Source organism: Theropithecus gelada, chromosome 6 (assembly GCF_003255815.1).
Source record: "Theropithecus gelada isolate Dixy chromosome 6, Tgel_1.0, whole genome shotgun sequence".
Lineage (NCBI taxonomy): Eukaryota > Metazoa > Chordata > Mammalia > Primates > Cercopithecidae > Theropithecus > Theropithecus gelada.
In genome coordinates this window covers 154,146,823-154,291,001 of record NC_037673.1, presented here as the reverse complement: position 1 = coordinate 154,291,001, position 144,179 = coordinate 154,146,823, and the positions used below count along the sequence as shown (strand labels likewise).

At 42.5% G+C, this 144,179-nt stretch overlaps 2 protein-coding genes and 1 pseudogene across 5 annotated transcripts; 2 read left to right on the top strand and 1 right to left on the bottom strand.

The window, feature by feature from the left end:
* Positions 1-33,208: 33,208 nt before the first annotated feature.
* LOC112626608 lies at positions 33,209-34,319 on the top strand (annotated as a pseudogene). The gene has a single exon (XR_003119924.1). The product of XR_003119924.1 is annotated as a transcription factor SOX-30-like (transcript).
* A 9,371-nt stretch (positions 34,320-43,690) lies between these two features.
* Positions 43,691-56,040, bottom strand: C6H5orf52 (chromosome 6 C5orf52 homolog). Its single transcript, XM_025388118.1, has 3 exons — positions 54,436-56,040; positions 51,057-51,165; positions 43,691-44,001 (listed from the first exon to the last, which is right to left on the bottom strand). Exons 1-3 carry the CDS (start codon positions 54,834-54,836, stop codon positions 43,903-43,905), a joined length of 609 nt encoding a protein of 202 aa, XP_025243903.1. The 5' UTR covers positions 54,837-56,040; the 3' UTR covers positions 43,691-43,902.
* On the top strand, positions 54,794-126,502 carry SOX30 (SRY-box 30). 3 transcript variants are annotated; one of them, XM_025388116.1, is made up of 6 exons: positions 54,794-54,944; positions 58,511-58,565; positions 102,942-103,181; positions 105,008-105,187; positions 113,512-114,004; positions 125,459-126,502. In XM_025388116.1, exons 2-6 carry the CDS (start codon positions 58,514-58,516, stop codon positions 125,838-125,840), a joined length of 1,347 nt encoding a protein of 448 aa, XP_025243901.1. In that variant the 5' UTR covers positions 54,794-54,944; positions 58,511-58,513; the 3' UTR covers positions 125,841-126,502. The 3 variants fall into 3 exon arrangements, with proteins under 3 accessions (XP_025243901.1, XP_025243899.1, XP_025243900.1); XM_025388114.1 differs by lacking the exons at positions 54,794-54,944; positions 58,511-58,565 and adding an exon at positions 99,410-100,753; XM_025388115.1 differs by lacking the exons at positions 54,794-54,944; positions 58,511-58,565; positions 113,512-114,004 and adding an exon at positions 99,410-100,753.
* Positions 126,503-144,179: the final 17,677 nt, after the last annotated feature.

Sequence of the window (144,179 nt, the reverse complement as noted above, 5' to 3'; positions counted from 1 at the left end):
TTTTATATGTAGTGAAAAGTCTTTCACTGATTCTTAACAACATACTTTAGGCAGTAACTGTTACCAGTTTTTTGTGTATCCATGCAGGGATCTATATCAGTATGTGTGTATATCCTTTTAATAGTACCACAAATGGTAGTCATCATCTCCTTTGATGCTCACAGTAACATCAGAGGGATGAGGAACTGGGATTTCACCTTTACGAAGGGGAAATCTGAGACTCAAAGAGAAAAAAGTAATTTACATAAGGTCACATATGTGGCAGGACCAAGACAAATTATGACATCCTGCATCTTTTCTTTGTTTGTGTTGCTGTGAAGTCAGTTTTCTGTAGGTGATCATTCCTTGCCTTTTACTTCCACAAACTCCTCTCTCCAAGCTGACCAGGAGACAACCAAATCTTACCTCCTCTAGGAGCCCTACTTTCATTAGGTGAATTTTTCAAAATTACTTATCAATATGAATTCATGATTTTTAATTTTTTTATTTGTATGTTTTCGAGACAGAGTCTCACTCTGTCACCCAGGCTGGACTACAATGGCATGATCTCAGCTCACTGCAGCCTAGACCTTTTGGGTTCAGGTGAACCTCCCATCTCCCTTCCTAGTAGCTGGGACTAGAGGTGCATGCCACCACGCCCGCCTAATTTTTGTATATATATATTTTGTATATATATATATATTTTTTTTTTTTTGGTAGAAACGGGGTTTCCCCATCCCCACCCTACAGTGGGAGATGAGACTCGCATCAGGGATGGACTGATTATAAAATAAGCCAAGTGGCTTTGGGTTGCTTTGCAGTGAAATGTGTAGTAGAAGCACTACACCGTCTTCTCTCATAGCATCTATATGTTTGTTACATAAGTTAAGCATTAAAATAAAAGCATAGCAAGGAGGTCTTAAGATGCTAATCTGCCCTTTAGTAAAAGGGTTATAAAAGGTTTATAAAGTTTTCACCTCATGGTCAAATTGGTTAGGATTAAATGGAATAATCTATAAGGTTTCATGTAAATGAATTGGGGTTAACATTAATAAACTAATGCAAGGGTAAAATTTTGCTTTGAACAAAATTTTCGTGTCATAGTATAGGCTAATGAAAGGTTTTTGCCTTTTGAGTCATCATTTTGGCAAAATAATTTATGGCAGTCTGGAAATTGTCCTTCCTGATGCCTGGCTTTTTGGCTGGTTCAGAGGACTCCAAAACATTTAGAAAAGAGGTAAATAGGATCATTTGATATGTTTAGTCACATGAGATTGCCAAAATGATATCCAATCTTCTTTAAGTTATATTTTGATGAATAATACTAATATATGTTACAAAATTGTATGGGATTTCTAAAATTCTAATGTCTAAGTATACGCTATCAATCATAATTAAAGGTAAAGTTATTGTAAACCATGAAGATAAATAAACTCTCAGTCATATTTTTAACCATAAAAATGGTTAAATTTGTCATTCACAGACAATTTGTCTTTCACAAATAGAAATTTGTCATTCACAGACAATTGTTGTCTTGCTTTGTTCCTTCTCACAAGATGGTTTATAATCAAGCTATATAAAGGATTTTAACAGGTGTTCTCAAATGCACTTTTTAAATAGCTTTAAAGATTGTAACATTGAAATAAAGAACGTAGGGACTCATAAAGAACTGACATATTGACAATTATCAAGCAAAATCAAAGTTAACTAAGTGGCTACACTCAGAAAGTTAAAGCAATATTTTTAACTTGCTTGGAATATTGCTGATCTTTGTTTTGATTTTCAGAGTCAAGGAAAGTTATTTTAAACTATTTATGGCCTTTAATAATTGAGTAAGTTATACTCATGTGAAGAAAATTTGGAGCATGTTTATTTTTCTCTGCCTGGTTCCTCTAGAATTTGAAAACTATCTGTGAGTACTCTTAACTTATAGCAATATAGTTGTTTACCTCAGTGCAATAAGAATCCATTTTTCTTTGTCAACAGGACAAAATTGGAAAAACTTGTTATTTTACCAGGAATTTGACTGAAAGGGTGTGTTTCCCTTTAAGGAATCAAGCTTGACATGTAAAGCCAATAAAAGCCCCTTGGGGAAAACTGGCCTCATACCTTGCCTACACAGTCCCCACACAGGGTTCCTAACCTGTGGTTAGTAAAGAATGTCATTTTCTAACCAGTCTGGAAGCTCTGAGTTTATCTTGGGACCTCAAGAGGAGAGGATCACCCGACTCACAGGTATTAGGGGATAAAAACCCATGGCTGGGCTCGACTTTAAAAGTCTTATCTGAAGGCCGGGCACAGTGGCTCACGCTTGTAATTCCAGCACTTTGGGAAGCTGAGGCAGGTAGATCACCTGAGGTCAGCAGTTCAAGACCAGCCTGGCGAATATGGTGAAACCCCGTCTCTAGTAAAGATACAAAAAGTAGCCAGGCATGGTGGCAGGCGACTGTAGTCCCACCTACACGGGAGGCTGAGGCAGAAGAATTGCTTGAACCCAGGAGGCGGAGGTTATAGTGAGCTGAGATTGCGCCACTGCACTCCAGCCTGGGTGACAGAACGAGACTCCATCTCAAAAAAAAAAAAAAAAGACCTTACCTAAAATTCCTTGGGAAACAGTTTCATCAAAGCCAATCTAAAAGGCCTATGTCAAAATAACCTGCTGCACTTTATGCAAATAATCAGGCCAAGTATATGACTAAAGTTTATTCATAGTTAGTTTTTACCAAAAATGAGGACTGGAGAGAAAAATTTTGCTCCAAAGCTTATCATACATTTGTCATTAAATCCTAATCTCATTATTGTTATTAAGCTTTTTGCCTACGTTTTAGACTAACCCTGCTTATTCTTGTGAATCAAGTGGTAATCTTCTGCAGCTTGGGGAAAAAAGGGGGGGATGGGTAACATAAAAATGTGAATCAATATGCTAGTTCTGGGCAATTATCTTGCAAATTCTGCCAGGTAATGAAAGTGAGTGATGTGCCCATAACTTGGAGGTTTCTTTGTTGGGAAAATGAAACCAAGGAACTTCATAGACCCCCAAAGGGGAATTCTATATCTTGGCAAGTAAAATTTTAGATGGAAATTACCTGCCACACCACACTTGTGGGAATTGCTGTCCTCTCTCTACTGTTTGCAATAGGGTTATACATGGTAGCACCTTTTTTTTTTTTTTTTTTTTTTTTTTTTTTTTTTTTTAATTTTAACTGATCATTCTGATAGATTTTTTAAAAAATTATTACACTTTAAGTTCTAGGGTACATGCGCACAATGTGCAGGTTTGTTACATAGGTATATATGTGCCATGTTGGTTTGCTGCATCCATCAACTCATCATTTACATTAGGTATTTCTCCTAATGCTATCCCTTCCCCAGCTCCCCACCCACCAACAGGCCCCAGTGTGTGATGTTCCCCACCCTGTGTCCAAGTGTTCTCATTGTTCAGTTCCCACCTATGAGTAAGAACATATGGTGTTTGGTTTTCTGTCCTTGTGTTAGTTTGCTGAGAATGATGGTTTCCAGCTTCATCCATGTACCTGCAAAGGACATGAACTCATCTTTTTTATGATTGCATAGTATTCCATGGTGTAAATGTGCCACATTTTCTTAATCCAGTCTATCACTGATGAACATTTGGGTTGGTTTCAAGTCTTTGCTATTATGAATAGTGCCACAATAAACATACATGTGCATGTGTCTTTATAGTAGCATGATTTATAATCCTTTGGGTGGATATCCAGTAATGGGATCTCTGGGTCAAATGGTATTTCTAGTTCTAGATCCTTGAGGAATCGCCACACTGTCTTCCACAATGGTTGAAGTAATTTACACTCCCACCAACAGTGTAAAAGCCTTCCTGTTTTTCCACATTCTCTCCAGCATCTGTTGTTTCCTGACTTTTTAATGATCACCATTCCAACTGGCGTGAGATGGTATCTCATTGTGGTTTTGATTTACTTTTCTCTGATGACCAGTGATGATGAGCATTTTTTCATGTGTCTGTTGGCTGCATGAATGTCTTCTTTTGAGAAGTGTCTGTTCATATCCTTTGCCCACTTTTTGATGAGGTTGTTTATTTAAGTTCTTCGTAGATTCTGGATATTAGCCCTTTGTCAGATGGGGAGATTGCAAAATTTTTCTCGTATTCTGTAGATTGTCTGTTCACTCTGATGGCAGTTTCTTTTGCCATGCAAAAGCTCTTTAGTTTAATTAGATCCCATTTGTCAATTTTGGCTTTTGTTGCCATTGCTTTTGGTGTTTTAGTCATGAAATCCTTGCCCATGACTATGCCCTGAATGGTATTGCCTAGGTTTTCTTCTAGGGTTTTTATGGTGTTAGGTCTAACATTTAAGTCTTTAATCCACCTTGAATTAATTTTTCGGCTTTCTACATATGGCTAACCAGTTTTCCCAGCACAATTCATTAAATAGGGAATCCTTTCCACATTTCTTGTTTCTGGTCAGGTTTGTCAAAGATCAGATGGTTGTAGATGTGTGGTGTTATTTCTGAGGCCTCTGTTCTGTTCCATTGGTCTATATATCTGTTTTGGTACCAGTACCATGCTGTTTTGGTTACTGTAGCTTTGTAGTGTAGTTTGAAGTCAGGTAGCATGATGCCTCCAGCTTTGTTCTTTTTTCTTAGGATTGTCTTGGCTATGCGGGCTCTTTTTTGGTTCCATATGAACTTTAAAGTAGTTTTTTCCAATTCTGTGAAGAAAGTCATTGGTAGCTTGATGGGGATGGCATTGAATCTATAACTTACCTTGGGCAGTATGGCCATTTTCACAATATTGATTCTTCCTATCCATAAGCATGGAATGTTCTTCCATTTGTTTGTGTCCTCTTTTATTTCGCTGAGCAGTGATTTGTCATTCTCCTTGAAAAGGTCCTTCACATCCCTTGTAAGCTAGATTCCTAGGTATCTTATTCTCTTTGTAGCAATTGTGAATGAGAGTTCACTCATGAGTTGGCTCTCTGTTTGTTATTGGTGTATAGGAATGCTTGTGATTTTTACACATTGATTTTGTATCCTGAGACTTTGCTGAAGTTGCTTCCCAGCTTAAGGAGATTTTGGGCTGAGACAATGGGGTTTTCTGAATATACAGTCATGTCATCTGAAAACAGCGACAATTTGACTTCCTCTTTTCCTAATTGAATACCTTTATTTCTTTCTCTTGTCTGATTTCCCTGGCCCAAACTTCCAACACTATGTTGAATAGGAGTGGTGAGAGAGGTTATCCTTGTCTTGTACAAGTTTTCAAAGGGAATGCTTCCAGTTTTTGCCCACTCAGCATGATATTGGCTGTGGGTTTGTCATAAATAACTCTTATTATTTTGAGATATGTTCCATTAATACCTAATTAATTGAGAGCTTTTTAGCATGAAGGGCTATTGAATTTTATTGAAGGCCTTTTCTGCGTCTATTGAGATATTCATGTGTTTTTTGTCATTGGTTCTGTTTATGTGATGAATTATGTTTATTGATTTGCATATGTTGAACCAGCCTTGCATCCCAGGAATGAAGCCAACTTGATCATGGTGGATAAGCTTTTTGATGTGCTACTGGATTTGGTTTGCCAGTATTTTATTGAGGATTTTTGCATTGATGTTCATCAGGTATATTGGTCTAAAATTCTCTTTTTTTGTTGTGTCTCTGCCAGGCTTTGGTATCAGGATGATGATGGCCTCACAAAATGAGTTAGGGAGGATTCCCTCTTTTTCTGTTGATCAGAATAGTTTCAGAAGGAATGGTAGCAGCTCCTCTTTGTACCTCTGGTAGAATTCAGCTCTGAATCCGTCTGGTCCTGGACTTTTTTTGGTTGGTAGGCTATTAATTATTGCCTCAATTTCAGAGCCTGTTATTGGTCTATTCAGAGATTCAACTTCTTCCTAGTTTAGTCTTGGGAGGGTGTATGTGTCCAGGAATTTATCCATTTCTTCTAGGTTTTCTAGTTTATTTGAGTAGAGGTGTTTATAGTATTCTCTGATGATAGCTTGTATTTCTGTGGGATCAGTGGTGATATCCCCTTTATCATTTTTTATTGTGTCTATTTGATTCTTCTCTCTTTTTTTCTTTATTAGTCTTGCTAGTGGTCTATCAATTTTGTGAATCTTTTAAAAAAACCAGCTCCTGGATTCATTGATTTTTTGAAGGGTTTTTTGTGTCTCTATCTCCTTCAGTTCTGCTCTGATCTTAGTTATTTCTTTCCTTCTGCTAGCTTTTGAATGTGTTTGCTCTTGCTTCTCTAGTTCTTTTAATTATGATTTTAGGGTGTCGATTTTTGATCTTTCCTGCTTTCTCTTATGGGCATTTTGTGCTATAAGTTTCCCTCTACACACTGCTTTGTGTCCCAGAGATTCTGGTACATTTTGTCTGTATTCTCATTGGCCTCAAAGAACATCTTTATTTCTGCCTTCATTTCGTTATTTACCCAGTAGTCATTCAGGAGCAAGTTGTTCAGTTTCCATGTAGTTGAGTGGTTTTGAGTGAGTTTCTTAATCCTGAGTTCTAATGTGATTGTACTGTGGTCTGAGAGACAGTTTGTTGTGATTTCTGTTCTTTTACATTGGCTGAGGAGTGCTTTACTTCCAATTATGTGGTCAATTTTAGAATAAATGTAATGTGGTGCTGAGAAGAATGTATATTCTGTTGATTTGGGATGGAGAGTTCTGTAGATGTCTATTAGGTCGGCTTGGTGCAGAGTTGAGTTCAAGTCCTGGATATCCTTGTTAACCTTTTGTCTCGTTCATCTGTTTAATATTGGCAGTGGGGTGTTAAAATCTCCCATTATTATTGTGTGGGAGTCTAAGTCTCTTTGTAGGTCTCTAAGGACTTGCTTTATGAATCTGGGTGCTCCTGTATTGGGTGCGTATATATTTAGGATAGTTAGCTTTTCTTGTTGAATTGATCCCTTTACCATTATGTAATGGCCTTCTTTGTCTCTTTTGATCTTTGTTGGTTTAAAGTCTGTTTTATCAGAGGCTAGGTTTGCGACCCCTGCTGTTTTTTTCACTTTCCATTTGCTTGGTAGATCTTCCTCCATCCCTTTATTTTGAGCCTTTTTGTGTCTCTGCACATGAGATGGGTCTCTTGAATACAGCACACTGATGGGTCTTGACTCTTCATTCAGTTTGCCAGTTTGTGTCTTTTAATTGGGGCATTTAGCCCATTTACATTTAAGGTTAATATTGTTATGTGTGGGCCAGGCATGTTGGCTCATGCCTGTAATCCCAGCACTTTGGGAGGCTAAGACGGGTGGATCACAAGGTCAGGAGATCGAGAGCATTGTGGCTAAAATGGTCAAACCCTGTCTCTACCAAAAACACAAAAAAATTAGCCAGGTGTGGTGGTGGGTGCCTGTATTCCCACTACTCAGGAGGCTGAGGCAGGAGCATGGTGTGCACCCAGGAGGCAGAGCTTTCATGAGCCGAGATTGTGCCACTGCACTCCAGCCTGGGTGACAAAGCGAGACTCCTTCTAAAAAAATATATGTGTGTGTGTGTGTGTGTGTGTGTGTGTATGTGTGTGTGTGTGTGTGTGTATATAGTTATGTGTGAATTTGATCCTGTCATTATGATGTTACCTGGTTATTTTGCCCATTAATTGATGCAGTTTGTTTATAGCATCGAAGGTCTTTACAATTTGGCATGTTTTTGCAGTGGCTGGTACCGGTTGTTCTTTTCTATGTTTAGTGCTTCCTTCAGGAGCTCTTGTAAAGCAGGCCTGGTGGTGACAAAATCTCTCAGCATTTGCTTGTCTGTAAAGGATTTTATTTCTCCTTCACTTATGAAGCCTTAGTTTGGCTGGATATGAAATTCTGGGTTGAAAATTCTTTTCTTTAAGAATGTTGAATATTGGCCCCCATTCTTTTCTGGCTTATACGGTTTCTGCCAAGAGATCCACTGTTACTCTGCTGGGCTTCCCTTTGTGGGTAACCCAGCCTTTCTCTCTGGCTGCCTTTAACATTTCTTCCTTCATTTCAACCTTGGGGAATCTGACAATTATGTGTCTTTGGGTTCCTCTTCTCGAGGAGTATCTTTGTGCTGTTCTCTGTATTTCCTGAATTTGAATGTTGGCCTCCTTTGCTAGGTTGGGGAAATTATCCTGGATAATATCCTGAAGAGTGTTTTCCAACTTGGTTCCATTCTCCCCGTCACTTTCAGGTACACCAATTAAACGAAGATTTGGTCTTTTCACATAGTCCCACATTTCTTGGAGGCTTTGTTCATTTCTTTTTACTCCTCTTTCTCTAATCTTGTCTGCTAACTTTAATTCATTAATTTGACTTCAATCACTGATATGTTTTCTTCCAATTGATCAAATCAGCTATTGAAGCTTGTGCATGCATCATGAAGTTCTTGTGCCATGGTTTTCAGTTCCATCAGCTCATTTAAGGTCTTCTTTACACTGTTTATTCTAGTTAGCCATTTGTCTAACCTTTTTTCAAGGTTTTTAGCTTCCTTGCAATGGGTTAGAACATGCTCCTTTAGCTCAGAGAAGTTTGTTACTACTGACCTTCTGAAGCCTACTTCTGTCAGCTCATCAAAGTCATTCTCTATCCAGCTTTGTTCCGTTGCTGGCGAGGAGCTGCAGTCCTTTGGAGGAGAAGAGGCACTCTGGTTTTTAGAATTTTCAGCTTTTCTGCTCTGGTTTCTCCCCATCTTTGTGGTTTTATCTACCTTTCGTCTTTGATGTTGGTGATCTACAAATGGAGTTTTGGTGTAGATGTCCTTTTTGTTGACATTGATGCTATTCCTGTCTGTTTGTTAGTTTTCCTTCTAATGGTTAGGTCACTCAACTGCAGGTCTGTTGGATTTTGCTGGAGGTCCGCTCCAGACCTGTTTGCCTAGGTATCACCAGCAGAGGCTGCAGAACAGCAAATATTGCTGCCTGATCCTTCCTCTGGAAGCTTCATCCCAGAGGGTCACCGCCTGTATGAGGAGTCTGTTGGCCCCTACTGGGAGGTGTCTCCCAGTTAGGCTACACAGGGGTCAGGGACCCACTCAAGGAGGCAGTCTGTCTGTTCTCAGAGCTCAAACACCATAGTGGGAGAACTATTGCTCTCTTTAGAGCTGTCAGGAACATTTAAGCCTGCAGAAGTTTCTGCTGCCTTTTTTTCAGCTATGCCCTGCCCACAGAGGTGGAGTCTGTAGAGGCAGTAGGCCTTGCTGAGCTGTGGTGGGCTCCACGCAGTTCGAGCTTCCCAGTGACTTTGTTTACCTATTCAAGCCTCAGCAATTGCAGACGTCCCTTCCTCTGCCAGGCTGCAGCCTGGCAGGTCAATCTCAGACTGTTGCACTAGCAGTGAGCAAGGCTCCATGGGCATGGGACCCACCGAGGCAGGCATGGGAGAGAATCTCCTGGTCTGCCAACTGCTAAGACCATGGGAAGAGCCCAGTATTTGGGCGGAAGTGTCCTGTTTTTCCAGGTACAGTCTGTTATGGCTTCCCTTGGCTAGGAAAGGGAAATCCCCCAACCCCTTGTGCTTCCCGGGTGAGGTGATGCCCCGCCCTGCTTTGGCTCACCCTCCATGGGCTGCACCCACTGTCCAACCAGTCCCAAAGAGATGAACCACGTACCTCAGTTGGAAATGCAGAAATTAACTATCTTCCATGTCAATCACGCTGGGAGCTGCAGACCAGAGCTGTTCCTCTTCAGCCATCTTGGAACAGACCTCCCAGCACCTTTAACTGAAATATTGGACAGGGAGTTTCCATTGTTGTAGTATTTTGCTTAATTATTATCTTTATAGCAGGGATAATAGTTGACAAAAGGGAAGCATGAAAGTTTCACCATCACGGAGTCTGCTAGGACTTTTTATTGGGTTTAGTAATGCAGTTTTAAATTAAACATGCTGCTTTTGGATTAACACCTCCAATAAAGTAGAGGAAAATCTACAGGTACTTAAAAGTCAAATCAGCCAGGCACGGCGGCTCATGCCTGTAATCCCAGTACTTTGGGAGGCTGAGGCAAACAGATGACCTGAGGTCAGGAGTTCGAGACCAGCCTAACATGGCAAAACCCCATCTCCACTAAAAGTACAAAAAATTAGCTGGGCATTATGGCACGCGCCTGTAATCCCAGCTACTCAGGAGGTTGAGGCAGGAGAATCGCTTGAACCCGGGAGGTGGAGGTTGCAGTGAGCTGAGATCACGCCATTGTACTTCCAGCCTGGGTAAGAGGAGTGAAACTCCATCTCAGAAAAAAAAAAAAAAGAAAAATCAAATCATAATTGTTGACAGGTTCAGGAACAATGGCAGCTTCAGCTCCGAGTGGCTGCAATCCCTTTTTAATAAATTCCAGTTTTCTTTATGGAATTGGTTAACCCCCTTTTTAAGCACTCTCTTGCTTGTATGTCGTGTGTTGATATTTGGAGCCTATATACTCAATACTATAACTCAAATTGTTTCTTCTCACCTAGAAGCAATCAAACTCAAAATAGTGCTGTAAACTGAAACACACATGGAGATACCATCCTTCAGAGGCCCCTTAGATCCACCCCAGGAGGAGCGCTAGCTGCTGTTCCCCATTTGACTCCCCTTTTCAGCAGGAAGTAGCCAGAAAGAATGTTCACCCAAAACCCTCTAAGCAGTTAGTGTGGCATCTCCACAGGGGGAATGTTGTAGGAAGAGAAGTCCTTGGGAAGTTTTTGTTTTTTAAAGCATCTCAAGAAAAGTTTCTTGTAAAGCCCCTCTTAGAGCTAGCCAAGCAACCTTTGATATGCAAATACCGACCTTTAGGAAGTGGGCCCACCCAAACATGGAGATTCCTGTGGCCTTCCTGCCCTTTCCCCACATGTTCCTGGCAACTTGGCCGCCCCACATATCCCCAGGAGTGTAGACCATCATGGCGCCCTACATTTGCATATTAAAAGGCTAGTGTGGGAGGGCCAACGTTTTCACAAGCTACGTGAATGTCATGCCTAGTCAAACCAATCCCCTGAGCCCTGTGCAAATCAAACACCACCTCCTCCAGCCTCTGCATGTATACCTGGCTGGTATCCCTGCCAGGTGGGGACATTCTCTTTCGGCTTTGGAGTCCCTTCACTGTGTCTCTGCATGAGGGAGCTTCTTTCTTCTGTCTTCTCCCTTCCTTCTGGCCTATTAAACTCTCTGCTCCTTAGAAGCAAAAGAAAAAAACAGGGTTTTCCCATGTTAACCAGGCTGGTCTTCAACTTGTAGGCTCAAGCTATCCACATGCCAAAGTGCTGGAATTACAGGTGTGAGCCACTGTGCCCGGCCCTGAATTCATGATTTTTAAAAATGTATTTTCCAGGTCCAGTGCAGTGGCTCACACCTGTAACCCCAGCACTTTGGGAGGCCAAGGCCAGCAGATTGCTTGAGGCCAGGAAATTGAAACCACCCTGGCCAATGTGGTGACACTATGACTGAGCTTAAAATACAAAAATTAGCCTGGCATGGTGGGGCATGCTTGTAAATCCCAGCTGCTTGGGAGACTGAGGCATGAGAATCAGTTGAACCAGGGAGGCAGAGGTTGCAGTGAGCTGAGATCTCACCACTGCATTCCAGCCTGGGCAACGGATCCAGATAATGTCTCAAAAAAATAAAGTGTATTTCCCAGCTCTGTCCATTGGGTGGAGATGAAATGACACTCCAGAAGCAATAAGCATCCAGATCTTAATTTCTAATTACCATTCCCCATGAAAATAAAAATGAACTCTTTGAAGAAATTGCTGCCTCCATATTGTGGCAGAGAAAATTCTGGGCGAGCCTGGGACATTGTGTTGTCCCAGAAAGGAAGGAAATGCTCAGACTAATGAGTGTATCTCAAAAAAGATGTGCCAGCTTGAAGGGGTTCCCACTGGCCAAATATGAGATAATTTGAGCATTGATAAAAATAGTAACTACAATTGACTGCAATACATCAGATAAATAAAAATCCGCCAAGTCCATAACGATACTCAGAAAAAAAATCTCATTTGCCACCGTTGGAGATGATTATTACACTAAGTTCTTATTGTAAAAACTGGTGAATAAGGGGAAAGAATTAGGCAATATCCTTCCTTCCTTCCTCCCTCCCTCCCTCCCTCCCTCCCTTCCTTCCTTCCTTCTTTCCTTCCTTCCTTCCTTCCTTCCTTTTTTCTTTTTCAGACAGGGTCTCCCTCAGTTGCCCAGGCTGGAGTGTAGTGGCACAATCTCGGCTCACTGCAACCTCCGTGTCCTTGGTTCAAGTGATTCTCCTGCCTCAGCCTCCTGAGTAGCTGGGATTACAGGCCCTCTCCACCACAACTGGCTAATTTTTGTATGTTTTTCATAAAGACAAGGGTTTTACCATTTTGGTGAGGCTGGTCTCAAACTCCTGACATCAAGTGATTCAACCGCCTTGGCCTCCCAAAGTGCTGGGATTACAGGCATGAGCCACCAAGCCTGGCCAGCCAGCATGCTTGGCCTACCTTGCCTTTTTATGGAGAATTATAGTTAATCCTCAATTGATTAAGGAAACTCTGTACATAAGCATACTGGCAGCTGGGTGTGATGGCGGGAGGCCGAGGCGGGTGGATCACCTGAGGTCAGGAGTTCAAGATCAGCCCGGCCAACATGGCAAAACCCCGTCTCTACTAAAAATACAAAAATTAGCCAGTTGTGGTGGCAGGCGCCTATAATCCCAGCTACTTGGGAGGCTGAGGCAGAAGAATCACTTGAACCTGGGAGATGGACATTGCAGTGAGCTGAGATCCCACCATTACACTCCAGCCTGGGTGAAAGAGCGAAACTCCATCTCAAAAACAAACAAAAAACAGAAGAAAACAAAAAAGAATGCTGGCTAGTTTAAAATGCAGAATGATAGAAAGTCAGCTTTTTGTAAATATTATGAAATAATTGATTCAAGCAAGGATCACTAATGGATACCAAAAGCAGCACTTAAAAAATTTATGGGAAACAGGACATTCCCAAAATGTTATGACATTGCCCCACAGATTATTTGCTAATTTACAGAGAGAAACACATACAGTTACAAGGAGAGGTCTGTCACTACTTTAAGCTGGTTGTCAAATTTAGTATCACAAACAGTGATATAACCTAAGTCTGCAGAACACCTCATGTCCTGCTGTGTGGCATGTACAGAATCAATGGATTAAGAATGATCTAATCATTAGATCAATGAGTCGCAACCTTTTCCCCACATTAAAATAAATTCAGGGCATTTTAAAGCTCCCCATTCCCAGGCTACACCCAAGCTAATTAAATTAGGACCTCTGCAGGTGGGATCTAGGCATTAGTGTTTTGTTCAGGATCTCAAAGTGATGTCAAGATACAACCAAGATCAAGAAGTACTGGCTTAGAGGAAGATGTTAAAACACACCAAAAGGGCTAGGCACAGTGTCTCATGCCTGTAATCCCAGCACTTTGGGAGGCGAAGGCGGGTGGATCACCTGAGGTCAGGAGTTTGAGACCAGCCTGGCCAACGTGGAGAAACCCCATCTCTACTAAAAATACGAAAATTAGCTGGGAGTGGTGGCAGGTGCCTGTAATCTTAGCTACTCGGGAGGCTGAGGCAGGAGAATCGTTTGAACCCGGGAGGCAGAGGTTGCAGTGAGCCAAGATGGCGCCATTGCACTCCAGCCTGGGTGACAAGAGTGAAACTCCGTCTTAAAAAAACAAAACAAAACAAAACAAAAAACACACACCAAAAGAACATAATCAGACATATTCAGAATGCGGGATATTATGTAAGATCACTGTCTTGGCTTCTTCAAAAAGTAAATTTTATCAAGAAGAACAATATATTTGAACATGTGTCCTAGGAGAAAAGAATGAAAATGAAGAAGGAGGAGAAACAAGGAAGGAAAGAAAAGGTAAGTGGAGGGCTTGGCGCGGTGACTCACGTCTGTAATCCTAGTACTTCGGGAGGCCAAGTTGGGCGGATCACTTGAGGTCAGGAGTTGGAGACAAGCCTGGCCATCATGGAGAAACCCTGTCTCCACTAAAAATATAAAAATTAGCCAGCATGGTGGCTCATGTCTGTAATCCCAGCTACTCAAGAGGCTGAGGGAGCAGAATTGCTTGAACCTGGGAGGCAGAGTTTGCAGCAAGCCAAGATTGTGCCACTGCACTCCAGCCTGGCCAAGAGAGCAAGACTGTCTCCCCTCACAAAAAAAAAAAAAAGAAAGAAAGAAAAGGTAAGTGGGGACTGTTCCAGCATAAGAGATTTAAGAGACATAACAACCAAATACAATGCAAAACTCTTGACTGGATAATGGCCTAAAAACCATTAAAAACAGCTCTAAATTCACTGGAGAAATCTGCAATTACAAACAACCCTAGGTTTTAGTGATTTGTAAAACAAAAGTTTATTTCCTGTTCAAGTCACTTGTATTGCCAGTTGACTATGGGTATATTCCTGATAGCTGTTTTTATCCCTGTGTCTTATCCCAAAACCCAGGAAATGATTAGAAAAGCTTCTACACGGCACAGTGTGCATCTTGCTGCTCACAGTATGTTTGCTGAAGCAATATGGCCAAACGCTAAGATTACAGGGCAGGAGTGTGTCATCTTCCCAAAGAGAAGAGGAAAGTGAATAATTTTGAGTAATAATACGATCTATTGCCACTCTTTACTAGTGGATACTAGGGAATTGTTAATTTTACAGGTATGATAATGTAATGTGTAAAAGACTAATCTTAGGAGACACATTAAGAAGTATTTAGGGATGAGATAGTAACAGTAAAAGAGTAGATTGGTAGTGAAAGCAAAAGTGGCAAAATGTTAACAACTATTGAATCTAGTGGTGGTTTTATGGGTATTCATTGTGTGTGTGTGTGTGTGTGTATATATATATATGTTTTGTTTTTTTTTTTTTTGAGACAGAGTCTCCCTCTGTCTCCCAGGCTGGAGTGCAGTGGCCGGATCTCAGCTCACTGCAAGCTCCGCCTCCCAGGTTTACGCCATTCTCCTGCCTCAGCATCCGGAGTAGCTGGGACTATAGGCGCCCGCCACCTCACCCGGCTAGTTTTTTGTATTTTTTTTTTTTTTAGCAGAGACGGGGTTTCACCGTGTTACCCAGGAGGGTCTTGATCTCCTGACCTCGTGATCCGCCCGTCTCGGCCTCCTAAAGTGCTGGGATTACAGGCTTGAGCCACGGCGCCCGGCCTATATATTTTTTTTAACTTTCCTACACGTTATGGGTGGAATTGTGACTCCCCTAATATATGTTGAAGTCCTAACCCATATACCTGTGGATGTCAGTGTACGTGGAAGTAGGGTCTTTGCCCTCTTGGCTACTGTAAGCAATTAAAATGGGGTCATTAGGGTGGGCCTTTAGTCCAATATGACTGGTTTTCTTATAAGAAAACAGAGACACACACAGACAGGAAGAATAGCACCTGAAGAAGGAAGCAGAGATTGGAGTGAGGCATCTACAAGCCAAGAAAGGTCAAGGATTGTCCTTGACAAGGCTGAGGCAGGAGAATCACTTGAGCTTGGGAGGTGGAGGTTGCAGTGAGCCGAGATGGTGCCACCACATTCCAGCCTGGGTGACAGGGTAAGTCTCTGTCTGAAAATAATAATAATAATAATAATAATAGTAATTGAGATCACAGATTTGGACTACAGAAACTGAGCTTTAAATTATCAAAGTGATAGGAAGATTAGGAAATCTGCCAAATGTTGGTAAGGGATGAACCAGAATGATTTGACAGGGCCTATTTGAATGAACTGATAGAAGAAACATAGTAGATCAATACTGGACTAAGATGAATCAAGAAACTGGCTACAATAAAGATAACTGCCATTTTTTTGAGCACTCACAAATTGCCATGTAATGCTGCATAAACTTTGTATAGGTGATCTTTTTCATCTTCAGAATAATCCGTTTTACAAATGAGAAAACAAACAGAGGCTTATATGGAGTAAGTCTGCACTTTTAGCCACAACACTCTCCTGCTTCATAAAATACTTAGCACATACCATGTCCCTGGTGCTGTGCTAAGCACTCAGGATACATTATCTAGACCCATCCTCTCAGACGTCTTGTTGAGAGACATTATTCTCCTTACTTATCAGATAACCTACAAGAGATACAATAACTTCCTGCAATACTATATATGGGGAATCAGGGAGGCTGGGAGACTCATCCAGGTCACTGTCTTTAGAGATGAATTCTACCTAGATCCTACCTACTCTCAGGGTCCTGACAGGTGGAGAAGATAAGATGACTATACTGCAAGGGAAAACATGCTGGGTGTCATAGAGTTCCCGCAGACAAAGCACCGTGAGAATCCCCAGGAAGAATGTTACTGAAGGGGAAGAGGAAAGTAAACCCTAAATTTCTTTGAAACTCACAAACCGTTTTGTAAAATTCTGCACACAGGGATTTTAAAAGGGTGTAGCTGCTATGGAAAACAGTTTAGCAGCTCCTCAAAAAATTAAATATAGGGCTGAGCATGGTGGCTCACACCTGTAATTCCAGTGCTTTGGGAGGCCGTGTGTGGAAGATTACTTGAGCCCAGGAATTCAAGACCAGCTTGGGTAACATAGCAAGACCGCATCTCTAAAAAACAAAAACAACTGCTGGGCGCGGTGGCTCATGCCTATAATCCCAGCACTTTGGGAGTCCGAGGTGGGCAGATCACGAGGTCTGGAGTTGACACCAGCCTGACGAACATAATGAAACCCCGTCTCTACTAAAAATACAAAAATTAGCTGGGTGCGGTGGCTCCCGCCTGTAATCCCAGCTACTCGGGAGACTGGGGCAGGAGAATCGCTCGAACCCGGGAGGCAGAGGTGGCAGTGAACCAAAATTGCCCCACTGCACTCCAGCCTGGGCGACAGGGCAAGACTCTGTCTCAAACAAACAAAAAAAAATCAAATTACCATTGATCCTGCAATTTCACTTCTGGGTAGACAGTCAAAAGAATTGAAAACAGAGTCTCAAAGAGATATTTGTACAGCCATGTTCATAGCAACTTTATCCACAATAGCTAAAATGAGGAAGGAGCCTAAGTGTTCATTAATGAATGAGTAAATAAGCAAGATGTGGTATGCATACACAATGAAATATTATTCAGCCTTAACAAGGGATGAAATTCTGACACATGCTACAACATGAATGAATCTTGAGGACATTATGCTCCGTGAAATGAGCCAGTCACAAAAAGACAAATGCTGTGTGATTGCACTCATATGAGGTGCCTACAGTAGTCAAATTCATAGAGGCAGAAAGTACGAGGGTGGTTGCCAGGGGGATGGGGAGAAGGGAATAGGCAGTTGTTACTTGATGTGTACAAAGTTTCCATTTTATAAGGTGAAAAGGGTTCTGCAGATTGATTCATAACAATGTGAATGTAGTTAACACTACTGGATTGTATACTCAGAATGGTTAAGATGGTAAATTTTATATTCTGCGTATCTTAGCATAATTAAAAATAAAAATCTGCACACAACAAGTATTTATGACCTAACTGGACACTGGCCTCTATTTTTATTTCTTAAATTTTCTGTTACTTAGAAGATCACTTGCTCACTGCAGGCTGACACAAAGAAAAATAATTTCCTTTGGCATTAAAGTCATATTTCATTTGACCTGATGCTGACTCATTTGGTTTGTGCTAAAAGCTGCATTATGTAAATGAAATTTACATAATGGATGGTGAGGAGGGGAAAGAAGAAGAAATAATTTGTCTCTAAAATCTCCTTTCTCCTCTGAACCACTCTAATCTAATTTCTGGCTTGGAGTAATGTATATGCTTCCAGGAATGACTGCCTAGGTCTGTCTTGGTTTTCAGGCAGGTATAAGCATTAGGACATACCAAGATATACAAGGATATAAAATTTAGAACTATTATTCCAAAATAAGTTTATGATTATAGGGAGTTGTAATTCTTATATTTGTCCTGCATTTTTGAGGCATTGCTTACATAGGTCAGGGGGAATGGATTTTATTTCTAAAGAGTCATTGATTGTGTGTCCTTCAAAGGACACATTCAAGTTAACTACTCATTCTTTCTCTACTTAACAGGGGTTTCAGAAGTCATGAGGAAGTGGTTGATGGAGGGCTTGGAAAAAGACGTTAGGAAAAGAGAAAGAGGAAATTAAATGTATGTTGCATATTCACACTTAACCTTGTTCCCTTTAATTCCACAAATGTACTCATTCATTTAACAAGTATTTCTTGATTTATTTCTATGTACCACGCACCACGGCTATCACGCAACAGCAAACCAGACAGCCATGCTGCCTGCCCCGTGGGGTTCGCAGTCAGTTGAGAAAGACAGACCTGAGGACAGACAATTGAGTGAAGTGTTGTGAATCAGGCTGGAGACCTGGGGCAGGGGGTGGGTGTGGTTGGGGATAGTCCATGAAGTTTCCGCTGAGGAAGCAGTACTTACATTGAGACCCAGTAATGAGATCAAACCTGTAAACCTGGCTTACAGATTTCTGGAATCCTTGAATTTTAATGTTGGGAGAACGTTTTGCCACAACATTTTGCTTGTGTAAGACTTTGGAAAGGAACCCTGAGTCATGTGAATTTCTATATCATGGGTCAGCCAATTAATAAACACTGATTGAGCCCCTTCAATGTGTGAGGGCACTGGACAATGTGTGAGGTGTCTGGGCCAACTGAGAATCTATTCTGATATTTCAGATATCCAGGACTGATTGAATGGAAGAGATGGACAAAGGAAAAAAAAAAGAACTTTGTGTCCATAGGTACTGACTAGGAGGATATAATTGATAATAATAATACCTTCTGGGCGTAATAAACGTATTCCAAACCATATTCTCATACGTTATTCATTGTTTTTCCTCTCTCAATGAGTCTGTAGGGGAGGTAGGACAACAATTTTCTCCATTTTATAACAAAGGAAACAAATGTTGTGGAGATTAGTTAAGTGATTTGCCCAATGTCCAAAAACTTCCCAAACTAGGATTAGAACCCAGGCCTTCTGACACCAAGTCCAAGGTCCCCTCCACTCTGCCACCTTGCCTTTCCATGCTTGTAAGGAATGAAGTAGATAGCTGTTGTCTTTGCCTGCCCAGCATTTCTTTTTTCTGACTTTGGATCAGGGAAGCCCAACTGTCCTTTCCCCACCGTCAGGCCATGTAGTCCAGGTGGAGATAATCCCTCCTCACCTCTTGCTCCAGGGTGAGCACATGGCCAAGACCACTGTCAAGTCCTAGTGTGAACTGGATAATGATCCCTCTCTCCTGCCACACACAGTCCTGCACCAGGATAAAGCCTTGCTGAATGCGGCCCTCGCTGGATTTCAGCCCCTGCTTGTCCTTTTTGCAATGAACAACCTGCACCAATATCTGTGGCCTTACTAATGAATGAGACCTAGCCAGTTAGGTTACAAGATGTGGATGTGACCCGAGCCAGGTCAGTGAGACAGTCTGAACCTTTGCTAGGATGACCAGGAAAGACAGGCTCTCTTCCCATTAGACTTGTTACACTGGTGGCCATGTTACCTTCAAGAAGGACCACCCAAGATTTCAGTTTACAGAAAGGAAAGAAAATAGGACAGATGGAGACAAAACTGTGATAACACTGAGCACCACACTTGGAGCCAGTGCTACCCCTGGACTCACAAGTTCCTGGAGACGGGGAACTTTGCTTAATATTTTTCAAAGCTGAATCCCTCATGCCTAGAACAGTGCCTGACACAAGGGAAGCAATCAATAAATATCTGTTGGATAACTGAGCTGATAAATTCCTTTTTTGGTTTTGTTTTTTGTATATGTAACTGGTTTGCTGGAAGTCTCAATTCATTGGGGAGTATAAATAAAAAGTAACTTTATTTTTCCCAGTAACTGTTCTCTCATGTTCTCCTTTCTTACTGTTTAACAATTTCCTTGGAGCATGGCTAGGCACGGTGGCTCACACCTGTAATCCCAACACTTTGGGAGGCTGAGGTGGACAGATTGCTTGAACCCAGGAGTTTGAGACCAGCCTGGACAATGTGGCGAGAATCCTGTCTCTCCCTGCCGCCCCCAACCCCGCCCCCCCAAAAAAAACCCAAACACAAAAACCTAGAATATTGAGCAGATCCCACAACTTCCCAGGTAGAAAAATATTCTGCTATTTGTGTTCAAGATTGGTTAGCAGGCGCAGTGGCTCACGCCAGTAATCTCAGTGCTTTGGGAGGCAGAGACAGGTGGATCACTTGAGGCCAGAAGTTCAAGACCAGCCTGGCCAACATGATGAAACACTGTGTCCACTAAAAATACAAAAGTTAGCTGGGTGTGGTGGCACATGCCTGTAATCCCAACTACTCGGGAGGCTGAGGCAGAGGATTGCTTGAACCTGGGAGGTGGAGGCTGCAGTGAGCCGAGATTGCGCCACTGCACTCCAGCCTGGGCGACAGAGTAAAACTCCGTCAAAAAAAAAAAAGAAAGAAAACAAAAGAATCTGGCTGTGGTTAGAATGATAAACAAAGGTGAAGAAAACCTGGAGGTGGCTAGGCTACTGAGAATTTATTTTGATATTTCAGATGCAATGCTGATTAAAAGGAAGAGATGGATAAAGAAGAAAAAAGAAAGAGAAGAAAGAAACACAGACAGAAACCAAAGAAAGAAAGAAAGAAAGAAGGAAGGAAGGAAGGAATGTAGGAAGGAAGGAAGGAAGGAAAGAAAGAAAAAGAAAGAAAGAAAGAAAGAAAGAAAGAAAGAAAGAAAGAAAGAAAGAAAGAAAGAAAGAAAGAAAGAAAGAAAGAAAGAAAAGTATAGAGTAGAATTTGGTGTCCATGAAATGTTTTGAGGCCCTAAATCACAAAGAACTCTTAATACTTTTTAGAAAAGGCAAGGCATTAAGACATCTTGATATAATACAAAGATATTATTATTGATACAGAGGCAGAATCATATTCACTGAAGTGTAAATTTCACCACATAGCTATGAGTTATAGGGCTGCATATAGAGTGGCCCATAATCATTTGGCCCTGAAAGGGTCATACGTTGGTAGAGAGATTGATGCAGGCAGATATTTCAATTTAATTTTTTCCAGTGACTGGGCTGGCTTATTGAATAAAAGAATTTGAAATCTTCATGCCCATCTAAAAATGGAATCTGGAATGTGAATTGACTTTCTGATTTGGCTTATACTATTAGTCATTCCCATGCATTAAAAATTAAACGTAGAGGAAAATCCAATAAATAATTCATGATTTTTTTGCTTGGGAAGAATTATTTCCTAATCTGACTTCAATGATAGCTTTCATTTTAGCAACAGGAAAAAAAGTGCATGACAAATACTACTACTCATGCTTGATTTTTATTACTCATTCTGGTTACTTGAGTAACAAAAGAGGTTCCTTAAACACTCATACACAGAATTTCCCCTGCAGATGTTTCAGACATAGTTTTCTTCTGTTGCATAGTAGTCTGTGAAGAAACGTTAAATTAGGAAGAGAATTCAAAGAATATCAAAGACTGAGCAATATCACGTCACTGATATATTTACACTATTTAAGGAAACCTTTTTCTTCTTCCTTTTTTCAACCTGCTTTTTTAGGTTGAAAAAGAAATCATTTTTATCCATGATATTTTTTTTTTTGAAGATTTACTGCCTGTGCACACGTTTTTGGGCAAAATCTCAGCAACTCCTGGCCTATTGGATTTGACTCCTTATGGATATAATCCAAAAGTTACCTTCGTTTTTAAGTTACTATATTTGTAAAGAACAATTCTGTAAATATAGAATCTCAGGATGAGTAAATGTAATATAAATCAGAACCTAGATAGAGTAATGTTATCTATATATCTATATAAGCATAACCCATATGCCTTCACTCTCTAACTATATTTAGGCTGTATTTTACATGTCTGAAGTTGAACATCATCTTTTCCATCTACACATTCAGTTTTGCTCAGATTTATTTTAATTTTCCCAGTCAACCAGGCTTGACAATTTAGAATAATTACTGGCTGTTCTTCATTCTCCAAAAATAGTGGTCAACATATTGAGTGTTTATTCAGATCCAAATTATATGTTAAGCCTTTACATAAAATATTTTATATCCTCTCAAAAATTATTTTAAGTACATACTGTTATTCACATTTTATAACTGGGGAAACAGTCTTATGGTGATTAAGTAACTTACCCAAGGTCACATAGTTAGTGGTGGAGCCAGGATAGGAAGCCAGGAATGCAATGCAAGAGCTTATGTGCTTAACTCATTTTTCTATACTACCTCTCAATAACACCATCATATTGATCTATAGATTCATTTATTCATCTGTTAATGGATTCATTCATTCCACAAACACTTTTTAAAAAAATTTTACTTTCCATTGCAACGAAATCCACATTCGACACAAATGCTTCTTAAGCAATCATTTTCAAATCAGAGACTGTAGAGAGTGCTAGAAATTGATTAAGACAAGGTCCTTGCCCTAACAATTGAGGTAGCCAATTACATTAACGAAAAATTAAAGCATGATATAAGTGCTTTAGGAATGTTTTTTCTGTTCCTTTTTCCATAAATTTGGATGCTTTTACCTGCAAATAACTGGAAACCTCACTAAAGAAATCTTAAACACTATGGAAATTTAATATCATATAGATAAATTTAGTTTGTTAATTTCATGACCTCTTCAGGGGCTCATTGATGTCATTAAAAATTGGAATACTTTTAGTTCTTCTGTTTCACTATCCATAGCATATCCAAGAGATCTGTCCTCATGTTCACAAAATGGCTGCTGTGGTAGCAACCATCAGGTTCTCACACTACAGCATTTAAAACAGAAAGGAAAGAGATAAACAGAAAAGAGTGCTCTTTTTATATCTGCTCTCTCTTTTATCAGGGAAATTTTTTTTTTCACCAGAAGCATCCAACAGACTGCTCTTTATGTGTCAGTGGACAAAACTTGGATCACATGCCCAACTCCATAGCAATTTCTGACAGAAGAGAACAGTACTTGGCACAATGCCTTCTAAACAAAATCAGAGTTCTGTTAGCAATGAAAAGCATGGAAGGATGGCTAGCAGGTAGGCAACAATGGCCTTACCCCTCTTCCAATATGAGTGCCAAAATAGAGGTATATAGAAAGTGCTGTGAAAGCATAAAGAAATGTTATACTCTGCCTAGGATAACTAGAGATAGTATTTTAGAGAAGGTGACATTTAAGCTGGGACCTTAAAGGGTAGGTAAGAGTTTACCAGGCAAAAGACAAATATCTCAGAAATCCGGACTGAGTGGACCTTAAAAAGTGTTTAGTACAAATTTCATTAAACACTTGCATTTCCTTCACAGTCATTTCCAAATCTGACATATTCCTTTCTATGGCCTCCAGCCAACTCAGAGCCATTTAATGCCTAGTCTCCTCACTTTGGCCAACAGTGATTAGACATGCTTAGGAGATCCAAGATAATATAAATATAAGAACCACATTGTTGCTAGCTGATTAAATGCTCTTTTGATCGAAAGAGATAACAAAAGACATAATAGAAACACTGTATGGAGCCTCAAATATCTTTTCCTTTTCTAGATACCTTTCTCCCTCTTCTCATCCTTCTCTTTTATTAACTATGTTACTCTCTTATTTTAGGGAATGCCAACACTGAAAAACTACAACTTACTTTGATTTTTCTGGTAGCACTGTCATAAAATTGTAGGACACCATGTGATAGAGACAAGAGCTCCATTTGTTCTTTATTCAGTGTTAAAACTGTATTCATTATTCTTTTTTGTGTAACAAATTATCCCAAAACTTGGTACCTTAAAACAAAAATAGGCTGGGCACGGTGGCTCACGCCTGTAATCCCAGCATTTTGAGAGGCCGAGGCCGGCAGATCACCTGAGGTCAGGAGTTCAAGACCAGCCTGGCCAACATGGTGAAACCCTGTCTCTGCTAAAAATACAAAAATTAGCCGGGTGTGGTGGCACGTGCCTGTAGTCCCAGTTACTCTGGAGACTGAGGCAGGAGAATTGCTTGAACCTGGGAGGTGGAGGTTGCAGTGAGCTGAGATTCCATCTCAAAAAAACAAAAACAAAAACAAAAAACCCAAATAAGCATTTATTGGCTAGGCACGGTAGCTCATACCGGCAATCCCAGCACTTGGGGAGGCCAAGGTGGGTGGATCACCTGAGGTCAGGAGTTCAAGACCAGCCTGGCCAACATGGTGAAACCTTGTCTCTTCTAGAAATACAAAAATTAGCCAGGTGTGGTGGTGCAGGCCTGTAATCCCACCTTCTTGGGAGGCTGAGGCAGGAGAATCGCTTGAACTCAGGAGGCAGAGGTTGCAGTGAGCTGAGATTGCACCACTGCACTCCAGCCTGGGTGACAGAGCATGACTCTGACTCAATAAAATAAAATAAAATAAAATAGGCTGGGCGTGTGGCTCACACCTGTAATCTCAGCACTTTGGGAGTCCAACGTGAGTGGATCATCTGAGATCAGGAGTTCAAGACCAGTCTGGCCAGCATGGTGAAACTCCGTCTCCATTAAAAATACAAAAATTAGCCATGCGTGGTAGTGGGTGCCTGTAATCCCAGCTACTTGGGAGGCTGAGGCAGGAGAATCGCTTGAACCTGGGAGGTGGAGGTTGCAGTGAACCAAGATCACACCATTGCGCTCCAGCCTGGGCAACAGAGCGCGACTCTGTCTCAAAAAATAAATAAAAAAGAATGACAATAAAATAAAATAAAATAAATTTGTCATCTCATACAGTTTCCGTAATTAAGGAATTCAGGAGTAGCTTAGCTGGGTGGCTTTGGCTCAAGGTCTTTCATAAGATTAAGATGTCCGCTGGGGCTTCCGTGACCTGCAGGCATGACTGGGGCTAGAGGATCTGCGTCCAATATGATCACTCTCATGGCTGTTGCCAGAGGCTGCCATCCTCTCCATGTGACCTCTTTATAGAGTACCTGAGATATGCTAAATAGGCAGGTTAACGCAGCAGAGAAAACGTGGATTGTTAGAGGCTGATGTGATAACTAGATTGCTAGATAAAATGAACTTGGATCCCAATTTTGTGTCATATATAAAGGAAAACAGCATATAGATTAAAGATCTAAATATAAAAGGTAAAATTATGGAAGTAATAGGAAAAATATAAAAGAATGTCTTTGAGAACTTGGTATGGGAAAGGATTTCTTAAACAAGATCCTAAAAGCACAAAATATAAAGTGAAAAAATGATGAATTTGACCACATTAAGAATTTCTGTACAACAGAGGATATCAGAAACACGTTAACAGATGAGTCACAGACAAGAAGATATCTGCAATGTTTGAATATCTGCAATAAATAAGGGACTCTTGCAAATCAACATATAAAAAGCAGGAAATGCAAAAATTAAATTGTAAGTAATTTGAATGTAAGTAAACATCACAGATAGGGACAGCTAAAAGACTAAGTTTGCTTTATTTTATTATTTTTGTTTTGAGACAGGGTCTCACTGTTACCCAGGCTGTAGTACAGTGACTTGATTTTGGCTCACTGCAACTTCCACCTCCTGGGCTCAAGGGATCCTCCCACCTCAGCCTCCCAAGTAGCTGGGACTATAGGCTCGCCACCATGCCTGGCTTCCCTTCCCTTCCCTCCCCCCCCCCCCCCCCCCCCCTCCCCCTCCCCTCCCCTCCCTTCCCCTTTCCTTTCCTTTCTTTTCTTTTCTTTTCTTTCTTTCTTTCATTTATTTTTGGTATTTCTTGTACAGCTGGGATTTCACCATCTTGTCCAGCCTGGTCTTAAATTCCAACTTCAAGGGATCCACCCACCATGGCCTCTGAAAGTGCTGGGATTACACGCATGGGCAGCAGCACCCAGCCTAAAAGACTAAGTTTATGAAGACGTGCTCAACCTATCCAATCATCAGAGAAGCACAAATTATTTAAAAAAAAAAAAAACACCAGATACACTTCTATGTACCAATAAGATTGGCAAAACTTACTGAGTTAAACCAAGTGTTGGTATGGGAGTGGGAAAAGGCAAATCCTCCTGTGCTGCTATTAGGAGTCTGAAGAGGAACAGCCATGTGGGAGTGAATCTGTCCTTTAGTGAAAGTGTCTGTGCATGCCCATGACACAGCATTCCCACTAGTGGGTAGAGCTCCTGAGAAACTGTCAAATAAGTTTATAGGGGACATGTCCGTGACAATGCTGCTTCTAGTAAGAGCTCACTGGAGGCACCCTAGGAATCCATTATTAGAGGAATGGAGAAGTAAAAACTGAGCTTCATAAAGACAGAAAGCACTACTCGGGAGGCTGAGGCAGGAGAATCGCTTGAGCCCGGGAGGTGAAGGTTGCAGTGAGCTGAGATTGTGCCACTGCACTCTAGCCTGTGTGACAGAGTGAGAATCTGTATCAAAAAAATAAAAATAAAAATAGACGGAAAGCAGATTAGTGATTTCTAGGGACACGGGTGGGGTGAGGAGTAAGGAGGAATGAGGACTACTAATGGATTTGAGGTTTCTTCTTGGGATCATGAAATGGTCTGGAATCAGATAGTGGTGATTGTTTTACAATGCTATTAACATACAAAAAACCGCTAAATAGTACAATTTAAAAAAAAAACTAGGCCTGCTGTGGTGGCTTACGTGTGTAATCCCAGCACTTTGGGAGGCCGAGGTGGGTGGATCACCTGAGGTCAGGAGTTTGAAACCAGCCTGGCCAACATGGCAGAACCCAGTCTCTACTAAAAATATAAAAAAATTAGCTGGGCCTGGTAGAGGGCTCCTATAATCCCAGCGACTCCGGAGGCTGAGGCGGGAGAATTACTTGAACCCAGGAGGCAGAGGTTGCAGTGAGCCGAGATCCTGCCACTGCACTCCAGCCTGGATGGCAGAGTAAGGCTCCGTCTCCAAATAATAACAATAAAATAAAATAAAAATTAAGTACTATAAATTCTTCCCAAGTAATTTTTAATTTGTGTGAGGTATATAATAGTAATTCACCTTTCTGATAGTGAAATACGGACACACCTAATTTTACTGTGTTTTTATTCCAATGTTTAATTTGCAGAAAAATTGAATACCCCTTTAACTTTAGCCAAATAGGTTCACACACAGAATTTCTTACAATGAATTTTCCACAACTTTCCATAACTTGCTTAAACCTTCAACTTTATTCTGCCTAACTTAAAACAATCCTTTAACCTTTTAGGCAAGAAAATTTACAGTCACATGACTTCTTATAATCTTTTACCAGAAAAACACATTTCACTTTCCCTACACACCTTACATGTAGAACTACTTCTTCAGTAGTCTCAATTACGTGTTACAATGATAACTTTCAGCAATTTTGACTTTTGGTGAAAACCCTGGTTAGTAAGCAATTTTAACTATGTACTAGGTGTGCAGCCTAGGACCTCAACAGAAGTGCAGAGGTCTGACTTTTTCTAGCATTGCTAGGGGGTATGGCTAACACCACATATCCCTAGACCTTATCTGGAATTTAATGTCTTCAAGGTAGGTAAATTGAACAATTTTCAAAAGTCAAAGAAGTAGTTTATGACCTTAAAGCATTTAGCAAACCTAGTATCTGGCCTGCATAATTTAGAACAAATGTTTACATTTTAAAAGATGTTTTTATTTTACTAATAATCTTTAAAACTACTTATTTCCCTAAGGCTACTTAAGTCACATGAACTAAATAAAGCACATTACACTTTTTACTTTTCTCACAAAATATTTGATTTAAGCACTTAATTATTATGATTATGATTATGATTATGATTATTGAGATGGGGTCTTGCTCTGTCACCCATGCTGGAGTGCAATGGCACAATCTGTGCTCATTGCAACCTCTGCCTCCTGGGTTCAAGAGATTCTCCTGCCTCAGCCTCCCGAGTAGCTGAGATTACAGGTGCGTGCCACCACTCCCGGCTAATTTTTTGTATTTTTAGTAGAGATGGGGTTTCACCATGTTGCCCAGCCTGGTCTCAAACTCCTGACCTCGTGATCCACCCACCTCAGCCTCCCAAAGTGCTGGGATTACAGGTGTTAGCTACCGTGCCTGGCACACTTAATTGCTTTTAAGTCAATTAATCAAAGCTCTTTTATAGGTAAACATCACACACATAATACATATAAATACATAGACAAGTCTGGGTGCAGTGGCTCATGCCTGTAATCCCAGCACTTTGGGAGGCCGAGGCGGGTCACCTGCAGTCAGGAGTTCGAGACCAGCCAGGCCAACACGGTGAAATCCCATCTCTACTAAAAATACAAAAATGAGCTGGGAGTGGTGGTGGATGCCTGTAATCCCAGCTAATTGGGAGGCTGAGGCAGGAGAATCACTTGAACCTGGGAGGTGGAGGTTGCAGCGAGCCGAGATTGCACGATTGCACTCCAGTCTGGGTGACAAGAGTGAAATTCCATCTCAAAAAAAAAAAAAAAAAAAAAAAGGTAGATGATAAATGACTCTTTCCCTAAGCCATGAATTGAACCCTGAACCTGGGCCACCACTGTGAAAACAGAAAGCACAGCCACATGGTTAGGTTACAAGGTCAAGCTTCCAAGGATGTACAAGAGAAGAGGGAAACCTCACCCAGTTTTTTTCAGGGACCTACAGCAAAGTTCGTAACTGACCAGATTGCTGGGCCATCTTGAACAGCAGGCTTATAGGTGTCCTAAGCCCATGTTCTATCCTAACATACCCCTGTTTATGACAGAAAAATACAGAACGACACACAAAATGTACCAGACTGACTACAGTTTAAGACTAGCTTCACAAACCCTTTCTTCCATTAATCAAAACTTTGCAAGAAATAGTGATTTTTACCATTCCTACAACCAGTTTGCACATACAGAGAGAGGAAAGCATTGCCTGAGGCAGGGTGGGGAAGGTGAGGCGCTCAGGGAAGCCAGAGAAAGACCCACCCATTGCAGCAACTGAAAAGTTCAGGTGGCCTCTTCTCGGTACTGAAGGGATCTTTTCCAGCAGTCCCATCAGCTCTCAAGTGTCCCCTTTAGGGGAGGAAAAAGCTCCCTGTGTCCCGTGATCCTGTACATGCCTAACCGTGTCACCTACAGCTGTCAGCAAAGAGTACAAGGCAGAGTATTTCAAAGAGAATAGCAGCTAACATCCCGTAGTGCCAAACCTGTTCTTAGCCAAAAGGTACTTTAACGAAAGGGACCTCTAACACCCTAAATCTTAGAAGGGACTCTAACCCTCCTAAGTCAGGCCTCTAAACCAAGGATGGTCAAGCATTCCTGCCTTTTATTAAGAGGGGCCTCTAACCCACACTGTCTTAGGCAAGGCTCTAATTCTTCTAAGTTGGGCCTCTAACCCAATCCCGTTCTTTATATGGATACTCCACCACTTGCCCAAAGTCGTCCAATCAGTGCTGTAGTCTATGTCCTTTGGGACGGGGGTCCCCTCAGTATCATGCCTTCAGGGTTCACTGGAAAGACGTTACTAGACCTTACCACATACCTGAAGTTAGCCTTTGGGTTGGGGGTTTCCACAGTATAGTCGATTCTGTGGTCAACAGAAATATGTTACAGGACCCCACCACTTACCGCGGGTTTCTGCACTAAATTCCCATCTGGGTCACCAGAAAGATGTTACAGGAAAGGGGTCCAGATCCAGACCCCAAGAGAGGGTTCTTGGATCTCGCACAAGAAAGAATTCAGGGTGAGTCCATAAAGTGAAAGCAAGTTTGTTAAGAAAGTAAAGGAATAAAATAATGGCTACTCCATAGACAGAGCAGCCCCAAGGCCTGCTGGTTGCCCATTTTAATGGTTATTTCCTTTTTAGACCATATAGGGTAACTTCCTGATGTTGCTATGGCATCTGTAAACTGTCATGGCATTGGTGGGAGGGTAGCAGTGAGGGTGACAAGAGGTCTTTCTGGTTGCCATCTTGGTTTTGGTGAGTTTTAGCTGGCTTCTTTATTGCAACCCGTTTTATCAGCAAGGACTTTATGACCTGTATTTTGTGCCAGCCTCCTATCTCCTCCTGTGACTTAGAATACCTTAACCATCTGAGTGTGCAACCCAGTAGGTTTCAGCCTCATTTTACCCAAAACCTACTCAAGATGGAGTTGCTCTGGTTCACACAGCTCTGACTGTTGTGGGAAGTCAGGGACCCCACTGGCTGAAGCCATGGAAGAAGAACATAAATTGTGAAGATTTCATGGACACTTATTAGTTCCTCAAATTAATTCTTTTATAATTTCTTATGCCTGTCTTTATGCAATCTCTGAATATAAATTGTGAAGATTTCATGGACACTTATCACTTCCCCAATCAATACCCTTGTGATTTCTTATGCCTGTCTTTACTTTAATCTCTTAATCCTGTCATCTTCGTAATCTGAGGAGAATGTACGTCACCTCCTGCACAAATGCGTGAGGTTTGCGTTAACTGTACAAATTGTTTGCAGAGCATGTGTACTTGAACAATATTAAATCTGGGCACCTTGAAAAAATAACAGCAATATTCAGGGAACAAGGTAGATAACCTTAAACTCTGACTGCAGGTGAGCCAGGTGGAACAGAGCCATATTTCTCTTCTTTCAAAAGCAAATAGGAGAAATATCGCTGAATTATTTTCCTCAGCAAGGAACATCAATGAGAAAGAGAATGCGCCCCTCAGGGTAGGCCTCTGAAATGGCCGCTTTGGGGGCAGCTGTCTTTTATGAAGGGATGAAATAAGCCCCGGTCTCCTGTAGCGCTCCCAGGCTTATTAGGACAAGGAAATTCCCGCCTAATAAATTTTGGTCAGACCCTTTGTCTGCTCTCAAACCCTGTCTCCTGATAAGATGTTATCAATGACAATGCATGCCCGAAACTTCATTAGCAATTTTAATTTCACCCCATCCTGTGGTCCTGTGATCTTGCCTGCCTCCATTTGCTTTGTGATATTCTATTACCTTGTGAAGTGTGTGATCTCTGTGACCCACACCCTATTCATACACTCCCTCCCCTTTTGAAAATCGCTAATAAAAACTTGCTGGTTTTACGGCTCAGGGAGCATCATGGAACCTGCCGACATGTGATGTCTCTCCCGGAAACCCAGCTTTAAAATTTCTCTCTTTTGTACTCTTTCCCTTTATTTCTCAGACCAGCCGACGCTTAGGGAAATAGAAAAGAACCCATGTTGAATATCGGGGTTGGGGTTTCCCCTGATATCTGACAACTTGATTTATTTGTTTGCCTCTTTTATTAGCTTTTGCTCATGCACACAGTTGACTCTCCCATTTAAACCTTACTACTGTGGTTCTGAAAGTGGGGTATGGGGACTGACACTCTTAGAGAGTCAGTTAGGTTAAAACTATTTTCATAATAATCCTAATGCAATATTTGCTATTTTCACTTCATTCTCTTGTGAGTGTAATGTGGGGGAAAAAAACATTTTTTCCCCATGAAAATGTGTTACTAATAATGGTTTTACTATTGTTTTAAATGAGTTAATAGCTATTTTTAAAATTTCAGTTTTTGTTTATAACTTAGTAAATATTGAGAGATAAAATCCAAATGAAAAAAGCTCTTTGGGGATCTTCAGTAGTTTTTAATGGTATAAAGAGTTTTTGAAATCAAAAAAAGTTTGAAAATCATTGCTCTTGTCTATCTGCCAGGTATAAGAACTCCTGTTGACCACATTTGATACCACAGGATTAGACAATGAATTGGAGTTGGTCTTCTTTGAGTGATAAATTGTCTTGATTGCAAAAATCATCTACATCAAGATAAACTATAGCTTTTGGCCAGAATGTCATTTAGAAATGCAACAAATGTTAATACAGGATTTCTTTTTGTTTTTCTTGGTGATGTGTAATGGAAATAAACACAATCCTAATAAAAGGAGAAGCATAAACATGGAAAGGATTTGGAACAGTTTCTAGCATAAGAGTAAGCCCTTAACACAGGTAGTGATTATTACTATTTTATTATTACCCTATCACAGTTGCTATTCAGTTATTTATTCAACAAGTATTTATTGAGTACTATATGCCAGGCTCAATGATCTGCATTGGGGATTCAGTGATGGGCAAAACACAAACAGTTCTGCCTTCAAAGACTTCATAGTCAAGTGGGAGAGGCAGTGGAATCATCACAGTGAAAATTCTAATTACAAATCATGGTAAGCAAACGAAGTGATAGAGGTATAAGTAGACCAAGATTAGATCTGATTTTCAGAGTCAGTAAAAGCTTCTCTGAAGAAGTCCCAGTTGAGCTGCACTGAAAACTGGGTAGGAGGAATTAAGGAGACATAAAGAGTAGCACACTCAGCATGTTTAAAGACCCTTCAGTAGAAAGAGAATGATGAGGGGGCCAATGTGGCTGAAACCCAAAGACTCAGGGCTAGAGTGGTAACTGTTTAATGGCAAAAACCACAATTATGTTTGCACCAACCTAGTAATAGTAGTAGTAGTAGTAATAGTAGTAGTAGTAGTAGGTTAGATCCCAAGTCATTTGGGGATTTTAAGGCTTTGTCAAGGATTTTACACACATATCACATATCAGTGGGCAGCCATGGAAAGCTTTAGGAAAAGTGTGACAACCTTAGATTTGTATTTTCAAAAGATAGCTGGAGTGTAGTGAGGCAAGGCTGACAAACAGGGAGATTATTTACAGGGCTTTGGCAGTATCCAGGTGAAGGATGGTGGGAGCCTGGACCAGAGTAATGGCAGTAAAGACCCAAAGGAGTGGATGAATTTGGGATGTATAATATTTTGGAAGTAGGGCCACAGGACCTGGTGATTAATTGAAAGCTTAACTAGAGCAAGAACTGCACAAAGTCGAAGGCTTTTCCCAGCAAGATTAGCTAATGGGTTATTGGTAAGTTGCAAAATCTCCCCCATTCTCCCTTGGCAAAGATTCAAAAGTCCTGGTGATACTCAGGGCCGACAGATTACTTAGGCCGCACAAAGCCAGTGCACAAGGCCATCGCGTGTCTTAACATCAAAGACTTTATTCCCTGGAGGTCAGCGGACTGGAAGCACAACGTTTCCTGGGCAACGCCATTGTCGCAGCTCCAGGCAGGGGAAAGATGACTAAAGACAATGCTGGGAGAGAACTCTGCAAGAGAGGGAGAGTCTTAGCGAAAATGGGCAACTCGCCCTGAGGCTCCAGCCATCACCGGGTGATTTGAGGACTCAGCACAAGGCGAGAGTATGGGCTGGGAAGAGCCACAAAACCCACCTGTGATTGGCTGGACAGGAGTATTGGTCGCTTGTGATTGGGTGAGGCTGAGACATAGAGCTGTGTTTTGAACCGCATAGGGTTCTGGGTAGCAAAGGCCTTGCAAGGGTCTTAACCGAAACAGGAGGGGCAAGGTTGCCAACAAATGGCAGAGCTCACAATCCAGGCCGGGGCATCCCCCAACCCCCATGGAGAGAACTAGGCAGGAGCCGCTGCCTCAGCCGCTCCCCTTGAGTCCGGCTCCGTCCCTGCTGCCGGTTGAGGGCACTTCCTTTTGGGCAGTGGCTGTGGAGACCCCTCCGTCACTGCCCACGCCATGCGCGGCCGCCATTGCTACTGTGGCCTCCTAGTGTAGGGAGGCTTTGGTGCCTTGTGCTGCTCAGCGGCTGCTGGAGGTGAAGCCGGAGAAGGTGTTGCTGCTACCACGGCCCCACGCTCTAGACAAGGGCGCCGCTTTCTTTCCCAGCTGCAGTTCAGGCCTGTCCTGCGGCCCCTGCCGCCCTCCGGCCGTGTCCGAGGGCGCCCCCTGCAGGCCCAAGTTGCCCGGTGCAGCCCCGGGCGCTGCACGTCAGGGCCAAGAAGCAGGAGCTAGGGCCTTGCCTGGACCGGTCGGTGGGGCCTCGGGGGGCCGTCGACACCGGTCCTAGAGCCTCCATTGCGGTCAAGTTGGAAGGCCTCAGGCCGGCCGTCGACTATTCCGAGGGAACGAGAAGGGCAAGCTGGAGGAGGAGGATGCAAGGTGGGGAAGGCAAAAGCCCGGCGGCCATCCGAGAAGGTGTGATCAAAATGGAGGAACCTGAGAGACTCCTCGAGGACTGCAGGCTTGGCGCGGAGCTCGCGTCCAATGGCCGGTTTCGTGGCAGTGCGGGGGTCATCTTGGCCCCAACGTCCGGTACCCTTGGGCCGCACCAGCAAGACCTCAGGATCCCTTTGACTCTCCACACGGTCCCCCCTGGGGCCCGGATCCAGTTTCAGGGAGCTCCGCCCTCAGAGCTGATAAGATTGACCAAAGTCCCCCTTACACCAGTGCCTATTAAAATGCAGTCCCTACTGGAGCCTTCTGTAAAAATCGAAACCAAAGATGTCCCGCTCACCGTGTTGCCCTCAGATGCAGGTATTAGACAGCAGGGGAGTCGGGTTTTCGAAACTGCGCCTGTGTTGCCCTATAGGGCGTGTCAGCAGTTTTCAAGTCTAAACTGCAAAAGTAAAGTCATGGAACTGATTCTTCTCAGGACAGAGTCTGCACAGGTATCACTTCTGATCGACTTGTATATATAGCAGTAAAATACACCAACGCCTTCAAAATTCTGAAGTATTTTTTTTAAAAGTCGAATTTAAGGCCTAGTGTTTAGATAGGACTAATTTTTGTGCACAAAAAGAGAAGTATTCTTGATAGACATTTGCCTGGTCCTCTAGCTAGAAATTGGGGCCTTTAGTTCCCCTGCTCTGTTAAGTCGCTTCCATGGCGAGGTGTACCCTTGGGCCAAGTGAGAGGATGAAGAGAGAAAAAAGGCAATCAAGATTTTCCTCTTCCACTTTTCAGAACGCAGATCCTTTGGTCAGATAAAAGGATTCTGCTGTGTCAGAGTTTTTAAGTGCTTTTCTGGCTACTACTGATAATGCTGCTACCAAAAAAACCATTTTTTTTCTTTTTTTTTTTTTTTTCTTGAGACGGAGTCTCACTCTGTCGCCAGGCTGGAGTGGCGCGATCTTGGCTCACTGCAACCTCCGACTCCCTGGTTCAAGCGATTCTCCTGGTTCAGCCTCCCGAGTAGCTGGGATTACAGGCACGTGCCTCCAAGCCCAGCTAATGTTTGTATTTTTAGTAGAGACTGAGTTTCACCGTGTTGGCCAGGATGGTCTCAATCTCCTGACCTCCTGATCCGCCCATCTCGGCCTCCCAAAGTGCTGGGATTACAGGTGTGAGCCTCTGTGCCTGGCCAAAAAAAAATTATTTTTTCTAGAGGCCGAGTCTCACTTTGTTCCTCAGGCTGGTCTCAAACCTCTGGCCTCAAGTGATCCTCCCGCTTCAGCCTCCCGAAGTGCTGGGATTACAGACATGAGCAACTGCACCAGCCTTGTTAATATTTCTTTTTCAGAGTCCTCAGATGGCTGCTTCATGCAGCCTGTCCAGGGCTTTCAGTTTCAGCCAGTGGGAGAGACAGACTAGACTGACTCTATCTTAGTTAGAACCGGAACCCCAAGAAATTTATTTATTTATTCATTTATTTTTTGAGACGGAGTTTCTCTCTTTTATGCCCAGGCTGGAGTGCAATGGTGTAATCTTGGCTTACAGCAACCTCTGCCCTCTGGGTTCAAGCGATTCTCCTGCCTCAGCCTCCTGTGTGGCTGGGATTACAGGCACATGCCACCATGCCTGGCTAATTTTGTATTTTTAGTAGAGACGGGGTTTCACCATGTTCACCAGGCTGGTCTTGAACTCCTGACATCGGGTGATCCGCCCACCTCTGCCTCCCAAAGTGCTAGGATTACAGGCACGAGTCACCACACCCGGCTGAAATTTGTTTGTTTATTTAGAGATGGTCTCACTGTCTTGTCCTGGCTGGAATCATGTGGTATGATCACTGCCCGCTGCAGCCTCAACCTCCCAGGCTCAAGTGACCCTTCCACCTTGGCCTACTGAGTAGCTGGAACTTAAAGGCACTGGCTACCCTGCTCAGCTAATTATTATTTTTTATATCTTTTTACATATTTTTTGTAGAGGTAGGGTCTCACCGTGTTGCCCAGGCTGGTCTCAAATTCCTGGGCTCAAGTGATCTGCCTGCCTTGGCCTCCGAAAGTGCTGGGATTATAGGCGTGACCCACCACACCTGGTCAGAAATTTATTTTACATGCTGATGTTTAGAAAAGGGAAAACAAATATAGTCCAGCCACAATATCCCCATCCTCCTAACCTAGTCAACATCTTAGTACTGTGATACGTTTCCTTCCCCCTGAGCATTTTTTTCACAGTTGAGAAAACATAATTTTCATTCCTCCTTTTCAAAGTTTTAATTACTTTTTTTTAAAGATTTTTATACAAAATAGAGATGGGGTTTTGCTATGCTGGCCAGGCTTGTCTTGAACTCCTGGGCTCAAGTGATCCTTTTGCCTTGCCCTCCGAATGTGCTGGGATTACAGGCCCGAGCCACTGGGCCCAGCCATTGCTCTTTGCTCCTTTTTAAATCTCTCTTCTTTTTTTTTTTTTTTTTTTTTTGAGATGGAGTCTCCATCTTTCCCCCGGGCTGGAGTGCAGTGGTGCAATCTTGGCTCACTGCAAGCTCTGCCTCCTGGGTTCACACCATTCTCCTGCCTCAGCCTCCTGAGTAGCTGGGACTACAGGCGCCCGCCACCATGCCCAGCTAAGTTTTTTGTATTTTTAGTAGAGACAGGGTTTCACCGTGTTAGCCAGGATGGTCTTGATCTCCTGACCTCGTGATCCGCCCACCTCAGCCTCCCAAAGTGCTGGGATTACAGGCATGAGCCACCGCGCCCAGCCTAAATCTCTTTTTAAATATTCAGAATTGGACATGGTGTGACCAGGATTTCATATCCTAAGTGGGAGAGGTTAAGGTTGAGGGCTCTTGAGAGGGTCCATGGCCTTTTCCCAAACAGTTCACTCTGTTCTTTTGGACTCAGAGTAGAGTGGCCTTTTACTCGGACAACCCAGGAAGAAGGTCTGTGGAGGCTTGAATGCAGTCCTATAGTAGGGGAGAATGAAATAGCCCCACAGCCTAACAGCCTGGCTTGGAACAGGGATTCTAGGCCTCTACTTGATTTCGTGAATCTTTAACTTTTCCACTCCAAAAGTGAGGAATCACTTTCTTTCCAAAGTCAATTAAATTTGGTTTGAGAAGTTTCTGTGAAGTTTATAATACCCTGTCAGATAAACAGGGACATGCTGTTGGCCCTGAGGATTTCTCAGAATGACCTCTGTTGAAATGGTGATGTCATTACAAATCCCAGGGGCAGGTAACTCTTGATCTTGAAGCACGCAGCCCTGCTTTCCTATCCTGGAATGTTAAATCCAAATTCCCTTAGAGGCCAAGCGCAGTGGCTCATTTCTGTAATCCCAGCACTTTGGGTGGCTGAGGTGGGAGGATCACTTGAGCCTAGGAATTTGAGATCAGCCTGGGTGTAGGGAAAAGAAAGAGAGATCAGACTGTTACTGTGTCTATGTAGTAAAGGAAGACATAAGAAACTCCACTTTGATCTGTACTAAGAACGTTGTTTTGCCTTGAGATGCTGTTAATCTGTAACTTTAGCCCTAACCCTGTGCTCATAGAAACATATGCTGTATGGAATTAAGGTTTAAGGGATCTAGGGCTGTGAAGGATGTGCCTGGTTAACAATATGTTTACAGGCCATATGCTTGGTGAAAGTCATCGCCATTCTCCATTCTCCATTAACCAGGGGCACAATGCACTGCAGAAAGCCGCAGGGACCTCTGCCCAAGAAAGCCTGGGTATTGTCCAGGGTTTCCCTCCACTGAGACAGCCTGAGATATGGCCTCGTGGGAAGGGAAAGACCTGACCGTCCCCCAGTCCGAAACCCGTAAAGGGTCTGTGCTGAGGAGGATTAGTATAAGATGAAGGCCTCCACCTCCTGCATGTCCCTGGGAACGGAATGGTGTGAAACCCGATTGTACATTCATTCTATTCTGAGATAGGAGAAAACCGCCCTGTGGCTGGAGGCAAGATATGCTGGTGGCAATGCTGCTCTGTTACTCTTTGTTATACTGAGATGTTTGGGTGGAGAGAAGCATAAATCTGGCTTAGGTGCACATCCAGGCATAGTACCTTCCCTTGAACTTATTTGTGACACAGATTCCTTTGCTCACGTTTTCCTGCTGACCTTCTCCCCAATATCACCCTGTTCTCCTGCCTCATTCCCTTTGCCAAGATAGTGAAAATAGTAATCAATAAATACTGAGGGAACTCGGAGACCTGTGCTCGTGCGGGTCCTCCATATGCTGAGCGCTGGTCCCCTGGGCCCACTGTTCTTTCTCTATACTTTGTCTCTGTGTCTTATTTCTTTTCTCAGTCTCTCATTCCACCTGACGAGAAATACCCACAGGTGTAGAGGGGCTGGCCCCATTCACCTGGGCAACATAGGGAGACTCCTTCTCTACAAAAAGTTTAAAAAAAAAAAAAGCCCAGCATGGTGGTGCACACCTGTAGTCCCAGCTATTTGGGAGGCTGAGGTGGGAAGATCACTTGAACCCAAGGAGGTTGAAGCTGCAGTAAGCTATGATGGCACCACTGCACTGCATCCTGGGCAACAGGGTCTCACTCTGTTGCCAAGGACACAGTGCAGTGGTGCCTCACTAAATAAATAAAAACAGGGAAAAAAAAGTCCTAAGAATCCATTAACCTCCACCTCTGAATTGTGGCCCAATATCACCTAGGAAGGAGCTCAGGATGAATATTGAGAGGTGTGGATTCCCTCCTGACTCTTCCACCACTTGACTTTGACTTCAGGCAGACCCTGGAATTTTTCTGAAATTCTGCCTACTCTGTAAAATGGGAATCACAGTGCCATCTGTGCATAGGAATGCACCCCACAGACCTCTAATTACAGAAAGCAAAATTGACTATGGGGTCCCAGCTGTTGCACTGTGAAATCCATCATCATGTTTATGCTGAGACAAGATTTTCTTCAAGCTTTTTCTAGCTAGTTCCTGGGCATAGAAGGGATACTAAGGCAGGCCCATTTCTGGGAGACATGATAGACTTGCCCGTGGCCAAACATTTGTAATGACTTTTCCCAAAGAAAAAAAAAAAAAAAGTATGTTTTGTTGACTGAGCTGGGCAATGCCAGGCTGGTGGCTTCCTTTTTTCTGTTTCTGTTTTTTTCTTTTTTTTTTTTTTTTCAGATAGGGTCTCACTCTGTTACCTAGACTGGAGTGCAGTGGTGCAGTCACAGTTGCCACCTCAGCCTCCCAAGTAGCTGGGACTACAAGCGTGTGCCACCACACTCGGCTAATTTTTTTTTTAAGTGACAAGAGCGAAACTCTGTCTCAAAAATAAATAAATAAATAAAGTTTTGCACATATTTTATGAAGCCCATAAAGGGCATCTTAAAGGTCTATGCTCTTAGAACATTTCTGGAAGGATACACAGAAACGGTTATTGCTGTGGCCCTGGAGTGCAGGAGGGGAATTTTCCTTTATTGAATACCCTTTAATCTATAGTGCATGTATTATGATTTTAAAGTTTTTAAACTTGTTAGTTATTTTAAAGGAATTGCTGTTCTAACACGTTGCAGTGATCACAAACTCGCATCCCTTCAGGGGCCAGGGAGACTCAGTGTACTTGGGTTTAAGGAGATGGCAGTGGTGGAGCGGCAGCTAACTACAGCTTCCGTACCACACTCAAGGTGCTTAAATTCAATACCATGAGAAGCATAGTGTTTGATCAAATCAATGTCCCACTATTGGTCCCAGGAGCACTAACAATTAGCGACCTCTGCTTAGAGTGATAGTGACAGGTTTTATCTGAAAACCTTTCAGAGGAGTCAATGATTCCTTAGTGAAGTATGCAGAATCTCTAAAGCAATGAGGGGTTGGGGAAATTACCTGAGATTTTATGGCTGGTTCTGCATAATGCAATTTTTACACAGAAAGGGTTATCCATCCAGGCCTCTGTTTTCTGACGTGTCCAGCCCCTGCCTGGTGGAAACTTCTAGTCTGATGGGAGATGGACAGAGTCTAGTCTTGGAAGGCAGAGTTCATGTCATGGCAGGCCCTGAAGGGTCTGAGCTGAATTTCCTCAGGTAGAAATGAGGGGAAATCTATATTCCTTTCAGGGTGAACAGTAGAATCAAAAGTTCTGAGGTGGGCCAGGCATTGTGGCTCACACCTGTATTCTCAGCACTTTGGGAGGCCCAGGCAGGAGGATCACTTGAGGCCAGGAGTTCAAGACAAGCCTGGGCAACACAGTGAGACTCCTGTCTCTACAAGAAGTAAAAAAAATTATTGGGGCATGGTGGCACATGCCTATAGTCCTAGTTACTCAAGAGGCTGAGGTGGGAGGATCACTTGAGGCCAAGAGTTCAAGACTGTGGTGAGCTATGATCATGCCACTGTACTCCAGCCTGGGCAATGAGAGGAAGAGGAGGGGAAGGGAGGGAAGGGGGTGGAAGTGAGAAGGGGAGAGGAGGAGGGAAGTGGGGGGGGAAAGAAAGGAGGGAAGAAAAATGGAAGAAAGGAAGAGCAAAAGGAAGAAAAGAAGGAAGGGAGGGAGGGAGGAAGAGAGGAAGAAAGTGAGTCCCAAGGTGGAAAATCAAGGGGCCCGTTTGGAGAAGAGAGAGAATTCATGGGATCTGGCTCAGGGGAAGAAGTATGGGAAATCAGGTTGAAAAGGCAGGTTCCAGGGAATCAGGCCCTCCCAGCCTTCTAATATGACAAAGCTGAGGAAGAATTCTTCCTGGTGACCATTTCATTCTTGTGTAGTGAGTGCACTCAGCCCCCCAGAAGTAACTGTGGAGGGTTTGGTTGGAACCCCAGTGACCAACCATTGCTCCCGACCAGGTTCCCAACAGGCACGTGCTGGCTTGGGATGCTCCAAGGCCACCTGGAGGATATGGATCTATCTCAACCCAATTTCCTCCTCCTAGGGGATTAACTGAATATGAAGGAAGAGAGCGAGCAGATCAATGCTCGGAAAGGGAATGTATGTTGCTCAGGGTCTCAGAGCAAATTGAGGAATCATAGAGGCTGAACTCCCACCTCTAGATTCTTATTCCAAGGCTCACTCCCCAGCACCAGGCGGCCTCTTGAAGTGTATGTGTCAACTCCAGGTACAACACAACAATTACCATTCTCAATAAAACCCCCTTCCCATTCACCCACAAGATGCTAGGCCTTGGGCTAGGTTCTTGTCAAGCTAACTGGGTTCTCGGAACAAGCCTATAAGGTAGGTACTACAATTATTCCCAGTTTCCAGATGAGGAAGGTGAAGCTCCAAGGGGCAAAATGACATGCTTCTGCAAGGCAGAGCCGAGATTCCAAATCAGAGCCATTTGACTGCAAAGATCGTGCACATCAGATAAAGGAAACCTCACTGAAGCAGGGAGGGACACACACAGCCTTCCAGGCTTGTGAACAGCATTTCCAGAGGTCAAAGGATTGCACAGAGAAAATACTGTGCAAACCAGATTCTCCCCGTAAAGCCCAAAGGAGGCATCCTGCCTTCAGCCAGAGCCAGAGGCACCAGACTCCAACAGCTGATTCCTGTTTCATCTGATTTCTGTTCTTCCTACTCCCCTCTCCACCACCCCAAGACTATTCAAATATAAGCTTTGGCTGGGTGCAGTGGTTCACACCTGTAATCCCAGTACTTTGGGAGGCTGAGGTGGGCAGATCACCTGAGGTCAGGAGTTCAAGACCAGCCTGGCCAACATGGCGAAACCCTGTCTCTACACAAATACAAAAATAAATAAATATATATTTATTTATATGCTAGGCCTTGGGCTAGGTTCTTGTCAAGCTAACTGGGTTCTCAGAACAAGCCTATATATATATGTGTGTGTGTGTGTAGATAGATAGATAGATAGATAGATAGATAGATAGATAGATAGGCATGATAGTGGGTACCTGTAATCCCAGCTACTTGGGAGGCTGAGGCAGGAGAATCACTTGAACCCAGGAGGCGGAGGTTGCAGTGAGCTGAGGATCGTGCCTTCATGAAAGCAGAGGATTTCAGTCAGTTTTGTTCACTAATTTCCAGCAGCTACAAGAGTGCCTGGTACATAGAAGGAGCTATTAATAAATAAACGTGTTGGATGATATGGAAGGTGAATGTTTTTTAGCTACAGGGAGTTTTTGTTTGTTTGTTTTTTGACATAGGGTTTCCACTCTCTCATCCAGGTTGAAGTGCAGTGGTGCGATCTTGGCTTACTGCAGCTTTGACCTCCTGGGCTCAAGTAATCCTCCCACTTCAGCTTCCCGAGTAGCTGGGAGTACAGGCATGTGTCACCACACCAGGCTTATTTTTTTTTTTTTTTTTTTTTATTTTTTGTACAGACAGGGTCTCACTATGTTGCCCAGGCTGGTCCCAAACTCCTGGCCTCAAGTGATCCTCCCACCTAGACCTCCCAAAGTGCTTGGATTATAGGCATGAACCACTGCGCCTGGCCAAACTTAGACTATCGCGCAAAGCTCCCGTATAGGGGTACTTCCATTAGCTGGGAGACCCAACTTGAATGACAGTGGCTTGGTGACAGAAGATTTGAAAATGCTCCTGGATGAGCCCACTGGATAAGGAATACCACTGGGAATCACTTTGGAAAGTGATAAACACATTAGTCAAGTTAAACTCTCCCTGAGTGATCATTTTGGATAAGCCTGGACTTTCTTGCTTTGCTCAGAGCAGGATTTGTTCCCTTCCACTCAGCAGACCTTCGTGAAGCATTATGTGTGCAAAGCTCAGTGCCACATCTCAGATCTGAGAAATGGAAGGAAGTGCAGAAACCACCCACCAGCCCCACCATTCCTGAAGAGCAAGTGGGAGAGCTGAAACCCAGAGAGAGGTTACTGAAGGAGGCAGGAGGTCCCAGTCCAAGGCCTGCCCCTGGCTCTGTCCCCTCGGCCCTCATAGGTCTGCAGACTTTCAAAGTCAGCAGCTGGAGCAGGCCCAGAATTCTAATAGGCAGAGTAACACTTCCTGACTTAACAAAGGACTGGGCTGGAAAGTGTTCCTGCTAAGGGTCTCCAGGAATTAAATGACTTTGGTGGCCATGCACGGTGGCTCATGCCTGTAATCCCAGCACTTTGGAAGGTCAAGAAGGGAGGATCACCTGAGGTCAGGAGTTCGAGACCAGCCTGACCAACATGGCGAAACCCCTTGTCTACCAAAAATACAAAAGTTAGCCCGGTGTGGAGGCACATGCCTTTAATCCCAGCTACTCAGGAAGCTGAGGCACGAAAGTCACTTGAACCTGGAAGGTGGAGGTTGCAGTGAGCCGAGATTGTGCCATTGCACTCCAGCCTAGGCGATAGAGTGAGACTCCATCTCAAAAAAAAAAAAAAAGAAAAGAAAAAGAAAATGCCATGTAGGAAATGACATACAGATAAGCCTTGAAGGATGAAGAGAGAGCTAAAGGGGCATTTCAGATGAAGGATCTTCACAAATAAAGCTACAGTGTGGGGACTATCTGGGTGTAGTCTGGAGAGCAGGCAGAACAGGGAGTCGGGACTACTGGAAGGCTACTGGAGCCATCATGGTGAGAACCACTGGAAATGATGAGCCCTGGGCTTAGCACTTTACATCCTCATGCTAGACCTTGGAGGTAGGTTCCCTTACTACTACTGCATTCTTTCAGATAAGGAGACGGAGGTTCAAGGAGGTGACAAAGTCACAAGGCTGACTGGTGGTAGAAATAGCACTTAAGCCAGGTCCTTCTGATGCCTCCCCCCGACCTCCTTACCACTGGGATGCCAGGCAGTGGCATTACTGAGGCCTTCCCATCTAAGGTACCACTGTCCCAGCACACTTGGCCTGGCATGTCACCTCAGACATGTGGGCAACAAGAGGTCAATCTTTGCCTTAAGCATGGAAGCTAGCTTGATCCCACCTTTTCGAGTTGAGCATCTACGAGACTATCAGGACCTCCTTCACCAGAATAGAGGGCATGCATGGGCAAGGAATATGAGGATTGCTGAGGATTTGTTATGCTCCGCTGTCTACTGGTTTCTGTTTATTGTTCTATAGTTGTGTAGGTTGCAGTTACTAGTTCTCCTCTGGTCACACTGGTGTCATCATGACTCTGGGGCAGATCCCTTTGCCAGAAGTAGGGTGGTTGGTCTTTCTTGGGAGACTGGAGTTTAAACTGGTCATGGTACCCCAAAGGTTAAGTACTGGTTGTTCATGGATTCATCTCTCTATCGCCCCAGCTTTCTGAGCTGCTCTGTCATGAACTTTTTTTTCAGGTGTTCATAGTAGTGGTTCATCTTTTTCTTGGTCTTCTCTAAAGCGTTCACCTTACAAAAAACAGAGGTGAGGTTAGGGTCACTTCACAGCGGGGCAGGCATCTGTGCTGCTGATGTGGGAGTGGGAAGAGTGTCAGCTGGACCCTACGTACATTCCATATACTTTGACTCACAGGGAGCCTATTTCTCTAGTTGTAAAAAGTGGGTATTAAGCTAGATAACTCCAAGGCGGGGAGCAGTGGCTCACGCCTGTAATCCCAACACTCTGGGAGGCCAAGGAGGGTGGATCACTTGAAGTCAGGAGTTTGAGAGCAGCCTGGCCAACATGGTGAAACCCTGTCTCTACTGAAAATACAACAATTATCCAGGCATGGTGGCCCATACCTGTAATCCCAGGTACTCAGGCGGCTGAGGCAGGAGATTTGCTTGAACCCAGGTGGTGGAGGCTGCAGTAAGCTGAGACCGCACCACAGCACTATAGCCTGGACAACAGAGTGAGGCTCCGTGTCAAAAAAAAAAAAAAAAAAAAAAAAAAAAAAAAGCTAGGTAACTTCTATGATACCTTCTGACAGTCTGCAGCCTAGGAGCCTGATTTTGACCTTAAAAACATCTCTAGGCAGGGCGCGGTGGCTCACCCTTGTAATCCCAGCACTTTGGGAGGCCGAGGCGGGCGGATCACGAGGTCAGGAGATCGAGACCATCCTGGTTAACACGGTGAAACCCCGTCTCTACTAAAAAATACAAAAAATTAGCCAGGCGCGATGGCGGGCGCCTGTAGTCCCAGCTACTCGGGAGGCTGAGGCAAGAGAATGGAGTGAACCCAAGAGGCGGAGCTTGCAGTGAGCCGAGATCGCGCCACTGCACTCCAGCCTGGGCGACAGAGTGAGACTCCGTCTCAAAAACAAAAACAAAACAAAACAAAAAAATCTCTATTTGGCCAGGCGTCGTGGCTCACGCCTGTAATCCCAGCACTATGAGAGGCCAAGGAAGGCAGAGGTCAAAAGATCGAGACCATCCTGACCAACATGGTTAAACCCCCTCTCTACTAAAAACATAAAAATTAGCTGGGCGTGGTGGTGCGCGCCTGTAGTCCCTGGTACTCGGGGAGGCTGGGGCAGGAGAATCGCTTGAACCCGGGAGGTGGAGGTTGCAGTGAGCCGAGATTGCGCCACTGCATTCCAGCCCGGCGACAGAGCAAGACTCTGTCTTGAAGAAAAAAAAAAAAAAAAAAATCCCTATCTGAAGACTGGTCAGAAAAAAGATGGCGGGGGTGGGGGCGGTTTAGGAGGGTTACATCTTGTCTCTCCATAACTTCTATTGCCCTGTCACTATTAATCATTTGGTGCTTCCCGCATGTTGTCTGTGACATCCCCTATATCACACTGAATTCTACTGATTTCTTCTGTTGTATAACTTATGTCCCCCAAAAGATGGTAAGGTCTGGGAAGCCACATCCTATGTCTTATTCATTTACTCCAATGAGCTAGCTACAGGAGAGGATACTAAGAAAAACTGCCACAGGTCTTCACAGTAACTACAATGTAGTCAGTAGGTAAGACACATGCCCAAATATTTCTTTTTCTTTTTTTAGACGGAGTCTCCCACTGTCGCCCAGGCTGGAGTGCAGTGGTGCAATCTCGGCTCGCGGTAACCTCCACCTCCCAGGTTTGTGCCATTCTCATGCCTCAGCCTCCCTAGTAGTTGGGACTACATGCGCCCACCACCACACCCGGCTAATTTTTTTGTATTTTTAGTAGAGATGGAGTTTCACTGTGTTAGCCCAGATGGTCTCGATCTCCTGACCTCGTGATCTGCCCGCTTTGGCCTCCCAAAGTGCTGGGATTACAGGTGTGAGCCACCATGCCCGGCCCACATGACCATATATTTCTAAGAGAGAAAATGATCCACCTCCAAAAGAAGCGCAGTGTTCAAGGAAGGGGGATATCGAGACAAGTTTCACTTGGCTGGGCGTGGTGGCTCATGCCCATAATCCCAGCACTTTGTGGGGCCGAGGCAGGTGGCTCACTTGAGGCCAGGAGTTTGAGATCAGCCTGGCCAACATGGTGAAACCCCATCTCTACTGAAAATACAAAAAAACCTAGCTGGGTGTGGTGGCATATGCCTGCAATCCCAGCTACTCAGGAGGCTAAGGCACAAGAATCGCTTGAACCCAGGAGGCGGAAGTTGCATTGAGCCGAGATTGTGCCACTGCGCTCCAGCCTGGGTGACAGAGCGAGACTCTGCCTCGGAAAAGAAAAGAAAAGCTATACAGAGAAGTTAGCATATAAACTGAGGCTAGGTTTTGAAGGATGGGGAGGTTTCGGGCATTTCGAAACAATGTGGTGGGTGGTGATCCTGTGAATGTATATTTTTAACAAGCCCTCCAGGGGTTTCTGATAAGCACTAACATTATCTGCAGACCCAGCACAAGGTTAAGCAAAGGACTTCTTCATAAAGGCCAATGTGGACATGATTACTTGACATGAGCAATTAAAGAGGGAGGGTGGGTACTAAATGACATAGTTCAAGTCCGTGTTCTCCAAACCTGGCTGAGCATCAGAAGTGTTTCAGTTACTTGACACAAACGTCAGCCCCAAGGATTCTTGCTTAATAGGGTTTGGATGGGGGCCAGCAATCCCCACTTTTGTCATGTACCTGAGATGATTCTGATCCAGCCATTACCAACTGGGTGCCATTACCACCATTTTCTTTTTTTCTTTTTCTTTTTTTTGAGACAGGTCTCACTCTATCGTCCAGGCTAGAGAGAGTGCAGTGGCACAGTCTTGGTTCACTGCAACCTCCACATCCTGGGTTCAAGTGATTCTCATGCCTCAGCCTTCCAAGTATCTGAGATTACAGGCTCAAGCCACCACACCAGGTTAATTTTTGTATTTTTAGTAGAGACAGGGTTTCACCATGTTGGCCAGGCTAGTTTCAAACTCCTGACCTCAAGTGAGCCACCTGCCTCGGCCTCCCAAAGTGCTGGGCTTACAGGTGTGAGCCACCGTGCCTGACCTTATTACCACCATTTTCTTTTCTTTTCTTTGAGAGTTTTGCTCTTGTTGCCCAGGCTGGAGTGCAATGATGCGATTTTGGCTCATCACAACCTCTGCCTCCCGGGTTCAAACAATTCTCCTGCCTCAGCCTCCCGAGTAGCTGGGATTACAGGCATGTGCCACCACACCCGGCTAATTTTGTATTTTTAGTAGAGAAGGGTTTCTCCATGTTGGTCAGGCTGGTCTCGAACTCCCAACCTCAGGTGATCCGCCCGCCTCGTCCTTCCAAAGTGCGTGAGCCACCGTGCCTGGCTTACCACCATTTTCTAGTCCACTCCATGACAGCAGGCTTTTTGGCCTCTCTCAACTAGTGATTTTACCTTGAGCATGACTCTTACCAATCAGGGTTTCTCAACCTTGACATTACTGACATTTTGAGCGAGGCAGTTCTGTGTGGTGGTAGGCTGTCCCATACACTGTGGGATATTCAGCAGCATCCCTGGCCTCTACCTATTAAATGATAGTAGCACCACTATCATTGTAATATCAAAAATGTAATAATCAAAATGTCTCCAGACATTGCCAATATCCCCTGAGGGGCAAAACCTCTTGAGGACCGCAGCCATAGATGAAGCAGTAGCAGCCATCATTCACTGTTCTTAGAGCATACTCAGGGGATGCCTAAGATGCTAGAACCTAGCTGTCCTTGAAATCCGTGGCTAGCCAAAGATGCCTCTTCCCCTAATGTGATCACATTTTTAGAGAGACAGAAACACTGCCACATTGTCACAGAAGCCTTCAAATCCTCTGAGTTCCTACAAGCTGGCATCTCCGCTAGTCACTGGGTCTATAAACTGGAGAAACCAGTGTCTGTCCTTAGGGAGAATATCCTGCATGACGGTTAGTCAGACTGGGGTTTGTAACTCTGCAGTGACTCACAGTGTGATCCTAGTGAAGTTCCTCCATTTCTTTTGAGTCTCAGTTTTTGAACTATTAAATGGGGGTAATAATGCATAATAGGTGTCAGGTACCTAAAACATATAAGGTCTCCGTATAGCTTTAAAAGGAAGCTTCTGAGACCAAGTGCAGTGGCTCATGCCTGTAATCCTAGAACTCTGGGAGGCTGAGGCCGGCAGATGACCCGAGGTCAGGAGTTCGAGACCAGCCTGGCTAACATGGTGAAATCCTGTCTCTACTAAAAATACAAAAATTAGGTGTGCTGGCACATGCCTGTAGTCCCAGCTACTTGGGAGGCTGAGGCGGGACAATCGCTTGAACCCAGGAGGTGGAGGTTGCAGTAAGCTGAGATGGTGCCACTGCACTCCAGCCTGGGTGACTCCATCTCAAAAAAAAAAAAAAAAAAAAAGGGCCGGGCGCGGTGGCTCAGCACTTTGGGGAGGCCGAGGCAGGTGGATCATGAGGTCAGGAGTTCGAGACCAGCCTAGCCAACATGGTGAAACCCTATCTCTACTAAACATACAAAAATTAGCTAGGTGAGGTGGCTGCAATCCCAACTACTTGGGAGACTGAAGCTGAAGAATGGCTTGAAACTGGAAGGTGGAGGTTGCAGTGAGCTGACATGGAGCTACTGCATTCCAGCCTGAGCAACAAGAGTGAAACTCTGTCTCAAAAATATAAATAAATAAAAATAATAAAAAAAGGAAGCTTCTGGGCAGCTGAAAGTTGGCACAGCCCTCAGGTATACATAAAGCCAACTCAGGAGCTTCCAGTTAAGAGTATTTCAGAGTTCCTCCTCTCACCTAAGGTGCACAACATTCCCTACTCACTGAGTTGGCCCCCAACTTATCCTAGGCCTCTCAAAATACTCCACACCACGTGGCCACAATGATTGGAACAGGGATGGGTCCATGAACCAAGTGGGGCCAGCTGGATTCCTTCTCCGGGATTTGTCTAACCGGAGCAGCAGTGGGAGCACTCCTTGTGGTCTACAGGCCAGGGTTTCCTGTGGCTTTGCTCCCCAGGGTCAGCCAGTCTGATAATGATACCAGTGTTCAGAAAGCCACAAAGGGCTGGGCACAGTGGAGCATGCCTGTAATCCCAGCACTTTGGGAAGCAGAGATGGGCAGATCACTTGAGCCCAGGAGTTTGAGGCTAGCCTGGGCAATATGGTGAAACCTCATTTCTATTAAAAGTACAAAACATTAGCTGGGCATGATGGCGCGTGCCTGTAATCCTAGCAACCTGGGAGGCAGAGGTGGGAGGATTGCTTGAACCAAGAAGGTTGAGGCTATAGTGAGCTATGATCATGCCACTTCCCTCCGGCCTGAGCAAAGGAGTGAGACCATGTTTCAAAAAAAAAAAAAAAAAAAAAAAAAAGAAGAAGAAAAAAGAAAAAAAGAAAGGAAAGAAAAGAAAAAAAAAAAAAGAAGGATACAAAGACGATGAGAGAAAATGGAAGACATACCTGGTGGTAGTATAGCTCCTGGCTTTCCCCAAAAACATTGGTGACTCTGCCCTGTCCATCCTTGATTATGTAAACCCAACTTCTCTCTTTTGCTTGAACTAGTTCAAGTTCAGTTTATATTACCTGCAACTGAGAGGATCTTAATAGATCCTATGTTACAAATGAGAAAGCAGAGTCTGGAGGAAGTGTGATTCACCCAGGGTCACACAAAGCTGGCTTTCCCACCTATTTCCACTGCACCACACCCATGGAAGTGTAGCAGAAGGAGAAATGCCCAGGTCCCTACTCTTCTTTTGGTGTTTGTGACCTTCAAGAGGATCTGGCACCATTTCTTAAGGATCTCCAATTGTTTTTAATGTTAGAATCCTGTGGGCCCATCCAGACTTGCCCCTGGAACATGGAGGGAAGCTCAAAAGAGTCAAGAAGGGGGCAGTGGCTGGACATGGTGGCTCACTCCTGTAATCCCAGCACTTTGGGAGTCTGAGGTGGGTGGATCACCTGAGGTCAGGAGTTCGAGACCAGCCTGGCCAACATGGTGAAACCCCGTCTCTACTAATAAAACAAAAATTAGCCAGGTGTAGTGGTGCATGCCTGTAATCCCAGCTACTTGGGAAGGTGAGGCAGGAGAATTGCTTCACCCAGGAGGTAGAGGTTGCAGTGAGTTGAGATAGTGCCACTCCATTCCAGCCTGGGCAAGAAGAGTGAAACTCTGTCTCAAAAAAGAAAAGGTGGTGGCAGCAGCTCAACCCTGGGCACCCTGCTCCACTTGAAAAAATGAGTGTGTTCCTGGAGTCCATCTTGTTCACTTGTCTCTTCCTAGTGCCCAATACAGTACCTATCCCAAGCAGGCCCAAAGGACAGGTTTAATGAATGCATCAATCAGGGTCTACGGGAATAGTGCAGTGACAGCACTCAGCATTTCAAGTAAGCAGGTCAAACTCTACCTGTCCATAGCAAAAAGTGGGAGAAGAACCTCCTCAGTTCTCATCTGGAAAATGGGGATAATCCCTAAAGGAAAATATCGACAAGATGGTGTTGAGGCCCATTCAAACTCTAGGACCCAAGAGTTTGGTTTTCTGTTTTTGTTTGTTTGTTTGAGATGGCGTCTTGCTCTGTTGCCCAGGTTGGAGTGCAGTGGCACAATCTCAGCTCCCTGCAACCTCCACCACCCAGGTTCAAGCAGTTCTCATGCCTCAGCCTCCCATGTAGCTGAGATTACAGGCAGGTGCCACCACACCAGGCTAATCTTTGTATTTTTAGTAGACACAGGATTTCACCATGTTGGCCAGGCTGGTCTCGAACTCCTGACCTCAAGTGATCCTCCTGCCTCAGCCTCCCAAAGTGCTGGGATTAGAGGTATGAGCCACTGCGTGCGGCCTAGGACCCCAGACTTTGTATAGGAGAAAATAAGAATCCATTCATGGATTCCCTAAATAGATAATATGTTTTCAGAAAAAAAGATCCAAGAGATACGGAGTCTTTTCCTCTGGCTCCCTTAGCCCAGGAACCTTGTGCAAGTCAGTAACCCCGAGTATCAAATTGCCTCCTCCGTAAAATGGGGCCTGCCTTAGGGCACCTTGATGACTCTCTATCACCTCTATGATCCCCCAGGATACAGGGAGAATGAAATAAATATGGGTCAAGCCACTAACACCCTCTAATGCAAAAGCTTGTGGCTACTTTACCTCCATCTCATAGATTCGTTGTGCGATGCGGTTATCATGAATAATCACCCGAGATAAATGGCTCTTGGGTAAAGTTTTTTTCATTGCTGCTTCACTGGAATTCATTACGCTGGAGCAGGGAGGGAAAGGTGGTACAGGTTACAGATGGCTGGAGCCAGGGCCAGAGCACATTTGATGGGGTCCTGAGGGAGTGGCTGAGGCTTCCCCAGGTTTCTTAGGACAAGTGCAGCTCTGCCATACTTTTCAGAAGAACAAGGGAGTAACCACAGTTTCTTGCTGTGGAAAAGGTACGCTAAAGGGGTATTTCATGGATACCTAGAAGAAAAGCCATTCTGAGGATATAAAAGGGCCCAGTGCAGTCCACAAGAGAAGGGTAATCAGGAACTCAGAACCATCCTCAGAAGCAGTCATCCTTTTTTGTTTTTTGTTTTTTTTGAGACGGAGTTTCACTCTGTCTCCCAGGCTGGCGCGCAGTGGTGCAATCTTGGCTCACTGCAACCTCCACCTCCGGTTCAAGCAATTCTCCTGCCTCAGCCTCCTGAGTAGCTGGGACTACAGGTACTTGCCACTATGCCTGGCTAATTTTTGTATGCTTAGTAGGGACAGGATTTCACCGTGTTGGACAGGCTGGTTCTGAACTCCTGACCTCAAGAGATACACCCACCTCAGCCTCCCAAAGTGCTGGGATTACAGGCAAGTGCCACTACGCCCACCCAGCCAAAAGCAGTCATCTTGATGATCCTTCTTAAGGATGAAATGGTGAGAGGAGTCTTAGAGGAGAGGAGTAAAGTTGTAGGGTAGGATTCAGAAGGATGAATCTGAGAGGTGTTTAGCTTGGGGGGCACTTGCTCTAGAGCATATGCCTCAAAGGGATCTGGGAGGTGGGGGGTTGGGGGAGTATAAATTAGAGCAGGGAGAAATGAAAATGAAAAGCTTGGACAGGTGTTAGGCTGGTTAACAGGGAAATTCTGGAAGAAAGTTTGGGGAGTTTAGAAAAGTGAGGGAGGTATGGGGTGGCCAAGGGTTTTAGGAGGCTCTGAAAGGTGAGAGGTGAAAGATGGGGTGGGGTGGGCTAGAATGGAGCCAAGTACTCCAGGTGAAAATACAACAATCTGGTCAAAATGAGAAAACGGTGAAAAGTGGAAACACTTCCAGGCACTGAGTTTTCACTTTTTGATAATTTGGTTACACCACGAAGTAGTTTTATGAACATATACCTTTAAATGGTTTTGTCCATTTAAAAATAATTGTTCAGGACCGGATGTGTTGGCTCACACCTGTAGTTCCAGCACTTTGGGAGGCTGAAGCAGGCGAATCACGTGGAAGTCAAGAGTTCCAGAACAGCTTGGCAAACATGGTGAAACCCCGTCTCTGCTAAAAATACAAAAATTAGCTGGGCGTGGTGGTGAGCGCCTGTAATCCCAGCTACTCGGGAGGCTGATGCAGGAGAATCACGTGAACCCACGAGGCGGAGGTTGCAGTGAACTATCGTACCACTGTACTCCAGCATGGGCGACAAAGTGAGACTCCGTCTCAAAAAAAAAAAAGTTCATATTTTCTTTCTAAAATGTGGAAACAAGATGTACAATATTGAATAAATTTTGGTATGTCTTAAAATAAAATACATGTAATTGTGTATGAAACATAGACACGGGTGGTGTATTAGATGGGAGAAGAAAGCAGGTTACTAGAAAGTGAACTTTTTGTGATGTATTGTTTTTTAAGTGTAAGCATGTTATCACATATATATATATATATATATATATGAATGGATCCCGAACAAAATGCACCAAAATGTTAACAGTGATTGTCCCTAGCCAATCATGCTGCTAGTCTGTCTTATTTTTCTTATTTTATTTTATTTTTATTTCTTTGAGACGGGGTCTCACTCTGTTGCCCAGGTTGGAGTGCAGTGGCACAGTCTCGGCTCACTGCAACCTCTGCCTCCCAGGCTCAAGCAATCCTCACACCTCAGCCTCCCAAGTAACTAGGACCACAGGCCAGCCACCATGCCTGGCTAATTTTTTGTATTTTTGGTAGACACAGGGTTTCGCCATGTTGACCTGGCTGGTCTTGAACTCCTGAGCTCAGGTGATCCACCCTCCTCAGCCTCTCAAAGTGGTGGGATTACAGGCATGAGTCACTGCACCTGGACTTATTTATCCATAAGTGTACGCTACTTTTGTAATTAGGACAAAAAAGACAACTGTGGAAGGGTAAAACATTTTGAAGGACTAGAATTTTTTTCTAACTGATGCCGGGTGCAGTGGCTCACACCTGTAATCCCAGCACTTTGGGAGGCAGAGGCAGGCAGATCACCTGAGGTCAGGAGTTCCAGACCAGCCTGGCCAACATGGTGAAACCCCGTCTCTACTAATAATACAAAAATTAGCCAAGCATGGTGGCGCACGTCTGTAATCCCAGCTACTCAGGAGGCTGAGGCAGGAGAATCGCAATTCATTTTCAGCCAATTTGGAACCGGAGTGTCGTGTATGTTTTTAGATTTACGAACTAGTATGAACAATCCAATTTCCCAGTCTCCCATTTACATTTTTCTGACCTCTATGCACAGCCTAGGTATGAGGTGATGGAAAAGGCTGGTTTAGAGATCAAGATGCTCAAACACAAAAGTCCCCCAAATCCTGATTTGTTGTTGTTGTTGTTGTTGCTGAAAAAAGAAATCCCTAAAACATTTAAGGACACATAAAACTCTTCACCCACTTAGTGGGTGCACCAAATTTACCAATACTAGAAGGGGAAAAGGGTGGCAACGACTGGAAATAGTCCCTTTCAAGTAATAAATGTCATTTTGAACCAAATTGCTTTCTACCTCAAGTTCTCCATGGACAGGAGCCTGAAGGATGCAGAGAGGGGGGGTTGTGGAATGAAAAGGAGCACGGGTAATTAGGGTTTGTGAGGATCCAGGCCAGGCAGAGGGAACTGGGTTTTTTTCCCAGGACCACTGGGGAACAGAGAGGCTGAGAAGGGGCATATGAGACGGATTCTAACTTGGGAGGACCCGGGCCTCGCCAGGCTCTAAGAGTCAGGGCTCACCCCCTAGGGTGCTGCGGCCACCAGATGTCATGCCTGGAGGACTAACGGGCCGGGACCGATTCTGAGAAAATGTGGACTGGAAATGGGGATTCCAGGTTCTCCCGGGATTCCGGGGCGACGGAGTTCGGGCTCCAGGGAATCCGAGCTCCAGGGAATCCGACGATTTAGACTGGGAAGGAGCTGGGGCCCGGGGCTACGAGGAATCGACTGTCCGGGGGTGGGAAAAAGGGCCGGGGTCCGGCTGAGGGAAGCGCCAGTCTCAAAGAGTTCGGGTTCCCTCGCGGGTCCGAGGGTCTGACGAACGCTCTGGGCATGCGGGCCGCACCTGAAGAGCACCGGCTGCTGCGCGGTCCGCGGCCGCGGGAAGCAGACCTGCGGCTGACCCCCTACGCCGATGTCTTGGCGGCGACCGAGTCTATCGCGCTGGTAGTTCGAGCCCAGCTGGTAGTTCGAGGTTGCGGCAGAACTGGTGGTCGCCTGGGGGGCGGTCCCATAGATCGTGGAGGATCCCAGGTCCCAGGTGACAAAGGGCTTAGTCGGCTGTGTCATTGCGGCTTCCCTATTGGAGAAAGAGTTGGAAACTGGAGGCTGGTTGCCAGCCCAGCTAGGTGGCCGCGCGCTGACGCGGAGTGAGTGCCTGGGCGGAGCCCTGAGCCGAGCGCCGCGCGTTGCCTGGGAGACACATACTGGCGGCGGGGAAAGGGATAGGTGCTGTTGGACATGCATGCAGAGCCCGGCGGCTACGGACGCAGTAATATTGTCCCTCGGCGGCCGCCGTGGTGAGACCTGGCGCGTTGCCGTGGAGACGGACGGGTCCGGAAGAAGTGGGGTGCGGTGAGCTGAGCAGATCCTATCCGCTTCGACGCGGGGACGGCGGTGACCCGGTCTTGCTGTCGGGGCGGGTAACGGGTTGAGCCAGGGTGGGGCTGCTCAGGGGCGTGGAGCTGAGGCCTGGATTTCTCTGAAGACCCGGCACAGGCGATTCCTTTCTGCGACGAGAGACAATTGCTATGGAAACCAAAGTGCTAGGCCAACGGGGATTGAGGCTCCAGCATCAAGACTGGTCTCTTTCCGGAAGACCCTTGCCCGAGGCTTCGCTGGGCGGCCGCTTACGGAACGAATCCGCCACTCCCGTGAGGGGTCTTGACACCTAGCAGGCGAAGAAGCCTATTCCAATGCCAGCGCCCCCAGGAAACCTACCTGGCCAACCCCTATAAGTGGTGCCTGGCTCTCGTTAACTCTTCGACTTCGTTCCACGTTTGTAACCTAGTGTTTCGCTAACGCCCCGGGGTGTTTGTTCGCTTTTCCCACACATAATGGGCCAGAAAGACTTGCTTCGGGACTTTGCTTTATGACTCTGAACAAGTCATTTTTTCCCGCTGGGTCTCTCTTTCCTCTTGTGTAAAATGGAAATATTAACTCTAGATGCCGGTCTGATTAGGTTTGAAGATCGAACCAGATGAGGGAAGCCAAAGACTTTATAGGCTGTAAAGTGGTGAAACTGAGCTGCTACTGAGTTGCTATTTTTTTCTCCCCTCCCTCTGCCTTAAGCTAAACGTTCTTCAGATCTCTTGTGATTTCTTCAGGCGGTCTTTGTGACTCCCTAGCCTCCGACCTGGAATAAATCTCTCTTTACATGTCACTTCCACAGAGCCCTGCATTTTAACTTCCCTATCCAAAGCAAGAAAAATAGTTATCATTTTCAGAGGGCTTACTCTGTGCCAAGTCCTGATAAAACTCTTTACCTGGATTATCTCATTTAATTTCACAACATCCTTTTAAGGTAGCCACTGTTATCCTCTTTTCAAGCTCTGTCTGCCTGTAATTGCCTATTTAATGTCTGTGTCCCCCACTAGACTTTGAGCTCTGAGAAAAGGGGCCATGACTGTCTTGTACATTTCAGTATCTCCAACCCCTAATATGGTGCCTGATAAATATTTCCTAACTAGCATGAAAATGACCCTCCTCCCATCACTACCCTCACCCTCAAGAGCATTGTCTCTCCTGCAGACTTTTAGTTGCTGTGATGAACAGCACTTTCCTTTATTCCCATCACTCACTGGGCACTGGTTTGAGGGGCCATCAGTTCACTTCTCTCTGGATTATCTGATGATGAGGATCCAGAACGTCTCTTAGCATTTAGGCTTCCACCTTGGTTCAGGAGGCTTTTTCCTTGCCTGTCATATCGTCTCTAGAACAAGGCAGCCCTTGCTGCCCTTCCTGGGGTGAGCCTGATGCATTTGAGTCCAGGGCATTGGCAGGTAGGATTTGCCTATGCAAGCTTTGGCTGTTCTTTTTAGTAGCCTCAGGACCACCCCCATCCCCACTCAGCCTGTTCCTGGAATTCTAGAGAAAAATGGCCAGGCTGGGGGCCATGGCTCATGCCTGTAATCCCTGCACTTTGTGAGGCTAAGACGGGCAGATCACTTGGGGTCAGGAGTTTTAGAGACCAACCTGGCCAGCATAATGAAACCCTGTTCATACTAAAAATAAAAAAAATTAGTCGGACGTGGTAGTGCCCCCCTGTAATGCCAGCCACTCGGGAAGCTGAGGTACGAGAATCAGTTGAATCCGGGAGGAGGAGGTTGCAGTGAGCCAAGATCGTGCCATGCACTTCCAGCCTGGGCGACAGAGAAATACTTTGTCCCAGATAGATAGATAGATAGATAGATAGATAGATAAATAGATAAAATTGCTGGGCGCGGTGGCTTACACCTGTAATCCCAACACTTTGGGAGGTCACGGAGAGCAGATCACTAGAGGTCAGGAGTTCAAGACCAGCCTGGTCAAAATGGTGAAACCCCATCTCTACAAAAATTAGCCGGGTGTGGTGGTGCCTGCCTATAATCCCAGCTACTCAGGAGGCTGAGGCAGGAGAATTGCTTGAACCCAGGAGGCAGAGGTTCCAGTGAGCCGAGATTGTGCCACTGCACTCCAGCCTGGACTACAGAGCAAGACTCTGTCTCAAAAAATACATTCATTAATAAAAATAAATTAATGACTTTGCCTCACTCCCCAATTTCAGCACCCGGGCATTGTGCCTTGTAGCACATCCTAGCTGAGCATCTAAGCACAAGCCTCTGCTGACCCCTTTTGGTCTCTGTGGGATCTGCCCTAGCCCAGCAGCCAGAGCCCCAGGTGCACATTTGGCATCTTCTGGCCTGGTGACCTCACCTGTCAAAATGCTTTCCCACCACTTATCTCGTGGGGTCCTTCCTACAATCCTGGGAAGTGAGGAGAGCCGGGATTCCCATTCTCACTTTACAAATGAGCAGCAGGATCCTGGGATCCAGGACCAAATCTACCACTAATTCCTTACCTGACCTTGACAGGTTGCCTTCCTACTCCTAGGTTCCGTCACCCATTGATGAAATAGGAGAGGCGATCTGCACAAGACAGCTATATGGTCTCTTCCAACTCCCCAGCCTCTCATAGTGGAAAGGTGACTTGCCCAAGATCAGAGTGAACCAGAGCTGAAGCACTCCCAGTCTGCAGGTTCCCATCACTGATCAGGAAAAGCCAGAGGTGTCTCAGCAAAGAAGAAAACCTGTTCTTCCACCTTTATGTTCTGATCGTGTGTTCAAGGGCCACATAGGTGAGTGGGTGGGTGGGTGGGTGGATGGATGGATGGATGGATGAGTGGTTGGATGAATGAGTGGTCGGATAGATGAGTGGTCGGATAGATGAGTGGAGGGATGGATAGGTGGGTGGGTGGGTGGATGGATGGATGGATGGATGGATTGGTGAGTGAATGGATGAATGGATGGATAGATGAGACAGATATGTCACAACTTTAGCACTCACTCTTAGCAGCAACTTCAGCAGCTAGCCACCTCCCCCTGCTCCCTGACAAGTTACCTCTCTGATTCCAGCTGGGTAGCCCTTTGGCAGGATCCTCTGGATCCACTAAATTCTGAATTCTTCACATTCTGAAATCACTGCTCCTGCCTGACAGCCTGGAGCTAGGACCTGCAGTGTGGGGAATAAGTCTTCATCCCGGGCTTCCTTCTTGACATGTTATCAACCACTGTGCTCAACAGCTACAGCCGTGGGAGGAGAGTCAGTGGCCAGGGGCCATAAATGAAGCCTCCAACCATGGGCATTCCTCACAGAGCAGTTCCTTTTTGCCAGTAATGGCTGAAATAAGCTCTGCGCTCATAATGAAGCTGAGGATCACTGGGGCGGCCGCCTGGCATGGGAAGAGCATGCCCTGTGCATCGTATGGCCTGGTTCACATCTGACATTAAGTTCCTCCACCTCCCTGTGCCTTGGTTTTCTTGCCTGTAAGATGGGCGTGATGCCTGACAAGTGTTGTTGTGGGGAATGAATGAGGTAAGGTATAAAATGCCTCGCAGGTCATAGGTGTTCAGTAAACAGAAGTTCCCTTCTTTTTGTTCCAGGTCATGGAGAAATGCTGTAGAGGAAAGGAACAAAGTCTACTGTGCATCCAGCAAGGTTTGTATGTATGTACGTATGTATGTATGTATGTATTTATTCTGAGATGGAGTCTCACTCTGTCACCCAGTCTGGAGGGCAGTGGCACGATATCAGGTCACTGCAGCCTCTGCGACCTGGGTTCAAGTGATTCTCCTGCCTCAGCCTCCCGAGTAGAGTAGCTGGGATAACAGTGGCCTGCCACCAAACCCGGCTAATTTTTGTATTTTTAGAAGAGACAGGGTTTCGCCATGTTGGCCAGGCTGTTCTCAAACTCCTCACCTCAGGTGATTCCACCCATGTTGGCCTCCCAAAGTGCTGGGATTATAGGCGTGAATCATTGCACCCAGCCTCAAGGTTTTTAAACTGGTAAGTTTTTCCAAGTACTCCAAAGCAGTGAAATGCATTTGGTGGGGGAATGAAGGGAGGGGAAATGAAATGTATTTTCAACAAAAAATGAAGTTGTGTTCAAACATACTTAATCTCTTTAAGCGATAGTACCATTCATCTGTCCGCTGCCATCATCATAGAACTTCAGGCACAAGGAATACTCCACAGAGATTTTCCAGCGACAAGCCGAACTCATCTCTTTATTTCACAGGAGTCTGGGGCAGCAGTCAGGACTCCTATGTCCCATCCCTCCGCTTCTTGGGTGAGCCTCTCTCTCATCCACATCTCCCTAACCCAGCCTAACTCTCCCTAATGGTCCATCCATCCCAGAGTGGGTGACAAGTTCTTCAGGTACCTGGTGGAAGAGGCACCTGGGTTGGAGTCCAGCTTTGATGTTAAAGAGCTGACCTTGGCCAGGCATGGTGGCTCACACCTGTAATCCCAGCACTTTGGGAGGCCAAGGCAGGTGGATTACCTGAGGTCAGGAGGTGGAGACCAGCCTGGCCAGCATGATGAAACCCTGTCTCTACTGAAAACACAAAAATTAGCCGGGTGTGGTGGTGCATGCCTGTAATCCCAACTGTTTAGGAGGCTGAGGCACAAGAATCGCCTGAACCCAGGAGGCGGAGGTTACAGTTAGCTGAGATTGTGCCACTGCACTCCAGTCTGGGTGCTAGAGCCAGACTTCATCTCAAAAAAAAAAAAAAATAGCCAAGCAACAACAACAACAAAAAACACCTCATCCATAAAATAGGGCTAATAAAATGACCTATTCTGCTGTTGGGAGGATTCAGTGAGATCATGTTTGAAAAGAGCTGGGCCTTATACCTAGCACATGAGTGCTCAATAATATGTTAATCTGCTAATAGTTTTGATGACCTGAATGGGATCCCAGGTGAGATTTCATTTGAACTGAGGTGTGTGTGTGTGTCTACTGGACTAAAGAATCTTTCAGCTGGGCATAGTGGCTCACACCAATCCCAGCACTTTGGGAGGCTGAGATGGGAGGATCAGTTGAGCCCAGGAGTTTGAGACCAGCTTGGGCAACATAGCGAGACCCTGTCTCTACAAAAATACAAAAACTAGTCAGGCATGGTGGCATGTGCCTGTGGTCCCAGCTACTCTGGAGGCTGAGGTGGAGGTGGGAGGATTGCTTGTGCCCAGGAAGTCAAGACTACAGTAAGCCATGACTGTTCCACTGCACTCCAGCCTGAGTGATAGAGTGAGACCCTGTCTCAAAAAAACAAAAATCAAACAAAAAAAACAACCTTGGGCCCATCTCCTTAGCTTCAAGATTCCATTTCTCCCACAATGTCTTCCCATCCAATACCTCTCCATTCTTCACTCACTAATTTGTCTTTCTTTTAATCTTCTTCTCTCCCAATAACTAAGTGGCTTTCAAGAATTTCATTGCTTTGAAATTTGAACCGAGATCACACCACTGCACTCCAGCCTGTGTGAAAGAGTGAGACTCCATCTAAGAAAAAAAAAAAAAGGGACTATCCTGCAAGATGGTCAGTCAGACCAGGGTTTGCAGCTCTGCAGTGACTCATTGTGTGATCTTAGTGAAGTTCTTCATCTCTTTGAGTCTCAGTTTCCTGAACTATTAAATGGGGGAAATAATATATAATAGATGTCAGGTACCTAAAACACCTAAGGGCTACATATAACTTTATTTTTATTTATTTGTGATAGATAAATAAATTTTTATTTATTATAGATAAATTCATAAATGAGTTATAATTATTTATATTTATTTAAATATTTATTTATTTAAAATAAATAATATATATTTATTTAAGATAAATAATATATTTAAAATATATATTTATTTGAAATATATCTAATATAATATATATTTAAAATATTTATTTGAAATACATATTTACTTAAAATAAATATATAAAAATAAAGCTATATGGAGCCCTTAGGTGTTTTAGGCACTTGACATCTATTATGTATTATTACCCCCATTTAATATTTCAGGAAACTGAGATTCAAGGAGACTCAGAGCGAGAAACAGAGTTTTGCTCTGTGTCGCAGCCTGGAGTAGAGTGGCACAATCTTGGCTTACTACAACCTCCACCTCCTGAGTTCAAGGGATTTTTCTGCCTCGTCTTCCCAAGTAGCTGGGAATACAGGCGTGCATCACCACACCCAGCTAAGTTTTGTATTTTGTAGTGGAGACGAGGTTTCACTATATGTTGGCCAGTCTGGTCTCGAACTCCTGACCTCAGGTGGTCCGCCCACCTCAGCCTCTCAAAGTGCTGGGATTTCAGGCGTGCGTCGCCATGCCTTGTCCTTCATATAGCTTTAAAAGGAAACTTCTGGACAGCTGAAAGATGGCACAGCCCTCAGGTATAAAGCCAACTCAGGAGCTTCCAGTTAAGAGTATTTCAGAGTTCCTCACCCCAACTAAGGTGTAAACATTCCCCACTCACTGAGTTGGCCCCCAGTCTATCCTGGGCTACTCAGAATACTCCATACCACCTGGCCACAATGATTGGAACAGGGATGGGTCCATGAACCAAGTGGGTGGGGCCAGTTGGATTCCTTCTCCAGGATTTGTCTAACCGGAGCAGCAGTGGAAGCACTCCTTGTGGTCTAGAGGCCAGGGTTTCCTGTGGCTTTGCTCCCCAGGGTCAGCCAGTCTGATAATGATATCAGTGTTCAGAAAGCCACAGAAGGCTAGGCATGGTGGTTCATGCCTGTAATGCCAGCACTTTGGGAAACAGAGGCGGGCAGATCACTTGAGCCCAGGAGTTTGAGACCAGACTGTGCAATATGGTGAAACCCTATTTCTATTAAAAATACAAAAATTACCTGGGGATGGTGGTACATGCCTGCTACCTGGGAAGCTGAGGTGGGAGGATTGCTTGAACCCAGGAGGTTGAGGCTACAGTAAGCTGTGATCACTGCCCTCCAGCCAGAGCAACAAAGTGAGACCCTGTCTTAAAAACAACAACAACAACAACAACAACAAAAGGGCAAAAAAAAGAGAAGGATACAAAAACAATGAGAGAGAATGGAAGACATACCTCGTGGTAGTACAGCCCCTGGCTACTTTCCCCCAAAATGTTGGCGACTCTGCCCTGTCCATCCTTGATTGTGTAAACCCAGCTTTTCTATTTTGCTTGAACTAGTTCAAATTCAGTTAATATTACATTAACTGAGAGGATCTTAATAGATGCTATTTTACAAATGAGAAAGGAGAGTCTGGAGGAAGTGTGATTCACCCAGGGTCACACAAAGCTGGCTTTCCCATCTATTTCCACTGCACCACACCCATGGAAGTGTAGCAGAGAAATGCGAAGGTCCTTACTCTTCTTTTGGTGTTTGTGATCTTCAAGAGGATCTGGCACCATCTCTTAAAGAACTCCAACTGTTTTCTTTTTCTTTTAATGGAGTCTCACTCCATCACCCAGGCTGGTCTCGAACTCCTGACCTCAAGTGATCAGCCCACATCAGCCTTCCAAAGCACTGAAATTACAGGCGTGAGCCACCACACCCGGCCTCCAACTGTTTTCAACTTGGGCTCAACCCTGGGCTCCTGCTCTGCTTGAAACAATGTGTATGTTCTTGGAGTCCATCTTGTTCACTTGTCTCTTCCTAGTGCCTGACACGGTACCTGTCCCAAGCAAAAAGTGGGAGAAGAGCCTCAGTTCTCATCTGGAAAATGGGGATACTCCTGGAAGGAAAAAACTGACAGGACTGTGTTGATGCCAATTCAAACTCTAGGACCCAAGACTTTGGTTTGGTTGTTTTTGTTTGTTTGTTTGTTTTTGCGACAGAGTCTTGCTGTGTTGCCTAGACTGGAGGACAGTGGCATGATCTTGGCTCACTGCAATCTCTACCACTTAGCTTCAAGCAATTCTCGTGCCTCAGCCTCTCATGTAGCTGTGATTACAGGCGCACACCTCCATACCTGGCTAATTTTTGTGTTTTTAATAGAGACAGGGTTTTGCCATGTTGGCCAGGCTGGTCTTGAACTCCTGGCCTCAAGTAATCCATCTGCATTGGCCTCCAAAAGTGCTGGGATTAAAGGTGTGAGCCACTGTGCCTGGCCTAAGACCCAAGACTTTGTATGGGAGAAAATAAGAATCCATTCATGGATTCCCTAAATAGATAATGTACTTTCAGAAAAAAGACCCAAGAGACATGGAGTCTTCCTCTCTGGCTTTCTCAGACACCTTGGGCAAGTCAGTAACCCTGCGTGTTAATTGCCTTCTCTGTAAATGGGTCCTGCCTTAGAGCACCTTGATGACTCCCTATCACCTTTATGATCCCCCAGCATATAGGGAGAATGAAGTGAATATGGGTCTAGCCCGTAATGCCCTCTAATGCAAAAGCTTGTGGCTACTTTACCTCCATCTCATAGATTCATTGTGCAATGCAGTTATCATGAATAAATAAATTGCTCTTGGGAAAATTTTTTTTTTTTTTTTTTTTGAGACAGAGTCTTGCTGTGTCGCCCAGGCTGGCGCGATCTCCGCTCACTGCAACCTCCGCCTCCTGGTTCAAGCAATTCCCCTGCCTCAGCCTCCCAAGTAGCTGGAACTACAGGCACGTGCCACCACGCTTGGCTAATTTTTTGTATTTTAGCAGAGACAGGGTTTCACCATATTGGTCAGGATGGTCTCAATCTCCAGACCTCATCATCCACCTGCCTCGGCCTCCCAAAGTGCTGGGATTACAGGCATGAGCCACCGCGCCCAGCTGGGTAAACATTTTGTCGCTGCTGCTTCACTGGAATTCATTAAGCTGGAGCGGGGAGGGAAAGGTGATACAGGTTACAGATGGCTGGGGCCGGGGCCAGGGCCAGAGCAGAGTTGATGGGGTCCTAGGGAAGTGGCTGAGGCTTCCCCAGGTTTCTTAGGACAAGTGCAGCTCTGTCATAATTTTCAGAGGAGCAAGGGAGTAACCACAGTTTCTTGCTGTGGAAAAGGTATACTAAAGCGATATTTCATGGATACCCAGAAGAAAAGCCATTCTGAGGTTGTAAAAGGGCCCAGTGCAGTCCACAAGAGGAGGGCTATCAGGAACTCAGAACCATTCTCAGAAGTAATCTTTTTTTTTTTTTTTTTTTGAGATAGACTTTTGCTCTTGTGGTCCAGGCTGGAGTGTGCAATAGTGCGATCTCGGCTCACTGCAACCTCCACCTCCCAAGCTCAAGCCACCCTCCCATCTCAGCCTCTTGAGTAGCTGGGGCCACAGGTGAACCACCATGCCTAGCTAATTCTCTGTTTTTTTGGTAAAGACGGGGTTTTGCCATGTTGCCCAGGCTGGTCTCAAACTCCTGAGCTCAGGCGATCCACCCGCCTCAGCCTCCCAAAGTGATGGGATTGCAGGCATGAGCCACTGTGCCCTGCTGGCCAGCGTGCTTGACCCACCTTCCCTTCTTTTTTTTTTTTTTTTTTTTTTGAGACAGAGTCTTGCTCTGTCACCAGGCTGGAGTGCAGTGGCATGATCTCAGCTCACTGCAACCTCTGCCTCCCACGTTCAAGAGATTCTCCTGCCTCAGCCTCCTGAGTAACTGGGACTGCAGGTACATGCCAACAGCTAATCTTTGTATTTTTAGTAGAGACGGGGTTTCACCATGTTGGCCAGGATGGTCTTAATCTTTTGACCTCATGATGTGCCCACCTTGGCTTCCCAAAGTGCTGGGATTACAGGCGTGAGCCACCACGCCTAGCCCTACCTTGCCTTCTTATGGGGAACTACAGTTAACCCTCAGTTGATGAAGGGAAGTCTTTACATAAGAATGCTGGCTAGTTTAAAAGGCAGAATGATAGACTTAGAAAATCAGCTTTTTGTAAATATTTATGAAATAATCAATTCAAGCAAGGATCACTAATGGATGCCAAAAGCAGTATTTATAAGATTTTTGGGAACCAGGATAGTCCCAAAATGTTATGACATTGCCCCACAGATTATTTGTTAATTTACAGAGAGAAAAACATACAGTTACAAGGAGACCTTTGTCACCACTTTCAACTAGTCATCAAATTTAACATCACGAACAGTGATGTAACCTAAATCTACAGAGCACCTGATGTCCTGCAGTGTGGCATGTACAGAATCATGGGTGAAGACTGATCTAACCATTAGATCAATGAGTCACAACCTTCCCCATACGTTAAAATCAACTCAGGGCATTTTAAAGCTCCCCATTCCCAGTCTGCACCCAAGCTAATTATATTAGAACCTCTGCAGGTGGGATCTAGGCATTAGTGTTTTGTTCCAGCTCCCAAAGTGATGTCAAGGTTCTACCAAGATCGAGAAGTACTGGCTTAGAGGAAGATGTTAAAACACACCAAAAGAACATAATCAGACATATTCAGAATATGAGATATTATTTAAGATTACTGACTTGGCTTCTTCAAAAAGTAAATTTTTTCAAGAAGAACAGTATCTTTGAGCATGTGTACTAGGAGAAAAAACGAAGCAAATGAAAAAGGAGGAGAAACAAAGAAGGAAAGAAAAGGTAAGTGGGGATTGTTCCAAAATAAGAGATTTAAGAGACATAATAACCAAATACAATGCAAAACTCTTGACTGGATACTGGCCTAAAAACCATTAAAAACAGCTCTAAATTCGCTGTGGAAATCTGCAATTACAAACAACCCTAGGTTTTAGTGGTTTGTAAAACAAAAGTTTATTTCCTGTTCAAGTCACTTGTACTATCAGTTGACTATGGGTATATTCTTGATAGCTGTCTTGATCCCTGTGTCTTTATTAAAAAACCCAGGAAATGATTAGAAAAGCTTCTGTACTGTGCAGCATGCATCTTGCTGCTCACAGTATGTTTGCCGAAGCAATATGGCCAAGCGCTAAGATTACAGGGCAGGACTGTGTCATCTTCCTATAGGGAAGAGGAAAATCAATAATTTTGAGTAATAATACAATCTACTGCAACTATTTATTAGTGGATACTAGGGAATTGTTAATTTTACAGGTATGGTAATGTTAATGTGATGTGTAAAAGACTAATCTTAGGAGATACGTGAAGAAGTATTTTAAGGATGAGATAGTAAAAAAATAGATTGACAGTAAAAGCAAAAGTGGCAAAATGTTAACAACTGCTGAATCTATTGGTGGTTTTACGGGTATTTATTATAATTTTTTAACTTTTCTACATGTTTTGGGTGGAATTGTGCCTCCCCTAAAATATGTTGAAGTCCTAACCCATATACCTGTGGATGTCAGTTTATGTGGAAGTAGGGTCTTTGCCCTCTTGGCTACTGTAAGCAATTAAAATAGGGTCATTAGGGTGGGCCTTTAGTCCAGTATGACTGGTTTTCTTATAAGAAAACAGAGACACACAGAGAGGAAGAATGGCACCTGAAGAAGGAAGCAGAGATTGGAGTGATGCATCTACAAGCCAAGAAAGGTCAAGGATTGTCACGCATCATCAGAAGCTAGGAGAGAGGCATGGAAATCAACGCCATCACTACTCTCATTTTACAGTTGTGGAAACTGAGTGGAGAGGGGTTAAGTGACTTGCCGAAGGTCACAGAGCCAGCAAGTGGTGGTGCAAAGATTCCAATCCACGAATTTCAACTCAGAGCTTGAATGCTTAGCCACTGCCTGGCACCACCTCCTCTTCTCTCCATGTTTTTATTCACCAGCTCTACAATAGTTTCTGTCTGTGCTAATCATTTTAGCACCCTGAATCCAAAGAGGGATGTGTCATCCAATCCTTTAACTCATCCAATTCTTCAATTCCCGAACATAGTTTATTCATGTGTAGCCATTACGAATTTTGTCATGTCCTTGTACTACTTTTTAAATTAATATTATTATATTTGTCAACTCTCTTCTTTTTAAATCTTTTCATTGAAAAGAAACATGTATATACAGAAAAGTGTGCAGTGTCCCGTTGTCTGACTGTACCACAGTTTATGCATCACATTGTTGAATAGACATTTGGGTTGTTTCCAGTTTGGGGTGGTTATGAGTAATGCTGCTGTCAACATTTTTGTGCATGTGTAGTGTACACATGCCTGCATTTACGTTGGATGTATACCTGACTGGAATTTCTGGGTCATGGGAAAATGCATTTGTTCACTTTTATATTTTTATTTTTGAGATGGAGTTTCGCTCTTGTCCCCCAGGCTGGAGTGCAATGGCGTGATCTTGGCTCACTGCAACCTCCGCTTCCCCCGTTCAAGTGATACTCCTGCCTCAGCCTCTGGAGTAGCTGGGATTACAGGCACCCGCCACTACACCTGGCTACTTTTTTGTACTTTTAGTAAAGGTGGGGTTTCACCATGTTGGTCAGGCTGGTCTCGAACTCCTGACCTCAGGTGATCCATCCGCCTTAGCCTCCCAAAGTGCTGGGATTACAGGCATGAGCCACTGTGCCCGGCTGCATTTGTTTACTTTTAATAGATAATTTCATACTTTCTCCAAAGTGTTTTTTGCCAATTTACATTCCCAACAACAGTGTATTAGTGTTCTTGTTGCTCCACATCCTCACCAGCAACTGGTACTATTAGTCCTTTAAAACACTGTGCAACATCATTCTGGCCTGCATGTAATGGATCTTTTGTGGTATACATTTTCATGATGATGAATAATACTGAACTTCTTAAATTTCTTATTTTATTGAGACAGGATCTTGCTCTGTCACCGAGGCTAGAGTGTAGTGATGTGATCATGGCTCACTGCAGCCTCAACCTCCTGAGCTCCATTGATCCTCACTACTCAGCCTCCCGAGTAGCTGGGACTACAGGCTTGCACCACCACAACAGGATAATTTTTGTATTTGTTTGTAGAGATGGGTTTTCGCCATGTTGTTGCCCACACTGGTTTTGAACTCCTGGGCTCAAATGATCTGCCTGCCTTAGCCTCCCAAAGTGTTGGGATTATAGCAGCCACTGCGCTTGGCCATCTTTTTTTATTCTTTTTGCCAGCTGGATAGCTTTTATTGAAGAACGTATTCAAATCCCTTGTCCATTTTTTTCAACTCGTTTTTTACACTTGAATTTATGTGAAAGAAAAACTTTGTCATTACTATATATGGAAAATCAGTATCACATGCCAAAAATAGAGTGACTATTAAAATAAATGAAATTCCAGTATGCTCATTCTTTGTGGTAGGAGAGCTTTTGTTTTCTTTTTCACTTTGCCAACAAGGAAAGGAAGCTCTTAACATTACCAGACACATTCAAACTCATGTAAGAAGTCAGCAGCAGAATGAGATGTGGCTCAGAATTCCTTCCCTCTTTCAGTGACTTATGAAAATGTTGGAGAGGAGGCACAGATTAAAAGCCAGACAGAACTCTCTTGAGCTCTCCCTTAGGGTTAGCATTAATACCAGAGGGCATTTGTTAAGCATGTGCTGTGTGCCAGACACTGTACTAGTCACATTACCTAGGCTATCTCATTTGTTTTGCACACTGCCCTTAGAGGTTGGGTTCTGCAACTTTGGTGTGTGGCTTCTATGTTTGATGGCCGGAGCTCCAGCCATTGCGTCTATATTCCAGGCAAGAAGAAGAAAGAGGAAGGGAGCAGAGGGTCATATCTCCTGCCTGAACCATCTCTGTGGGGTTTTTACTGACATTAGCTGCCCAAGTTCTGCTTACATATTTTTGGTCTTTCTTATCTAAAAGGGAAGCTGGGAAATGTAGTTCTTTTAGCTGGGTGCTTGGCTACCTCCAACAACATAGGCTTTTTTTTTTTTTTTTTTTGAGATGGAGTCTCTCTCTGTCCCCCAGGCTGGAGTGCAGTGGCACAATCTCGGCTCTCATTGCAAGCTCTGCTTCCTGGGTTCATGCCATTCTCCTGTCTCAGCCTCCCAAGTAGCTGGGACTACAGGTGCCCGCCACCACGCCCAGCTAATTTTTTGTATTTTTAGTAGAGACAGAGTTTCACCGTGTTAGCCAGGATGGTCTCGATCTCCTGACCTTGGATCTGCCCGCCTCGGCCTCCCAAAGTGCTGGGATTACAGGCATGAGCCACCATGCCCAGCTGGCTATTTTTTTTTTTAAAAGGAAGATGGAAAAATAATATTGGATGGGTGACTGGAAGCTTCTGCCACAGAAGCCAACAGGAGTTTTAAAGGAGCAGTCAAACAAACCCTGTTAGCCTGAGCCATCACCCCTGAACTCTCCCAGTCTCACAACAGACAGTCTATAGAAGCAGAAGATAAAGAGGGAAAGGAAGGGATAGGAAGATTGGCTGGAAATTCTTAGTGAGACGTTACTCCCTTCCCTCTCTATACTTGTCTTCACCACCATCTGCCTCACCCCCCAGCTCCCAGTGCAAAGAAAGTAGTGGGAGGGGGCGGGAAGGGGGGCTTCTAGGGCAGGAAAAAGGAGGACTGCTTCCTCCCTGTCCAGGGGTTCTAGGAAGCTGGGGACCTGCAGTTTTCCTGTAGTTGCCAGTGTAGAAAGGTACCAGGAGGGTCACTGGGAGATCCCAAATCCTGACAGCTGTCACTCTGCCACACCTCGCACCCTCCCAAGGAATGTATGTGAATGCAGAGACCAGTGACTGCATCACACTTGGAGGTTTCTGGAGTGGCCTGGGCCAATAGATGACAAGGAACAGTGATGAGGTGTGCTTGACAAAAGATGGGGATACCCGAGTCCCTTTCAGCCTTTGGTGCCTGGAAAAAAATCATCACAGGCCTTACAAATAGGAGCTCAGAGGTTACAGCGGGAGGAGCTTGGAGTTTTGCATAAGGTTACTGCACAAGTAAAGTCATCCCTGCTAGAGAGGGCTTGAAGAAAGAGAAAGCCAGTTGGGCCAAAGGGACCTAAAGGTGCTCCTCTGCAAGGGATCATCAGGAACAATGGAGGATCAGGATGGTGTAAAGATGGCTCAGGAGCACCAGGCACCATGTGAAGCAGGAAGACAGAGCACTTCCCAGCACCAGGCTGAAGGTCACTCACATGAGGACCCTCTGCCCTCCCTACATTCCAGCCCAGCCCTCAACATGAATGAAACCTTGAAGAGAGGCCTATGGTACAGAAGAACTCAGAACCAGACCATGCCTCCCACCTGCATCCCGGCTGTTGAATGGGAGCCGAGTGAATGAACAGACTCAGGGTCTCCCACTTTAAGCCCCTTCAGTAACAGGCCTGGCCTGTACCGGGCTTGAGTAGGGGGAAAGGGAGGAAGAAATAGGGCTCACAAAGAATTCAGATCACAGGGCCGGGCGCGGTGGCTCACGCCTGTAATCTCAGCATTTTGGGAGGCAGAAGTGGGCAGATCATCTGTGGTCAGGATTTCGAGACCAGCCTGGGCAACATGGTGAAACCCTGTCTCTACTAAAAAATACAAAACTTATCTGGGTGTGGTGGTGCATGGCTATAGTCCTGGCTACTTGGGAGGCTGAGGCACAGGAATCGCTTTAATCTGGGAGGCAGAGGCTGTAGTGAGCCGAGATCACGCCACTGCACTCCAAACTGGGTGACAGAGGAAGACTCTGTCTCAAAATAAATAAATAAATAAATAAATAAATAAATAAATAAAATTAGCTGGGTGTGGTGGCGAACACTTGTAATCCCAGCTACTCTGGAGGCTGAGGCACGAGAATCGCTTCAGCCTGGGAGGCGGAGGTTGCAGTGAGCGGAGATATTGCCACTGCACTCCAGACTGGGTGGCAGGGGAAGACTCAGACAGAAAAAAAAAAAAAAAAAAAAATTGAAATCACAGATTTGGACTGCAGAAACTGAGCTTTAAGTAATCAAAGTGAGGAAGATTAGGAAATCTGCCCAAAATGTTGGTAAGGGATGAACCAGAATGATTTGACAAGGCATGTTTAAATGTAGAGATAGAAGAAACATAATAGATCAATATTGAACTAAGATAAATCAAGAAACTGGTTATAATAAAAATAACTGGCTGGCCACGGTGGCTCACGCCTGTAATCCCAGCACTTTGCGAGGCCCAGGTGGGCAGATCATGAGGTCAGGAGTTCGAGACCAGCCTGCCCAATATGGTGAAACCCTGTATCTACTAAAAATGCAAAAATTAGCCAGGCATGGTGGTGTGTGCTGTAGTCCCATCTACTTCAGAGGCTGAAGCAGAAGAATTGCTTGAACCCAGGAGGTGGAGGTTGCAGTGAGTCGAGATTGTGCAACCGCACTCCAGCCTGGGCAACAGAGCGAGACTCTGTCTCAAATAAGTAAGTAAATAAATAAATAATAAAACTAACTGCTACTTTTTTGAGCACTCACAAATTGCTTTGTGACACTGTGTAAACCTCTTACAGGTCATTCCTTTTCATCTTCAGAACAATCCATTTTACAAATGAGAAAACAAACAGAGGCTTATAGGGATTAAAAGTCCGTACTCTCCTGCTTCATAAAATAGTTAGCACATACCATGTCCCTGGTGCTGTGCTAAGCACTCAGGATACATTATCTAGACCCATCCTCTCAGCCATCTTGTTGAGAGGCATTATTCTCCTTACTTATCAGATAACCTACAAGAGATACAATAACTTCCTGCAATACTACATACGGGGAACCAGGGAAGCTGGGAGACTCATCCAGGTCACTGTCTTTAGAGATGAATTCTACCTAGATCCTACCTACTTTCAGGGTCCTGACAGGTGGGGAAGATAAGATGACTATACTGCAAGGGAAAACATGGTGGGTGTAATAGAGTTCCCACAGAGAAAGCACCATGAGAATCTCCAAGAAGAATGTTACTGAGGATGGAAAGTAAACCCTAAATTTCTTTGAACCTCACAAACTGTTTTGTAAAATTCTGTACACAGGGAATGTAAAATGGTGTAGCTGCTATGGAAAACAGTATAGCAACTCCTCAAAAAATTAAACACAGAGCTGAGCATGATGGCTCACACCTGTAATTCCAGTGCTTTGAGAGGCTGAGTGTGGAGGATTGCTTGAGCCCAGGAATTCGAGACCAGTCTGGGCAACACAGCAAGACCCTATCTTTACAAAAAAATTAAAAAATGAAAATCAAATTACCATTGATCCTGCAATTTCACTTCTGGGTACAGAGCCAAAAGAATTGAAAACAGAGTCTCAAAGAGATATTTGGACAGCCGTGTTCATAGCAGCTTTATCCACAATAGCTAAAGTGAGGAAGCAGCCTAAGAGTCCATTAATGAATGAGTGGATAAACAAGATATGGCATGTCTACACAGTAGAATATTATTCAGCCTTAACAAGGGATGAAATTCTGACACATGCTACAACATGAATGAATCTTGAGGATATTATGCTCCGTGAAATGAGCTAGTCACAAAAAGACAAATGCTGTGTGATTGCACTCATATGAGGTGCCTACAGTAGTCAAATTCACAGAGGCAGAAAGTACGAGGGTGGTTGCCAGGGGTGTGGGGAGAAGGGAAGAGGGAGTTGTTACTTGATGTGTACAGAGTTTCCATTTTATAAGGTGAAAAGGGTTCTGCAGATTGGTTCATAACAACGTGAATGTAGTTAACACTACTGGATTGTATACTTAAAATGGTTAAGATGGTAAATTTTATATTCTGTGTATCTTAGCATAGTTAAAAATAAATTAAAAATTCTGCACACAACAGGTATTTATGACCTAACTGGACACTGGCTTCTATTATTATGTCTTAAATTTTCTGTTACTTAGAAGACCACTTGCTTACTGCAGGCTGACACAAAGAAAAATAATTGCCTTTGGCGTGAAAGTCGTATTTCAGTTTGTCTTCCCTGATGCTGACTCATTTCATTTGTGCTAAAAGCTGCATTATGTAAATGAAATTTGCAGAATGGATGGTGGGGAGGGGAAAGAAGAAGGAATAATTTGTGTCTAAAATCTCCTTTCTCCTCTGAACCACTCTAATCTAATTTCTGGCTTGGAGTAATGTATATACTTCCAGGAATGACTGCCTAGGTTTTGAGGCAGATACAAGCATTAGGACATACCAGGATATACAAGGGTATAAAATTTAGAACTATTATTCCAGAATAAATTTATGATTACCGAGAGTTATAATTAGTATATTTGTCCTGCATTTTTGAGGCATTGCTTACATAGGTCAGGGGGAATGGATTTTATTTCTAAAGAGTCATTGATTGTGTGTCCTTCAAAGGACACATTCAAGTTAACTACTCATTCTTTCTCTACTTAACAGGGGTTCCAGAAGTCATGAGGAAGTGGTTGATGGAGGGCTTGGAAAAAGACGTTAGGAAAAGAGAAAGAGGAAATTAAATGTATGTTGCCTATTCACACTTAACCTTGTTCCCTTTAATTCCACAAATGTACTCATTCATTTAACAAGTATTTCTTGATTTATTTCTATGTACCACGCACCACGGCTATCACGCAACAGCAAACCAGACAGCCATGCTACCTGCGCTGTGGGGTTCGCCGTCAGTTGGGAAAGACAGAGTTGAGGACAGACAATTGAGTGAAGTGTTGTGAATCAGGCTGGAGACCTGGGGCAGGGGGTGGGTGTGGTTGGGGATAGTCCATGAAGTTTCCCCTGAGGAAGCAGTACTTACATTGAGACCCAGTAATGAGATCACCAGACAGCTGGCTTACAGATTTCTGGAATCCTTGAATTTTAATGTTGGGTGAACGTTTTGCCACAACATTTTGCTTGTGTAAGACTTTGGAAAGGAACCCTGAGTAGTGTGAATTTCTATATCATGGGTCAGCCAATTAATTAAACACTGATTGAGCCCCTTCAATGTGTGAGGGCACTGGACAATGTGTGAGGTGTCTGGGCCAACTGAGAATCTATTCTGATTTTTCAGATATCCAGGACTGATTGAATGGAAGAGATGGACAAAAGAAAAAAAAAAAAAGGAACTTTGTGTCCATAGGTACTGACTAGGAGGATATAATTGATAATAATAATACCTTTTGGATATAAGAAACATTCCAAACCATATTCTCATACGTTATTAATTTTTTCCTCTCTCAGTGAATCTGTAGGGGAGGTAGGACAATAGTGTTCTCCATTTCATAAGAAAGGAAACAAATGTTGTGGGAATTAGTTAAGTGATTTGCCCAATGTCCAAAAACTTCCCAAACGAGGATTAGAACTCAGACCTTTTGACACCAAGTCCAAGGTCCCCTCCACTCTGCCACCTTGCCTTTCCATGCTTCTAAGGAATGAAGTAGATAGCTGTTGTCTTTGCCTGCCCAGCATTTAACTTTTCTGACTTTGAACCAGGGAAGCCCAACTGTCCTTTCCCCACCTTCAGGCCATGTAGTCCAGGTGGAGATAATTCCTCCTCACCTCTTGCTCCAGGGTGGGCACACAGCCAAGACCACTGTCAAGTCCTAGTGTGGACTGGATAAAGATCCCTCTCTCCTGCCACACACAGTCCTGCACCAGGATAAAGGCTTGCTGAATGCGGCCCTCGCTGGATTTCACTCCCTGCTTGTTCTTTTTGCAGTGAACAACCTGCACCAATATTTGTGGCCTTACTGATGACTGAGATCTAGCCAGTCAGGTTCTGAGATGTGGATGTGACCCAAGCCAGATAAATGAGACAGTCTGAACCTTTGCTAGGAGGATCAGGAAAGACAGGCTCTCTTCCCATTAGAATTGTTACACTGGTGGCCATTTGCCTTCAAGAGGGAAGAGACCACCCGAGATTTCAGTTTACAGAAAGGAAAGAAAATATGACAGATGGAGAAAAAAATTGTGATAACATTGAGCACCATGCTTGGAGCCAGTGCTACCCCTGGACTCATACGTTCCTGGAGGGGGGGACTTTGCTTAATATTTTTCAAAGCCTAGAACAGTACCTGGCACAAGGGAAGCAATCAGCAGATATTTGTTGAACAATTGAGCTGATAAATTCTTTTTTTTTGTTTTTTTTTGTTTTTGTATATGTAACTGGTTTGTTAGAAGTCTCAGTTCACTGGGGAGTATAAATAAAAGGTAACTTTATTTTTCCCAGTAACTGTTCTCTCATGTTCTCCTTTCTTACTGGTTAGCAATTTCCTTGGAGCATGGCTGGGTGCAGTGGCTCACGCCTGTAATCCCAACACTTTGGGAGGCTGAGGTGGACAGATTGCTTGAGCCCAAGAGTTCTAGACCAGCCTGGACAAATGTGGCGAAATCCCATTTCTACCAAAACAAACAAACAAACAAACAAGCAAACGACCAGAATCTCGAGCAGATCCCACAACTTCCCAGGTAGAAAAATGTTCTAGTATTCGTGTTCAAGATTGGCTAGCCGGGCATGGTGGCTCATGTCTGTAATCTTAGCACTTTGGGAGGCCGAGGCCCCACTCACTTGAGGTCAGGAGTTTAAGACCAGACTGGCCAACATGGCGAAACTCTGTCTCTACTAAAAATACACAAGGTAGCCGGGTGTGGTGGGCATCTGTAATCCCAACTAATCATAAGGCTGAGGCACAGAATTGCTTGAACCTGGGAAGTGGAGGCTGCAGTGAGCCAAGATCGCACCACTGCACTCTAGCCCGAGACTCCATCTCAAAACAACAACAACAACAAAAAGATTGGTTACAAGTACTGTGCACCCCCAACACAAGTGTCTTTCTCCCTCTCAGTCCTATTTATTCTTCTATCAATGCAGGGTGGGGAGGTTATATGTTGGTAGAGAGATTGACGCACGCAGACATTTCAATTTAATCTTTTCCAGTGACTAGGCTGGCTTATCGAATAAAAGAATTTGAAATCTTCATGCCCATGTAAAAATAGAATCTGGAATGTGAATTGACTTTCCAGTTTGGCTTATACTATTACTCATTCCCATGTATTAGAAATTAAAGGTAGAAGAAAATCCAATAAATAATTCATGAGTTTTTTGCTTGGGAAGAATTATTTCCTAATCTGAGTTCAATGACATCTTTCATTGTATTTTTAATTTTAATTTTAATTTTTTTTTGAGATGGAGCCTCACCCTGTCGCCCAGGGTGGAGTGCGGTGGCGCAATCTCTGATCACTGCAACCTCCACTTCCTGGGTTCAAGTGATTCTCCTGCCTCAGCCTCCCAGGTAGGTGGGATTACAGGTGCCCGCCACCATGCCTGGCTAATTTTTGTATTTTTAGAAGATACAGGGTTTCCCCAGGTTGACCAGGCTGGTCTTAAACTCCTGACCTCAGGTGATCCACCTGCCTCAGCCTCCCAAAGTGCTGGGATTATAGGCGTGAGTCACCGCACCTGGCGAAAGCTTTCATTTTAGCAATCAGAAAAAAAGTGCATGACAAACACTACTCCTCATGCTTGATTTTTATTACTCATTCTGGTTACTTGAGGAACAAAAGTGGTTCCTTAAACATGAATACACAGAATTTTCCCTGTAGATATTTCAGGCATAGTTTTCTTCTGCTGCATAGTCGTCTGTAAAGAAACAGTAAATTAGGAAGAGAATTCAAAGGATATCAAAGACTGAACTACATCACGTCACTGACAGTGCACGCATTTACACCATTTAAGTAAACCTTTTTCTTTTTCCTGTTTTCAACGTGCTTTCTTAGGTTGAAAAATAAATCTTTTCTATCTATGATATTTTGTTTTTGAAGATTACTACCTGAGGACACATTTTTAGGCAAAATCTCAGCGACTCCTGCCCTATTGGATTTGACTCATTATGGATATAATCCAAAAGTTACCTTCATTTTTAAGTTATTACATTTGTAAAGAACAATTCTGTAGTTACAGAATCTCAGGATGAGTAAATGTAAGTAATGTAAATCGGAACTAAGTAGAGTAACTTTACATATCTATATAAGCATAACCAGTATATCTTCACTCTCTATATTTAGGCTTTATTTTACACGTCTGAAGTTGAACAACATCTTTGTCATCTACACATTGAATTTTGGTCAGATTTATCTTCATTTTCCGAGTCAACCAGGTTTGACAATTTAGAATAATTGCTGCCTGTTCTTTATTCTCCAGAAATAATGGTCACCATATTGAGTGTTTATTCGTGCCAAATTATATCTTAAGTCCTTTACATAGAATATTTTATATCCTCACAATAATTATTTTAAGTATGTACTGTTATTATTCACATTTTATAACTGGGGAAACAGTCTTATAGGCATTAAGTGACGTAGTGACTTACCCAAGGTCACACAGTTAGTGGTGGAGCCAGGATAGGAAGCCGGGAATGCAATGCAAGAGCTTATGTTCTTTCTTTTTTTTTTTTTTAGAAGGCATCTCACCCTACTACCCAGGCTGAAGTACAGTGTTGTGATCTCGGCTCACAGCAACCTCTGCCTCCCTGGCTCAAACAAATCTCCTTCCTCAGCCTCCCGAGGAGTGGGGATTACAGGCATGCACCGCCACCTCCAGCTAATTTTTATATTTTTAATAGAGATGGGGTTTCACCATGTTAGCCAGGCTGGTCTCAAACTCCTGACTTCAGGTGATCCACCCGCCTCAGCCTCCCAACGTGCTGGGATTACAGGCATGAGCCACCACGCCTGGCTAAATTTTGTATTTTTTATAAAGATGGGGTTTTGCCACATTGGCCAGACTGGTCTGGAACTCCTGATCTCTAGTGATCTGCCCGCCTTAGCCTCCCAAAGTGCTGGGATTACAGGTGTGAGCCACCATGCCTGGCTGGCAGGATTGGTTTCTAAGGAGGGCTCCCTTCCTGGTTTTGGATGTCTGCCTTTTCACAATGTCTTCGCATGGCCTTCTTCGGAGACACTGTTGTGACTTTGAACAGTTTTCATATGAATTTAAGATTTCTTTGTAAAAACGTAAATTGTATAAGAAAAGAGAATTCATTTGTCCTACTTACTGTTGTATTCTTAGAGCCTAACACAAGGCTTGACACATTCTAGGGGTTCAGTAAACATTTACTGAATGAATAAATGAGTAAATCAGTGAATGGAAACTCTCTTTCCGGCCTTAGTAATTGAGATTTTGCAGTCATAAGAAAGAACTAATCCCAGAATTCTTTGCTGCAAATTTCTATTAAGAAAGAGAAAGAAGTCGGGCGCGGTGGCTCACACCTGTAATCCCAGCACTTTGGGAGGCCAAGGCGGGCGGATCACAAGGTCAGGAGATCGAGACCACAGTGAAACTCTGTCTCTACTAAAAATACAAAAAATTAGCCGGGCGCGGTGGCAGCGCCTGTAGTCCCAGCTACTCGGGAGGCTGAGGCAGGAGAATGGCGTGAACCTGGGAGGCGGAGCTTGCAGTAAGCCGAGATTGCGCCACTGCACTCCAGCCTGGGTGACAGAGCGAGACTCCGTCTCAAAAAAAAAAAAAAAAAAAAAAAAAAAGAGAAAGAAGACAACATAATGTATTAGTTTCCTAGGGTTTCTGTAACAAAATACCACAAACTGAGTGGCTTAAAATGACAGAAATTCACTCTCCCAGAGTTCTGGAGACCAGCAGTTTGAAATCAAGGTGTAGACAGGTTGGCTCTTTCTGGACGCTCTGAGGAAAAGTGCCTTCAATGCCTCTTTCCTAACTTCTGGTGGCTCCTGGCAATTCTTAGCATTCCTTGGCTCATAGATACATCACTCCAATCTCTGCTTTCATCTTTACATGATCTTTTCTGCTGTATCCTCTCCTTATAAGGACACCAATCACTGGCTTTAGTGTCCACTCAAATCCAACATGATCCCATCTGCATTCTTAAATAATTACATCTCCAGAGACCCTATTTCAAATAAGGTCACATTCTAATATTCTAGGTATGAATTTCTGGGGATGCTACTCAACCCACTACAAGGAATCTGATGAAAATGATGAATGCAGGTAAGTTTCCATCTTAACTACAGAAACAAATTAATAACACCTCTGCTATACCTTATGTAAATCACCAAGGAAGCAATTACTGAAATTTATACCTAATGTTCTTCAACAATTATTATTGATGTCCTTCCATGAGGGATGAGAGAGCAGAAATCTATCAAGCCCATGATGAAATTAAAAGACAGAGCCTTCCATGAATAGAAATTTATTCTGACTGGGTCCCAGATTTAGAATGCAAAAACTTTAAGAAACTATTATAAATATTTTCAAAGAATTAAAGAAAATATGACAATAAAAAATAGAAATACTAACTCAGCTAGAAACATTCAAAGTTGAAATTCTAGAGTTGAAAAGTATAACAATTGAAATGAAAATTTCACTAGATAAGCTCAATAGCAGATTGAGATGGTGGGAGAATCAGCAAGCTTCAAGCTTAATCAGTAGAAATTATCCAATCCAAAGAGCAAAGGAAAAAAGAATCAAAGAAAAATGAACAGACCACACAAGACTTGCTAAAACAAGGATTCCAACACACGTTAATGGGAGTCCCATAAGAAGTGAAAGAAAATAGGTGGAAGAAATAATTGAAGAAATAATGGTCAAAAACGTTTCAAAAGTGATCTAAAAACCACAAAGTGGCCAGGCACGGGGGCTCATGCCTGTAATCCCAGCACTTTGGGAAGCTGAGGTGGGCAGATTGCTTGAGCCCCGGAGTTCAAGACCAGCCTGGACAATATAGGGATAACCTGTCTCTACAAAAAATGGTGGCATCTGCCTGTGGTCCCAGCTGCTCAGAGGGCTGAGGTGGGACGATTACTTGAGCCCAGGAGGTCAAGGCTTCACCCAGATGTGATTATGCCACTAAACTCCAGCCTGAGCAACAGAGCAAGACCCTTTCTCTCTCTCTCTCTCTCACACACACACACACAAAACAAAAAACATAAAGCAAAACTATCAACCTAAAGAACAATTTACAAATCCAAGAACTTCAAAAAAACCCCTAATAGGATAAGCATAACGAGATTTACACCTAGACACATAACCAAACTGCTAAAAACCAAAAACAAAGAGAAAATTTGGAAGGCCATAAGATAAAAATGACTTATCACATGTACAGGAAATAACAGTACAATTATGGCTGAGGTTTCCTCAGAAAAGAGGGTAGTGGAGTAACATATTCAACATGCCAAAAGAAAAAGAAAAGCAAGAGAGAGGTTCCAAAATGGCCGAATAGGAACAGCTCCAGTCGTCTACAGCTCCCAGTGTAAGCAACACAGAAGACGGGTGATTTCTACTTTTCCAACTGAGGTACCGGGTTCATCTCACTGGGGCTTGTTGGACAGTGGGTGCAGGACAGTGGGTGCAACCCACAGAGCATGAGTCGAAGCAGCGCGAGGCATTGCCTCACCTGGGAAGTGCAAGGGGTCTGGGAATTCTCTTTCCTAGCCAAGGGAAGCCGTGACAGATGGTATCTGGAAAATCAGGTCACTCCCATCCTATTACTGTGCTTTTCCAACAGTCTTAGCAAATGGCACACCTGAAGATTATATCCCCTGCCTGGCTCAGAGGGTCCCACGGCCACAGAGCCTTGCTCACTGCTAGCACAGCAGTCTGAGATAGAACTTCAAGGCAGCAGCGAGGCTGGGGGTGGGGCACCCGCCATTGCTGAGGCTTGAGTAGGTAAACAAAGCTCCAGGAAGCTCGAACTGGGTGGAGCCTACTGCAGCTGAAGGAGGCCTGCCTGCCTCTGTAGACTCCACCTCCAGGGATAGGGCATAGCTGAACAAAAGGCAGCAGAAACTTCTTCAGACTTAAACGTCCCTGTCTGACACCTTTGAAGACAGTAGTGGTTCTCCCATTGCGGAGTCTGAGATCCGAGAACAGACAGACTGCCTCCTCAAGTGGGTCCCTGAACCCTGAGTAGCCTAACTGGGAGGCACCTCCCAGTAGGGGCTGACTGACACCTCACATGGTCAGATGCCCCCCTGAGACAAAGCTGCCAGAGGAACGATCATGCAGCAACATTTGCTGTTCTGTAAATTTGCTGTTCTGCAGTCTCCGTTGGTGATACCCAGGCAAAGGGGGTCTGGAGTGGACCTCCAGCAAACTCCAACAGACCGGCAGCTGAGGGTCCTGACTGTTAGGAGGAAAACTAACAAACAGAAAGGACATCCACACCAAAACCCCATCTGTATGTCACCATCATCAAAGACCAAAGGTAGATGGGGAGACACCAGAGCAGAAAAGCTGAAAATTCTAAAAATCAGAGTGCCTCTTCTCCAAAGGAACGCAGCTCCTCACCAGCAATGGAACAAGGCTGGACAGAGAATGACATTGACAAGTTGAGAAAAGAAGGCTTCAGATGATCGGTAATAACAAACTTCTCTGAGCTAAAGGAGGATGTTCGAACTCATCACAGAGAAGCTAAAAACCTTGAAAAAAGATTAGATGAATGGCTAATAAATCTAATTAGAAAAAAGATTAGATGAATGGCTGAATAAACAGCATAGAGAAGACCTTAAATGACCTGATGGAGCTGAAAACGATGGCATGAGAACTACGTAACGCATACACAAGCTTCAGTAGCCGATTTTATCAAGTGGAAGAAAGTGTATCAGTGATTGAAGATCAAATGAATGAAACGAAGCGAGAAGAGAAGTTTAGAGAAAAAAGCAAAAATAAACGAACAAAGCCTCCAAGAAATATGGGACTATGTGAAAAGACCAAATCTATGTCTGATTGGTGTACCTGAAAGTGACGGGGAGAATGGAGCCAAATTGGAAAACACTCCTCAGGGTATTATCCAGGAGAACTTCCCCAATCTAGCAAGGCAGGCCAACATTCAAATTCAGGAAATACAGAGAATACCACAAATATACTCCTTGAGAAGAGTGAATCCAAGACACATAATTGTCACATTCACCAAAGTTGAAATGAAGGAAAAAATGTTAAGGGCCAGAGAGAAAGGTCGGGTTACCTACAAAGGGAAGCCCATCAGACTAACAGCAGATCTCTCAGCAGAAACTCTGCAAGCCAGAAGAGAGGGGAGGCCAATATTCAACTTTCTTAAAGAAAAGAATTTTCAACCCAGAATTTCATATCCAGCCAAACAAAGCTTCATAAGTGAAGGAGAAATAAAATCCTTTACAGACAAGCAAATGCTGAGAGATTTTGTTACCACCAAGCCTGCCTTAAGAGAGCTCCTGAAGGAAGCACTAAACATGGAAAGGAACAACCGGTACCAGCTACTGCAAAAACATGCCAAATTGTAAAGACCATCAATGCTACGAAGAAACTGCATCAAACAACGAGCAAAATAACCAGCTAACATCATAATGACAGGATCAAATTCACATATAACAATATTAACCTTAAATGTAAATGGACTAAATGGTCCAATTAAAAAAGGCACAGACTGGCAAATTGGATAAAGAGTCAAGATCCATCAGTGTGCTGTATTTAGGAGACCCATCTCACATGCACAGACACACATAGGCTCAAAATAAAGGGATGGAGGAAGATCTACCAAGCAAATGGAAAACAAAACAAAACAAAACAAAAAAGCAGGGGTTGCAATCCTAGTCTCTGATAAAACAGACTTTAAACCAACAAAGATCAGAAGAAACAAAGAAGGCCATTACATAATGGTAAAGGGATCAATTCAACAAGAAGAACTAACTATCCTAAATATATATGCACCCAATACAGGAGCACCCAGATTCATAAAGCAAGCCCTTAGAGACCTACAAAGAGACTTAGACTCCCACACAATAATAATGTGAGACTTTTAACACCCCACTGTCAACATTAGACAGATCAATGAGACTGAAGGTTAACAAGGATATCCAGCACTTGAACTCAGCTCTGCACCAAGCGGACCTAATAGACATCTACAGAACTTTCCACCCCAAATCAACAGAATATACATTCTTCTCAGCACCACATCACACTTATTCTAAAATTGACCACATAGTTGGAAGTAAAGCACTCCTCAGCAAATGTACAAGAACAGAAATTATAACAAACTGTCTCTCAGACCACAGTGCAATCAAACTAGAACTCAGGATTAAGAAACTCACTCGGCCGGGCGCGGTGGCTCAAGCCTGTAATCCCAGCACTTTGGGAGGCCGAGGCGGGTGGATCACGAGGTCAGGAGATCGAGACTATCCTGGCTAACATGGTGAAACCCCGTCTCTACTAAAAATACAAAAAACTAGCCGGGCGTGGTGGCGGGCGCCTGTAGTCTCAGCTACTTGGGAGGCTGAGGCGGGAGAATGGCGTGAACCCGGGAGGCGGAGCTTGCAGTGAGCCGAGATCACGCCACTGCACTCCAGCCTGGGAGACACAGCGAGACTCCGTCTCAAAAAAAAAAAAAAAAAAAAAAAGAAACTCACTCAAAACCACTCAACTACATGGAAACTGAACAACCTGCTCCTGAATGACTACTGGGTACATAACGAAACGAAGGCAGAAATAAAGATGTTCTTTGAAACCAATGAGAACAAAGACACAACATACCAGAATCTCTGGGACACATTTAAAGCAGTGTGTAGAGGGAAATTTATAGCACTAAATGCCCACAAGGGAAAGCAGGAAAGATCTAAAACTGACACCCTAACATCACAATTAAAAGAACTAGAGAAGCAAGAGCAAATGTATTAAAAAGTTAGCAGAAGGCAAGAAATAACTGAGATCAGAGCAGAACTGAAGGAGATATAGACACAAAAAACCCTTCAAAAAATCAATGAATCCAGGAGCTAGTTTTTTGAAAAGATTCACAAAATTGGTAGACTGCTAGTAAGACTAATAAAGAAGAAAAGAGAGAAGAATCAAATAGACGCAATAAAAAATGATAAAGGGGATATCACCACTGATCCCACAGAAATACAAGCTATCATCAGAGAATACGATAAACACCTCTATGCAAATAAACTAGGAAATCTAGAAGAAATGGATAAATTCCTGGACATGTACACTCTCCCAAGACTAAACCAGGAAGAAGTTGAATACCTGAATAGACCAATAGCAGGCTCTGAAGTTGAGGCAATACTTGATAGCCTATCAACCGAAAAAAGTCCAGGACCAGATGGATTCACAGCTGAATTCTACCAGAGGTACAAAGAGGAGTTGGTACCATTCCTTCTGAAACTATTCCAATCAATAGAAAAAAAGGGAATCCTCCCTAACTCATTTTATGAGGCCAGCACCATCCTGATACCAAAGCCTGGCAGAGACACAACAAAAAAAGAGAATTTTAGACCAATATCCCTGATGAACATCCATGCAAAAATCCTCAATAAAATACTGGCAAACCGAATCCAGCAGCACATCAAAAAACTTATCCAGTATGATCAAGTGGGCTTCATCCCTGGGATGCAAGGCTGGTTCAACATACAAAAATTAATAAACGTAATCCATCATATAAACAGAACCAAAGACAAAAACCACATGATTATTTCAATAAATGCAAAAAAGGCCTTTGACAAAATTCAACAGCACTTCATGCTAAAAACTCTCAATAAATTAGATACTGATGGGACGTATCTCAAAATAATAAGAGCTATTTATGACAAACCCACAGCCAATATCATACTGAATGGGCAAAAACTGGAAGCATTCCCTTTGAAAACTGGCAGAAGACAGGGATGCCCTCTCTCACCACTCCTATTCAACATAGTGTTAGAAGTTCTGGCCAGGGCAATCAGGCAAGAGAAAGAAAAGGTATTCAATTAGGAAAAGAGGAAGTCAAATTGTTCCTGTTTGCAGATGACATGATTGTATATTTAGAAAACCCCATCATCTCAGCCCAAAATCTCCTTAAGCTGATAAGCAACTTCAGCAAGGTCTCAGGATACAAAATCAATGTGCAAAAATCACAAGCATTCCTATAACCAGTAATAGACAGAGAGTTTGTTTCCCTGACAAATTCTACCATGAGTGAACTCCCATTCACAATAGCTTCAAAGAGAATAAAATACCTAGGAATCCAACTTACAAGGGATGTGAAGGACCTCTTTAAGGAGAACTACAAATTACTGCTCAACAAAATAAAAGAAGACACAAACAAATGGAAGAACATTCCATGCTCGTGGATAGGAAGAATCAGTATCATGAAAATGGCCATACTGCTCAAGGTAATTTATAGATTCAATGCCATCCCCATCAAGCTACCAATGACTTTCTTCACAGAATTGGAAAAAACTACTTTAACGTTCATATGGAACAAAAAAAGAGCCTGCATTGTCAAGACAATCCTAAGCAAAAAGAACAAAGCTGGAGGCATCACACTACCTGACTTCAAACTACACTACAAGGCTACAGTAACCAAAACAGCATGGTACTGGTACCAAAACAGATATATAGACCAATGGAACAGAACGGAGCCCTCAGAAATAATACCACACATCTACAACCATCTGATCTTTGACAAACTTGACCAAAAACAAGAAATGGGGAAAGGATTCCCTATTTAATAAATGGTGCTGGGAAACTGGTTAGGCATATGTAGAAAGCTGAAACTGGATCCCTTCCTCACACCTTGTACAATAATTAATTTAATTCAAGATGGATTAAAGACTTAAATGTTAGACCAAAAACCATAAAAACCCTAGAAGAAAACCGAGGCAGTACCATTCAGGACATAGGCAGGGGCAAGGACTTCATGTCTAAAACATCAAAAGCAATGGCAACGAAAGCCAAAATTGACAAATGGGTCTAATTAAACTAAAGAACTTCTGCACAGCAAAAGAAACTATCATCAGAGTGAACAGGCAACCTACAGAATGGGAGAAAATTTTTGCAATCTACCCATCTGACAAAGGGCTAATATCTAGAATCTACAAAGAGGTTAAACAAATTTAGAAGAAAAAATCAAACAATCCCATCAAAAAGTGGGCAAAATGTATGAACAGACACTTCTCAAAAGAAGACATTTATGCAGCCAACAGATACATGAAAAAATTCTCATCATCACTGGTCATCAGAGAAATACAAATCAAACCACAATGAGATACCATCTCACACCAGTTAGAATGGCGATCATTAAAATGTCAGGAAACAACAGATGCTGGAGAGGATGTGGCGAAATAGGAACACTTTTACACTGTTGTTGGAGCTGTAAACTAGTTCAACCATTGTGGAAGACAGTGAGGCAATTCCTTAAGGATCTAGAACTAGAAATATTATCTGACCCAGCCATCCCATTACTGGGTATATACCCAAAGGATTATAAATCATGCTGCTATAAAGATACATGTACACATGTTTATTAAGGCACTATTCACAATAGCAAAGACTTGGAACCAACCCAAATGTCCATCAATGATAGACTGGATTAAGCAAATGTGGCACATATACACCATGAAATACTATGCCGCCATAAAAAAGGATGAGTTCATGTCCGTTGTAGGTAATGGATGAAGCTGGAAACCATCATTCTGAGCAAACTATTGCAAGGACAGAAACCCAAACACTGCATGTTCTCACTCATAGGTGGGAACTGAACAACGAGAACACCTGGATACAGGATGGGGAACATCACACACCGTGGCCTGTTGTGGGGTTGGGGGAGGGGGAAGGGATAGCACTAGGAGATATATCTAATGTAAATGATGAGCTAATGAGTGCAGCACACCAACATGGCACATGTATACATATGTAACAAACCTGCACGTTGTGCACATGTACCCTAGCACTTAAAGTATAATAATAAAAAAAAAAAGAAAAACAAGCCAACCATGAATTTCATATAGTTAGCTAACCTTTCAATAATGAAGGTAAATAAAGATATTTACAGGTAAACAAAAATTGAGAGAATTTGCTGCTAGGAGAACTGTCTTCCAAGAAATATTAAAGGAATGACAGTGGACAATAACTTGGATATGCATGAAGGAAAGAACAATGTGGGAAATGGTAAATATGTCGCTAATGAGGACTAAACTCTGATTTTTTAATCTTGCCCAAATTCCTATCTGGGAGGTCTGAGGAGTCGTGCCTTACAAATCATAAATTCTCATCAGATGGGTTTTATTTAACCCTATATATTGTGACTTACTTTCCAGTCTGACTCTGGCATAACATTACAAGACAAAGAAGAAAATCAAAATATTTTACCCCAAAACATGTTTCTTTTCCGTATCTTGAAATGGCCCTGCAAAGCTGTCTTTTGTGGGGGAAAAGTTGCATCTGTAAAGAATCTCTAGTAACATAGCTATATCTTTTTCTTCTAGGCCCTCCCAATCCTAAAGAGGTTAACTAAAAGTCTTGCATGTTTTAAAGATCTGAATAGGAAACATTTGTCATCTCTGGTCTCTAAGGGCAGCCACTATAAGACTTCAAAAGAACCTTGATCTCCACAGTCTTTTATCTTTTTTTTTTTTTTTTTTTGAGACGGAGTCTCGCTGTGTCTCCCAGGCTGGAGTGCAGTGGCGTGATCTCCTCACTGCAAGCTCCGCCTCCCGGGTTCACGCCATTCTCCCGCCTCAGCCTCCCAAGTAGCTGAGACTACAGGCGCCCGCCACCACGCCCGGCTAGTTTTTTGTATTTTTAGTAGAGACGGGGTTTCACCATGTTAGCCAGGATAGTCTCGATCTCCTGACCTCGTGATCCACCCGCCTCGGCCTCCTAAAGTGCTGGGATTACAGGCTTGAGCCACCGCGCCCGGCCCACAGTCTTTTATCTTAACCTGAACATTTCCTTTCTATGATCCCAGGTCTTTAGATAAACTCAACAAATTGTCAACCAGAAAATGCTTAAATTTACCTATAACCTGGAGCCCTGACTTTGAGTTGTCCTGCCTTTCTGGACCAAACCAATGTATTTCTTAAATGTATTTGATTGATGTCTCATGCCTGCCTAAAATGTATAAAACCAAGCTGCGCCCCAACCACCTTGGGCACATGTTCTCAGGCCCTCCTGAGGGCTGTGTCATGGGTCATTGTCTCTCATATTTGGCTCAGAATAAATCTCTTCAAATATTTTACAGAGTTTGACTCTTTTCGTTAACACTAGATTTAAAAAATAATATAATTTTTCTCTCTTAATTTCTCTAAACAATCTGTTTAAAGCAATAAATGTATTATTGTATTACTTGGTTTATAATATATATAGGCACCATATCAACGTCAATAATAGCATACAGGGAGGAGGAGGAAATGGAGACCTACAGGTGAAATGTAGCTATATTGGACCAGAATTAAGTTAGTATTAACCTGGAGAGGACTGTGATGGGTTAAGGATGCATGCAAACACACTTGCACACACTAAACCTCAAAAACTTGCTTTAAAAAAAGCTAACACAGGAATTGAAATGGTAAGCTAAAACATATTTGTATAACCAAAGAAAAGTGATATAAGAGAACCATAGGAACAAACAAGTATGTAGAAAAGTTCTAAAATGAGAAACATAACTCTAAGTATACCAATAATTTTTTACATTAAATTTTACTGGACTAGAAACTCCACTCATAGGTAGAGGCAGTAATATAAGATTAAGAATATATTTTTTTCATAGAAAAAAACTTTATATTTAAAATACAATAGAAAGTAATATAATGGTAAAAGATACATGAAGCAAACAGTAGCCACAAGAGATCTGGAGAGACTATATTTAAATATATTTTAATACAAGAACCACCCTAGAGACTGAGGAGAACATTTCATAATGATAAAAAGGGTTAATTAATCAAAAAGATACAGCATTATAAATATAATTGCACCTAACTAGAGAGCCCCAAAATATGTGGAGGAAAAATGGACAGAATAAAAAAAAAAGAAACATTATCCACTAATTATATTTGGGTTTGTCAGTATTTCTTTTCAGTTATTTCATTTCATTTCATTTCATTTCATTTCATTTCATTTCATTTCGTTTTATTTTAGATGGAGTCTCGTTCTGTCGCCCAGGCTGGAGTGCAGTGGTGTGATCTCGGCTCACTGCAACCTCTGCCTCCCAGGTCCCGGTTCAAGCAATTCTCCTCCCTCAGCCTCCTGAGTAGCTGGGATTACAGGCACGCACCACCATGCCCATCTAATTTTTGTATTTTTAGTAGAGATGAGTTTCACCATGTTGGCCATGCTGGTCTTGAATTCCTGACCTCGTGATCTACCCTCCTCGGCCCCCCAAAGAGCTAGGATTACAGGTGTGAGCCACCATGCCTGGCGGGTATGTCAATATTTCTTTAAACATATTGTGATGGCAATTGATAGAAAAAGTTATTATCAGTAGAAAGGAATGTCTAGGTTATGATAAAGGATTGTGAAGACCTAGGTTTTATCATGCAAACAAAGCCTCCAGCAGGCATTAGAGAGAAGATTGTAAATGTTTCTTATCAGATATAAGGTTTGTGTTGATTAATGCTGGAGGAGTATAATGAGGCATGTCAAACCCCTACTTCCTTTCATGGCCTGAACCAGTCTTTCAGGTTAAATTTTAGAGTGCCCTGGCTGAGAAGAAAGTCCAATCAGATTTTTGTGGGGGAGACTTTTGAATTTTATTTTTGGTTTACACGTCAAAGAAAAAATCTCCAGGGAAATTATAAAATATTTTCTACTGAATGAATATAAGATCAGAACATATCAACATTAATGCAGGTAAAGCAATATTTAGAGAGAAATTTATAGCTTTAAAAATTAGAAAGGAAGACTTTAATAACCTAGAAAAATTAATTAAGCTTCCACCTTAAGAAACTACAAAAAGAAGAGCCAAAGTAGGATGAACGACTAAAGACCACAGCGGAAATCAATACAAATAAAACAGTGAAACAATAGAGAAAATTAGTGAAACTTACAATTGATTCCTTGAAAAGATCTACAAAATTGATAACATTTTAGTCAAATGACCAAGAAAAAAAGAGAGAAGATAGAAATTACCAAAACTGGGATTAAAAGAGGAAGTATTCTGAACCCTCTGGAAATTAAAAGGCTTATAAAGGAATATTTTGAACAATCTTATGCCAACAATTTGTCAACTTAGATGAAATGGGCAAATTCATTAACAGAAATGATCAAAGTAGACTCAAAAAGAAATTATAAAATTTGCATATATATATCAGTGAAAAATATTAAAGTATTTAATTAAATTATTTTAAAATCTTCTTCAAAGGGAAGTCCAGGCCTGCATGGTTTTACTGGGAACTCTATTGACATTTAAATAATTAATAATACCAATCCAATGGAAATCTTTTCAAAAATAGAAGAAAAGGGGACACTTTACAGCTCATTTTACCCTGATACTAAAAGCCACAAAGATATCACAAGAAAACTATAGAACAACACTCCTCATGAATGTAAATGCTAAAATTGTTTAAATAACAACAAATTAGATCCAGTAATGTACAAAAAGGATTATATACTATTACCAAGTGTGGTCGGTTTATTACAGGAATGTTCTTTAGCTTAACATCTGAATAACAATTCGTGTAATACATACATTAATAAAATAAATCAGTGGTCAGCAAACTATAGCCCTGGGCCAAATCTGGCATGACATTTGTTTTTGCAAATAAAGTTTACTGAAACAAAGCCAAGCCCATTCATTTACATATTATCTATGATTGCTTTCTGCTACAAAAGCAGAGCTGATTGGTTGCAACAGAGCTCATGTGGCTCACAAAACCAAAAATATTTACTATATAGCCTTTTCTGGAAAATTCTGCTGACCCTTAAAGGAAAATGCCATATAATCATCTCAAGAGACACAGACAAAGCATTTGATAAAATTGAACTACCATTCATGGTAGAATTCTCAATAAACTAGGAATAGAAGGAAACTTTCTTACTTTAATAAAAGGCAGCTACATAAACCTATGACTAACAACATGCTTAAAGGTAAATGAATGCTTTCTTCCTAAGATTGGGTACGAGGCAAAAGGATGTACACTCTCACCACTTCTATTTAACCTTGGACTGAAGGTTCCAGCCAGTGCAATAAGGTAAGAAAATAAAAATGCAAAAATCAACATACAACCAACTGTAAAGGAAATTAAAAAAAAAATTACATTCACAATAGCATAAAAAGAATAAAGTATTCAGAAATAATGAAAGAAGTACAGGACAGTACACTGAAAATTACAAAAATTTGTCACAGGAAATTAAGACCGAAACAAATGGAGATATGTCCCATGTTTGCAAATAGGAAAATACAGTATTGTCAAGGTGTCAGTTTTCCCAAAACTGATCCATAGATTCAATACAATTTCTATCTAAATACCATTAGGGTTTGCTGTAAAAGACATTGATAAGATGAACCTAACATTTGTCTTTTAAATCCAAAGGACCAAGATAAGCCAATATGATTTTATGAAAGAACAAAGTTCAAGGACTTACATGATTTCAAAATTTCAAAATTTACCATAAAGCTAGAGTAATCAAGACTGTGGTATTGGCATAAAAATACATATATAAGGCTGGGCGTGCTGGCTCACGCCTGTAATCCCAGTACTTTGGGAGGCAGAGGCAGGTGGATCACGAGGTCAGGAGATTGAGACCATCCTGGCTAACATGGTGAAAACCCGTCTCTACTAAAAATACAAAAAATTATCTGGGCATGGTGGCATGTGCCTATAGTCCCAGGTACTTGGGAGGCTGAAGCACGAGAATCACTTGAACCCGGAAGGCAATAAGGTAAGAAAATAAAAATACAAAAATCAACATACAACCAACTGCAAAGGTTGCAGTGAGCCGAGATTGTGCCACTGCAATCCAGCTTGGGCAACAGAGTGAGACTCCGTCTCAAAAAAATAAAAAATAAAAAAATACATTAATGTATTTTGGCATGGTGGTATACATATTTGGCATATATGTATATAGCTTAGCATGGTGACTCATGCCTATAATCCAGCCTGGGTAACAGTAAGACCCCATTTTTAACAAAAGAAAAAAAATAGATACTGTAAACCAAAAATAATATTCTAAGTTCCCCAACCAATGGAATGGACCCCTCCTTTTGGCCAAGGGTATTTTATTTTATTTTATTTTTTTGAGACAGGGTCTCACTCTGTCACCCAGGCTGGAGTGCACTGATGCAGTCTCAGCTCACTGCAACCTCTGCTTCCTGAACTCAAGCAATTCTCCAGCCTCAGCCTCCCGAGTAGCTAGGACTACAGGCACAGGCCATCACGCCTGGCTAATTTTTGTATTTTTTTGTAGAGACGAGAGTTTGCCACGTTGTCCAGGCTGGTCTAAAACGCTTGGACTCAAGCAATACTTTTGCCTCAGCCTTCCAAAATGCTGGGAATACAGGCATGAACAACTGTACCGCGCTAGAGCATTTTAAAGTAAACCTAAAACACTAGATCAGGCTACCATGGGAATGAGTGGTCAGACATGCCTCATTAAACATTCCTCCCTTTGGAATTCAGGCACAGCTGACCGGCTTTAACATAGAAACAGCGACCTTCAGACTGACAGAATAGACTTTTTTAGGTCTGATATGCTCTGAAACCTGCTATCTGGAGGCTTTATCTGCACAATAAGAACCTTCGTATCCACAACCCAATATCTTAACCCAGACACTCCCTTCTGTTGATTCTAGGTCTTTAGATAAATCTTTCAACCAACTGCCAATCAGAAAATCTTTGAATCCACCTGTGATCTGGAAGCCCTGATTTGAGCTGTCACCCCTCTCTGGACTGAAGCTATGTACATTTTACAGTATTGAATGACGTCCTACATCTCCCTAAAATGTATAAAAGCAAGCTGTAGCCCAACCACCTTGGGTACATGTTGTCAGGATTTCTTGAGGCTGTGTCATGGGCATGTCCTTAACCTTGGCAAAATAAACTTCTAAATTGATTGAGGCAGATACTTTTGGTTTACAGTACATAGATGGAAGGAATGGAAGGAACAGAACAGAGAGTTCAGAAAGAAACCCATGCATCTACTGTCAACTACATTTTGATAATTGAAATCAGAATATGAACTGAAATCTTGCACAAAATTAACACCAACTTTCTTATTGGACACCACCACTTACCCAAAGTTAGCCTTTGGGTTGGGGGTTTCCACAGTATAGTGGGACCATTCCATGGTCACCAGAAAGATGTTACAGGATCCTAGCACTTACTGGGAATATCTATAGGCCCATCTGGGTTGCCAGAAAGATGTTATAGGAAAGGGGTCCAGATCCAGAACCCAAGAGAAGGTTCTTGGGTCTCACACAAGAAAGAATTCAGGGTGAGTCCACAAAGTAAAGTGAAAGCAAGTTTAAGAAAGTAAAGGAATAAAAGAATGGCTACTCCATAGACAGAGCGCTGGTTGCCCATTTTTATGGTTAGTACTTGATGATATGCTAAACAAGGGATGAATTATTCATGCATCCCCTTTTTAGACCATATAGGGTAATGTCCTGATGTTGCCATGGCATCTGTAATCTATCATGGCACTGGTGGGAGTGTAGCAGTGAGGATGGTAAGAAGTCACTTTTGTTGCCACCTAGGTTTTGGTGGGTGTTAGCCAGTTTCTTTACTGCAACCTGTTTTATCTGCAAGCTGTTTATGACCTGTATTTTATGCCAGCCTCCTATCTCATCCTGTGACTTAGAATGCCTTAACTGTCTGGGAATGCAGGCTAGTAGGTTTCAGCCTCATTTTACACAGCTTCTACTCAAAATGGAGTTGCTCTGGTTCACACGCCTGACATTACCCCTCCCTTTTTTAATCCTAAGGGTTTGCATAATTTTAATCCTAAGGGTTGCAGAGAGTTGAAAATTCATCTTCTGTAACTTCTTCATGATGAATAGGAGCAATGATATTCCTGCCTAACTATGAGAGTCTCTTGTATTCAGGGTAGAGAGGAGCTCAGTCAGAAAGCATCAGTATGGTGAGGGCAATTCATGACTCTGAGTTTTAACAAAAGGTGATATCTGGAAGATTCATAAGTGTTTAACTTAAGAAAACGAGTAAGCTTATCCTTATTCCTAACACAAATAGCACAACAGCAATATATTCCACAACAGTAAAGCAAAAGAAATAAAATAATTCCAAGTAAACTAAGTTAGAGGGCTTTCCATGAACTGGGCACCTGTTGGAACCAAGCTGACATGGGGTTGTTATCTGATTCCAATATGTGCTCAGAATTAGAATGCTGATTTAGATTTTACATTACCCATCCCTCTTGTTTCCTCTGAGCAACAGTCAGATGTCACTAGTTGGTTCACAGGAATAAGCAGGGTTAGTCTAAATTGCAGAAACAAACTTAAAAACAACTGATGAGACTAGAATTTAATAACAAGTGTACCACAGTTTTTGAAACATAATTTCTCTCCAGTGTCCCATTTTTACTAAAGACAAATCATGGTAAGTCTGATTTGCTTTATTATACATGGCCTGATTATTTGTATAAAGTGCAATAAGAATAATTATTTTTTACATAAACTCTTTTTAAATTGGCTTTGATGGAACTTTATTCCATAGAAGGAATCTAAGACTTTTTTAGAGCCCAGCCCTGCCATAGGTTTGTACCTCAAATACCTATGAGGTGAGTAAATTCCCCTGCTCAGGGTCCCAAGATAACCTGGGGATCCTGGACCTGTTAGAAAGTGACATTCTTTACTTACCACAGGTCAGAAACCCTGTACAGTGGCTGTTATAGACAAGGTCTGAGGCCAGTTCCCCAAGGGGCTTTTATTGGCTTTACAAGACAAGTTTGATTCCTTAAAAGAAAACATGCCATTCCAGTCAAAGCCTTGGTAAAATATCCAGTGTTTCCAATTGTGTCCTGTTGCAAAAGAAAACAGGTTCTTATTTCAGTTATGCAAATAACTATATTGCCATAACATAAGAATACTCACAGTTTCCAAATTCTGGAGAAATTAGGTTGAGAGAACCAAATACACTTCAAATATTATTCACAGCAATATACTTTACTCAACTGCTACGAGCTGCAAATAGCTCAAAAGATAAGTTTCCTTGACTCTGAAAAACAAAACAAAGGATCAGCAGCATTTTAAGCAAAGCTAAAATGATTACTTTAGTCTTCTATTGGTTCAGTCAATTCAGTTAACTTCTGTTCTGCTTAATATGCCTGAACATTTCAGCTCTCCATGAGTATTCTGAAAGTGTTTTCCTTTATTTTAATATCACAATTTCCAAAGTTATCAGAAACCTGCATTGAAGAACACTTGTTAGAGTTCTATAGTTGATTATAAACCAACTTTTGAAGAGGATTAAAACAAGACAACAATTGTGTGTGGATGACAAAAAATCTTAGGACAGCCACTATTAAAGTCACAATTGATAAGGAAATTTGCTTCCTTCTGTGGTATACAATGATTTTATGTAACAATTATAATTATTCATAATATACACTAAGTCATATCAGAATTATAAGACTTTTAAAAATAATTTTGGATATATACCAATCATACATTTATACAATTACAGCCCCCCAAAATCCAAACACCATTTTACATTTGATAATGCTTCCTGTATGATTTTTGTACCAAATAAGCCAAACATGACTGTTGCATTAGTACATTATTGATGACAAACCCAATTCTTTATAAAATGTTATAGACAAATGTATTCAATCTTAATGAGTTTGACTTTTAGGTAAGATTTTCACAAACCTTTTATAACCCTTCACATATTTTTGTTAAGGAGCAAATTATAGCAGGTTTTTGCTCTAAAAAACTTGTGCTTTTATTCCAATGCTTAATTTATAGAAAAACTGAATACCCCTTTAACTTTAGTCAATATATTCACACACAGAATGTCTTACAGTTAATTTTTCACAACTTTCCAAAACTTGCTTAAACCTTCAGCTTCATTCTATCTAACTTAAAACAATAATTTAACCATTTAATCTAAGGAAGAAAATTTACATTCCCATGACTTCTAATAATCTTTTACCAAAAGCACATTTCACTTTCCTTACACACCTTATGTGTAGAACTATTCTTCAGTAGTCTCAATTACATGTTACAATGTTAACTCTCAGCGATTTTTACTTTTGGTGAAAACCCTGGTTAGTAAGCATTTTAATTATGTACTAGGTGTGGAGCCTAAGACACAGACACAAGTGCAGATAAGGTCTGACTTTTTCTTGCATTGCCAGGGGTATGGCTAACATCACATGTCTCCAGGTCTTATCTAGACTCTAATGTCATCAAAGTAGGTAAATTGAACAATTTTCAAAATGAAAGCAGCAGCTTATGACCTTAAAGCATTTAGCAAACCTAATATCTGACCTGCATAATTTAGACCAAATGTTTACATTTTTAAGATATTTTCATTTTACCAGTAATCTTTAAAACTGTCTTCATTTCTCAAAGATTACTTAAGTCACATGAACTAAATAAAAGGCATTATACATTTAGTTTTTCTTACAAAAATATGACTTAAGCACTTATTATTTTTAATCAATTAATCAAAGCTCTTTTATATACCAACACCACACCCATTATACACATAAATACACAAACCGACAGAAGATAAAGGACTCATCTCCTAAGATGGGAATTGAACCCTGAACCCGGGCCACCACTGTGAAAGAGAAGCACAGCCACATCGTTATAAGGTCAAGCTCCCAAGGACATACAAGACAAGAGGGAAACCTCATCCAGTTTTTTTGGGGGACCTGCACCAAAGTTTGTAACTGACCAGTTTGCTGGGCCATCTTGAACAGCAGGCTTATAGATGTCCTAAGCCCATGTTCTATCCTAAGGTACCCCTCTTTATGACAGAATAATACAGAATGACACAGGAAACACACCAGATTGGCTACAGCTTAAGACTAGCCTCACAAATCCTTTCTTCCATTAATCAAAACTTTGTAAGAAATAGTGATTTTTACCATTCCTACAACCAGTTTGCACAGAGAGAGACGATAGCATTGCCTGAGGCAAGGTGGGGAAGGCCAGGTGTTCAGGGAAGCCATACAAAGACCCACCCATTGCAGCGACAGTGAAGAGTTCAGGTGGTCACTTCTTAGTAGTGAAGGGATGTTTTCCAGCAGTCCCATCGGCTCTCAAGTTTTCCCTTTATGGGAGGAAAAATCTCCTCATGTCCCATGATCCTGTACCTGCCTAACCCTGTCACCCACATCCGTCAGCAAAGAGTACAAGGCAAATTATTCCAAGGAGAATAGAAGTTAACATCCTGTAGTGCCGAATATGTTCTTAGCCAAAAGGGACTTTACCGAGAGGGTCTTCTAGCCCCCTAAATCTTAGAAGGGCCTCTAACCCCATCCCATTCTTTATCTGGGTACCCCACCACTTACCCAAAGTTGTCCAATCAGTGCTGTAGTCTATTTCCTTTGAGTTTGAGTCAGAAGTCTCGTCAGTATCGTCCCCTTAGGGTTCACCAGAAAGACGTTACCAGACCCCAACACTTACCCAAAGTTAGCCTTTGGGTCAGGGTTTCCATACTATAGTCCATTCCATAGTTGCCAGAAAGATGTTATAGGACCTTGCCACTTACTGGGGGCTTACGCAGTATAATCCCATCTGGGTCACCAGAAAGATGTTACAGGAAAGGGGTCCAGATCCAGACCCCTAGAGAGGGTTCTTGGATCTCGCACAAGGAAGAATTCAGAGCGAGTCCATTGAGTAAAGTGAAAGCAAGTTTATTAAGTAAAGGAATAAAATAATGGCTACTCCATAGACCTAGCAACCCCAAGGGCTGCTGGTTGCCCATTTTTATGGTTATTTCTTGATGATAAGCTAAATAAGGGGTGGATTATTCATGCCTCCCCTTTTTAGACCATATAGGGTAACTTCCTGACATTGCAGTGACATCTGTAAACTGTCATGCTGCCAGTGTGAGTGTAGCAGTGAGAATGACAAGAGGTCATTCTCGTCACCATCTTAGTTTTTGTGGGTTTTAGCCAGCTTCTTTACTGCAACCCGTTTTATCTGCAAGGTCTTTATGACCTGTATTTTGTGCCAGCCTCCTATCTCATCCTGTGACTTATAATGCCTTAACTGTCTGGGAATGCAACCCAGTATGTTTCAGCCTCATTTTACCCAGCACCTACTCAAGATGGAGTTGCTCTGGTTCACACACCTCTGACAACTTAATTTATTTGCCTCTTTTATCAGCTTTTGCTCATGCATACAGTTGCCTCTCCCATTTAAACCTTAGTACAGTGGTTCTCAAAATGTGGTATGGGGACGGACACTTTCAGAGTTGGCTAGGTTAAAACTAGTTTAATAATAATCCTAATGTAGTATTTGCTCTTTTCACTTCGTTCTCTTGTGAGCATAATGTGGGTAAAATATATTTTTTTCCTATGAAAACTTGTTACCACATAACAGTTTTATTGTTGATGTTTTAAATGAGTTGGTAATGATCTTGAACATTTGTTTTTATTTACAACATGGTAAATATTGATAGATAAAATCCACATGAACAAAATCTTTTTTTGATCTTCAATAGTTTTTATGGGTATAATGAGTTCTTGAGATAAAAGTTTGAAAACCATTGCCCTTGTCTATCTGCCAGGTGTAAGAACTCCTATTGACCACATTTGTTACCAGAGGATTAGACAATGAATTGGAGTGGTTTTCTTTGAGTGATAACTTGTCTTGATTGCAAAAATCATCTACGTCAAGATAAACTATAGCTTTTGGCCAGAATGTCATTTAGAAATGCAACAAATGTTAATACAGGATTTCTTTTTGTTTTTCTTGGTGATGTGTAATGGAAATAAACACAATCCTAATAAAAGGAGAAGCATAAACATGGAAAGGATTTGGAACAGTGTCTAGCATAAGAGTAAGCCCTTAACACAGGTAGTGATTATTACTATTTTATTATTACCCTATCACAGTTGCTATTCAGTTATTTATTCAACAAGTATTTATTGAGTACTATATGCCAGGCTCAATGGTCTGCATTGGGGATTCAGTGATGGGCAAAACACAAACAGTTCTGCCTTCAAGGACTTTATAGTCAAGTGAAAGAGGCAGTAGAATCATCACATAAAAATTCTAATTACAAATCGTGGTAAGCAAATGAAGTGACAGAGGTATAAGTAGACCAAGATTTGATCTGATTTTCAGAGTCAGTAAAAGCTTCTTTGAAGAAGTCCCAGTTAAGCTGAAATTTGAAAAATGGGAAGGAGGAATTAAGGAGACACAAAGGAAAGAGTAGCACGCTGAGCATGTTTACAGAGCCCACAGTAGAAAGAGAATGATGAAGGGGCCAATGTGACTGAAACCCAAAGATTCAGCAACTGTTTAAGAGCAAAAGCCACAATTACTTTTGCACCAATCTAATAGTAGTAGTAGTAGTAGGTTAGATCCCAAGCCATTGGGGGATTTTTAAGGCTTTGCTAAGAATTTTAGACTTTCATCACATGATCAGTGGGGAGCCACGGAAAGCTTTAGGAAAAGTGTGACAACCTCAGATTTACGTTTTCGAAAGATCACTGGTAGCTGGAGTGTAGTGGGGCAAGAGTGACAAACAGGGAGACTATGTACAGGGTTAAGGCAGTATCCCAGTGAAAGATGGTGGGAGCCTGCAACAGAATAATGGCAGGTAGAAACACAAAACAGTGGACGAATTTGGGATGTACATTATTTTGGAAGTAGGACCACAGGGCCTGGTGATTAACTGAAACTTTAGCACAATAATCACACAAAGTCGAAAAGCCTCCCCAGCAAGATCAGCTAATGGGTTACTGATAATTTGCAAAATCTTCACCATTCTCCCTTGGCAAAGATTCAAAAGCCCTGGTGATACTCAGGGCCGACAGATTACTCATTCCGCACAGAGCGGGCCCACAAGGCGTCGCCCGCCTTGTGACGCAAGACTTTATTCCCTGGACGTCAGTGGCCTGGAAGCGCAGCGTTTCCTGGGCAACGCCATTGTCGCAGCTCCGGGCGGGGTAGGGATAACTAAAGACAACGGCCGGGGAGAGAACTCCACATGAGAGGGAGAGTCAGACAAAGAGGGAGAGTCAGACAAAATGGGCAACAAGTGCGGCGGCTTCCGCCATGGCAGGTGATTCGAGGACTCAGCACGAGGCGAGAGTAGGGACCGGGAAGAGCCGGAAAACCCGCCTGTGATTGGCCGTCCAGGGGTATCGGTCGCTTGTGATTGGTGAGGCCCAAACAGACAGCTGCGTTTTGAACCGCGTAGGGTTCTGGGTAGCAAAGGCCTTGCAAGGGTCTTAACCGAAAGGGGGAGGGGGAAGGTCGCCAACAAACGGCTGAGCTCACAATCCAGGCCGGGGCGTCCCCCTCCCCCATGGAGAGAGCCAGACCGGAGCCTCCGCCTCAACAGCGCCCGTTGCGTCCCGCTCCGCTCCCGCTGCCGGTCGAGGGCACCACCTTTTGGGCAGCGGCCGTGGAGCCCCCTCCGTCGCCTCCCACACTAAGCGCGGCCGCCAGTGCCACCTTGGCCTCGTCGTGCGGGGAGGCCGTGGCGTCCGGCTTACCGCCCGCGGTGCGGCAGCTGCTGCAGGTGAAGCCAGAGCAGGTATTGCTGCTACCACAGCCTCAGACCCGGGACGAGGAAGCCGCTGCCTCGCCCGCGCAGGCGCGGCTGTTGCAGTTCAGGCCCGACCTTCGGCTCCTGCCGCCGCCGTCAGCGTCCGAGGGCGCCCCCTCCAGGCCGGAGTTGCACCCGGTGCAGCCTCGGGCGCTGCACTTCAAGGCCAAGAAGCAGGAGCTGGGGCCCGGCCTGGACCCGTCAGTGGGTCCTCGTGGGGGCGTCGAGACCGGTCCTAGAGCCTCCAGGGTGGTCAAGTTGGAAGGTCCGGGACCGGCCCTCGGCTACTTCCGAGGGAACGAGAAGGGCAAGCTGGAGGCCGAGGAGGTCATGAGAGACGCGATGAAAGGCGGGGATGGCAAAAGCCCGGCGGCCATCCGAGAAGGTGTGATCAAAACGGAGGAACCCGAGAGACTCCTCGAGGACTGCAGGCTCGACGCGGAGCCCGCGTCCAATGGCCTAGTTCATGGCAGCGCGGAGGTCATCTTGGCCCCAACGTCCGGTGCCTTTGGGCCGCACCAGCAAGACCTCAGGATCCCTTTGACTCTCCACACGGTCCCCCCTGGGGCCCGGATCCAGTTTCAGGGAGCTCCGCCTTCAGAGCTGATAAGATTGACCAAAGTCCCCCTTACACCAGTGCCTATTAAAATGCAGTCCCTACTGGAGCCTTCTGTAAAAATCGAAACCAAAGATGTCCCGCTCACCGTGTTGCCCTCAGATGCAGGTATTAGACAGCAGGGGAGAGGGGTTTTCAAAACTGCACCTGTGTTGCCCATAGCTGTTTTGTCAGCAGTTCCCAAGTCTAAACTACAAAAGTAAAGTCATGGAACCGATTATTTTCAGGGCAGAGTCTGCACAGGTATCAGTTCTGATCGACTTGTATATGTAGCAGTAAAATACACGAATGCCTTCAAGATTCTAAAGTATTTTTTAAAAAATCGATTTTAAGGCCCAGTATTTAGATAGAACTAATTTTTGTACACAAAAATAGTGGTATTTTCTAGACAGCACAGAACCCTCAGTTTATATGCTACAAATAATCAAGATTAAAAATATTGTATTATAATAGCTCAGTACTTTTATATGTGTCAAGATATAGAAGAAATTATGGTGTTTAATGAAAAAAGGGATTATAATTAAATAGGAAAGTTTATACCCATTATAGAGGCTATCTTTAAAAATGAACAGTAAACATTCTTCTAGCAGAAAACAGTACGTGATTCGATGTAATATTTTAGTGTTTATTCCTCTGAAAGGTAAGGACTTATAGAAATACTGAAAAGAATACGGTAGAATGAACCATAAATATTGTTTTTAAAGAAATGACTAGTTGCAGCGGTAACAAGTACAAATAGATGTTTTTATTTCTATCCAGTATTTCCAGATATAAAGTTAGCAAATTCTTATTTTACGATTTATTTCACACAGAACACTTTGCCAATGAACATCTTGGAAAGTCATATTAATCTTTGGTTCATATTTTCTTTAACTTTATTTATTTTTTAAATTTTCTGTGTTGATTCTTCCTCTCCACTCCACTCTGTTGCTTTTCTCTTTAGTATTTTTTAGATTTTTGTTTTCTAAAGGAAAGAAAGGGAAAGCTTTCTTTATACTACTTATTTCATCCTTAGTGTTTTTAAGAAATTTTTAATATATCAGGCAATCCTAAAATATAAATTTATGGACAGTTATTTTTGATAAAATACATGAGAGATGTGAATTTGATAGCTTCCTTTGTTGAAATTTCAACTGGCTCTGTGACTTTCTTCTTTTAAATTTTATTTTATGAAAAAGAGATGCTCGTCTTGAACTCCTGAGCTGAAGCAATCCTCCGCCTCGGCCTCCCAAAGTAATGGGATTACAGGTGTGAGCCATTGTGCCTGCCTTCTCTGACTTTCAAAAAAATTACTTTTATTATTTCCTCTCATTTTTTTTCTGAAATATTGGCAGAGAGGTTCTAGGAACGAAGGTCAGAAGCAAATGTGAGCCATTGCACCTGCCTTCTGTGACTTCCAAAAAACTTTTTTTGAGACCGAGTCTCACTCTGTTGCCCAGTCTGGAGTACTGTGGCGTGATCTCAGCTCGCTGCAACCTCCACCTCCTGGGTTCAAGCGATTCTTCTGCCTCAGCCTCCCAGGTAGCTGGGACTACAGGCATGAGCCACCACGCCCAGCTAATTTTTGTATTTTCAGTAGAGATGGGGTTTCACCATGTTGGCCAGGCTGGTCTCAAACTCCTGACCTCACATGATCCACCTGCCTTGGCCTCCCAAAGTGCTGGGATTACAGGCGTGAGCCACCTTGCCTGACCCAAAAAATTATTTTTGTTTTCTCTCATTTTTCTCCCAGTACACGGGACTAGTGTTGATGATTCCACTTGGTAGGAACTTCAGCTTCATAGTGAAATACAACTAATATAGTATTATAGTTTGATAAATATTTTTGCTTGAAAGGACACAAGAGCAGCATGTAGATGAGTTCCTGTGAATGTTTAGAGAACCTCTACCTAGCTAAGATTATAGTCATGAGTAAGTCATGCATGGTTCCTGTCCCTTAATGATAGAATATTTTTACTGGTAAATAAACTAAATGTTAATTGTTGTTAGAGGTACTAATAATACAGATCAAAGAAGTAATAAGCCAACAATTTACTCTCTTCAACATGATTATTTCCACAGTATCTTCAACAGTATTATTCTCTTTGAGGAAAAGGAGTCATTCTAAACTACAGTTCAGAATGGCGAGTTCAGGGGATGTAAGGAATTGTGGAATACTGGCAGGTTTTTTTGGTTATACTGAAGTGTGTATTTCCTCCACATATTTCAAAAATAAGTGTAGATGGAGGTGCACTTTACCTTAAAATTGTGTGTGTGTGTGGCACATTAATTTAGCCTCTTAATTTTTGTCATGTAGGCATACCAGACACTCCCTTCAGTAAGGACAGAAATGGTCATGTGAAGCGACCCATGAACGCATTTATGGTTTGGGCAAGGATCCACCGACCAGCACTAGCCAAAGCTAACCCAGCAGCCAACAATGCAGAAATCAGTGTCCAGCTTGGGTTAGAGTGGAACAAACTTAGTGAAGAACAAAAGAAACCCTATTACGATGAAGCACAAAAGATTAAAGAAAAGCACAGAGAGGAATTTCCTGGTAATCAAATGAAATAATGCCTCTTACTTCTTTTAAATGAATTTATTTAGTTAAAGATTAGGGTAGGTTGAGTTTGAAATACAAAAATGTATAATTTTTTTCTGGTATGTACAAAAAAGAGAATAATGACTAATATAACAATTGACATGACACTGGGCATGAGTTTCCTTAAATGGAACCAAGCAAAGGGATATCTGATTTCATATTCACCAACCCATACTAATCAGAGGACACGCAGTTTCATTGTGATTTTGATTTAGATAGATATAAATTTAATGAAAGTACATCTCGAAAGCTTTAGGCTATGATTTTGCAAGTAAACTATAGAAGTGTTAAAATGATAACAGAAAAAAAATGCAGTCTACACTTAATGAGAATGCAGGGATTGTCACCATATTCCGTTTTAACATATGATTGTCAGAACATAGTCCTGCCTTCTGATTGACAGATTTAGCCCTGTCATGATATAGTGTGAAATAAATCCGATTTCTCCCTAGCAGTGAGAACATAGGGATTAAGCTTGGGAAAATGCAAGTATGGCCAGCATGTCTGTGCAAGGTGGGACAAAACTTACTATTTTCTGAAATACTGGGAGAGAGGTTCTAGGAATGAAGGTCAGAGGCAGCAGCTGTAGGGAACCAGTGATTGTTCTGATTACACAGTGGCTGCAAATGCCATAGTTCCACTGGTCTGACTTTGGAAGAAATTGAGTTATTTGTGGACTTGGAGATTGCTGAGTTTAGGAGAGTGACTTTTCTTGAACTAGGCATAAAAATAGTGACTGATCGGCCGGGTGCCGTGGCTCACACCTGTAATCCCAGCATTTTGGGAGGCCGAGGCGGGTGGATCACGAGGTCAGGAGATCGAGACCATCCTGGATAATACAGTGAAACCCCATCTCTACTAAAAATACATTAAAAAAAAAAATTAGCCAGTCGTGGTGGTGGGCATCTGTGTCCCACCTACTTGGGAGGCTGAGGCAGGAGAATGACGTGAACCCAGGAGGCAGAGCTTGCAGTGAGCTGAGATCTTGCCACTGCACTCCAGTCTGGGCGACAGAGCAAGACTCTGTCTCAAAAAAAAAAAAAAAAAGTGACTGATTATTAGTGACTATTGCATTGTAAGATATAGACAATTGTATCTTACAGAAAGTGAGGAAATGAGGAGATGAATAATGTCATAGTGAGGCATTGTTTGATAAGGTGGAGGAAAGGCTTTGGGATTCAAGTACAGGGGTTTTGATGTTGACTCTACTACAGATTCATTCTGTGTCATTGCTTATAAAACATTTGACCCTTGGCCGGGCGCAGTGGCTCACGCCTGTAATCCCAGCCCTTTGGGAGGCCGAGGCGGGCGGATCACGAGGTCAGGAGTTCGAGACCAGTCTGGCCAACTAAAAATACAAAAAATTAGTCAGATGTGGTGGTGTGCACCTGTAATCCCAGCTGCTCAGGAGGCTGAGGCAAGAGAATCCCATGAACCTGGGAGGCAGAGGTTGCAGTGAGCCAAGATTGCGCCATTGCACTACAGTCCAGGCAACAGTGCAAGACTCCGTCTCAAAAAAAAAAAAAAAAAAAAAAATTTGACCCTCTTCCTTTCAATTATGAGTTGTAACATTGGCCACTAGTCAGGAGCTATTTGGATATGTATGTTAAAATACACAGTGGAGAAGTCATTCACTGAAATAATATCCCGGAGCTGGAAAAGATACTTTAGACAATAATTTGTTTTTAAAACACTTTAAAGTGCTTTGCATTTTAGTATGAAAAAAATTATTTAAAGGCTAAATAGAGGCTACACATTTAAACATATTTTGTCTTCTATAGGTTGGGTTTATCAGCCTCGTCCAGGGAAGCGAAAACGATTCCCTCTAAGTGTTTCCAATGTATTTTCTGGTACCACACAGAATATCATCTCTACAAATCCTACAACAGTTTATCCTTATCGCTCACCTACATACTCTGTGGTAATTCCCAGCCTACAGAATCCCATCACTCATCCAGTTGGTGAGTTAGTTTTATTGTAGATTACTATTTTTTAAATATCTGCAAGAAAATTTTACCTCAAGTTTGAAGTTTTCTTTCTGTTAGTCTTAAGAATTTGGAACTACAATATTAAGGAAAAAAAAGAAGAGGGAAAGTGAGAACATTAAATTGGAGAAGGAAAAATTTCAGTAGACATCAAAACCAGAGTCTGCCAGAGTAGCAAATAATCCATGTGTAAAACCTCAGACCTTTTAAGCAAATCAGGATGGGCCCATAGATTAGGCAGATAATGCAGGAAATGACTGAGGTAATTCAATAGGAAAAAGGAGAGTCTTTTTACTAACAGCATGAAAGAATGTCTTGATAATGGGGTATGAGGCATCCTGTCCTGGAACTTAGTAATGATGCTGATTTGTTGAGACCATTCTCTCACTGCTCTAGAAAAGCAGTGGAAGTAATCTATTTTCTACCAAATATTTGTTTGGTTCATTATATTAATCTTTCTAAATGTCTCCTCTGAGTTCTTTACATTCCTGTTATTGATTTTAAGAACCAAAAATTGAGAAGCTAATATCTTAATAACTTGTTATAGGGCTATTCATCATTGGTTTGTTTTTCCAGAACATTTTTTTTTTCTTTCTTGAGACAGAGTTTTCACTCTTGTTGACCAGGCCGGAGTGCAATGGTGCAATCTCAGCTCACCACAACCTCCGCCTCCCGGGTTCAAGCAATTCTCCTGCCTCAGCCTCCTGAGTAGCTGGTATTATAGGCATGTATCACCACACCTGGCTAATTTTGTATTTTTTCTGGAGATGGGGTTTCTCCATGTTGGTCAGGCTGGTCTGGAACTCCCGACCTCAGGTGATCCACCCGCCCCAGCCTTCCCAAGTGCTGGGATTATAAGCATGTACCACCACACCCGGCTAATTTTGTATTTTTGTAGAGATGGGGTTTCTCCATGTTGGTCAGGCTGGTCTGGAACTCCTGACCTCAGGTGATTCGTCCGCCCCGGCCTCCCAAAGTGCTGGGATTACAGGCATGAGCCACCATGCCTGGCCCCCAGAACATGTTTTAACCATTTTTAAAGGAGAGCTTTATACATTCATTACTTGCTGTCACTTTTTTTTTTTTTTTTTTTGAGACAGGGTCTCACTCTGTTGCCCAGGCTGCAGTGCAGTAGCAGGATCACAGGTCACTGCAGCCTTGTCCTCCTGGGCTCAAACGATTCTCCCACCTCAGGCTCCCTAGTAGCTGGGACTACAGGTGCACACCACCATGCCCGGCTAATTTTTGTATTTTTTTAGAGATGGAGTTTTGTCATGTTGCCCAGGCTGGTATCGAATCCTGGGCTCAAGTGATCCACCCACCTTGACCTCTCAAAGTGCCAGGATTATAAGTGTGAGCCACCACACCTGGCCCACATTCTTGAAACTACTAAGACTGCTTAAACCTGCTTTTTCTATTTTTTTTAACCTGTTTAAATCCTTCTGGTAATAAAGCCACCCATATGAGTTGAGAGTTTTAGATACCTTGGAAACTAACTTATTAGAATTTTAGACATTTTCAGTGTTGTTGTTGTTGTTGTTTTTAATGTATCATTTTAGCAATTGATAGCAACAAGCTACATTCCAGATGTCTAGACTCAAGAGAGAGATGCAGAAAGCTGATCCTATAGCCCTATTCTCTCCTAGCACAGTCAGGCACTCTCAGTCTTCACTATTTGGTAGTGACTTCTTTAATCTTGTATTTCTTTTTTTTTTTGAGACGGAGTCTCGCGCTGTGTCACCCAGGCTGGAGTGCAGTGGCGCGATCTCGGCTCACTGCAAGCTCCGCCTCCCAGGTTCAGGCCATTCTCCTGCCTCAGCCTCCGAGTAGCTGGGACTACAGGCGCCCGCCACCACGCCCGGCTAGTTTTTTTCGTATTTTTAGTAGAGACGGGGTTTCACCATGTTAGCCAGGATGGTCTCGATCTCCTGACCTCGTGATCCGCCCGCCTCGGCCTCCCAAAGTGCTGGGATTACAGGCTTGAGCCACCGCGCCCGGCTAATCTTGTATTTCAACCCAGGCTTAATTATGACTTTTTTTCGCTTACCTTGTTTTTCTGTTACATTATTCATTTATTTTTTGAACAGAGTCTTGCTCTATTACCCAAGATGGAGTGTAGTGGCCCGATCTCGGCTCACTGCAGCCTCTGCCTCCTGGGTTCAAGCAATTCTCCCACCTCAGCCTCCCGAGTAGCTGAGACTACAGGTGCACACCACCATGCCCATCTAATTTTTGCATTTTTAGTAGAGATGGGGTTTCACCATGTTATCCTGGCCTCAAGTGATCCACCCATTTCGGCTTCCCAAAGTGCTGGGATTACAGGTGTGAGCCACCATGCCCAGCCTGTGTTATGTTATGATTTCTGTTTTCGTAATATAAGTTTCTTCTTTTTATCCCTTTTTCCAAGACGTCACTTACATCTGCTTCTACCCACTGTTAAATGCTGTATATTTTCTCTTCCCAGAAACAGAATTAACAGTGTTCTTATTTGAAGCAGCTGACATTTGATATATTAATTTTATGCCATTCTGAGCAAAGATAAGGGTTGAGTAGAAACTGAAAAATTGTTTCTAATGTTGGCAGGGTTCTTTCTCCATGATGTTGTATTTAAGTATGGTAGGTAGAATTATAGGAAGCATTTCAGAGCTATGCACAACAGTAATCAAATCTAAGACAACAATTATTTTTTTGTTTGTGCTTAGTTTTTTGTTTTGTTTTGTTTTTTACAGTATCCCTTATTTCTGGTGATATATAGTGTCAGTAAAGATTCATTTCTTGGGCCAGCTGTGGTGACTCATGCCTTTAATCCTGGTGCTTTGGGAGCCTAGGAGTTCGAGACCAGCCTGGGCAACATAGCAAGACCCTGTCTCTAAAAACAAACAAAATTATTTCTTGCATCTTAAAAGATAAACAGAGAACATTATCTTATAAGCATAATTTGGGAATTATTAAGATATACACCTTAATAATAAATCATGAAATTTATCTGCTATTTTATTCCCCAATCATATAGCTTTGAAATATATTCTTATAGATTGTTCTCATCAACTTGGTGTTATATTACTTAGAGAAGTCAGTATCACTTGCAAATTTGGAAATTTCACTGTATATTTAATATTCTAAAACATTTGTGAAGCTTTTAGAACAGATTATAGCACATCTCTTGTGTGCTATAATCTTGGGGAATCATAATTTTAATATCTTGTCATGTGCAGATGTTGATTTATATACTTTTTTGTTTGTTTCAAGTAATTTCATATTCTAAATATGAAGTTATGATAATTTTATTTTTCAAGCATGTTTGCTTTATTTCCATGGAAGAAAGATACCAAGATAGTGAAGTATGTGATTTTTCTCATATAGAAACAATTTGCTCTTTTTCTGTAGCAAGCTTTGCGCATTAATATCATACTGTATAGATTTCACCACCATTTCAGGTGTAGCTAATAGACTCACCAAGCTAGAGTTCTCAAGGTCACCAGTTTCAATAGCTGGAAGTCATATTAACTTTCTAAAAATCTCTGGCAGAAGCCATTTGTACCTACTTTGTCTAAAATTTTCTCAGTTCTACCTTGAGGTTTTTAAAAACATTTTTAAATATTTATATTTATATTTATATATATATTTGAGATGACGTCTCACTCTGTTGCCCATGCTGGAGTGCAGTGGCGCAATCTCAGCTCACTGCAACCTCTGCCTCCTGGGTTCAAGTCATTTTCCTGCCTCAGCCTCCCTAGTAGCTGGGATTACAGGCATGTACCACCATGCCTGGCTAATTTTTGTATTTTTAGTAGGGTTTCACCATGATAGCCAGGCTGGTTTTTCAAACTCCTGACCTCAGGTGATCTGCCCACCTCTGCCTCCCAAAGTGCTGAGATTACAGGTTGTGAGCCCCCATGCCTGGACAGAGGTTTGTCTTTTTTTTTTTCTTTTTCTTTTTCTTCCTTTAAAAAAAAAAAAAAAAAGTCTTAGGTGAATGCCATCTAAGATCTATTTATATTCTTTTTGTCAATTGAATTAGAACATTCTTTGAACTTGTCATTATATGGTAGTTGATCTAATATTTTTAACCTATTTGCTTTGAAAATTAGTTAGGGTTCAGAAATCTTCTTAAGGTCTTCTTTAGTAGAAAGAATTTATTGAGTCTGTCTGTTCTCTTTCAGTTGCTGTTTATACCGTAATGACTAAATAATTCCACTGATTCTTTCCTTTTTGTAAAAATATTTAGAGTCAATTAGTATTGACTTTGAGGTCTCTCAGATGTGGCTCCTTCTGTTTTCCTTTGGACTGCCTAACGTTTTTGCATTTGCCTCACCGCAGTTGGGCTTATTTGTACATTTGGACAAACTTTTGAAGGTTTTTTGTTGTTTTTGTTGTTATTTTTGTTATCATTTTTTATTTTTTGCCAGTTAGCCATAGTAACTGTGACTTTGAGGCACATTTCTTTCTTCTGTATTTTTAGCATTGTTGTGTAAAATAATCTCCATTTTTCTATGAACTTTTTATTTTAATCTCTATCAGCCTTTTCCCTAGCCAGTATCAATATTCCAAAAATTGAATAACCCCAGGGTAGATTTTTTTGACTTTCTCTTTAGCCAGGATCATAAATTTATATATGTTGTGATTACTACTGCATAATATTTCACACACTGAATTAATGGATTTTCTAGTAATATTTCTCCATTATTTGGCTCTCAATCAAGCTGCTGCTTCTTTTTTTTTTTGAGAGGGAGTCTTACTCTGTCTCCCAGGCTGGAGTGCAGTGGCATGATCTCTGTTCCTTGCAACCTCTGCCTCTCAGGTTCAAGCGATTCTCCTGCCTCAGCCTCCTAAATAGGTGGGACTACAGGCAAGCGCCACCACGCCTGGCTAATTTTTGTATTTTTAGTAGAGATGGGGTTTCGCCACATTGGCCAGGCTGGTCTCGAACTCCTGGACTCAAGTAATTTGCCCATCTCAGCCTCCCAAAGTGCAGGGATTACAGGCATGAGCCACTGCACCCGGCCCTCAAGCTGATTACATTTTACTGGGTATTCTACCAAACCTTTTTGTTCTAATCAATCACTTGTCCTGTACTAGATCTTCCCAGTACACTTTTATCCCATTAAGATATTCAGTAAATATATGTGAATTGTGGCAGTTTAATCTCCCCTGTGACAGTGAGTTTTATCTCAGATATCTTCTGAGTGAATTCCAGTGGCACGTTTGTATGCCTGCTTGCCTGCCACCTTCACTACTAAGGTTTATTAAATCCTATTATGGGGCAAACTCTGCTAGGAAAATATATAAAGTTTTTTTATAGTCTCTGCTGTCAAAGAATTAATAAGGTAGTCGTAGCAATTATAGATATAAATATAACTACTTTTACTATTTCTTTGATAGAATCTGTCTTGTCTGGTATTGTTATGATTATTTTTTGAGATAGAGTTGTGCTCTGTTACCCAGGTGGGAGTGCAGTGGTGTGATCTCAGCTCACTGCAGCCTCCACCTACCAGGTTTAAGCAATTTTCCTGCCTCAGCCTCCCGAGTAGCTGGGATTACAGGTGCATGCCACCATGCCCGGCTGATTTTTGTATTTTTAGTAGAGATGGGGTTTTACCATGTTGGCCGGGCTGGTCTTGAACCTCTGACCTTAGGCAATCTACCTGCCTCGGCCTCCCTCCATCTATCTGTTGGGATTACAGGCGTGAGCCACCACGCCCAGCCCTTGTCTGGTATTATTTTTGTGTCTGGTACATTGTTTACTCTGTCACTCACATTTAGTACCATCTCCCAAGCTCCTCTTCTCTTTCTAGTTCTTTTTTTTTCTGTAGAGATGGGGTCTTGCTAGGTTGCCCAGTCTAGTCTCAAACTCTGGACTCAAGTGATTCTCCCATCTTGGCCTTCCAAAGTGTTGAGATTACAAATGTGAGCCATGGCACCCAACCTGTTTCTAGTTTCTGAAAGTGCTTATGTTACTGGCACAAGGTTCTTGGCTCTCAGTGTAACAGAAATTAACAAGAGACCAGGCAAATTTTTCCTAGATAGGGGTTGTTAGGGCTTATGCCTAGAAAGATTGGGCATTAAGAGAGACAGCGCAGGAGAAAGGGTTCTCTGGCTGGCTCTCCAAGGGAGTGCACTGTGGTGTGTTAAGGAGGGTGATATGCGTAATTCATGAGGCAGGTGAGTGTCATTACATATGCAGGGTGGAGTGCAGGGTGCGCAGACAAGTAAGGACTCATGCTAACTCATATGTTGATCATGATCAGAAAATCTCCCTGGGCGGAGATTTTAGTATTTCAATCCTAGAAATTTTACTATTACAATCCTAGGGGTTAGGATTGTCATTCTAATTCTAGATTGTCATTCTAGAATTCGCCAGGAGGCCATTCTCACATGCAGGCGATAGAGTTAACTACCTTGAGTAAGATTTATGGCGGAATGCTGCTTATGTTAGTTTTTTCAGACAGCTTGCAAGCTCTCTGGTCGATGGGTATGGTGTCAGTGGGGGGTGGTGCTGCAAGGTCTGGTGGTCAGTGGGCATGTATAGAAAAATACGTAAGTGAAGGTGAGATGAGTCCCCCCACCCCATCCCACTACCGTGTCTCGCTTATAGCATGGTAGTCTGGAATTCTCTTCAGATCTTTGATTACATGTCTTTGATGCCAGTTATGCTAGCATTCTCCTTTTATATGAGTATTCCTATTCATTTAAAGGCTTTGGAACTTTTATAAAAGCTGTATCCATTCATACTTTTCTTAACTGTTTTTTATTAACCAGGTTCTGGCTAGATACTGGGATACAAATAGGAATTGAGAGTTCCTGCTCTCAATCTCCCAGTTTGGTGATCATGGTTGAGGTGGCAGACATGCAAATAATCACAAAGATTTACACTATTTCCTGATAAGTGATAGATTTACGAGGTTTGGAGGGAACGTGGACAAGGGAAATTAAGCTGTGCTCGATAAATCAGGAAGGGCCTGAGTAGGGCCTGTGCCTCATAGATAGGAGGGCTAGTCCATATAACCTCATCAGGTGAGAATCAGGGCAGCATCATTACATCCTGTTTCTCTACTTCACTGGGTCAGAGGCCATCTTCAAACAGGTGGCTATGTCCTTTTATTCCCTACTTCCTGCTTTAAGAGGGGTATTATCTGCTTTATCTGGAGAAAAGGAAGGAGAGGGAAGTCACCTGGATGAGGCTGGAAAAAGATCCACATTTCTTTCAGTCTCTGACAGAGACATGTCCAACCACAGAATTTCTTGAACTGCATCTTCTTTATTAATGGATTCGGAACTGTATTGCAATACACTAGATCATGACTCTCTTGCTGTGGCATCCATCTGTCTTTCATCAGGAAAGTTGAATTAAATTTAGGCTAGGTGTGTCATTTGGGTCACTTAGCAGCTCAATCAGTAGTCTTGTCTTCTTCAGGAACAGAAAGCTAAAACATAATTGTTTCACCTACCTTTAAAAATTCTGCCATATCTTTCATGCTCTGCTGCAATAGTATTCCTTTTATATCTGTCACCAGTGGTTGACATGTGGCAAGTCCTGTTCTCACTTGGAAATTTCCGTTTGTATTCATATTGAATACAATAGAGGGAAATAATTTTGTTGTTTAAGTTTTTTTGGCTAAAAAAATTAAGTGTCATTTGTAATTTAGTTAAATATAGAGAAGTTTATAAAAGAAAAGAAAAATGACCCATACTGCTACTCTGAAACCCCTAGTAATATTAAAAATAAGATAAATATATTTAGGTAAACAGAACATTCAAATAGTACCAGTAGGTATAAAATGAAAGTCTAGCTTTTCCTCCTGCCCCACTGCCCTGTCCCCTGTCTTAGATCATGGCTCCTTAAAGGTAGCTAGTGTCAATAGCTTCATATTATTATTATTTTTAAATGTGTATATGCATACCAACATTTATGTGTTTTCAGTCTTTGGGTATATCTATCAATAATTTTGTTCATTTGTTTATTCATCTAAAAAATATTTGTTAAGGGCCTCTTCTGTGCCAGACAGAATGTTTCACCCTGGGGATACAGCAGCAAACAAAACAGAAAAGGTTGCTCTTCTCATGGCACTTAGAGTCTAGTTGGGAGAGAGAGACAAAAAATGTAAATAAACAAGAAAATAAGATAACTTCAGTTTGTTCAAAATGCTGCAAATGAAACAGAATGGTTTGATGTGATGATGCAGTTAGGTAAGGTGGTTGATGAAGGCCTCTGCTTATACAATTTATTAAACTTCACTGAAAGAAGAAAAACGTGGAATGACTCAGTTGATTCTTGATTTATGCTATTTTTATTTCTAAAGGTGAAACCTCACCTGCCATCCAGCTGCCCACACCTGCAGTCCAGCGCCCAAGCCCTGTCACACTTTTCCAGCCCAGCGTCTCCAGTGCTGCTCAGGTGGCTGTCCAGGATCCAAGTCTGCCGCTCTATCCAGCACTCCCGCCCCAACGCTTTGCTGGGCCTTCCCAGACAGACACTCATCAGCTGTATTCTGAAGGCACTCACACTGTGAAGCAACCCACCCCTGTCTCTCTAGAGAGCACCAACAGGATTTCAAATAGTGCAAGTACTGCCCATGCCAGATTTGCAACTTCGACCATCCAGCCTCCTAAGGAGTATTCCAGTGTTTCCCCTTGTCCCAGAAGTGCTCCAATCCCCCAGGCTTCTCCCATTCCACACCCACATGTCTACCAGCCCCCTCCCCTTGGCCATCCAGCCACACTGTTCGGGACACCACCAAGATTCTCGTTTCATCACCCTTACTTCCTACCCGGACCTCACTACTTCCCATCAAGGTAAATTAACATTTTTTTTTCCTTTTACCTAAACATTCAACTGATGAGTTTTTACCTGTGACAACATTTTTTGTTTGTTTTTAAATACTTAAAAGGGGACTTCTTCAATTCTGCTGAATAGGAGACAAGCAGTTAACATAAATAGATGGAGAGGGCCAGGTGAGGACTGGGGGAGCTAGAGAGAGTGCATGCTCTAACTCAGCTCCAGCTGACTCTTGTTATGTAAGAATATAGGCTTCAGGCTGGGTGCAGTGGCTCATGCCTGTAATTCCAGCACTTTGGGAGGCCAAGGTGGGTGGATAACTTGAGGTCAGGAGTTTGAGACCAGCCTGGCCAACATGGTGAAACCCTGTCTCTACTAAAAATACAAAAATTAGCCAGGCATGGTGGCATGTGCCTGTGATCCCAGCTACTCAGGAGGCTGAAGCAGGAGAATCACTTGAACCCGGGAGGCGGAGGTTGCGGTGAGCTGAGATCACACCACTGTACTCCAGCCTGGGTGACCATCTCAAAAAAAAAAAAAAGGGGCCGGGCGCGGTGGCTCAAGCCTGTAATCCCAGCACTTTGGGAGGCCGAGGTGGGCAGATCACGAGGTCAGGAGATTGAGACCATCCTGGCTAACACGGTGAAACCCCGTCTCTACTAAAAAATACAAAAAATTAGCCGGGCGAGGTGGCGGGCGCCTGTAGTCCCAGCTACTCGGGAGGCTGAGGCAGGAGAATGGCGTAAACCCAGGAGGCAGAGCTTGCAGTGAGCTGAGATCCGGCCACTGCACTCCAGCCTGGGTGACAGAGCGAGACTCCATCTAAAAAAAAAAAAAAAAAAAAAGAATATAGGCTTTAATGTTGTCAGATAGAATTTTTCATGCAAAATAACTATAAGAAAAAGAATATAAGCTTTAATGTTGTCAGATAGAATTTTTCATGCAAAATAACTATAAGGGACCTTAAGATTGTTTAGTCAAATGTATAGAGGTGTGCTTATTGTATAGAGGGTATGCTTCTCAAACTTTAATGTGTATATAAATCGTGATATTTTGTTAAAATGCAGATTCTGATTCATTGGGTCTGGGGTATAGTAGTATCCTATATAGGGGTATAGTATGCCTGGTATTTTGCATTTCTAGCAAACTCCTAAGTAATTGCCAATTCTGCTGGTTTATGGACCACACTTTGAATAGCAAGGGTATAGAGGAGGGCACTTGGTCTAAGTGAAAAATTGTTTATTTACCTAGGTTAAATGACAAGACCAAAGTTATACTACCTCTTTGTGCCCTTTTTACCAAACTGGAAAATTTCCCATGTAAATTACCAATAAAGGAATTCATTTTCATAGGGAAGTATCTAGGGAAAACAAATGTGTAACTTCATTTTGGAATGATAGAAATTTAACTCCCTTCAAAGTATTCTGATAGAGTGGTATTAGCCTCGACTTTCCTTTTTCTTTTTTTTTTTTTTTTGAGATGGGGTTTTGCTCTTGTTGCCCAGGCTGGAGTGCAATGGCACGATCTCGGCTCACCACAACCTCCGCCTCCCGAGTTCAAGCAATTCGCCTGCCTCAGCCTCCTAAGGAGTTGGGATTACAGGCATGCGTCACCACGCCTGGCTAATTTTTTTTTTTTTGTATCTTTAATAAAGACAGGGTTTCTCAATGTTGGTCAGGCTGATCTCGAACTCCCGACCTCAGATAATCCGCCCACCTCAGCCTCCCAAAGTGCTGGGATTACAGGCGTGAACCGCCATGCCTGGCCTAGCCTTTACTTTTCAATTACTGTTAAATGTGTAGACAGAGATGGTTTCTGTTGAGACGGGAGTATTAAAGTGTCTAACACCAATCTTTTTTTGTTTCTTACTTAACGAGTAAATCTGCTTCCCACTAGGGTATACCTACACCTCAATAGAAACAACTTTTGAGGTATATATTATGTTTTTTCAATTTATAATGGGATTGCCTGCTTTTGGGTCCTTAGCTCAGGACTGGAAGAAAGTGGAACCAGAGGATTAGATAGGGAGAAAGGGAGAATTTTGTTATCTAGGGTTGTTGTTGTTTTTTTTTTTTGAGACAGAGTCTCGCTCTGTTGCCCAGGCTGGAGTGCAGTGGCGCGATCTCCACTCATTGCAAGCTCTGCCCCCGGGTTCATGCCATTCTCCTGCCTCAGCCTCCCGAGTAGCTGGGACTACAGGCGCCCACCACCACGCCCGGCTAATTTTTCGTATTTTTAGTAGAGACGGGGTTTCACAGTGTGAGCCAGGATGGTCTCGATCTCCTGACCTCATGATCCGCCCGTCTCGGCCTCCCAAAGTGTTGGGATTACAGGCGTGCGCCACCGCGCCCGGCCTGTTTTGTTTTATGTAGAATCTTTTTATCTTTTGCGGCCTTAAGTATTTTAGTTCAAGGGATCAAACCTCAAGAGACTTTTAATTTAAGGCCAGGGGGTTGATAATCTGTTTTCATTGCTATCTTCTAGGATCTAGGATTTTACAGGAATTTTGGAGAATTTTACAAAATTTTTCCTAGATATAAGAATAATATGAAGGATGTAGATTGAATTTAATAAATGAATAAATTTGGGAACACTTGGCCTTAGTTAGAGCCTTGAGGCCTATAACAAAAATTGTGGAAATTATATTTGTTACATAATTAATTTTGTAATATGGCAAATGCTTGGACCCTATTTACTCACAGGATAGGCGAATAAGAGTCAATTACAATAGGCTGTGTACCACAATCTCACTCTAGCTGTTACTAGTTTTTTCTTTGTTGTATTTTTCTTTGTTTTAGTGTTTTGAGAGCTAAGAATTTTTACATGTCATTTTTATAACAATCCTGTGACTTGGGTATAATATTCCTCTACTTTTTCAGTTAATGGGATTAGTAAATGGATTAATAAATAACCTCATCAAGATTATACAGTGGCAGAGCCAATAGTCAAATTCAGGTTTGATTGATTTTGAATTTCATATTTGTCTTTTTTACTATATCAGTAAGACTTCTTTTATGATGGTTCCTCTTGATTGACAGCTGTTAGTTGCTAGCAGAGAATCATATGAAAAAAATATACTTTTGAATAAAAAACTCACATAGTCAAGTGGACGTTGGGGCAGGTAATGTTTCCTTACATATTACATAGATTAAATCCTAGAAGTCTATCTTACTCATTCATGACAAGGCTTGTAAGATTTGGCTGTTAATGTACAAATTATCTGACACTTTAAGGAACATTTTTAAAGGAAGCTCTTGAAAGTAAGTTCTTTGTTTTTGAGATAGAGTCTTGCTCTGTCACCCAGGCTGGAGTGCAGTGGCATGATCTTGGCTCACTGCAACCTCTGCCTTCGGGGTTCAAGCAATTCTCCTCTTTGAGCCTCCCGAGTAGCTGGGACTACAGGTGCCTGTCATCATGCACAGCTAATTTTTGTATTTTTAGTAGAGATGGGGTTTTACCATATTGGTCAGGCTGGTCTCGAACTCCTGACCTCAGGTGATCCACCCGCCTCAGTCTCCCAAAGTGCTGGGATTACGGGCATGAGCCACCATGCCTGCCCAAAAGTAAGTTCTTAGAAGACAAAAACTACCTTTTTCATTAATACTATTATTGCTAATTAATAATAATGCTATTGGAAGAACCAAATGAAGTGACTAAGTAATTATACTGAATTTTATTTCATTTAAGAATGTCAGAGCAGTATGTCAATTATAAACATTAAGCTATGCATAGTTTTTTAGAAAAGAACACTAGCCTTATGAATTATAGTATTTTTCAATTGTTTTTCTGACTTATACCTGTATGTGTCTGATGATAATTTTTCCAAGGAAATAGATTATTTATGACTGTCTAGATAGTATATTTCAGTAAACTCTAAATGCCAACATTAATTGATTCTCTCTCAATTTTTCTTTTCTCCCAATTGATAATGGAATCTCCTGTAAAGAATATTTCTGAGTGGGTGCAGTGGCTCATGCCTGTAATCTCAGCACTTTGGGAGGCCGAGGCGGGCAGATGACCTGAGTTCAGGTGTTTTAGATCAGCCTGGTGAACATGATGAAACCCCGTCTCTCCTAAAAATACAAAAATTAGCCAGGTGTGGTGGGGGGCACCTGTAATCCCAGCTACTTGGGAGGTTGAGGCAGAGAACCGCTTGAACCCGGGAGGCAGAGGTTGCAGTGAATCAGGATCACACCACTGTACTCCAGCCTGGGCACCAGAGTGAGACCATGTCTCAGAAAACCAAAAAATGTTTTTTTTCACCAAACAGTTCATTTTGCCCTGTGTATGTAGAGTAAAAATCAAGTAGGCTAGGTGGTTTAATCAAGGAGTCACTTTACAAAACAGGTGGACACTCAAAAGTGCTGCTCCCCATCTCTGGGGCTAACATCTTATTCCTGCCTTCAGATCTTAACCATCATCATACTGTGTTTATCAAAATGCTCTCTTTCTGTGTACTGCATTAGTTCTTCAGACTAGTTCTTTTCTCCCTACCCCTTCCTCTTTCTTCTTCTTGCAGTATATTGGGCTTTCATATTCAAGGGCGATACATAGGATCTTCATTCTGTTGGCCATTGAGTAAAAAATATGTGTTTAAAATCTATTGTAATTAGGGATAAAGAAAAGATATGAAGACAAATGGGGATTTACTAGCTTGAAATATATGGAAAATACACTCAGATATATGGTGGGGAAGTTCAAAGAATTCCTGGATTTGTAAAATAGCATCGAAATTGTAAAATTTTAGGCAAATGAATAAAAGGTTAAACGCAATTCTCTTTAACCTTTGTTTGGGTCAGAGACCCATTTGAGAATTTGATGGAAGTTATAGACTTCTTCCATAAAAATGCATATCTACATACATATACAAACTTTTGCCTAAACTTTTATGGAGGAGGGAAACTTACAGTCCTAAAACATGATAGACTTCGTTAACATAGAATACCTTCTGCTGTAACTAGCTAGAAATATTGAATTTAAATATGAATAATTTAATACCTACGTGAACTCACCAGCAAGGAACTCACCATGTGCCAAAATGATCAACAAGTTGAAAACTAGTTATAATGTTCCTGGAGATGATTTTCAGATTCAGAAATAGTTACATTGGTTATAAACTTGGGTTTTAAGCTGGATATGCTGTCACGCGCCTGTAGTCCCAGCCAAGTACTTGGGAGGCTGAGGTGGAGTTTAAGGCCAGCCTTGGCAACAAATTGTGATCCTGTCTCTAAAACAAAAACAAACAGAAAAAAACATAAACTTGAGTTTTAATGTCTGCGAAGCGAATAGAGATGAGGTTTTGACCCTGCTCTGCTCCCCTGTTCAAGGTGGTGATAGGTACTGAAACTAAAACCTCTCTATAAAGCCAAGACCCTGGAAGGAATTTTTTTCTTTCTTTCTCTTTTTTTTTTTTTGACAGAGTCTTGCTCTGCCTGCCCGACTGGAGTGCAGTGGTGTGATCTCAACTCACTGCAGCCTCTGCCTCCAGGGTTCAAGCAATTCTTGTTCCTTAGCCTCCTGAGTAGCTAGGATTACAAGTACAAGCTACCGTGCCTGGTTAATTTTTGTATTTTTATTAGAGACTGAGTTTTGTCATGTTAGTCAGGCTGGTCTTGAACTCCTGGCCATAAGTGATCTGCCCACCTTGGCCTCCTAGAGTGTTGGGATTACAGGCATGAGCCACCACACGGGCTGGAAGGACTTTTTAACCTTGATAAAAGGAATAGAAAGTTTTTGTCATTGATCCAGGTAAAGCATAGAAGAATCTTGTTTTTACCCAGGGCTCTATGTGACTTTCATTAGAAATAAAATTCCCAAGGTGTTTCACACATTGGTTCAGAGTCTAAAATCATCCTATCCACTGGATGTAGACATTTCTTTTTCTTTTGAGATGCAGTTTCGCTCTTTTTGCCCAGGCTGGAGTGTAATGCCATGATCTCGGCTCACTGCATTGCCTCCTGGGTTCAAGTGATTCTCCTGCCTCAGCCTCCTGAGTAGCTGGGATTATAGGTGCCCACCACCATGTCCAGCTAATTTTATATTTTTAGTAGAGATGGGGTTTCACCCGTCTCTACTGCAAGTCCAGTGAGACCTAGTTAGCTAGACTTTTCAGGATAGAGTACCAGAGAAAAGAGCTACACACAGAGGGAACTCCAAATGACTGTGTAGGGCCCCTCTTGAATATTCAGTGAAGTACTAATTAGTGAATACTTGTGAAGAAACAACCCAAGGCGGTGAGAGAACCACCTGAAAGGATTAGAGAAAACAGTATCTGACAATCATGCACGAACAGTGCTGGGAATAGTGCCACTAACTAGATTAGAAAACTTCTATGGGGCACAGAACATTTGGTACTCAGAAGGGTCTTGCTTCAGATAGCCTTAGCCTAAATGTTGCTATGGTCACAACTAAAAAAATTTTTTTTTTTTTTTTTTTTACGGGGTGAGTCTTACTACATCACCCAGGCTGCAGTGCAGTGGCATGAGCATAGCTCATTGCAGCCCTGAACTCCTGGGCCTAAGCAATCCTTCTTCCTAAGCCTCCTGAATAACTGGGACTACAAGTGTGCACCACCATGTCCAGCTAATATTTTCATTTTTTTGTAGAGACAGGGCCTCGCGTTGTTGCCCAGGCTGGTTTCAAGCTCCTGGCCTCCCAAAGTGCTGGAATTACAGGCATGAGCCATTGTGCTCTAATTTTTTTTTTTTTTTTTTTGAGACGGATTCTCACTCTGTCGCCCAGGCTGGAGTGCGGTGGCATAATCTTGGCTCGCTGCAACCTCAGCCTCCCAGGTTCGAGCAAGCAATTCTCCTGCCTCAGCCTCCGGAATACCTGGGACTACAGGCCACACCACCACGCTCAGCTAATTTTTGTATTTTTAGTAGAGACGAGGTTTCACCATGTTGACCAGGCTGGTCTCAAACTCCTAACCTCAGGTGATCCACCCGCCTTGGCCTTCCAAGGTGCTGGGATTACAGGCGTGAGCCACCATGCTCAGCTCAAAACTCTTAAAAGCAAGACCTGAAAGGACCAACTTGTTTCTAAGTTATTTAACTGCATCCAAGAGCAAAGTTTAAGAACAGAAATAGAATCAAATGATTAAAAAGGTAAGTGAGAATACAGTTCATTTTTGAGATGACAGCACAGGGAGCTCCATGGACCTAGTCTCTAGCAAACTAGTGTAACTGGTGAAAACTATTTTTAAAAACCAACCATTCAAGTCTCTGGAAGTTACTGGGCGTGGTGGTGTACCTGTAGTCTCAGCTACTTGGGAGGCTGAGGCAGGAAGATTGCTTGAGCCCAGCAATTTGAGACTGCAGTGAGCTATGATCATGCCACTGCATTCTGGCGTGGGTGACAGAGCAAAATCCCATCTCTTAAATTATATAGATAAAATATATATATAAGTAATGATAATATTTTATATATATATATAGGACATCCAGAAGGCCACACACATATCCAGAACTAGACCCATGTTCAGAAAACACACGAAAAGACCCCGAGCTTTTAACTGACTGATCTGTAGGCTCTGTGTAAGCAGGAAGTAAAGACTAAGGCTGAATTGAAAACAGCCTGGCTAAGTATGTAAGGAGTGCCCCAACTCAAAGCCAATCTGCAAAGACCAGGATAATATTTTTTGTTTTGTTTTTGTTTCTAGGTTTTTAAGGAAATCTCTTTCAAATTTGTGACCGCTAAGCTAATTGAACAGAGATTTCAGTGACCATGCATAACAAAGAATACAGTCTTTACAAAAATACTCTAGAAAACCAAATAAACAACTACAATCCCAAACAAGCAACAACAACAGACCTTGGATAAGGGAAATAATTTGATTTCTAGTGGCATCACATTATAATATTCAAAACATCCAGTTTTCAACAAAAAGTTACAAGATATGCAAAGAAACAAGAAAGTAGGGCGTTCACAAGGAAAAGATAGTAGTAGTAACTATCCCCAAGGAAGGTGAGACATTGGATTTACTAGACAGTTTAAATCAGCTGTTTTAAATATGCTCAAGGAACTAAAGGAAACCGGGAGAACAATGTCTTACCAAATAGATCATATCAATAAGGAGATAGAAATAAAAAAAAGAACCAAAGTCAAATCCTCAAGCTAAAGATTGCAATAATTTCTTATAAGACTTACCAGTCATACATTGAAATAGTGTTTCTAGTTTCCATTACTGATATTCTCCTGTTCCTTATGACAGACCTTTTAGGTTGACAGAACAGGCATTGCTATCCCTATTTTATAGAAGAAGGATACAAGGATCAGATAAAGTAAGATTTACTTAAGTTTACCAGGTTCTTATGTGGCATAGCTAGAACTAGAGCCTGGGTAGGGTGGCATGGTAGTTAGGAGAACAAGTTCTGGAGTCAAATTGGCTGATTCTGTCTACCACTTACTAATTCTACCATTTTGAGCAAGTTATTTAACCTTTTTAAAGCTCCATTTCCTCATCTGTACAGTGGAGATATTTATAGTATCTATCCGTTAGGGTCATTCTGAGTGTCGTTCAGTGTTATATTGAAATAATATATACACTCCTTGGCCAATGCCTAAAAAATAGTAAATGCTTACCTATTGGATAATATTATTATTTGGACTATTCTAAGTAATGTTTTTCTCCCTACACCATGATGCTTTTATAGTTTTTTACTTTCACTCATGTAACCTTCTAGGATTGCCTTTGTCTTAATTGATCTTTTTGTTCTCTGAACATAACACTAACTCGTCTTTACCAAACCAAAATAGTCACTATAATGCTGGCATTATAGACTTTAGCACATGTCTAATATATACTTAGATTTTATGTTTTTTAAAAAATGATCTACCAAACCTTAACATAGCATCTTGCCTACACTGAGTCCTGAAAAAGATAGTTATTGGGTGAATTATTTCTAGCTGAAGTGAAGGCTTTGTGGAAGGGAGATATTTTTGTTTTATTGATACATAACATTTTACATATTTATGGGGTACATGTCATAAATATGTATAAAATGTGTAATGATCAAGTCAGGGTATTTGGGTTATCTGTCACCTTCATTATTTATCATTTCTTTATATTGGGAACATTTTTAGTCCTCTCTTATAGCTACTTTGAAATACACAAGACATTATTGCTAACTACAGTCACCCTACAGTGCTACTGAGCATTAGAACTTATATCTTCTAATTGTATGTTTGTACCCATTAGTCAGCCTCTTATCATCCTTGAATTATCTGTGGAATTCAATGGATGGAGAGACCTGCTATATGAGCGAAGTTGTGCTAGCCAGAAGCACAGTGTATTTGGCCGTGCGCGGTGGCTCACACCCATAATCCCAACACTTTGGGAGGCCGAGGCAGATGGATCACCTGAGGTCAGGAGTTCGAGACCAGACTGGCCAACATCGTGAAACCCTATCTCTACTAAAATACAAAAATTAGCTGGGCATGGTGGTGGGCACCTGTAATCCCAGCTACTTGGGAGACTGGGACAGGAGAATTGCTTGAACCTGGGAGGCAGAGATTGCAGTGAGCCAATTTCATGCCACTGCACTCCAGCCTGGGTGACAGAGCAAGACTCTGTCTCAAAAAAAAAAAAAAAAAAAAAAAAAAAAAAAAAAAAAGAAGCACAGTATATTCAGGACATGTATATTAAATTTAAAATGCCTGAACTAAGAGTGGCAGTAGGCATGGAAACCTGAAAAATTTTAGAAACTTTACCTCATTTGTTATAATTAACACCAGCAAGGTACCTAGTACTTGAAGATTTGGGGGTAGGGCATAGTTTCAGAATTTGAGATAATGTCTAGTCTGTCATACTTAGGTTTTTAAAAGTATGGAAACAAAGTTGGGGTGTGTGTGTGTGTAAAGGCAAGAAATGAAACACTTAACTTGCCATGGGTTTTGCTGATGAGTATGATCATTATGTTTATGATTATCTGTCACTAGATGGTTGGACTCTACCTTTTCCTATAATTCCTGTTTTATGCCTTTGAAAGAGAATAATACTTAAAAAAATTGACAAATGGGTCTGAGTGGCAGAATTTTTGAGGTGTAATGTTTTTTAAAAATTATTTTTTTTTAGATGAAGTCTCACTATATTACCCAGGCTGGCTTCAAACTCCTGGGCTCAAGTGATCCTCCGCCTCAGCCTCCTGAGTAGCTGGGACTACAGGCATGCACTACTGTGCCCAGAAAGTGGCAGAAATTTTGGATGTGCCATTTTTTTTTTTTTTTTTTAGACGAAGTCTTGCTCTGTCGCCCAGGCTGGAGTGCAGTGGCACAATCTCCGCTCACTGCAACCTCCGCCTCTTGGGTTCACGCCGTTCTCCTGCCTCAGCCTCCCAAGTAGCTGGGACTACAGGTGCCCACCACCATGCTCGGCTAATTTTTTATATTTTTAGTAGAGATGGGGTTTCACCATGTTAGCCAGGATGGTCTCGATCTCCTAACCCTGTGATCCGCCTGCCTTGGCCTCCCAGAGTGCTGGGATCACAGGCGTGAGCCACTGCACCCGGCCAAAAAACCGTAATTTGTAAAACTGCAAAATGTCTTTTTGATTCTTCACATTCTTGCCCTCCAAAAAATGTTTTGGAAAAGACCTTTAAGATCATAGTTTACTATCAGTTTTAAATCTTTCTAGTAGTAACAGTGTTTTAAATTTACTTTACTATTGAATGTCAATGAAAAAATTTAAGTTGTCTTCTGTTTCAGTGCCTCAATATTCCGGATCTCTAGATTTCAATGTAGTTATACATTCCCCCCCCCCACCATGAGCTTCCTTTTCAAAAAAAAAAACCAGGAAAAACAACTATTGCACCATTGCATTGTTTACTAAGTGTCAATTCTGTTTGTTTTTGTTTTTGTTTTTGAGACGGAGTCTCACTCTGTCACCAGGCTGGAGTGCAGTGGCACAATCTCAGCTCACTGCAACCTCTACCTCCTGGGTTCAAGCGATCCTCCTGCCTCAGCCTCCTGAATAGCTGGGACTATAGGCACACACCACCACGCCCAGCTAATTTTTTGTGTTTTTAGTAGAGATAGGGTTTCACTATGTTGGCCAGGATGGTCTCAATCTCTTGACCTCATATTCTGCCCACCTCGGCCTCCCAAAGTGTTGGGATTACAGGTGTGAGCCTCCACGCCCAGCCACTAAGTGTCAATTCTTAGCATAGCTCAACACACATCTGCATTTCCAAAACCTTATGTGGTATGAGGCATCATGAGAGAAAGACCAGAATTAGCAATTTTGTTATCATGGTTGTCAAAAGGTAAGAAGCCTGAGGCTAATGATAGATAACAGTGCTGGTTTCTTGTGGATGGGGACTGGGCAGTGGGAAAAGAGCAGAGGAATACATGAAGTGGTTGCAGAAAGGAACTTTCCAAGCCCCGAAGAGGATGCATTAACTTGCTGTGTTAGTCTGTATGCAAGGCAGTATGTGGGCAAGATCTAATTCCTTGTTTGTGTTTTTCTGCTGCAGTACATGCCCTTACAGTCGGCCTCCCTTTGGCTATGGAAATTTTCCGAGTTCAATGCCAGAATGCCTTGGTTATTATGAAGACAGGTACCAAAAACATGAGGCTATATTTTCAGCTTTAAATAGAGACTATTCTTTTAGAGACTACTCAAGTGAACGCACACACAGCGAAAATTCTCGGAGTTGTGAGAACATGAATGGAACTTCTTTCTATAACAGTCATAGCCACAGTGGGGAAGAATACTTAAACCCTGTGCCTCAACTGGACATTGGAGCCTTGGAGAATGTCTTCACAGCCCCGACATCAACTCCTTCTAGCATCCAGCAAGTCAATGTCACTGACAGTGATGAGGAGGAAGAAGAAAAAGTGCTCAGGGATTTATAATTTTAAAACAAATATGCACAGAAAATAAACATTTCTTAAAATATATTCTGGGTCAGTTGGTATGAGAAAAAAAAAGCCTAGAATTCTTTGTTGAAAGTTTTTTCAGTCATGATTTGAGGAGTTAAAACCAAATGCAATTTATGTCTTCATAAAATTTTCATTAGTGAAACTAGAGTCTGGATGTTTCATTGTAGGAATATTTAAGTTATTAAGTAGTTTATTTTTAATGGCTGAAATTTGCATCAACATATATTATTATTACTTTATCCTGGAACATGCAAAATACTGAAGCCTCACAATTGTATGTGAGGGGAAAAGGGGTATAAATCTAGCATAGTGTGATTTTTATTTTATCTCAGGATACATTTTTTTTAATGATTTTTTGTTTGCTGTTTATGTAATACTTATGGATGTTGTCAATTTTTGATGTAACATTTTGAAAGTATTTTGACAACTCTTAGTGAACTTGGACTCGGTTGCTAAATTTAACTTACACTAATAACAAATTATAAGTTCCAAATGTGTTTTAATGGCACCTGGGTGATTCCTTCAGCTAAATTTAGTCATTTCTGTTTCTAAATATTTTATCATTTTAAAGTATTTTTTTCCATTTGGCATACATTGTTCTTTGTTGTAATTAAATAAACATAGATAAAATTGTTCTTGTTGAATGTTTTCTGTTTGGGGGATAGAAATAAGCAAACAGAATATTATTCATAGAAGATTGTTTTCTGTACCATATACAGATACTCATTTTTACCTAATAGTCTCCAGAATTGCATAGATTCTATTAGCTCACATGAGACTTAAACATGTATCAACAAAGATGTGCACACATTCTGATGCCATTTCCAAACTCTTTACACATATGTACACGTGACTTAAGCACGTCCCAGAATGGAAGAGCTCTTCCAGATTTGGCTCAAGCAGCTGTCTTGAAAACTGTGAAGTTTATTTAAGAGCATGTGGAATTTATTTAATTCACGATCAACAAAAAAAAAACTCTAGCTGTGACATAACCTCCTGGTAAGTACCCAGTTAGGGATTGAGAAGGCCTTTTTAGAACAGTATCAGGACGGCCAGAGTTGAGATCATGGTAAAAGATCTCTAAGGTACAAAGTGAATTGATGATGGGAAATAGTCACCAACCAATACACTTTTTCTTCAATTACCATATAATTTATGCAAATTGAGATCCTGCTACTTAAAACAGTGTGGAAATTGTGTGTGGAAATCTCTTCTAAGCTTCCACGTTCTTCCTTTACTACACCTGTATTTGTTTCTTAAACAAAATTTCTTAATGTAATACATTTCATCAGACAACGTTTATTGTACGACATTTCCCAATACAAATTTTGTTTTCATGGTTTTATATTCTTTATTACTATGCTCAATGCCATTTTGATGTCGTTAAAGAGCAAAACTAGAATTTCTTGGTGATAGCAAACATTATGTCACCTCACATCTGAACTAAAGTAACATTTGATTGTCTACACATTTGATATCTATACCATTAAGGAGAAATGGATGCAACAATTTGACCTATTTTACCTCATCTCATTTAATAGCACCTTTGTGACTAACTGGATTTTTACCATAGACCTTATTATAGACAAATTGGTTGGTGGAATCACTGTATAAAGCAGTGAATGAGATAAAGCATAGGTCAGTATATCCTAACTGCCTGTCTGTAGGGTAGCCCTGCCCCTCTCCAATTCTTTCCTTAAACTTTTCTTTTAATGGCTAACGCTGGGCAATTCTTTTACTCTTCCTCTTCCTCAGTGCTGGGATCAGAAGCCAGGAGTTTAGATTGTTTAGATCCACAGTACGATTTGGGCTGGGAAATATGAGTATTTCATTTAGAAAGTACCTAATTGCAGATAAGCATTCCCAACTACAAATGCCCATATCTGATCATTTACAGCTTTTCAAACCACCGACTAGAGATCTACAGACCAAACAAAGCCCTGCCCCACTGGCAGTAATTCATCTGCCTTTCTAAGTCATCAAGTGAAATTCTCCAAGTTCAAAGCCACAAGTACTTTCTAATAGGTCTCACTGCCTTGTTTGTTAGGTAATGACATTTGTTATAAGAATAGTCTCAAAATATGTTGAAATCTCAATATGTTTAGAATGTCACTCAGCTGTTCTATGCTTTGGGCAAAACTGCTCTGGCTATTTGCAAATGAAAACTAGTTTCACTGCAAATTGACTGAAAATAGAGTTAGTCTGAACTTTCAAGGAGCTGAGTTACCAAATTTAGGAGGTCAAGAGCAGTATTTCTTTACATTTGTCAGTGAGATCCAAGCCTTTTAGATATTCTGACAAAATTTGGTCAAATAAGTTTGGAAAAAACATGTCACACCCCACCTTAAAGAGTGTCAGTGTCCATTATTATTGTTATGCCTCAAAAGTCTTACAGTAAAGAAACATGTTAAACTCTATTTCAGCATTTCCCAATCTTATTTAGGGTGAACTCCCCCAACTTTTTGTGTTAACATATCACCTACTAACATCTCACAGAGCACACTTCAGAAAACAATAATAGCTGGTGGCTTTGGTTTAAAAATTGTTGACTTTGCATATGGTTTTCTGCATTGGGTAGTTCAAACTCCTTAGTGAAAGCACTGGCTGAATAAAGTTTTCTTCATTGTATCTTAATGGTCTTAAAAGATTGAAAAACTGAAACTTATAATTGTTAATTTACTGGCTACTAAACTGGCTTTTTAAATGATACTTTAAGTTCTGGGATTTATGTGTAGAACGTGCAGTTTTGTTACATAGGTATACGTGTGCCATGGTGGTTCGCTGCACCCAACAACCCATCATCTACATTAGGTGTTTCTTCTAACGCTATCCCTCCCCTAGCCCCCTACCCCCTGACAAGCCCCGATGTGTAATGTTTCCTTCCCTGTGTCCACGTGTCCTCATTGTTCAGCTCCCACTTATAAGTGAGAAGATGCGATGTTTGGTTTTCTGTTCTTGTGTTAGTTTGCTGAGAATGATGGTTTTCAGCTTCATCCATGTCCTTGCAAAGAACGTAAACTCATACTTTTTTATGGCTGCATACTATTCCATAGTGTATATGTGCCACATTTTCTTTATCCAGTCTATCGCTGATGGGCATTTGGGTTGGTTCCAAGTCTTTGCTATTGTGAATAGTGCTGTAATAAACATATGTGTGCATGTATCTTTATAGTAGAATGATTTATAATCCTTTGGGTATATACCCAGTAATGGGATTGCTGGGTCAAATGGTATTCCTGTCTCTAGATCCTTGAGGAATCGCCACACTGTCTTCTACAATGGTTGAACTAATTTACACTCCCACCAACAGTGTAAAAGCGTTTCTGTTTCTCCACATCCTCTCCAGCATCTGTTTTCTGACTTTTTAATGATTGCCATTCTAACTGGCATGAGATGGTTTCTCACTGTGGTTTTGATTTGCATTTCTCTAATGACCAGTGATGATGAAATTTTTTTGATATGTTTGTTGGCTGCATACATGTCTTCTTTTGAGAAGTTCATATCCTTTGCCCACTTTTGGATGGGGTTGTTTCTTTTTCTTGTAAATTTGTTTAAGTTCCTTATAGATTCTGGATATTAACTCTTTGTTAGATGGATAGATTGCAAAAATTTTCTCCCGTTCTGTAGGTTGCCTATTCACTGGGATGATAGTTTCTTTTGCTGTGCAGAAGCTCTTTAGTTTAATTAGATTCCATTTGTCAATTTTGGCTTTTGTTGCCATTGCTTTTGGTGTTTTAGTCATGAAGTCTTTGCCCATGCCTATGTCCTGAATGGTATTGCCTAGGTTTTCTCGTAGGGTTTTTATGGTTTTAGGTCTTACGTTTAAGTGTTTAATCCATCTTGAGTTAATTTTTGTATAAGGTGTAAGGAGGGAGTCCAGTTTCAGTTTTCTGCCTATGGCTAGCCAGTTTTCCTAACACCATTTATTAAATAAGGAATCTTTTCCCCATTGCTTGTTTTTGTCAGCTTTGTTAAAGATCAGATGGTTGTAGATGTGTGGCATTATTTCTGAGGCCTCTGTTCTGTTCCATTGGTTTATATATCTGTTTTGGTACCAGTACCATGCTGTTTTGGTTACTGTAGCCTTGTAGTATAGTTTGAAGTCAGGTAGCATGATGCCTCCAGCTTTGTTCTTTTTGCTTAGGATTGTCTTGGCTATATGGACTCTTCTTTGGTTCCATATGAACTTTAAAGTGGTTTTTCCTAATTCTGTGAAGAAAGTCAATGGTAGCTTGATGGGGATAGCACTGAATCTGTAAATTACTTTGAGCAATATGGCCATTTTCACAATATTGATTCTTCCTATCCATGAGCATGGAACGTTTTTCCATTTGTGTGTGTCCTTTCTTATTTCCTTGAGCAGTGGTTTGTAGTTCTTGAAGAGGTCATTAACATCCCTTATAAGTTGTATTCCTAGGTATTTTATTCTCTTCATAGCAATTGTGAATGGGAGCTCACTCAAGATTTGGCTCTCTGTTTCTCTATTATTGGTGTATAGGAATGCTTGTGATTTTTGCACATTGATTTTGTATCCTGAGACTTTGCTGAAGTTGCTTATCAGCTTAAGGAGATTTTGGGCTGAGACGATGGGGTTTTCTAAACATACAATCATGTCATCTGCAAACAGAGACAATTTGACTTCCTCTCTTCCCATTTGAATACCCTTAATTTCTTCCTCTTGCCTGATTGCCCTGGCCAGAACTTCCAATACTGTGTTGAATAGGAGTGGGGAGAAACGACATCCTTGTCTTGCACCGGTTTTCAAATGGACTGCTTCTAGCTTTCGCCCATTCAGTATGCAATATATTGACTGTGGATTTGTCATAAATAGCTCTTATTATTTTGAGAATCATTCCATCAATACCTAGTTTATTGAGAGTTTTTAGCATGTAGGGGTGTTGAATTTTTTTGAAGACCTTTTCTGCATCTATTGAGATAATCATGTGGTTTTCGTTATTGTTTCTGTTTATGTGATGGATTATGTTTATCGATTTGCATATGTTGAACCTGCCTTGCATCCCATGGATGAAGCCGACTTGATTGTGGTGGATAGCCTTTTTGATGTGCTGCTGGATACGTTTTGCCAGTATTTTATTGAGGATTTTTGCATTGATGTTCATCAGGGATATTGGCCTGAAATTTTCTTTTTCTTGTTGTGTCTCTGCCAGGTTTTGTTATCACGATGATTCTGGCCTCATAAAATGAGTTAGGGAGGAGTCCCTCTGTTTCTATTTAAACTGGTTTTTTAAGGAACGTTGATATTGCACCCAAGAATTCAAGCAGGCAAATGTGCTAAATAGATACACAAGTATGTTTTTCACTGTGTCAACCAGCTGTTGGTAGGATTACTCCTGAGGCAAAAAATATGAACTGCTTTTGAAAATTGTAGTTTGGAACTGATTTTGAAATGAACTTCTGGAGATTCTATGAACTGCTTGCAATATTTTAAAGTAGTATGATTTTGATGAGGGCGGAGTAATTCTGAAAATTTTTTGTCTTACATTTTGGAACAGATTTTGCTGGGACACATTTTTTTAGCTTTCTGGGTCTTCTTAACTTTTTAGATTTAAGAGAATTTTCAAAGGCATCACAATAAAACTACTTATCTAAAAACAAGTGTAGGAGTTGCTTTTTATCACATTCTACTTAACGAAAAATTTCACATCCTCTTGACAAATTTACCCTTTATCTCTGAATTCTGCTTTCAGACCACCCGATTCAACTTTACAAATCTCTCCTTTGTGATGATGAGTTTAACATGCACAAATCTTAGTAAAATTTTCTCAAAGTAATGAATATTTGTAAGAAAAGGTGGGGGATGGGAAAGGGCTGCTTGCAACACCTTTACATCTCTGGCTCTTTCTCTGAAACCACTTAAGGGTAATGTTCTTTTATTTTTATTTTTATTTTTTATTTTTTGAGGCGGAGTTTTGCTCTTGTTGCCCAGGCTGGAGTGCAACGGTATGATCTCAGCTCATTGCAACCTTTGCTTCTGGGTTCAAGCGATTCTCCTGCCTCAGCCTCCCGAGTAGCTGGGAGGGATTACAGGTGCGCGCCACCATGCCCGGCTAAATTTTTGTATTTTTAGTAGAGACAGGGTTTCACCATGTTGACCAGGCTGGTCTCAAATACCTGACCTCAGATGATCTGCCCACCTTGGCTACACAAAGTGCTGGGATTACAGGCGGGATTACAGGTGTGAGCCACTACACCCGGCCGAAATGTCCCCTTCCCTTCCCTCCCCTCCCCTCCCCTCCCCTTCTTCTCTTTTTTTTTTTCTTTTTTTTTGATGGAGTCTTACTCTGTCGCCTAGGCTGGAGTGCAGTGGCATGATCTCGGCTCACTGCAACCTCCACCTCCCCGGTTCAAGTGATTCTCCTGCCTCAGCCTCCCAAGTAGCTGGGATTACAGGCACGTGGCACCACTCCCAGCCAATTTTTGTGTTTTTTTAGTAGAGATGGGGTTTCACCATGTTGGCCAGGCTGGTCTCGAACTCCTGACCTCAAGTGATCCATCTGTCTCTGCCTCCCAAAGTGCTGAGATTACAGGCGTGAGCCACCACACCTGGTCCGAAATGTCCTATTTCTTAAAATAATGATCAGCATGTCCGGCCCTGTAGCTCACACCTATAATCCCAGCACTTTGGGAGGCCAAGGCAGGCAGACCACGAGGTCAGGAGATCGAGTCCATTCTGGCCAACATGGTGAAACCCCGTCTCTACTAAAAATACAAAAATTAGCCAGGCATGGTGATGCATACCTGTAATCCCAGCTACTCAGGAGGCTGAGGCAGAAGAATCGCTTGAACAAGGGAGCTGGAGGTTGCAGTGAGCCAAGATCACACCACTGCACTCCAGCCTGGCGACAGAGTGAGACTCCATCTCAAAAAAATAAAAAAAAAATAAATTATACACACACACACACACACACACACACGTATGTATATCTCAGCACCTTACCTGTATTTTTTTTTTTTTTTTTCTTTAGAAAGCTAAGTTTTTGCCTGTGCTCTCTGGGCACACTGTGGAGGCTGAGTAATCCTCCTGGAGAATGTCTTCTTTTAAGCCGTATGGAAGGTATAGGGTGACCAACTGTCCCGGTCTTGGTTTGCACAGGACTGAGGAGCAGGGGGTTCCTGAACATAAGACTTTCAGTGCTAACATCAGGAAACTCCTGGGCAAACTGTGATGAGTTGGTCACCCTAATGAGAGCGGCAGGCGGCTGCCAAATGCCTAGGCAGATAGGGGTGGGCCTGTGGTGAAACCCCACTCCAAGCCGGAGACAGTTTAAAGCCTGAAAGCCAAGCTACAAGTTAAATCATCGGACTGGATTGAGAAATTGTCTTCCCGTTTGGCCCGCTTTCCTCTGATTGGTCCTTACCCTTCACCTATTTTATATATACCTACCCTTTCCTAATTGGCTTTCTACACTATCATGCCCACCTTTGAGTGGTATCTTTGCTTTAAACATTTTTGCGTACTAACAAACCAATCAGCACATAAGCCCTATTCTGAGTCCCTAAAAGGCAGACCCAGCCACACGAAGAACTTTCCCGTCTTGAGGTAGGGGGACCAGCCCCATATCCCCTCTCTGCTAAAAGCTGTGTCATCACTCAATAAAATTCTTCTCTGCCCTCCTCACTCTTCAATGTCCTGCCTATCTTCATTCTTCTTGGGCGTGGTACAAGAGCTCAAGAAGGCCCAATGCAGGTACAAACTATCACACAGGTGAGCTGGGGCATGCCAGCGTGGCTGAGCGACATCTGGGCGGGGCGTCATCAGCCAGGGGTCCCCAGCTTGCAAAGTGACCGAGAAGAAAAATCCTACATCAATAATAAAGAAAATGAATGTTGAATTATTCAGAAAGCTGGCTTATGCAGAGTATGTTATTCAGCTGTAGGACTTGAAATTACCATGCCTTACACTTGAAGGCAGATTACAGCTGAATTTGTGTGGCGCCTGTTAGGAAGGCATGGAATAAGATATAGGAAGTGTGGGACTCTAAGGGAACTGGAGAAATGTAACTGTTCAAAATTGGGTTGCTTTTATCAGATACCTTTAAGTTTACTTGGAAGACTCAAAGAAAAATCATCAAAGCTGTACCTTTTAGTGATATTTCACTTTACAAACCAGGGACAGAGTGCATTTTTCTTAACACGGAGTTTTTGTTTCAAACTTTTGTACTGTTTCCCCAACAATGATAAAGGAATATTGGCCTAGAGTCTTTTTTATTTTCTTCTTTTCTTTTCTTTTGAGACACAGTTTCATTCTTTTGCCCAGGTTAGAGTGAAGTGGCACAATCTTGGCTCACTGCAACCTCTGTCCCCTGACACCTGGGTTCAAGTGATTCTCCTGCCTCAGTCTCCCAAGTAGCTGGGATTATAGGCGCCCACCACCATGCCTGGCTAATTTTTGTGTTTTTAGTAGAGATGGGGTTTCGCCATGTTGTCCAGGCTGGTATCGAGCTCCTGACCTCAGGAGATCGACCCACCTCGGCCTCCTGAAGTGCTAGGCTTACAGGCATGAGCCACTGCTCCCGGCCTGGCCTAGAGTCTTTGGTGCAACACAAAGCTAGGCTGTTTTGGCACAGATAATGTCCCAACTATTTTTAGGTGTCTCTGAGACACCATCTATGGCAGTGGTTTTCAAATGTTGTCGATGCACCACCTCCAACAAAATGACTCTGAATGCTTGTTAAAAATGCAGCCAATCCTCAGACCTATAGAATCAGAACTTGGGCTAGAGCCTGTGAATATGCATTTTTAGTAAGCTTTTCAGGTGATTCTTATGTATATTTACCTGACACCATAACATTTTTTTGACAATATGTAATGTTTGCAAGACTTATTTTCAAATTTTATGTATGAAAACAACATAACCACACTAAAGGGAATTTTCCAAGGAGAAACAAGCCTTTAACCATCCAATAATCATTTTTTTATGATGCTCTTTCTAATATTTGTTTATATACACACACATCTTTCACACGATTATACTCACAGCACATACACAGTCTCGCATTTTCTCAATATTTTGTCATGAGCTGTTTCTCATACTCTATGCTTTCATAAATGATCACCTTCCATGTTTGTATAATATTGCTTCAGGCAGATGTGCCATAATTAATCATATCAAAGAGTTGGGATTGTAGTTTCTTCTAAAGAGATTTCAGAAATTTGTCCTGGTAAATGTCAATGATGAGATCTTAGAGTGAGTTCTCTTACTGACAAATGAAAAGGAGGGGTTTTCTTGAAGCAGCCATCATTCCAGTGGCATGAAGGGCTTTAAGGTCAGAATTGTGCTGAGGTCATTGTAAATCCAAGCACTGAATAGCTAGGGCCAGCAGACTCATCTCAGGAGGACTTTGTTTTTTTATTTATTTATTTATTTTTGAGACAGAGTCTCCCTCTGTTGCCCAGGCTGGAGTGCAGTTGAGCGATCTCAGTTCTCTGCAGCCTCTCCCTCCCAGGTTCAAGTAATCTTCTGCCTCAATCTCCCAAGTAGCCGGGATTACAGGCCCCCATCACTATGCTTAGCTAATTTTTCTATTTTTAGTAGAGACGGAGTTTCACTATCCAGGAGGGCTTTAGATCACAACATGAAGGATGACAACGAAGATGTGGAAAGAAGGGTGCTTCCTGGTGTCCCTCCTGCCGAGGGGGACGTGATACGCATTAGTTCTCCTTGTTGGACAGTCTTTGCTATGTGACTTCCCCTGCCTAATTGCTATTCATTCTTCACATCTCAGTGTAGAGGTCCACCAGTTGTTTCCCAATGGCTGCTTTCCTTTTCTTTTTTAGTAATAGAACCTGAGTTTTTAGTTATGTACATGGCCATTCTGAAAAAAGACTTTGTTTCATCTCCTGAAGCAAGGTGTGACCAAGTACCCAAGCTCTGGACTATAACATTACAATGGAAGTTTCATATGCACCTTCCAGAAAATATTTTTAAAGGAAGAGATTATACCCTTCTCTGCCCTTTTGTCCTTCCTACTGTGAGGAATATGGGAGGGATGGTTGGAATGTGAGCAACCCTTTTGGACTACATAGGACTCATGCTGAAGAGGGTCAAAAAACAAGATGGGAGCATCATACCAGCAATGGATTACTTTCCTCAGGACTTTTATATGAGAGAAAAATGTATTTCTACCTAGTTTAACCCACTATAATTTTGTGTTCTGTGTCACATGCAGCTGAACCAAATTCTAACTCATTCAGAATTCTTCCCTCCGGAAAGCATTCTCTCATTTTCAAAGACTAATTGTTCCTGCTTTGTGTTCCCATAGCAACTTTGTTTATATCTCCCCCTAGATTCTAAGCTCCTTGGGGGCCAACCATGACCCATGTCTTCTCCTAGAAACTAGAAAAAAGAAGTATACATTGACTAGCAGAATAACAAATGCATCCCTGTATTCTAAACCTGACTAATGGAATTCATAGGCTGGCTGGCAAGCAGTGCTTCTTATGTCTGATTGCCCATATAAATTACCATGAAGCTTAAAAATAAAAGAAAGAGGAAAAAAAGAAATTCCCTGAACTGCTGGCATTTGAATATTTGAGGATGCAACCTAAGAATCTGTATCTTTTAAAGGCTTCCGAGGTGATCTTGAAACCCACCAGGTAATGATTTACAAAATGGAATTTGGGGCCAGGAACAGTGGCTCACGCCTGTAATCCCAGCACTTTGGGAGGCTGAGGTGGGCAGATTGAAAGGTCAGGAGTTTGAGACCAGCCTGGCCAACATGGTGAAACTCCATCTCTACTAAAAATATAAAAATTAGCCAGATATAGTGGCACGCACCTGTAATCCCAGCCACTCGGGAGGCTGAGGCAGGAGAATTGCTTGAACCTCGGAGGTGGAGGTTGCAGTGAGCGGAGATCATACCACTGCACTCCAGCCTGGGTGACAGAGCAAGACTCCATCTAAAAAAAAAAAAAAAAAAAAAAAAAAGAAATGGAATTTGGGAGCTAAGGGATAACATCGGGATTTTCCTCCTATCAACATCCCATTTTCCTTTCCTTTCTTCCATGTCACTTTAAGAGCTAATAGTTCAGTCCCTTTCCAAAGTCAAGCTCGAAGCAATTGTTGCACTCTGAGAATGATTTCCAACACGTAGATAAATGGGTGGTGAGAGACTGAACAGAGAGGTTCAAACATCGTCGCAGGAGGGTTTTTGCACTAATAATAAATATAAGCACAAAAATAATTTCATTTTTTCTGACCAGGAGTGGTGGCTCATGCCTGTAATCCTAGTACTTTGGGAGGCTGAAGCAGGTGGATCACTTGAGTCCAGGAGTTTAAGACCAGCCTGGGCAATGTGGTGAAACCCCCACTTCTACAAAAACTACAAAAATTAGCAGGCATGGTGGCGCATGCCTGTAGTCCCAGCTACTCAGCGGGCTGAGGTGGGAGGATTGCTTGAGTGTAGGAGGCAGAGGCTTCAGTGAGCTGAGACTGTGCCACTGCACTCCAACCTGGGCAGAAGAGTGAGACCTTGTCTCAAAAAAAAAAAAAAAAAAAATTCTTTTTTTCAAAGCACTCATTATTACCTGTAATTGTCTTACTTTCTCACTTAATTTTTCCCCACCAACCCCCACTACTAGAAGCTCCAAAAGAATGGGAACATTATATCTCTTGCTTGATGTATTATCCCTAACACCTACCACTGTGCCTGCAATGTATTGCATGCTCATTAAATATTTGTTGAATTAATTAGTAGAAGGTACAGTTTATTGAGCACCTAGTATATGCCACTGTATCTGATGGTTTATGTGATTATCTCACTTAGTTCTTATAACGAGCTTGTAAATAGGTGTTATCATCTTTATTTAGCCAATGAAAAAAATTGAAGACTCATAGAGGTAAAGCGACTTATCCAACACCACCCCGCAAGTAATGGCAGAGTTAAGACCTGAACTCCAGTCTGTCTGCCTCCAAACTCAGCAGTCTTTCTGCTCTGCCACGTTAACCTTGCTGACAAACAATCCTGGGGTAAGATCCACGTCAAGCAGAACTCTCAGGCTAAGTCCTTCCTTCCATAGATACGAACACCCTGTCCAGATCCTGAGCTAGCTTAGGTTGGAAGAAAACATGAAAGGTAGCTGCAAGAATAAAGGGGCCACCAACACATCCCTTATTCCATTGCCACCTGCCAGAGCACAATGGATCCCTGCTACCTTGCCTGCCTGCTTGTGATAACCACCCCCATTCCTGCCTGTTACTTTGAGAGATCCTCAGTTTTGGTACGGCTGATCACAATAGTACACCCGGTCACAGCGACTGGCCCAGGGCTGGGTGTCCTACCCAGCAGGCCAGTCAGAGCCTTCACAAGGATTTTTCTAAGTGAACATTCCGGGGCAGGCAACTTTGCTTTCCTCATGGAAAATGATTCTCTAAGAATGTGAGTTTGGATCTACTTGTGGCCGTGTTCTCTGGGGTTTGGGTAAAGCCCATCTTTGGGAGGAGCAAATCGTCGCAACACAGAAGCAGACAGGAAGACATGGAGCCCGACACTGTTTGAGTCTTTGGTTCCATTTCCTGCAGGGCTCATCCTCACTGGTTCTTGAACAGTTAGCTAGTTCAAGGTTGTTTTTTGGGTTGTGGTGATAGTGGGTTTTTATTTATTGCGAATTTGTCTGGACAAACACAGGGACATATAAACAGGCCCCTCATGTGATGCAAGAAGTCAGTCAAGGAAGTTTCTGAGCCTACTCCGGGTGAGAGACTGCCCAATAATGATTAAAAACAAAAAACAAAAAAAAAAAAAAGAAGAAAAAGAAGCCAGTCAACATCTTGAAGCCCAGAGAATGCTTTTCATACTGCACATTTTTCACCTATCAGCTTTGGGATCAGGCATATCTGAGAAAGACTCCTGGCTCCATCACTTTTAGGGCTGTGTGACACTGTGTAAGTAACTTCGCCTCTCTGAACTTCAGTTTTCCATACAATAAGAATAATGATTACACATACCTCACAGGATTGCTGTGGAAGGTTAATGATTATACACAGTGTTGGGTGATAATAAATACTAACGTGTTTGTCATTATGATTAACAGTAGTTACGTCCCAGTATTTCCCTCTTGTGTTGTTAGCAATAGATCAGTGCATCCCCTCTCTGCTCTATTTTATATGTCTCTGGGACACCCAGTTGAAATCCTCCAAGCTGCTACAACAAGGCCAAGCTTGCGAAAATGATTAGAAGGGAAATAAGTTTATCTTACTTAAGTGTCCACTTGCGCTAGTGTTTAGCTTCTCTCTCTCCTCAAGATGTGATGGGACTATTGTTAGGAGGGTACCGGCCACTACCACATTCTCCTGTTTATATAAAGTCATTCAGAACACTTCGCTTTCTCCTTTGAGCTTCATGAAAAACACAAGGGAAAGGTGAACAAACTGAGGCCCAGTGAGGAGCAATTGACTTTAACAGCTCCTCTTTAATGGAGGAGCAGGACTCAGGTCTGCCAGAAAAGAGCCTACTAATTTACCCTAGCTAGCTCCTGCCTGCGAGTGCTGCACACTCTCACGTAATGGTGCCAGCATGATGCAGAGGGTCAACTTCTGGCTCCCTCTGGCCTGACAAGATTGTCTGGAGAACCGACGAATCCAGATTCACTCTCACTTGCCAAGCGTATTACTGGGAAGGGAAAAAGATCAAGTAGGTGACTTCATGGAGCTGGGTAGAAGCGACATGAGCACAGGCCCTGTGCTCCTGATGCCTAAGTCTTGGGCAGGACCACACACATCTTGCAACAAATGGGCAGAGATCAGAGTAACCCCGAAGTAGATAAAGATGCTGAATATAAACAAAGATGATTAAAGAGGCTATGGATTCAGGACACTGAATTTTGCTGCCGTGAGAGGAACACTGGAGTCAGCTTTTTAACAGCCTGGCCATGTTTAGTTTATCAAACCTAGGCAGAGCAAAAGCTCTGGGATCCACTCACTCCATCAGAAACAAGTCTGAACAAGCCGGGTACTGTCCATCGGATACCCAGGCATTTTGACGGTTCCGCTGTGGCCACCAGCCAAATGTAAATAGAGAACTCCAAGTCATCCATCATGCTTTAGCCACGCGCGAGGTTAATGCCCTGTCTTTTAAAAGCACACAAAGGGCCATTTGAGTAGGAAAGTCCCACCAAATCCTGCTGAAACACCCGGCCCACTTTCGGATCATTTTTCTGAAGTGTCTTGGTTTGGAAGGCACAGCTGTTGCTGAGATCCCTGAATACAGCCTGCTGTTCTCTGTGGAAGCTATGGTAGATTAGTGTGGTTCAGCTGAGATGCAGTCAAGCCCTCCAGACTGCCCCTTCCTCCAAATAGCAAGCCGCTGACAACCTGATGTGGGTTTTTACCAAAGAATCCATGTTTGCTTGCCTGCAGGCAGAGCTGGGTGTAGATTGAACTTCATGCGTGATTTTAGGAATGTCATCTCTCCTCTGTAGGCCTTGAGTCAAGAGAGGAATGGGCCCCACTCCATGCTGGAAAGTCCACTAACAAATGTGCGTTTAGCACTTCTACTTTCCAGGAGGGTAATGATTAAAGGTGGCCTTCTCTGAATCAACCCCAGAAGTGTGGCTTTCGGAGTTCCCCAAAACATGAGACATAAACCAAGGACAAAGCCAGGATCAGGTTTATGCCCTGCAACAGCTGGGACTTTCAGATTGTTTCAGGTTGAAGAGGCTGAAACAACAGCTGCAGATCTATTCCTTGTCCTTGGGATGGGACATAATGGGTGCAAATACAATTGAGACGCCACCACCATGGCCATTTTCTGCTTTAGTAAATCCTAAGTTATGTCTCAGGGTCTGTGAAGTAAGATGGAAAATTAGTGATTCAGTGTAACCTAATCAAAAACGAATACATGTAGTTAGGTACCCCCAACCCTATGACTTTTCAAATTCAGGTTCATATTTTTGCTTAAAGATGTGCCAGACTCATCGAGTTGTACAAGCCCTTTACATTATGGAGTATACAGGAAGTGGATAGCCTTTCTATGTCATTCGTCATTCTCAGGTCTCTCGCAGACATTGTTAGTGGGTCACAGAGCTCTCACCTTCTATCAGACATTCCTTCTCATCACAGAGGTGGTCTGGGCAGTCCCAGGCAGTGATAAGGGGTTCGTACTCAAGATAAAAGTCGTTTGCCATCCCTGACCTAGCCCAGCCCATGCATCTGCTTTCCACAGATGGAAAACGGGGCCAGAGATGGAAAGAACCTGGCCAATGTCACCGAGCGAATCAGTGAATTTGTGGGAAGCTAAATAAAAGGCCTAGAATTCTTACAAATGTCAAGGAAAAATCACGTTACTGCTTACTTTGCCTATTGTGCTGTATTTGTTCTCTCTTTCAGTTTTCTAGATTATTTGAATTGGTTTTTCCTAATTTTCTGGGGTTTTTTTCTTATATAAAAGCAATACTCTATAGAAGTACAAATAAATGAAATGAAAAAAATCCACTCAAATACTCATACATAATAAAACCATTGGTGAGTAAGGTCTATATAGCTTTTCTCTCTCTTATATGTATATAGATATTATCTGTAATATGGAAACAATTCAAGTTTCCTTCTTAGAGTTTCTGGTTAATAAAAACATGATTTCAGGCCAGGCACAGTGGCCCATGACTGTAATCCCAGCACTTTGGGAGGCTGAGGCAGGCGAATCACTTGAGGTCAGGAGTTCGAGACCAGCCTGGCCAACATGGCAAAACCCCATCTCCACTGAAAAAACAAAAAACAAAAACAAAAACAAAACAAACAAACAACAAAAAGACCAAAAATTAGCCAGGCGTGGTATGCCTGTAATCCCAGCTACTTGGGAGGCTGAGGCAGGAGAATTGCTTAAATCCAGAAGGTGGAGGTTGCAGTGAGCCGAGATTGCGCCACTGCACTTCAGCCTGGATGACAGAGCAAGATTCCTTCTCAAAAAACAAAACGAAAAAACAAACCACTATTTCTGGGGAAGGGGAGGATGAACAGAGGTTGTCTAATGGGTCCAAACATACAGTTAGATAGAAGGTAACAAGTTCTAGTGTTCAATAGTACAGTAAGGTGACGGCAGTTAACAATAATTTATTGCATATTTCAAAATAGCTAAAAGAGAAAATTTGAAATGTTCCCAACACAAAGAAATGATAAACGTTTGAGGTGATGGATATTCTAATTACCCAGATTTGATCATCACACATTATAAGCTTGTATCAAATTATATGTACCCCACAAATATGCACAATTATTATGTATTGATTTTTAAAAATCCTACTTCAGGTCATACCCTCGAAATGGACCCACCCTGCACATACTGTTTTGTGACCTGCTTTGCATAAATGTTGATCAATCACAATGTCTAAATATGCATTTAACTTCCGTTGTTAGTCATTCAGACAGACTGTTACCAAATTTTTGCTGCCCTCAGTAATATCCAGGAGAAATCCCTGCTCACGGATTTAATTGTTTTCTTATGAAAATTTCTAGAGGGAATCTGGGTCAAAGGGCAAACACATTTTAAAGACTTCTGACACATATTGACACATTGCTTCTCAATAACACTCAAAGCACGGGACCAGCAGTGTATGAAAGATGAAAGGAGATGCTTTTTAGTAGCTTCTCCATCACAGGGTAGGGTGTCATCACTTCTGTTGTTCTTTTATTCTCCTGTCTGTACGCTTTGTGTAGCAAGGTAGAATGTAGGATTCTCAAATCCGAAACAGCATTTTTGCTGTACCCATGGTGGATGGTATAACTGAATGCATAACAGTGATAATAATAACAAATTAATATTCACGTAGAATTTACTAAGTGGCAGCCACCAGGCATTAGCTCCTAGGGTTGACAGCTCATTTTTTAGGAGAAGCTCAGAAAGGATGAGCAACTTACCTGACACCCCCCAGGGACAGAGCTCAGCTAAACCTGACAGAAGCCTGCCCCCTAAGGCCCTTTGCTATGCCGCCTCCATATAAGCAGTGCAAATACATATTTGTGCATAGGTTGAATCATTCGTTATTTTCCTCCAGTAGAACAACACGAGCAACTCAGAAGGAGGCAGCCATAAAAATGGGCTAAAAAATGCCAGCTCTCCCAGTCAGTCCTAACTTGAATAGTCCCAAAGGATTTGAGCAATGCTAGGTTTGAGGTTATGACCCGAGGGAGTATTTTTATGAAGGGTTTCTTATGACTAAGAACTCTAAGAAGGAAGCTTGAATTATTCCCGTATGAAAATACAGCCATCTAAGATTATCAGTGGCATTTCCTTTTTATAGTGTTTGGCACTAATAATAGCCCCAAACTCCTCAACCCAACTTTCCAGCTTTTTAAAAGAACAGTACTTATGACAATGTCTGAACACTGGGACTCTACCCGAAGGAGAAGGGGAAGGGGCTCGGAGTTGACAGCTGCCTGCCTGAGTGCGGTGCGCCTAGATTCTTAAGGAGATGAGGTGGGGTACGTGAGGCTGGAGGAGGAGAGAGGCCATGGGGATTTTTATGGAGAACTCAGAACCAAGTCAGATGATCTATCCTGGGCTCCAGGCCCTCTCTCCATGCTCCATGGCAGCCCTGGTCCTGTTAGGCCCATGGTCAAATTTCTAACAGGGTATCTGAGAAGCAACTGGCCAGCCTCTCTGAGCGCACCTGAAAGGTCTTGGCAAAGCTGAGAGCGATTTTACCAACTAATGTGTTTCCGAGGGTGCCCTGTCCTTTCTCACTTCCATGTTTCTCCCACAGTATATCTGGCAGTATGTCTCCCTCTTCCTGCCATGTGCTCAAGGAATAGCTCATTACATTTCAAGGCTACTTTTGTAAAAATCATTTTTTGAGGTATAATTGACATATATTAATATACATTCATTTTAAGTGCACATACAGCTTGATAAATCCTTTTTTTTGAGACGGAGTCTCACTCTGTCACCCAGGCTGGAGTGCAGTGGCTCAATCTCGGCTCACTGCAACCTCTGCTTCCAGGGTTCAAGAGATTCTCCTGCCCCAGCCTCCCAAGTAGCTGGGACTACAAGTGCCCACCACCGACTCAGCTAATTTTTGTATTTTTAGTAGAGATGGGGTCTCACCATACTGGCCAGGCTAGTCTCAAACTCCTGATCTGAAGTCATTTGCCCATCTCAGCCTCCCAAAGTGCTGGGATTACAGGCATGAGCCACTGCCCCCCGCCACAACTTGATAAATCTTAACAAATGTGTGCACCTGCCCCAATCAAAATTTAGAACGTTTCCATTCCCTCAGAAGTCTCCTGCCACCTCCATCCAGTCCCCTGTCTCACCCCAATCCTAGGCAACCACTGATCTTCCTGTCAGTATAGCTTAGTTT

Excerpts from the sequence above, each read along its gene's own strand:
- SOX30 (XM_025388114.1), top strand. The coding sequence starts at position 99,787 with ATGGAGAGAGCCAGACCGGAGCCTCCGCCTCAACAGCGCCCGTTGCGT. Across the intron at positions 103,182-105,007 it reads GCACAGAGAGGAATTTCCTG|GTTGGGTTTATCAGCCTCGT; the intron begins GTAATCAAATGA and ends TGTCTTCTATAG. Across the intron at positions 114,005-125,458 it reads CCTCACTACTTCCCATCAAG|TACATGCCCTTACAGTCGGC; the intron begins GTAAATTAACAT and ends TTTCTGCTGCAG.
- C6H5orf52 (XM_025388118.1), bottom strand. The coding sequence starts at position 54,836 with ATGCATGTCCAACAGCACCTATCCCTTTCCCCGCCGCCAGTATGTGTC. Across the intron at positions 51,166-54,435 it reads CAGCAGCCGGTGCTCTTCAG|CGTAATGAATTCCAGTGAAG; the intron begins GTGCGGCCCGCA and ends TCCCTGCTCCAG. Across the intron at positions 44,002-51,056 it reads AACGAATCTATGAGATGGAG|GTGAACGCTTTAGAGAAGAC; the intron begins GTAAAGTAGCCA and ends GTTTTTTGTAAG.